General features: G+C 42.0%; 17 protein-coding genes across 29 annotated transcripts in view; 9 read left to right on the forward strand and 8 right to left on the reverse strand.

Moving 5' to 3' along the window:
- Positions 1–5087: 5087 nt before the first annotated feature.
- cabp2b (calcium binding protein 2b) lies at positions 5088–8733 on the forward strand. Its single transcript, XM_041047937.1, has 6 exons — positions 5088–5132; positions 7706–7736; positions 7827–7973; positions 8076–8185; positions 8464–8611; positions 8708–8733. Exons 1-6 carry the CDS (start codon positions 5088–5090, stop codon positions 8731–8733), a joined length of 507 nt encoding a protein of 168 aa, XP_040903871.1.
- Positions 8734–10794: 2061 nt separating this feature from the next.
- LOC121188275 (beta-crystallin B1-like) lies at positions 10795–11883 on the reverse strand. Its single transcript, XM_041047936.1, has 5 exons — positions 11791–11883; positions 11546–11664; positions 11323–11455; positions 11081–11223; positions 10795–10966 (listed from the first exon to the last, which is right to left on the reverse strand). Exons 1-5 carry the CDS (start codon positions 11881–11883, stop codon positions 10795–10797), a joined length of 660 nt encoding a protein of 219 aa, XP_040903870.1.
- A 2063-nt stretch (positions 11884–13946) lies between these two features.
- On the forward strand, positions 13947–15346 carry cryba1l1 (crystallin, beta A1, like 1). The gene is made up of 5 exons (XM_041048251.1): positions 13947–14025; positions 14243–14361; positions 14529–14670; positions 14784–14926; positions 15199–15346. The coding sequence occupies exons 1-5, from the start codon at positions 13951–13953 to the stop codon at positions 15344–15346; spliced, it is 627 nt and encodes a 208-aa protein (XP_040904185.1). The 5' UTR covers positions 13947–13950.
- A 1918-nt stretch (positions 15347–17264) lies between these two features.
- On the reverse strand, positions 17265–25936 carry LOC121188117. The gene is made up of 6 exons (XM_041047691.1): positions 25746–25936; positions 21787–21903; positions 20295–21583; positions 19105–20100; positions 18802–18936; positions 17265–18304 (listed from the first exon to the last, which is right to left on the reverse strand). Exons 2-6 carry the CDS (start codon positions 21887–21889, stop codon positions 17402–17404), a joined length of 3426 nt encoding a protein of 1141 aa, XP_040903625.1. The 5' UTR covers positions 21890–21903; positions 25746–25936; the 3' UTR covers positions 17265–17401.
- Positions 25937–28001: 2065 nt separating this feature from the next.
- LOC121188073 (catenin delta-1-like) lies at positions 28002–46373 on the reverse strand. 4 transcript variants are annotated; one of them, XM_041047623.1, is made up of 21 exons: positions 46248–46373; positions 40867–40990; positions 39102–39265; positions 36835–36903; positions 36345–36736; positions 35481–35762; positions 35147–35387; positions 34788–35010; positions 34453–34645; positions 34220–34337; positions 33963–34116; positions 33703–33720; positions 33270–33338; positions 32940–33067; positions 32567–32717; positions 32256–32448; positions 31952–32160; positions 31776–31817; positions 31608–31675; positions 31290–31394; positions 28002–29787 (listed from the first exon to the last, which is right to left on the reverse strand). In XM_041047623.1, exons 3-20 carry the CDS (start codon positions 39258–39260, stop codon positions 31335–31337), a joined length of 2769 nt encoding a protein of 922 aa, XP_040903557.1. In that variant the 5' UTR covers positions 39261–39265; positions 40867–40990; positions 46248–46373; the 3' UTR covers positions 28002–29787; positions 31290–31334. The 4 variants fall into 4 exon arrangements, with proteins under 4 accessions (XP_040903557.1, XP_040903560.1, XP_040903558.1 ...); XM_041047626.1 differs by lacking the exon at positions 39102–39265; XM_041047624.1 differs by lacking the exon at positions 33703–33720.
- A 3446-nt stretch (positions 46374–49819) lies between these two features.
- Positions 49820–52921, reverse strand: LOC121188025 (zinc finger protein 696-like). Its single transcript, XM_041047510.1, has 4 exons — positions 52550–52921; positions 51785–51885; positions 51613–51688; positions 49820–51304 (listed from the first exon to the last, which is right to left on the reverse strand). Exons 1-4 carry the CDS (start codon positions 52842–52844, stop codon positions 50487–50489), a joined length of 1290 nt encoding a protein of 429 aa, XP_040903444.1. The 5' UTR covers positions 52845–52921; the 3' UTR covers positions 49820–50486.
- A 334-nt stretch (positions 52922–53255) lies between these two features.
- On the reverse strand, positions 53256–57904 carry smtnl1 (smoothelin-like 1). The gene is made up of 5 exons (XM_041047496.1): positions 57573–57904; positions 55771–56405; positions 55550–55664; positions 55225–55376; positions 53256–54317 (listed from the first exon to the last, which is right to left on the reverse strand). Exons 1-5 carry the CDS (start codon positions 57651–57653, stop codon positions 53933–53935), a joined length of 1368 nt encoding a protein of 455 aa, XP_040903430.1. The 5' UTR covers positions 57654–57904; the 3' UTR covers positions 53256–53932.
- Positions 57905–60451: 2547 nt separating this feature from the next.
- On the reverse strand, positions 60452–62138 carry LOC121188613 (protein FREE1-like). 2 transcript variants are annotated; one of them, XM_041048433.1, is made up of 5 exons: positions 62084–62138; positions 61940–61995; positions 61543–61839; positions 60610–61250; positions 60452–60533 (listed from the first exon to the last, which is right to left on the reverse strand). In XM_041048433.1, exons 1-5 carry the CDS (start codon positions 62107–62109, stop codon positions 60522–60524), a joined length of 1032 nt encoding a protein of 343 aa, XP_040904367.1. In that variant the 5' UTR covers positions 62110–62138; the 3' UTR covers positions 60452–60521. The 2 variants fall into 2 exon arrangements, with proteins under 2 accessions (XP_040904367.1, XP_040904366.1); XM_041048432.1 differs by having other exon boundaries at positions 60452–61250.
- Positions 62139–63968: 1830 nt separating this feature from the next.
- Positions 63969–76610, forward strand: slc43a3b (solute carrier family 43 member 3b). 8 transcript variants are annotated; one of them, XM_041048608.1, is made up of 15 exons: positions 64013–64088; positions 67578–67813; positions 68246–68279; positions 68364–68561; positions 68803–68932; positions 71026–71072; positions 71225–71301; positions 71980–72072; positions 72179–72318; positions 72928–73037; positions 73187–73330; positions 73528–73635; positions 74267–74453; positions 74711–74834; positions 74963–76610. In XM_041048608.1, the coding sequence occupies exons 4-15, from the start codon at positions 68375–68377 to the stop codon at positions 75083–75085; spliced, it is 1470 nt and encodes a 489-aa protein (XP_040904542.1). In that variant the 5' UTR covers positions 64013–64088; positions 67578–67813; positions 68246–68279; positions 68364–68374; the 3' UTR covers positions 75086–76610. The 8 variants fall into 8 exon arrangements, with proteins under 8 accessions (XP_040904538.1, XP_040904541.1, XP_040904542.1 ...); XM_041048609.1 differs by lacking the exons at positions 67578–67813; positions 68246–68279 and adding an exon at positions 65078–65119 and having other exon boundaries at positions 64063–64088; XM_041048604.1 differs by lacking the exon at positions 67578–67813 and having other exon boundaries at positions 63969–64088; positions 68246–68561.
- Positions 76611–82759: 6149 nt separating this feature from the next.
- rtn4rl2b (reticulon 4 receptor-like 2b) lies at positions 82760–87233 on the forward strand. The gene is made up of 4 exons (XM_041047400.1): positions 82760–82900; positions 84302–84528; positions 84646–84879; positions 86104–87233. The coding sequence occupies exons 1-4, from the start codon at positions 82852–82854 to the stop codon at positions 86974–86976; spliced, it is 1383 nt and encodes a 460-aa protein (XP_040903334.1). The 5' UTR covers positions 82760–82851; the 3' UTR covers positions 86977–87233.
- Positions 87234–94085: 6852 nt separating this feature from the next.
- selenoh (selenoprotein H) lies at positions 94086–96961 on the forward strand. The gene is made up of 5 exons (XM_041048316.1): positions 94086–94123; positions 94510–94636; positions 95252–95394; positions 96122–96240; positions 96701–96961. The coding sequence occupies exons 1-4, from the start codon at positions 94108–94110 to the stop codon at positions 96226–96228; spliced, it is 393 nt and encodes a 130-aa protein (XP_040904250.1). The 5' UTR covers positions 94086–94107; the 3' UTR covers positions 96229–96240; positions 96701–96961.
- Positions 96962–97762: 801 nt separating this feature from the next.
- Positions 97763–102658, forward strand: clp1 (cleavage factor polyribonucleotide kinase subunit 1). The gene is made up of 6 exons (XM_041047397.1): positions 97763–97838; positions 98717–98991; positions 99179–99286; positions 99384–99503; positions 100120–100257; positions 100405–102658. The coding sequence occupies exons 2-6, from the start codon at positions 98719–98721 to the stop codon at positions 101089–101091; spliced, it is 1326 nt and encodes a 441-aa protein (XP_040903331.1). The 5' UTR covers positions 97763–97838; positions 98717–98718; the 3' UTR covers positions 101092–102658.
- Positions 102659–103203: 545 nt separating this feature from the next.
- zdhhc5b (zinc finger DHHC-type palmitoyltransferase 5b) lies at positions 103204–114158 on the forward strand. 2 transcript variants are annotated; one of them, XM_041047730.1, is made up of 12 exons: positions 103204–103228; positions 104823–106325; positions 106926–107047; positions 107194–107351; positions 107942–108114; positions 108238–108340; positions 108496–108587; positions 108882–109014; positions 109387–109495; positions 109696–109802; positions 110918–111852; positions 112378–114158. In XM_041047730.1, exons 2-12 carry the CDS (start codon positions 106177–106179, stop codon positions 112481–112483), a joined length of 2187 nt encoding a protein of 728 aa, XP_040903664.1. In that variant the 5' UTR covers positions 103204–103228; positions 104823–106176; the 3' UTR covers positions 112484–114158. The 2 variants fall into 2 exon arrangements, with proteins under 2 accessions (XP_040903664.1, XP_040903663.1); XM_041047729.1 differs by lacking the exon at positions 103204–103228 and adding an exon at positions 103235–103408.
- Positions 114159–114715: 557 nt separating this feature from the next.
- Positions 114716–118753, reverse strand: tmx2a (thioredoxin-related transmembrane protein 2a). The gene is made up of 8 exons (XM_041047731.1): positions 118511–118753; positions 118311–118371; positions 117503–117616; positions 116865–116941; positions 116344–116450; positions 115720–115785; positions 115476–115605; positions 114716–115369 (listed from the first exon to the last, which is right to left on the reverse strand). The coding sequence occupies exons 1-8, from the start codon at positions 118697–118699 to the stop codon at positions 115190–115192; spliced, it is 924 nt and encodes a 307-aa protein (XP_040903665.1). The 5' UTR covers positions 118700–118753; the 3' UTR covers positions 114716–115189.
- A 1400-nt stretch (positions 118754–120153) lies between these two features.
- si:dkey-6i22.5 (polyamine-modulated factor 1) lies at positions 120154–122873 on the forward strand. The gene is made up of 5 exons (XM_041048382.1): positions 120154–120408; positions 121106–121211; positions 121344–121444; positions 121876–122071; positions 122716–122873. The coding sequence occupies exons 1-5, from the start codon at positions 120188–120190 to the stop codon at positions 122779–122781; spliced, it is 690 nt and encodes a 229-aa protein (XP_040904316.1). The 5' UTR covers positions 120154–120187; the 3' UTR covers positions 122782–122873.
- Positions 122874–122971: 98 nt separating this feature from the next.
- med19a (mediator complex subunit 19a) lies at positions 122972–127346 on the forward strand. Its single transcript, XM_041047724.1, has 6 exons — positions 122972–123347; positions 123804–123926; positions 124388–124521; positions 124645–124741; positions 124831–124925; positions 125505–127346. Exons 1-6 carry the CDS (start codon positions 123128–123130, stop codon positions 125568–125570), a joined length of 735 nt encoding a protein of 244 aa, XP_040903658.1. The 5' UTR covers positions 122972–123127; the 3' UTR covers positions 125571–127346.
- A 139-nt stretch (positions 127347–127485) lies between these two features.
- Positions 127486–136544, reverse strand: part of slc43a1a (solute carrier family 43 member 1a) — an 18746-nt gene continuing 9687 nt past the window's right edge. Inside the window, exons 6-15 of the mRNA XM_041047723.1 lie at positions 131830–131922; positions 131097–131230; positions 130855–130982; positions 130602–130748; positions 130446–130481; positions 130198–130333; positions 129960–130089; positions 129759–129832; positions 129097–129220; positions 127486–128745 (exon numbers count right to left, since the gene is read on the reverse strand). Coding sequence (XP_040903657.1) covers positions 128545–128745; positions 129097–129220; positions 129759–129832; positions 129960–130089; positions 130198–130333; positions 130446–130481; positions 130602–130748; positions 130855–130982; positions 131097–131230; positions 131830–131922 — 1203 coding nt within the window. The 3' untranslated portion in view covers positions 127486–128544. The remainder of the gene's footprint in view (positions 128746–129096; positions 129221–129758; positions 129833–129959; positions 130090–130197; positions 130334–130445; positions 130482–130601; positions 130749–130854; positions 130983–131096; positions 131231–131829; positions 131923–136544) is intronic.

Below are 136544 nucleotides of genomic sequence, written 5' to 3' on the forward strand. Positions count from 1 at the left end.
TCCTGCCACTTCTAGTCTTTCTCTTATTGACAGCTCTTGTTACTGGACACCAGCTGATGTACATCTGACACCAGATCAGGACATGATATATCTACTGGTTTAACTGTGTTTTGAGTCCAAAACAAAGAATAGAGTCACATTACCTTACTGTTGCCCATCTCTCACACACACACACACACACAAACACAAACACACACACACACACACACACACACACACACAGTAGCACACACACAAAGCATGGTTAGTGTCCCAAATGTGTGTGTGATAAAATTAACCTACGACAGCTAATGTGTGAGTGTTATTCAAAGCTGATGCCTGGAAGTGAAAAGTAATCAAAATAGAAACCCATAAAGTGTGTGTGCGTGTGCCTGTGTGCCTGTGCGCATCTCATTTACGTGAATAATTGAAACCAGCAGTGATAGAGAATCAGCCTGGTAATTAATCAGGCTTAATGGTATTGGTTGTGTCGTGTCAGTTGCTGGTGTCAGTTTTGCTGAACACACAATCATGCAGGTGGATGACGAAGGAGCTCAAAGAAAGACGTGGATCATTTGGTGGATAAAGGTGTGTTGTGTTGTATAGAGCTGATAGCTGATGTAACTAGTTGGACGGCTGCTTTTCAATTGCAAACGACGGATGGGGGTTGTTTTAATTGGACATTGTGGGTTAGGATTTGCTGATGTGGCTGTGAGACTGTGCATAGGATTCCAGAAAATAAATTCAGTGGCCACTTTATTAGATACACCTGTACAATCGAATGCAATTCAAAGACAGCTCAGCAGTAAATTCTATTTTTATGAAGTTTATAATAATTAGTTATTGTGGACATCGTCGGAAATGTGTAAATTCAGTAGTGTTTATGAATGAGGGCATAATTAAAGTTGGCGTTGTACTGGACTACATTTGTGTTTCTCTTTTGCCCTCCTAACTTACATACATGAGTAGGCAGAATCTTAGAAAGACCTCTGAATATAATGCGATCCAGTATAACACCACCACTAACTGTGAAAGCCAAGCTAAAACATATGATGAATTTAAAACCTCTGTGTCAGAAAACATTACACTGAACATTATAGGCATATAGACTAATAGCACAACAGCTGCATTGGCTTTCATTAGACTGTACAGGTGTAATTACTAAAATGGCAACTGAGTGTATTTCGTCTTTTACATGCAGGTACATAGATCACATCTCTATACTTCACATTACATTTTAAATTCAGATGTGCAAACCTCTGTTGCATAAGAGTATTTTTGTTTCATGCATGATAAACAATTACTTGTGCACAGGCAGAGCTTTTAGGTGTTCAAAATCAGACTTTTCTGAGAGAGCTTCAAAACCAGTCACGCAAACAATCACAAAATACTCACAAAAAATGATTTCTTTGACATTAAAATAAGGCCAGGATTTGTTTGTATTAGTCCACTGTTTATTCATTCCATAATGTCAAATTTTAGTTGAGGCAAGGCTCACCTGTGGGACAGAAAACTGTCTTAATGGATGGTCAGTGTCACTAGCAGCAACACACGTAGTAGAAAGCTGAGAGCAACTGTCATTTTGATCTCTTGCTTGAGGATCGGATGATTTGAAACATACAGTAGTTTTATTATAGCCAGGGACAGCACTCAAGTCTGCAGATCGGCTGGTGAGATCCCCCACCACAATTACAGTTTTTCATTTCAAACAGTCTGTTTCTGCTTAAGAACTTTTTCCGGGTAAAGTTTCATTTACAGTGGTTGCTCTTAAGCTGCGCATCAGTCACTGAAGGCTCAATCTGTCCAGAAGTTCTGCTAAAAATAGAAGTTGTCTCATTACGGTCTGAGGTCTTTCACTGCAGCAGCTGTCAGATAAAACCCAGTTATTGGAGCTGTCCTAAAGTGGCCTCTAGTGGTGAGTGCTGCTTATTACAAGAGACAACTGACCAGGCAGAAACGGATGCCACCATTATGTTTCATCTTACAAAGGTTCTTCATTATGATCCAAAAAGGCTTACAAGCTGCTCATGTGAGGAGAATTCTGTCTATTGTCTATCACACACACACACACACACACACACAATTGATTTAAAGGCCCTGCAGACTGTTGCTCATACACCAGCACAGGTGTTTCAGCGTTTGTTTCCTGATTAGACCTGCTCTCAGGACTGTAACTGGCTGTTACTGTGCTTGACTGACAGCTCTGTCACTCTTCTTTTAGCTCTGTTGCACCTGCTAATGTGGGATTTTTACTGTTTTTGTAAGTATGCAAACTTTCCAGGATTGGTTTGTCCACAACCATTCTGCAGCTCTGATCATCCAGAAAAAGTGAAAACAGCCATGTGTGGGTTATCAGCAACAATAAGAAGATCTGAGAATTCATCAAACGGCATGAAATCAGCACAACAACGTGAAAGGAGCTGATGAACTTACAGAGAATAATCACCTGAATGTTTACACTGTTCAGCTGTAAAGCCTGCAACTTTACTGTTTTGCTTCACTATGGCGGCTCTAATGGCATCATTTTCAGCCACAGCAGGCAACAGTTTTAGAGAGAAATATCTCAAAACCCACTGCGTCTGTAGCAGTTACAAGCAAGTTATTCCCCATTGGAGTTAACAGAGACCAAACACAGAGCTAACAAAACACAGAGCTATAAAAATATAGGGAATGTGGGACTTACCTTCATCAGGTGAACACAAACACAAATCCAACTGAGTGATCATGTTGCTCCATAGCTGCTGGTCCGTATGTGAGTGCCTCTCTGCGGGTTCTGAGTGTGTGACCTCGGGTCCAAAGCCAGCTTTGCCAGACAGCCTGCACAGAAGGTTCAAACACAATCAGTCTAACATTAATACATTCATTAAGTTTCAAACAAAAAAAGGAAAATAATTAAAATGCCAGGTGACCCATGCAGTTTGAATTACAGTAATACAAAACAGTTGTTATGACAACCTTTTACACTTGTAAAAGACTTAACCTAAACGAAAACGTATCCAAGTCCCCAAAGCGCACATAGGTAGGAACAGTCACACTTAAACCTACCTGGCAAACTTTAAGCTAGCAACGGCTACAGGAAAATATTAGCCCGCTAACATCTCAACGTAAAACTCGTTTTAAAGTGAATATACTGCAATCATTTTTTCTGCAAACACTTACTGAGTTCGTATGAAATAAGGCAACATCATTACACATCGTTAATATGCCCGGAGAAAGTCAGAAAAACGATATTTCCAGAGACACACTTTACGCATCTTATGCTCCGCATAGTCAGAGAAGGTTAACAGGCACGTGAACGTGCCTACGTAGCTACGCTGACTGCAACCCACGCACGTGGTCAAAACACACAGGTGGAGGTGAAGGGAAACGGACATGACCACAAGCAAATTCAGTGATGTGTTTAATATTAACTTAAACGATAAGGATGTCAATGTGCGTGCACAACTTGTATCTGCTGCTCACGAGGGCAAGAAAATAAGCTGTTTGGTTTATGATTTATTTGTGATATTGATATTGAGACAGCTTTTCCCTTGTGCGTTTACCAAGAAGGAACATTAGAGGCTAAAATTGGACATTGGACACATGCACACACACACACACACACACACACACACACACACACACACACACACACAAGCTGTGCTCCCCATATGGATGAACTGTAGTAAGCAAACTGCCAGATCTGCTTTTGGAGAGATTTGTTGACAGATGCTTTGTATGAGCTCAGATCACCACTTAACATTGCTCTCATAATCTCAACTTGTGATTTTAATGTTGTCAGAATTTTAGACAACATGGTGAACTTAGTTTTTGAATGTGAGAGGTCGAGTTCAGCGACAGCTCAACCACCTTGAACTTTACATCCTGCTGACCGTGACCTGAGCTGACTCTGACACGCGTGACAGACATTCTGGGTCTCACAGGGTCTTACATAAGCTTCCTTTCGCTGAAGCATCACAGCTCACTGATGGGGCCTTTTCATTAGTCTGAGGGTTTAATTTAAACTGTGAAACGATTCCAATTCTTCATAAAACCCCCAAAGCTTTTAAGGAATCGTTAAACTGAGACATTTCAAAATTAATTCTTGTTTCATACAAGTTTTGTTTTTGTTTAGTTGCAGTTTGTACAAAAAGTTTTTATTTTTGTTTTGCGTGCACAAATGATGCAGTTTCATTCTATACCTATACATTTTTTGTACATGTACAATTTTATACTGTGTACAAGTCCAGTCTTGTGTTCAGAAAAGGTAGTAGCAGATAAACAGGAAATCAAGATTTTGATGATGTAGCTGCATTGGTTTTTATTCATTGTTCTTGTTCAAGCTGCTGCAAGAACTTTTATTTCAGCCATTTAAAAGATTTAGCTTCAGTTTTTATTTGCACTCAAGTATTTTAGTCTCACAGTACTTGAGCTTTCCTTTTTGTTTGTTTCTTCTTTTCCATCTGTTTACCATATCCCTTTCCATCTTTTCTTTTCATCACATCTTCCTCTTTAATCTAAAATGGTAGGGATTAATCCCTCTCTGTTTGTGTCCTTGTAATTCTCCCTCTAAAACTCTTCATACTGTAGATTAAGTCATTTGAATGTTGATGCAATGTGAATGAGAGAGAGAGAAAAGGAAAGGGAGGGAGGGAGAAGAGAGAGAGCAGCTGATAAGGAAAGAGAGAGAGAAGACGGGGGGATTAAAAGCGCTGATCAGCGTGAGCAGAAAAGAGACACTGCTGTGAAGAGACACGAGAGAACTAGCTTTTAGTGGAGTCACTTATGGTTGGTTTCATTCTGCTTTGTTTGGTGACATCGCTTGACTCTGGGTCACATATAGAGATGGGTGGAGTCATCCAGGATTTCTCTTGCATGGATTAGAGCTGGTTTCCATCTCTGTGGTATCAGATGCAACGAGCATTAACCAGCATGGGACATTCAGAAACGTTATCTCTCACTTCAGAGCTCAAACCTGAGCTGGAACTCTGACGCCCAAAGAGACAAAGCAGATGGAAAAAAAAGCGAAGAAGAGATAAAAACACACAAATAAGAAGAGAAAAAAGTGTCTGAAAGAGAGACAGGAAGGAAAAGGGTGAGACTGGTTGCTGACCAGGTGAGGGTTGGTAATGGGCAACTGCACCAAACCATCTATGAAAGACAAAACGAAGAAGGTAAGATTACTTCTTCTCATCGTTGTTAGAATTTGGCTTGGTGGAGCTTCATGTTTTTGCTTGCACTTGCTTACTGTAGATTTTCTGTACTTCTCTGCATCTGTGGGCACAGAAGTTCATTCCTGACCTGTGGAAACTGCGGATGCAGCAAAATAATCCAAGCTCAGTGCTTTTGGCACACAAAAACTTGCCTTAAATATTTAATATTTTAATGACAATTTTATTCATCTTATACTTTTGTAAATGCAGGAAACAGCAAAGGTGTGTGGTGAAATTACTGCACTGCTTATTTTAAACTATATTAGTGGTAGTTTCATGAAAGTTCACAACACTTTACTACACTGTTCAAAATTGTAATGAGGGACACAGTATGTAGCTTCTTACTGTAATAGTATTATGTAATTAAACCACACTTTAACTCAGTGAGCGTCAGCATTGTAAGACTGCAGGATACATGAGGAGCAGGCTGAGATCAAGATATTTTTTCGTAGTGAGGATAATATCTGATGTGAGCGGATCGCCTTGGAGTAATAAGCAGCTTATGTCATCCAGGCTCACAGCTACATTCTATTTAATGTAGCTATTTAATTAATTTGCCTGACTAGTAAACAGAGAGTCTTAACCTTGTTTCTTGAAATATGTGATTGTGTTTTATGAGTGCAGAGGTCAGTCATAGAGACAGTGCGTGTGAATGACAATGAGAGTGGTGGGTTAACAGAATGATCTGCCTGTAAAGGGGGTAATGGAGGGGCCCCTCCTGGGTAAGGTGAGGGCAGTGGGCCAGCAGGGTCTGCAGCCAGAGGGAGAGGAGGATCAGGAAGCAGACGATAAGCCGTCCAGGGACACTCTCGGTGCACTGGTGAAGAACTGCAACATGCTGCACAACATCGTGGGCCCGGCCTGCATCTTCCTTAAACAGGGCTTTTCTCAGACACTCGTATGTAAAAATACTCAAAGTGTTCACACTGTGTCCTCGCGCAACCCTGGTGCAACTTTTTCCACTCGCTTCGATTCATTTTCATCCTTACATCGTGGCTGACCCCTCCGTCCTGCTCCCCATCACGCCAGCTGTGTCATCCCACTGCATTACTGGTCTGGGTCAGACAATCAAATCTCTTAGCAACGCACATGCTCAAAGAGGTCGATCGTTCAGTTCCATGGAAAATTATTGACCGGCTTTGTGGAGCTATACTCTGAAATGTGTGGCACAGGGTGATGTTTCAGGACAAGGCTGAATTTCCCAGAAAGGGTCCATGAAGACTCTCGGTTCACTGCACGACAGTTAGTTTGTTGTAATTTCTTTAATTAATTGCACGTTTCCTTGGTAATGATAAGACGTTTAACAATCCAGGAAAATTTTCGCCCACTCTTGAAGCTGTGTCTTGTAGAAAGGACTTGTGTCAAAATCTCATCTTAATACCTTTATTATGTCAGTTGACATCATGCTTATGTGGTACATTTTCCTACACAAATAAAATCATGTTGAGTGGAATTAGCACAAACAAACAGATACACACTAAACTCAGACTGGGTACTTTTTCATTGCACTGGATGGGTACACAAAGGTAACAGTAAATAGACAAAAGATAAATAAAGTTGGTCTGTAGGTTTTCATCTCTCAAACAAGATAATCTCACATTAAAAGCTTTTATCCAAACTGTGTCCTGAATCACAGCTTCCATTGTGTGAGCATGCTGTTCTGTATGGGCAGGCTTGCGTGCGAGCTCAAGCGCTACGTGCATCTCACATATGGATGTGCAGTATGTGCATATTTATGTGTTTCTGTAACAGTGGACATGTGTCCAAGGGTATCTTTACCAACTAACCCCCCCCCCCCCCCCCCCCCCCCCCCGCCCAGATCTCCTAATCTTTAGATGTTTGTCGCCTGGCAACCACCCACAAATAATCTGGTCACAACTAGTGACTTACGCTGCATGAACTGTCGTAATACATAATGTGTATTATGTTGTGGTATACAATTTTAATCCACACAGATTTAGATAGTTTTTCATTTCTAAATGCACTGGTTTGTCTATTTAATGCAGATACAAACACACAAAGCACTGAATCGCGAACACTGCTCCATGTTTACAAATGATACTGACGCATAAAATCCTGACTATAACATTTGGTCATTTTTAAAACAAGGCAAATGCACAACATCTTATACATTCTCTATCTCGATTGAATCATATAAAGCCAAACTCAATCAAAACACTGGCCAGGCGTTATGACTTTGGTTACGTATAACTGAAAATATGTATTTGATAATATTTCCTAATGTTTCCCTCACATTAGTCATTTTTTCCATGTTGTTTTAATCACTTGATGTTTGTGTTTCATTTTTTTCCCTGTTCTGCGTACCCCTGTATCATGACAAATGTGTGTGTGCTGAGATGATTGTGTGAATGTAGCTGCATTGATGTTGCTTTAAATCAGACAGTGTTAACTTCTCTGTGCAATGCCAAACAATCTTTCTAAATATTTTTGGCTTGAGTGTTTGTATGTGTGTAAGAGAGGTTTTGTACAGTATGAAGTGAGAGGCTGATGTGTGACACTTTTCCCTCCAACAGGACAGAGAGCTGAGACCAGAGGAGCTTGATGGTGAGATGATTTATCTACAGCACACCACAGTGTGTTACTCCTTCATAGCATCTTAACATGGCGGCTAACTCACACGTGTGTTTTTATCAGAGCTTCGTGAGGCGTTTGTGGAGTTTGATAAGAATAAAGATGGCTACATCAGTCACAAGGACCTGGGTGAGTGTATGAGGACCATGGGATACATGCCAACAGAGATGGAGCTCATCGAGCTGAGCCAGCAGATCTGTGAGTGTAACAGCAGCCTGAAACAAACATAGAATTGTATCACTTGTATTTACTGTCAGGGACTGACATCTAGCTCCACGGCAGTTTACAGATAAGTTTGTGTGTGTCCTGTAGGTGGAGGTAAAGTGGACTTTGAAGACTTTGTGGAACTGATGGGACCCAAGATGCTGGCAGAGACAGCAGACATGATTGGAGTCAAAGAACTAAGAGATGCATTCAAAGAGGTCAGGATGTACAAGTTATTACTTAACTGGCTGTTGGGGTGTAGAGGCATTGTGATAAACTCCACCTCTGTCTTTCCTGCTATGGCAAGCCAAAACATTTGTTTCAGGTTCAGGAAGAGGTACACAAGATGGACAGATTTTTCAGAACCATGACACGATATGAAGGACTTGAACATTTCTTTATGACAGTGTTGGCAACGCAAGCATAAAAACAGATATGACTGAATTTAGATGTGATGTGATGAGATGTGATCCTCAGTGTCTCTCCCTGTGTCCAGTTTGACTCTAACGGTGACGGTCAGATCAGTTTAACGGAGCTTCGTGAGGCCATGAAGAAGCTGATGGGAGAGCAGGTGACCAACAGAGAAATCAACGAGATCCTACGAGATGTCGACCTCAACGGAGACGGCCTGGTGGACTTTGAGGGTTAGAGAAATTCTCTTTGCTTTTGTGATATCTCTCAGGCAAAGACATTTGTCCTCATCCTCCTGCCTCTCACTGCTCTTTCTCTTGTGTTTTCAGAATTTGTGAGAATGATGTCCCGCTGACTGGTTCAGTTGCCCACATGTTGGATGGACAAACAGACATTATGCAACTGTCGGATAAGAGAACACACTACACATGTAGTGGGCATTCTTCATCTGCTCTTAAGAGCATGCATCTAAAATTATATTTTTGTATTAAAAAAAGCAAAATAAAAAAAAATTGCTTTGGATAGACAAATAGCATCCAGCCTATAACTAACATGACTGTCCACGTCTGAACTCAAGGTGCAGCAGTAAGATAAAGCATTATAACAGCTGTGAAACATATCAAAGCTTCATTAGACAACATATATATAGGTTTGTGTTTTTTAGATGTATTTTTAGATATATCAGTGTTTGTCCTTTGAGTGTAAAATCTTGTAAAACTGTAAAGTTTTTTAAATTAAAGAAATATGCAAAAATTGGATGAATGGGCAAATTATTCCAACCCCAGGTTAAGCTCCATAAATACAAAGTTTATAACGTGAACATCACACGGTACACGGAGAGTCAGATGGTTTGTTAAATCACGACGGGGCAAGAGAGGAGTTGCTTAAACAAGCATTCACTGTTCACAAGTCAGAAGGCATGCATAAACATCCTATTTTTCCAATGAATAACGTCATGGCTTTGGATGCATGTAATTTAAAATATGGGAGAAATTTTCCACTCATTACTAATTTCGTCTGTGTTGTTTTTAGTCACTTGATAGCAAAGTTTATTTTGCATTTCTTATTTGTACATCAGAAACTAAAAAGAAATTTGCGGAAATAAAAATACAGTTCACATTCTTGGTAATGTTATGTAAATAAATTAAACTTTTCTCCTTCTATTTGTGCTGTAGTTCCCCCATGTTCGGGAGGGGGTAAAATTTTTTCAGTTTTCAAAGAAGGTCAAGTCAGAAAAAGTTTGGCAACTATGGCACAATCTGAGGGATTTGAAGATTTTTTGTTGTTCTTGTTGTATTCAGTTTGACAGTATAAAAACAAGATTTAACTAAATTTGGATGTGATCTGATCCACACTGTCTCTAATTCAAAATAGAAATAAGGCTGAATATCAGCCGGAATTTCAGCATGTCCTGTGGTTATCTTGCAAAGCTCGTGTAGCACAATCCAACAACTACGTCACATGATCAGCATAACAGGTCTGAAACTACCTTTCTGCCAACTTCTTCTATCATGTCCTCTAACATGTCCTTTTTTTTAAACAAAACATTGTATGACAGAGATTGCTTTTTTGTAGCTGACAGTGCAACCCCTTTTAAAACCCCATGCAGTATGAGCATAGTAGGATTGTTTATTTACCTTACAACAACCATATTTTCACAAATATAACTATGAACACGCATGTATCACAAATAACACACTGCTTCACAATATTTCCTGAAAAGTTACATTTAGCATCCAAAATACTGAGCCTCAGAAAAGCAGTGATTGATTAATGACCATTCAAAACGGATTAATCTCACATTTTTATTCATCTTATTAATTTCTTTTCTGTTTTGTTCATTAACTTGTTAACTCAGGTGATTTTTCAGTAAAAAGTAATGACGACAACATTTTTGAAATCAAAATTTTCCTTTTTATTGAAAACTTGGCCAGGATTCTGTACAGCAGAGAGGGTGTGCAATGCACAGGGGCAAGAAGACGGGGGGCAGGGGGCTCGGGGGACTCAGTTTCCCATGGTGCATCAATACCCTGAGCCGAGAATCATGTGTGTAAAACAGCAAGAGGCATTGTGATCCCTCTTTGGTGTCTCAGAGGACTGTGGAGGGGAATGAAGTGAGGGACTAAAAAAAGGGAGAAAAGGGGGGAAAGCAAAGCTCAGCCCATAGGGGAGAAAGAGAAAAGTAGAGACAGAGAGGAATGGAGGATTATCTGGTGATTTTCGTGGTCCAGCTGGTCCTTCCACTGAGGTGCTGTCTCCGACCAGGGGCAGATCTAGATCCTCAACCCTCCCCTCACTTAGATCATAGACCGTTTACGGTACTGAGGTAAAGGCCTCAGACATCTCTCCCCCTTTCCCTCTTCCTCCGCCCCTCTCCCTCACCTCCGCTCTTTCTCTTTCTCTCCTTCCCTGAGCCTCACTTGCTGGCCATGGTGTAGCAGCCCTGTTGGTGCCACTGCATGTCACGGATACGCCTCACGGACTGGAACTGAGGATGGCGGGCGCCGTACTCATTGAAGTGCCTGTAGTCGCCCTTCTCCAGCAGGTACTGGCTGCCACGGTATCCAGGGAACTGGTAGCCCACCCAGCTGGGAAAAAAAGGGAGAGTCAGTATAGCTTTGACTTTTAACTTTTGTGTCCAGTCCTTTGAGTTCTCAAGCTGATGTTTGAGCTGCAGCCACTGTGTGGCAACAGATACTCACGTTCCACAGCTGACAATGATGCTGCCCACTCTGTCGGTGAAGCCATAGGAGAACAGGCTGGGAACGTCATCGTCCATGATCTCCATCTTGCGGCCCTTGAACTCTCCCACCTCGTACAGGCAGATCTTGTGCTTCTCAGGGTCCTGGATGAGAGAAAAACATGGAGAAACATGAGATTAGAGAAGAGGCAAAACCAAAAGAGAAAGAGAAAACATGCAAGAGAAGAGAATATTTTTTTTTACCATTCTGACAGGCCTGAAGGACAGCAGGTAGTCGTTCTTCTGGCAGTTGCTCCAGGAGTCCCAGCGAGGATACTCTCCCTTCTCCAGGATGTACATCTCACCACAGAAGTTCATCTGCTCAAAGCCCACGAAGCTGCAAATGACACAAGATGTCATGAGGTATCCATGGAAAGCTATCTGTTTGAAACATGAAACTATATCTATCTTTGTTTGGGAAACTTACGGTCCACACTCAACGCGCAGGGAACGCACGCGGTCCATGCCCATCTCACACACATTCATGCACTCGTTGCTGATCTCGATCATGCGACCCTGGAAGTTCTCCTGGTCGAACACGTACATCTGGAGGAGACAGATGCACATATGTGAGTCAGGACAACAGCAAACTAAGTATATCTTCATGTGGCTTAGATGTGAGGTCCTTGTTATCTCTGTGTAAAGCAGAAGTCCCACGTGAGACCAACCCACCTTGTAGGACATCATTCCCATCTCAGACTTCTTGCTCTGGGCAGCCTTCCCGTCAGTCTGGGAAGAAGTCTTGGACTTATCTCCACTGGACATGATTACTGGGTGGAAAGAGATGAATAATGGAGGATAGATGAAGAATGTAACATTATGCCAAAGTATTCAGAGTAACCTGTATTTTCCAGTCTAACCCTCCTGCTTTGTCTCTCCACACACCTGCAGGTTTACTGTATATATGTGTGTGTGTTTGCACCTTACCTGTTTGTGTGTGCGATGCCTGCGCCGAGCCTCACTCAGAGTGTGTGCGGCTCGGAGTGCGCCCCTCCCTTTTATACGCTGGCGCCCACAGGAGAGGGATTATGGGGAGAGAAACAAACCTGCTGAGGTCAGAGACGAGAGACAAAAGAAACCCCACATCATCAGGGAGGGACGGACAGAGGGGATGGGCGGAGACAGAGGAGGACTGACAGAAACTGGAGAACGGACTGAAGTCCAGTTACTAACAGAACTAATAAAGTGCTAATTGATATTCCTGAAATTAACTTTTTAAAGTTGTCCTTGTAAACATAATAATCTATATATTTATAATTCAGATTTCTTATTCTGCTGTTATCATAATGCACATATTCCTAAAATAAACCAGTATATTTAGACAGGCTTGTGTATACAGTGACATGCATTATTTGATTGTGGGAATAGCTTGCTTCAAAGCTCTGGCTTAGCCACATAATCAGGCTCTCAGATATGGTGGCTAATGTCATTTAATAGAACTATTCCAAGCTACAGCATGTTACCAGGTAACATCAGAGACCAGCATCCATGTCTGGTACAGAAATATGAATGAAATGCTTTACTTAAGATTGGAAGTTGCCATAGTTTTCATCTGGAAGACACCCATGTAGAGACATAAGATCATAGACACATTTATTTAAGGAAACACAATCTAAGGTGATTTATTTATTTATTTTTGTTGTAATTTAAATTTGGATAACTCTTTATATGGGGATGTTGCAGCCTAATGAGTCAAAATAGAAATCGGACTGGTCCTTGGTCCCAGGACCAGATTTTTGAAAACCACTGGTCAAGCTAAATCAAAGACTACATCCAAACACCTGTCCACCTGGATCCTTGAGGGTGCGCGCGCAAAAGCTTTTGGTGACAATGAGATCTCGTTGTGTGAACAGGAGGAAAATGAAACTTTAAACGTCCCTCTAATATTTCTATACGTTCATCCCGACCCACCCAGTTATCTCCTTCTGTGTGGCCCCGCGGTGCCTCTGTGCTCCGCCGTTAATCCCCACATTCTCCACCCCGATCCCGGCCCTTTGTGCCTGGGCACGCGCTGGACTGCTGACCGGGGTCCGAACATACCGGAGCGCCATTGTTCCAGAGCACCAGCAGCACTATAGGATCTGCTGAGCTGGCCGCTGGAGCAGGACAACAGCGGACCGGCGGCCACGCAGCCGCGCCGGGAGCGCGCCTCGCTGCCTCTATGCCAAATGGGCGGGTTGCGCCTGGTCCGAGTCAGAGCCGTGGACGCGCACTTGCAGGCGCGCTCCCCAACCGTCGGTATAAAACTGAAGCGCCAGGTTCTCTCAAAGCTCTACGCGAGGCAGGCGGTAGGCGCGTACCACTCCCGAGCTCTTCCAAAAAAAGTGCCAATCTAGGTAAGGCTGCATCTCTGCTTTCAACTCAGCTCAGGCCAGACAGACAGACAGGCAGGCAGGCAGACAGAGGCAGGCAGACAGACAGGCAGGTGCGCTCCAGGTGCTTCACACAGAAACTGAAAACCAAAAGCACTTTCTGAAACACGTTAACGGCTCGATCAAACTGAAGGATGTGATTTAATAGTTTTGACATATGGATTTATTTCAGTTTTTTGTGTTAAACGTGTAAACAGTATTTTTTATTTTGCCCAAACCCCACTTAGCTGTTAAGTTTGAGTTTAAATTAATTCTTAAGTCAATATATTGAAGCTAAATAAAATCTCTTATAATTGGAAATGGCACTGTGTTGGATACCATCATGCTCAAAACTAATTTAAAACAAAGCATCAGACAGGTTGTTATGTTGTTGAATGGCTGATGCTTTAAAGGCGTCCCTGTCCTGCATCATCTCTTTACCTCCTTCTCTCTGTCCTCATGTGCCACCTCAGGAGTAAAGATGTACAGAACTACAAGGTCCCCAATGATGCAGCCGCTGGTCAACTCAGGAATGGGCATGGCTCCTTTCTTCAAGGTAAACACACACACACACACACATCAGCACACTCCCTGTGTTATCAAAGTAAGATTTAAAGCTGGCTCAAATGAAGTTTGGAGCATTTATGAATTACATAGCATTACATTGGTGTGTTCTGCTCATACCTGCTTGATGGACACAGTTAAAAGAGTTTATGTTTACAGCTCGTTCATTTCCCCTGCCTCCTCCTCCTCCCTTCGCTCTGTCTCCTCAGGTGACTGTGTTCGAGCAGGAGCATTTCCAGGGCAAGTGCCTGGAGTTCACCTCCGAGTGCTGCAACATCCAGGAGTGCGGTCTGGACAACATCCGCTCCATCAGGGTGGAGAGCGGAGCGTAAGTCTCAAAAGACTCATGTTGGAAGTTTTAAGTGCTCACCAAAAGGAGTCGAAGTTACATTACAGAAAGAAACTCCTCCAAAGTGATACACGATAAAGTCATGCCTGTGGATCATCATGTGAATAGGCTTGTGTGTGTGTGTGTGTGTCTCTCTCTGTGTGAAGCTGGGTGGGTTTCGAGCACCATGACTTCCAGGGCCAGCAGTTCATCCTGGAGAGAGGAGAGTACCCCCACTGGGACGCTTACAGCGGTTCCCTCTCCTACCACGTGGAGCGCCTCATGTCTCTGCGCCCCATCTACTGCGCCGTGAGTGCATCCTGACACTTAGCGTTCAGGTGACAATCAACAATTAGCTCAGGAATCCGAAATCCAAAATAACAATAATAATAAATGACAAAATGTTTCTCTCGCCCATTCAGTCCCACCAGAGCAGTCGCATGATCATCTTTGAGAGGGAGAACTTCATGGGCCGCAGCGTGGAGATCTGTGACGACTACCCCTCTCTGCAGGCCATGGGCTGGATGATGCCTGAAGTTGGCTCCATGCACGTGCAGTGCGGCGCGTGAGTTATTACGAATCTCTCTATATATTCATAGATTCCTTTGCTTTGATGACCAAAAATCCCCACACAGACCATTAAATATGCTCTAATTCAACCAACACATGTTTGCCTCTAATAAAGATGCCTGTATATCATCAGCTTGTATTGTATGTAACAGACACACCAGCTGAAAGCTCTAAGCACGTACTAAATCCCCACTCTGTCACACTCTGTCACTGCAGCTCCTAAAATAGTCCCTCTAACCCTTGCTGCCTTCTCCGTCCGTCCCACAGCTTTGTGTGCTACCAGTACCCTGGCTACAGGGGCCAGCAGTACATCATGGAGTGTGAGAGACACAGTGGAGACTACCAGCACTGGAGGAACTGGGGCTCCCACTGTCAGACCCCCCAGATCCAGTCCATCAGGCGCATCCAGCACTGAGAGGAGGACAGGCTGAGACTGAGGCCACGGCCCACGGACAGAACCTCCCCTTGACTCCCCCTTCCTTTACCCACAACCCTGCCCCCCACCCCCCCCCCTCCCCACCCTCCTCTCTCTTTCTTTCTCTCTCTTCGATCCTTTCCTTCCTCTTGACTTGAGCCGCAACAGCCGCCCCGAACCCGAGTCAACACCACTACTGATTTACAGCCACTGCCAGAGTGTGATAAGAGACAATATCGCACTGTTAAAGCACAGGGAAACACACGCTCCACACACACGCTGACATAACTGACACTCGCACAGTGTCTTTTTATTTGGTTTTAGAGGTCCCTACGCATTCAGACGCACAAGCACACACCTGCGCTGTACTCTCACCCCACGCTGGGCGACGAGCAGAGCGTTTTCCTCAGCGAGCTGGAACCAAACAGAGGGTAGATGAATGACCACAAAAAAAAACCTCCCCGGCTGCACTCACTCTCCCCAGTGCGGGGGACTGCGCTGTGGTGCAGCTCAGATGTGTTTTGTAGTTGTGTGTAGGAGGTTGACCCACAGGTTGATAACTAATAAACTCATTTTCCATTCATGTATTTTTGCTTAATTATTGCTAAGTTTGTGTGTGGTGCCTGAGAGTGTGTGGATCATCTAGAGGCATCTAGACTAGTGGAGAAAAACACAAACACAAACACATGAATAAAGTGGGCTGTGCACTTCAACCCCTTCCCCTCTCTTTGCAGCATGAAACACACCCCCTGCACATTTGATAGGTGATTGTAAAGTTTGTTGTTTTTCTCTTCACAGAGAACAGTGGTTGTAGTTTGCTAGAACTACAACCAGCTAAAGACAAAAAAACACACAACAAATGAAGAAAACATCGCCACCGCTCTGATACCGCTCAGGCAGCTTTTAGGAGAAATGCTGCAAATAAATAAAACACAAGCAAATTAAGAAACACATTTGCTATTTTGGCAACGTGTCGTATAACAAAAATGTGCTGCAAATACAGAAAACACAAGCAAATAAGAGAAACGCTACTAGTCCAATACAACACGGCAGGAAATTCCTGGGGAGACTGAAGCTGACACTCATGAACGACGTTCAAAAATGAGCTAAAAATGTGTATTTTAGTTGTAACTCTTTGTGCGATTCCAACATTATTGGAAATATAGATTTACACGTTGTGTTATTATTTTGATATTGTTATGGGAGGACAGTTATTAAAATATACACACTGATGAGGACCCTACAGACCTGAAACCATGCAAGGAAAAAACAGAAATCTTTATTGTATAAATCCCAGTCCTAGACTCAAAAGTGCCACGAGGAACGTTGTCAAACATAACCTGACAGTAAAACAAGGAATACATTTACAAACTGTAGCAGAACAGAGGCTGGCATTATCAGTCATATTTACAACTAATACAGTCATAGTCATATTTACAACTAATAAAACACTCTTGATTCCTTTGACAGATCAGATAAACCAGATTTTTTCTTTGAGTGAATCTCCTCAAACTGTTTGGTTAGTGTAGTTTTCAGTTAAAACAAACTTTTCTGAACACATCTATTTAACAGTAACAAATTACTGAACCTAACGGCAACGACAGTTGCAGTTTTCAAGTCTGTATACTCAACTCAAGAGTAGAAACTAAAGTGGTTTGTTGATCGGTTTAGCTTCTTTATGCACAATGATGCAAATCTGCTTCTTTTCAAGTTTTCACATTGATCTACTTTTCAGTCTGAACGAGTAGCAAACAACTTGCTCACAGCTTTTCTTTTCCTAAGTATCAGTGGAATAGGAAAACAGAAATCCCATATTTGTCTGAGGAACACAACAAACCCAGAGGACATCGCTGATGATAACAAACATTTATGATGAAACCACGTTTGTCTCCGATCTCTGTCACTACTCGTTTCTCTTCCTGCCTCTGAAACTCATCATAAATAAAGCAAATTCAGGGATATTTTCTGGGAAATGCAAAAAATAACACAAACTGAAGCAGATGAGTAGAAAACCAACTTAGATGTTTGTTTGTACTGCGTTGCTCTGCCCAGATGCTAATGTAACAGCACCTCAGTCTTAAATTTCCTGTTGTCAAGCTTACCTCTATTCATAGTAGCAAATGAAGAGTAGTCTGTCTTTTCTCCAACGACATCGACATCCTCGTCTCCATCCTCTTCCTCACCTTCTGAAGACTCTGTCCAGCTGATGATCACTGGATCAGGGACGGGGCTGGAACCTCCAATCACGTCGATGTCCTCGTCTTCCCAGCTTCCTTTCGACCCCGCACTAATGTCTTTTGCCGAAGGTGCAAGAGGTGGAACAAAACGTGACAGACTTGCCGCTGTTCCGCTCTGGCAGGGGCCGTTTTCTGACTGTTCTCTGCCCTCGTCTGTACGTTTCTCCAGGTCAGTTGTTCCATCAGTGTCTCCGTCCACGTCGATTATCTCATCACTGCTGCCCTCGCCACTTTCCTCTGTTTCTCTGAGTTTGATTTCTCTCCACGTGGTTTTTTCTTCTTGTTCTTCTTTTTGCAAACACTCTCCTGCACTGGACAAAGAAACAGTCTCCACATCGATCACGTCCTCTGCCTCTGCTGTTGCTTGTTCAGAGACGATGTCTGCAGAGTCGGAGATGGGTTTGCATGTTTCAGAGCTCGGCTGTGCCATTTGCTCAGAGCAAACCTTTTTGGCCACATCATCGATCGTCTCCTTCCCTGAGTCTGCTCTCCTCTTCCTTCCCGTCCTTCTAGGTCCCTGTGCCTCCTCTCGTGGCTGGACAGTGATTTCGTTTTTCTCTAGCTGTTCATTCTTGCCACAGGGCTCCACAGGCTGCAGCTGAATTGGTGGTACACCAATAAGTTGTCCGTTTTTCTTGGCCCTGTCTTGCCTGGAACCTGTTTGGCCTGCCGTGGGTGGTTGTTCGCTTACAAGTGGCTCCACGAGAAAAGGCAAACTCTTCTGTAAAACAAAAGAACTTTATTAAATTTCACAGACAAGCACAAAAACAACATCAAAAACGGAACTGGCTCTCAGAACCCATCTCCAATCGAGGCTGATGAGAATGTCGTTAGTCTTGCAGAAGGCCAAAATAAAGCAAAAATGATTATTATTCTTCACTCTCTGGTACAAAGGTTTGTGCCAATTCATCTTGTAGATGTTGAGATATTTCTCAGGATAAATGAACAGGAAACAGCAGGGAGGCCACGAAAGCCATTTGGAAACATAATCTTGGGAAGATGAATGTCTGTATAAAATTTCCTTATAATTAACCTAATAGTTGATGAGATATTTCAGTCTGGACGAAAGCGGTGGACGGCTGATAAACCGAGACTGCCATCCTGGCCTGCTGGACTTAAAAACAGTAGTGTTAAAACATTGAGCCTAATTCTCTAAACTTAAATAAAAGATGTTTGGAAAACCCAATTCTGAACTTGTAAAAATAGGTCAATGCTCACCATTACATGTTCTTCTCTAAACCTGCTCCTGATTGGATAGGTCTTTGTGCAGCACAGCACTTGCTGATTCTTTTCAGACAAGCTGCCACAAGGGTATTTCACTGATGATGACCTGGTCTTTCTTTTTGCAGGACTCTGAAAAATACATGAGCACAGATGTTTTCTTTCACATTCTGTGGCTGTCACCATTCATTTTCATTCTCATATTAACATCAGTTACTGAAAAAAAAAAAAAAACACTTTAACAGTGACCGCAGACATGAACGGAAGCACTAGTGGAGAATGGTTTGAAAAGTTTGTCACCTTGACTTCCACGCTTTGACAGCTGTGTTGCTGAAGTGTAACTCTGACTGGCAGCAGGCCACTCCTCTCCAGTTTCACCACAGGCATCTGCTGGAGCTGTTTGTCTCCTCGGTCGTGAAGGATTTTGGTCTTTGTGTCACTCGTTGACACTGGCTTCCTCACCCTCATCCCCTTTCTCTCTAATGAGAACTGATATTGGCTTCTTCTTCTCTTGTTCAGTCGTGTGGCGGGCACTTTGACTTTCCCTGCTGTTCCCTCAGCATGTTTGGGGGCAACGGCAGTGTGAGCAGAGGCCCTGCGTGTCTGTGAACGGCTCGGTGGCGTTTTAGTTTTATCACTCCGTTGCAGTTCAGTTGTTTGACAGCGTGTGACTGGACGGGGTATGTGCGTATTCTGCAGATGAGGCAAGTGAGGGGTTTTGGTCAGGGTGTTGGCTTTCCTGTATTTGTTCAGGACGGTGTAAGCCTCTGTGGAGCTCTCACCATCCATCTGTTGCTCTTCCCTGGCACTACAGCTGTCAACGTGTTGCTCAAACGACTGGAGGAAGTGGTCCAGTATCTTGTTCAGCTCTCCTTCTCCCTGCTGCTGCAGAATGGCAACCTCACCGTTTGCACCGCTGGCTCCTCTTGCTACAGCGACAACTTGCGTAGAACTGCTGCTACTAGCTGGAAGAGGAGGCTGAGAATGTGGAACACCACTGTTGTTGTTCTTTGGTAAAATGTCAAGTCCCATCATCACTTCCTCCAGGAGACGATCAATGTGCTCGGGCTGGTCCTCGTGGGGTGGCGGGGCCGGGGGAGGGAGGGAGGTGGTGTGGAGGAGGGACGGTGCTGGAGGCACGTAGGAGGCTGCAGAGGACTGCAGGATGGGAGACGGCGAAGGCTGGAGGGAGGGGTTGGAGGCAGGTAAGGTATGATGTATGTTGTAGATTTGCACGGGAGTGGAAGAAAAGGAAACTGATGTTGCTGATTTGTCCATGCCAACCAGGAGACTGTCCTATAACCAGGGGGGAAAAGACAACTTATTACAATACAACACAAAATGCAGAATGTTCAAGGGTTTTTAAAGTGTATTAAGTTATTATACAGTGGGATCAGACATAAGTTTTCCTGTTAAATTTTGACAAACCATGACAGATCTATGCAGCTCTAGCTCTATTTCCATCAGTGTTTTGAAGGCAGCACCCTCACCTGTTTAAACGGCTGCCTTGCGCTCCTCCTTCCATGCTGCATGTTGCCTCCTCCTCCCTCGCTATGTGACATGTGGCTGAACTCCCACGCTTTGCAGCGCCGCCGTCTCCCCTGATAGCTCTTGGCCGACATCAGAAGCTCTCTCGTCTTCACGTACAACTTCCGGCCTGCAGCTCCTCCGCCCTGACCTGTCCTGGATGTCCTTGTCCCCCACCTCTGCAGGAACAGCTTCTGCAGTTTGCTCACCCCCACCTCCTGCACATCCACCGTCTGCATTAACCCTCCTCTCCCCCTCCCTCCTGTTCTTGCTCGTGGTCTCCGGGCTCGCCTCTCACCCGTCCCAGCTCTCCTGGCACCTCCCACCCCTGCACCCCGCCTCCGCCTGGCTCGCCCCCTGCATAAGCCCTCCACCTTGTCCGGATTCAGGAAGTAGCTGATGAATCCTGGGATGTTGCCCTGGAACTGCTCGATCCAACCGTTGTCCCATTCTTCACCCTCTACGACATCTCTGGCTGCTCCTTGAAGGCCAGTCCACCAGCTCTGAGGGTCAGTGGCACATGGTGTCATTTGGGTTGAAAAAGGCAGCTGAGACGGGGGGGCGGAGGCGTACGGTGGTGCCACAACAGAGACAGATGTGTGTCCAGCTGCTGTGGTGTCTTGCACAGAGGCTCCAGGAGCAGAGGAAGGTTGGGGTGTTTGGTTTACGTCTGGTGGGTAGATGAGGGATATGGGAATATAGGGAATTTTAGGGGGAACAAGACAGGAGTCCGTCTGTTCTAAAGCCACTTCAGTGGTCTCAACGGATGCTGCTGACTGAGTATCGGGAGTTATGTTTACCTGTAGCTCCTCTGTCTGTGTCCACATGTCTTGATCAACATCTGGATGTGTCTCTTTCCACAGAAAAGTGCTCCCATCCCGCACCTCCCTCCTCCACTTGCCTCGCCTCCCCTCCATCTCCTGTGGCTCTGTCTGAACTCCCACCTCTGTGTGCTGCTGACCTCCTCCTTCCTCATTTCTGCTTTTACGGCCTTTTTTCGTGACCTCCACCAGCCCATGGATGCCCAGCTTGGCTGCAGCAGAAATAGCCTCTTGCTTCTCCTTCTCACCCTCCCCTGCCATCTCTCCGGAGTACAGCAGTCTGACCATGTGGAGCAGGGCGGAGCCGCTGAGAGGCCGAAACTGCAGGAGACGACTCTGTCCTGCAAGGGACGCCGGCGTGGAGGACAGAGTGGAGGAGACGAGTGGGCTGATAGCTGAGAGAATACAGCTGTGTGCCGGCACGGAAACACCTGGAGGAGAGGACAGATGTCACTAACAATAATGGCTTCCACAACTGTATCAAATTTGCACACGAGATGTGAAAATGTGTAGAAATTACATGTCATCAATGTGCAAACCTCCTTCACAGAGTAACACAGACAACAAAGCAACACACTCTAAAGTAAAGGATGACATTTGTGTCATTTAGTTGTTTTTGTGAGTGTATTTCTACCTTCTGCACTGAGCAGAGTGTCACAGAACTGGTTGCACTGTTGCTGTCTCTGCAGCTCAGCAAGGAGGAGGGATTCAAACCCTGGTTTTTGGTAGCACCACATTTCTCCATCCACTTCTGAGGAGGAGCAGAGAGAAGGAGAAAGAGAGAGAGAGAGAGGGTGAAATGTGACAAGACAAACCAGCTGAAATCTACTTGGACAGGAGAAGCCTGAAAATGTCATGAGGTTTTTAACTGCAGATCTTTTATTCATTGATGTTTAGCATCATCGAGTCAGTCTGAGATTACACCAGGAGATGCTTGGAACAACCTACCTGCCAAGTGTACCTGGGAGAGGTGGAGGGATTTTTCTGTTTACTGCACTTAGTATGAAGCACTGTCCCACCTTTGCTTAAAATCAGCAACGGTGGGACAAAAACCTTTAAAAACCGTGGTCCTCCTCCAAAGCTGCCCTAGCCTCCTATCAAAGCACACCTGCATGTTAGCATCCGTGCTGACAACTAGCAGCCAGCTAAGGGTGCATTAGTCCGCCAGACCGCCCAGGTTAGGCGGCTGTAACCTGGTCATGACAGACCAGGTGTTAGTTAACATGTCATGAGCATCACATTATCTTCTCTAAGTAAACTTCAGGGGACGAAGCTGTGCTGTCTGAACCGCTTTCTCCCGGTTGAGTGTAAGGAACGCGGGCAGGTGACAGACACTCACCGTCTGCGCGTCTCGAAGCTCTCTATAAATCCGCTCCCACGGTAAAGAAAATAAATTACTTTGTTTTTAAAATATGTTTTTTTTTCTAAGTAAAGTTAATAAACAGTGTGTCGTTTTTGTTTTTTTTTTTACATGTATTTTCTGGCCATTTTTGGTGAGGTCATCCACAGGTCAGCGTGCTCTCCAGCGGCAAACGTGAAACTGTAGTTTGCCGTGTGGCCACCAGGGGGCAGGCGTGTCAGCACACAGCAGGCTGACAGAGGCACAGAAACGGCAATAAAAACGAAGAAACTCACTCCTGTCACTGAGCATTTTGTCTGAACACTCCAACAAACTAGCTCTTGAAATTTATAACGTTCTTATTTATTGATCTGGATCCCCATAAGCTGTTATTATCCTCACAGCTGTTCTTCCTGAGGTCCATAGGAGGTTCATGGTATTATACAAATTACATAGATGCAAATGAAAATAAGAGTACATATGTCATATGTATTACAAATAAAACAAGGTGCACTACAAGCTTGTAATCAGCAGTCCAGCAGCATTCACAGTGCAATCTACCCAGTCTTAAAAAACAGTATAGAACAACAATTTTCATTATAGTTGGAAATCTATTTATGCCACATTTAAAACGTATTTAATTGTTCATTAAACATAAATTTTAGTCAGAGATTTTCTAATAAACAGTTGTAAATTATTCCACTGAATGCCTGCCCTGTGTAGAACTGTTATTAAAGCATTAAGTCTTTGTTGAAGAACATTTTTCTAGCTGTTTTGTGGAGACTGCTTTTAAAGAGGTGTTGGTTCAACTTTATAGTCAATATAGTTCTAGAAGTTGTGGTGCTTGTGGTGGTATTGAATTGTATTGCACTGTACCTAAAGGTGTTTCTACAAAACATTAGAAAATATGGGAAACACCTCTCACTATAACACAATACAAATGAACACCACCATAAACAACAGCCTCCGAAATGACCATAATGATAGACTGACACACCTTTAAAGAGTTAAACACTTGTCGCTTGTGGCCACATTAACTTGTGTTACAGCAAAAGTTACATTCATAAATGTTCCTCAGTCAAAGCATGGTTTGTAATAAACAAAATCCTGACATTGTTCTTTTTTTTTTATATATAGTTAAATGTCCATTTGTATCTATGGTGGAGTCAGATACTACAAATGGCACATTGCTGTGAATGAAGACACTCTTCACACTGAGTCACAATAAAACATAATCCCTGTGTTAATTGTTAACACCCAACTCTCCCACAGTCTGGCCGAGATCTTATTTGGGGTAAACCATTTTAATGACTGACCTTGAATACCCTGCCACTGCCTGTCAACCCCTGCCATCCAACTATGATGATAGTGACAGTAATGATGAGAACACGTGAGGCCTAGATATCAAAACATCTCTGTGCAAGACTGCGCAGGTGGGGAAAACCCAAGGTGAAAAGGAGCAAAAGAAACAGGATACAGCCGGTTTTACGATTTGTTTTGCTCCTATATCTGTGGGGGGCGAAGAATGGTTTCTGCACATACATCAAATGAATTGTACCTTGATAGTTTAGTCAGGTGTTTGCAGGCCAACTCTGTAGCTTTGATACATTCCAAGGTCACACGCAAAGAGAAGAAGTGGAGGCAAAGGGCGTATGTGACGATTTCATGATATACAGTCTGCACTGATCTGATACATGAATGTATGATGGTACTGACCTTATTAAATGGATTTGGTGTCAGCCGTGGTGTGAATATCCACCACATATATATAGTTTAGTCGTGTCATTATAAAATTCAGTGTTCCCGTCATCAGTTACATTCCCTCAGTCACAGCGGGCCACTGACTCAGTTTTTAGTGCCACAGCAGTCTCTGGCTTAATGTTACCTTATGTAAAAAATAATTCCAGTGATTTCTATGCAGTGATATTTACAGGTTTTTAATTTGGGAAAAGAGAGAGCAAATCAAATATCAGCAGAAACCCTGAGCTGATGCGTCTGTGTCAGGGGAGAGAAAGTTGGATCCCTCTTTTTAAACTATACTTGTGCTTAAGATTTATGGTAGTTTTATCTTATAACTGTGCTAAAACTTGTGCTGTTTCGTATGTGTTGAATGTATTTTCTTGTCGAGTTTTGTGTGTTTCAAAGGCCCATCCATAGATTATAACTGCTGAGCTATGTGTCATTGGTTCGTGCTATATATTTGTCCCTACACAAATAAACATGAAGTGCTTGACCAAGGGTTAACATCCACTGTCACAGACAGAAATACAGGCACATGTTGTCCATGTCCATGGTGCTTTACTGTGAATGTCAGACAGCCATATTTTCTGATTAAACTAGAAGCCTGATTTGTCTATGTTTTACCACTTAAGAGGTCATTTACTTCAATGTTAATGATTTACAAAAACAAACCACTTGAATAAATTCATCCCTAAAAAAAGCACTGTGGAGACAAAAACATTCAAACGTTTAGCGCCTCATGGAAAATGTTGTCAGAGAAGGTGGGCCCGTCGTACCTGTCACAGCCATAACTAGTCCTAGGACCTGATAATTCGACTGGTGAGACACAGATACACAGTCCAAATAAAAACAAAATAAAACACATTACATTTACAGTCAGTTATCAGTCTGTGCTGAGACCTGGTGTAATCCCACAGGAGTCTTTGTTGCTCATATCCACAGAGAAAAGACGAAAGTCAGTTCCTCCTCATATAGTATCATTGTCTCCGTGCAGGTCTACAAGGACTTGTTGTAAAGATGAGGATGGGACCGGACTGAAAACCTTGGTGGGTGTTGGAGAGTCCTGTTGGCCTGGAGAGGGTCGGGGCCAGCGCTCATTGAACTTGACAAAGAAGAGCGGGTCTTTGAAGGGCCCCCCGTAGATGATGGCCTGCATCAGGTAGACGAGGGCCACCACCATGAAGCTGATGAGGAAGAAGGGGATGAAGGGCCTCAGGTGGTCCCAGGCAACCCCGAGCCCGTAGCCCAGGCCACTGAGCCCACTCTGCTTCCCTGCGTGGGACGTGTGTCGGGAGGTGTCCGGGGCCGGAGTGCCATTGGTGGACTCATCATCTGAGTTTGAAGAGGACGGACTAGGGGCACTGGCTGAATCCATGAGTTATAAGGCAAAACAAAGCAGTTTCTTTGCTCTTAAAATGATCTGTTTGTATTAACTTTACTCCACAAATCAGCTACAGGGATCATATGGAAGGAAAGAGGCCACACATGATCACCCAGCGGGGTGGTTTCCCTACCTTATCATGCAAGGTAGCCCGGTGCCGTCCCTAATGTGGATTCCTAAATTCCTCACAACAGTCGTTCCTCTCAGAACCCCCCCATTAGGTAGGGAAGCTTCAACAGCTATATTCCTCTGGCCTGATCCTCCCAGCAGTTTTCCCCCAGATCTCGTGTTGCGGAGTTAAAAGTCGCTGCTTCTGTTTGAGCTTTAAAGAGAGATAGAGAGGAAATGAAGAACAGCGGGGGATCCTTAAATAGATATGACACCAAATGACAGGACACGGGGAGGGAGGGAGGGAAAATCTGCTGCGTTCGGTCGTCTCAAGTTTAAGGAGTGGCGTGTGTGTGTGTGTGAGAATACCAGCTGCACAGGTTACAAACATTGCACACACACTGTGACTAACACAGACATGCACACACACTTGTCAGTTAGATGTATGCTTGTAGCAGCTAGAGGACAAAAATATTTGTGTTTCTCTGCAGATTATTACAGCTCTAATAATACTGCTGCATGGCAAAGAGTTCCTACATTGTGGCAGGTGCAGCTATAGGATTTTTATCAATCCACATAAACTTTACACTTGTCATCTTGCCAGGGCTGTAACCAAGGTTTTAGATGTACTGAGGTCACGTGTCTAATCATTTTTGATATTTCATATTTTTAGTTTTTGTGTCAACAGATCACAATGCTGTAATTTCCACTGTTGACTGTTATTAATTCAGGCTAATTTCCTTAAAACAGTCTCTCTGAATATTGTTCTCTTACTGTCCAGATGAGAGAAGATCTGAGTTGATAGAAATGTTGATATACTCACCTGAGTCAGTAAATACAGCACGCTCAAAGCAATAAGCTCAATGAGCAGCAGTGAAGACTTTACTCCTTTACTCAAGGAGTAATACTCCTGGTGGAGAAATAATTCATCATGCTGGATGGATGTAATTGGAACTGGTAATTGGACTCAAAGATGGCGCCCAGTCACTTGAATGAAAATTGCTCGACGATGCTGTATCCAGCTCTATTAATATATTCGTGGCTGTGTATCAAAACTCTAGTACCAAATGAAATGTGTCTGTAGCACAGTGTTGAAAACTATCAAGTATATGAAAGGAAAAAAGGAAAAAAACCTGAGGTGAAAACGTCAAACTTGAACATCTGCGCCGCTGAGAATCGATCACACCTCTGTCCTAACTCGTTCATGTTAATGTCGCATGATCCAAGAAAGGGAAGTTCAGATTATTATTGTGGCCCTTCTTTTCCTCCATACAAATTTCACAATTTGGAATTAAAGGTTTTGTCAGAGTCTTAGTTTTGATTATTAACATTAACATTATCAGGTATTTTCTGATTTAAATCAGGATAGCTTGATATTTCATTCATAGAAAAGAGGCTCAAACCATAATCATATTCCCCAGAGTGATAGACACAACATCCTTAATGTTATCTCCAGACCTGAATCTCACACACTAATTTAAATAGTCCAGATTCTAGACACTGCGTATTATTCAATACTTGTCTTAATTTTTATGGACATGAACATCTATATTTAAAAATTAGATTGTGTGACTTGGGGTCACAGGCTGACACTTGCACATCATAGCCTGACTAATATCAGACTTTCACACTGACATGCACTTAAGGCCCTCGTGATCCAGCAGCTGCTTCTCAATCTGTGTGGGATGCATTTCAGATTTGTTGCATACTGGAAACGCCGAGACACTTTCACGTCCTCATTCAACCCTCGTGTGTTCCTTCCAAACGTCTGGGGCCTGACAAACATACACACACACGTACACGGCAGCTATTTCCTGTCAGCATGTGGCTCAATGTGTAACTGAAGACAGCAGCAAAGCTGAGAATGTCAACACTGAACAGTCTTTAACTGTGCACATAGTGTTTGAAAGCTAATCGGATTTATGCAGTAAAGACCTGAACACGGTTTGGGGTCTTAGGTGGGGAGATAAATGTGTCTGTCGTGTTTAAAAAGGTCTGGTGACAACCGTTGGTTCACGGATAACAAGCCTTGATAATTAGTGGATCCAAAAAAAAAAAAAAACAAGCCAAATGGAGCACACACTGATGTTGGGAGTGAATATCTGACATAGTGTCAAGTTTGTGCGCTTGCTATTTGCCTTACCAAGAGCAAGGGGATGAAATTATTCAGGTGGACAGACTGCTTCTCTTTAATTAGAGGTGTTATCTTATGTTTATCTTCATGATACAGCAGTCCATCCTCACCTCACCAGGCAGGAGAAGCCAATCACATGTTGCCAAATCTTGTCTAAGAAAAGATCTTTATTTATAAAAACAACAGTATAACCAGTTACATACTTTACTGAAAAAAAGCAACTTCTCAGAGCCAAGGCAGGTATGAATGGTACATCATAACTTTACACGGATAGGCAACAGTACAAATATACTATGAGAGTGAAGACTGAAAAAAAAAACAAAGATGATTGGTCTCTTTTGCCTTTTAAACAAGTCAGTGGTAAAACTGGGGCTAAAAAGTAGAACAAATTGCATAATTCTCTCACCCACCGTTCCCTCATTTACAAACCCCAAAATAAAATGCAAACCAGACAGAAAAAAAGTACAAAAAAAAGGATCATCGACTAAAATGTGCTTTTTGTCCAGCTCTCAAGTTAAACATCAACATTTCTCCGCAATCTGTTAAAACTCGAGTCTCCTGAGTGAAGACACCTCCCAAATCTAAGTGTTTTTATGTAAAACGTTGCAATATAAATGCAGATGTGCATGTAAGAATGGTTAAAAAAAAACAGGCTTTTCTTTAGGAGTTTGAGGAGAAATCAGACTTTAAGAGAAGAATAATAGTCCAAAGTGTTTGTTAGTGTGAAGTAAGTCATGTCTATAGTGTTTACCTTCAGTAATAGAGCAAGGAATGGTTTGTGAAGCAGGATGCTAAAATGTTTTTAGAGTTTTAGCGGAGTATGTTCAGAGCTTCACATTTCAGAAATGGGTTTAATGTGGTCAGAGTCAAAACACAGCAGCTGAAAATGCCATTGTTTTTTCCCCACAAGGGGAGCAAAAGAAAAAGTTTGAAATTAAGGTATCAAACACAAAAAGAGGCAGTTGGTACATAAAAACTAAGAAAATTTAAAAAAAAAAAAAAAAAAAAAAATTGCTTTGTCACAGGAGCACACAATTAAAAACGGACAACATGAACAGATGAAATAATCAACGTGTGGTCTTATGGGACTGGTCCATGCGCACACGCATACACAAAAACACACTCGTTCAAAAAGGTCCATATTCATTTTTTTTTTCCCATATACACACACACACGCGCAGCCACAGGTTTTACTGTATGACAAATATACACACACCTGCCTTTTCTTGTCTACACCTGTGCTCATCCCAACTGAGAGAAAATAACTCTAGACAGGAAAATAACTCCTATATAAACATTCTCAACCTACAGGGCGACCGTTGGTCTGCCGGCGCGTCCCAGTTACATACCTCCCAACAGTCCCAGTAAAGGGACGATTTAAATTAATGAGCCAAAACTAATGCAGTCATCCCATTTTCTTTTTATATACAGTATATACCCTACATAGAAGTCTACATACAAATTCATCATTAGGATATGGGTGTTGGCAGCAATATGTCCATGACCATGACAACATTTTATCAAAAATGCTGACAATAGCAAGAGAAAACAAAAACAAGCAGGATGAGAACACCAGAATTAAATGATTGTCAACAAATGTGATTGCCTTTACAGAAGAACTATAATTTAAAAAAAAAAAATCAGAACATATTTTTGTTGCTACACTTCAATGAATTTGTAAAAAGTGGGGGTTTAACTGGACGTGTGTGTTGCACGAAGCTTTTTGCCTTCAAGCACAACCACTTTCTTTGGATGCCAACCCTCATCTTCTGATCCCATTTAGGTGGTGATAGAGAGAGAGAGAGAAAGAGAGGAGGGGAGAGGAGGAGGATGGGGGGGCGGGGTGGTAGTTTGTGCATCTCAATCTTCTCTCCTCAGTAGCAGTGGTAGGGCAGGGACGGCCCCGTCTGGGTGATGCACACTATCAGTTTTTCTGGAGGGACAGAACAAGAATGCGCTGATTATAATAGAGTTAAAATAAAAGCCTGAAAAATTGAATTTGGTTCATTTACACACTAAACAAGGAGGCAACACAAAGACTCACTATGTGGTATTAGTATGGCACGCTGCACAGGAGTGCTGTCACAATATCTAGACATTTAATACCAATACTAAATTAAATTTTATATAGTTTGAATTCAGTATTGAAATTTATTTGAAATCTGAACAAATAGTTCAGAAAGCTTTACTGGCCTAAACTTTGCTGCACATGAAATTTCAACATAATTATCCTGTCAAAAAAGATCTTGTACCTTCGAGCATTAGCAAAAGTATGCACTGATAATAAACAGATACTCTTAGTAATTTTATTTTTATGCTATATCATCATAAGAGGCTGTGTTCAGGTTGGTAGCACCTGAACATGATAGCAAAAACATGTCTACATTAGAGATTCAGATGTCAAAGTGAGGTACAGCTGTAGCACAGCGACATTTTAATCCTCCTGTCAGATTATTCAAATGGTGAATAAGATCATTTAAAAGCAAAACGAAACATGACAACATCTTATTTTAGAAAAGTAACAATCAATAATGGGTTATTATTTTACAGTAACGTCTCTAACACTGTTCGCTGATCAATTAAGTATTCTTGTTTCAAGTTTATTTTCCTGTTTAATCCTCAGTCTCATCAAAATGCTATAAATGTTGTAATAAGTCGCCAGTTCAAACAGATCTAATACAATAAATCTGTACATATTCTCCCACATGATGTTGTAATACCCTGCAGAACCACAAGAGGGTGCACTGAGGCACAAATCATAAACCACTGAGAAAAGGCAACAAACGATAGAGCTGCAGCAGAGCCGGAGACAAACATTTCACGACATGGAAATGGTATCAAACGCTCCATTACATTTCTAAAGCGAGTGTAAATCCACTCTGCCAGCTGCTGCGCCAAGATACACAAAACTATTTTGAGGCGACAAAGATCGCACCAAAATGTTACGCCAAAACCCCTTTTGCAAAAGTGACAAAGCAGTTAGAGGAAAGTCTGGTAACACAAGTAAAACTTCTAAGAAACTATTTTTCTGCGAGACCGCATTATTTTTGCTCTTGATGTTGTTTTATAGTAGTTAGAATATTTTTATTTTAGAATTAGCACTGGTATGAAAGTGAAAAGTTCTGGTGTTGTGACAACACTACTGCACAAACAACACTATTATGAGGATTTAAAACTTCATTGTCGACCTGGGATTCACCTCTACACCGACAGTCTGCGTGGACCACAATGCACAAGGAGCACCTTGCAGCATACTATACCAACATGTACACACATCACATCAGGGCATCATGTAGTATCAGTATAATAGACCTCCACCAGTGTTTGAGTACACCATCATAGACAGAGACCAGGTTTCACTGATGATCTGAAGTTGTACGAGACAAAGGAAAAAAACTCGGAGTCCATGCAGGACGAGAGGTCAGTTGGACATACCATGCTGTTACATGCAGAGGGGGGTAGAGGGGAGGGGGGGGAGGGCTAACCATCGTAGGAGTCCAACAGAGGCAGGGAGCCCTTTCTGCCCCCATACACCCCACGCTGAGAGACAACCAGAGAAAGAGAGAGAGAAGAGGGAGAGGAAGTGAGTGTAAGGAAATTAAACGGTCAGTAATCGTGAGGTTTTAAAGGCTGCCAACGAAAAAGGTTAAAATCAGGAAATATTTGTATTAGTATTAGTGGAGGAGATTAGGGGTTAGTGACGTTAAATGAGCAATCCAACATGTGAATGTGTGTAAGTGGGATTTAAAGTACCGGTAAAGTGTCTGTGGTGTCATCCAGAGTGTGCCTCCTCTCCCTCTGGTCCAGTGTAGAGTAGGCCTCTAAAATGTGATGAGGAAAAATTACCACAGACGTCTTACTGAAAAATACATTTTCTATAAATTTGTCTTGATCAAAAGCAGTGATGATAAATGTACGAACCAGGGCCAAGGTCATTTAGTGGAATCATGTCTCTCTTTTCCCCTACGATGAAGAAAAACAGGGTCAGACAAAACAAACCTATCAATAAAATATACCATCTGTAACTATTTAACCTAATGTAGGTTTTAAATGCAGCTAAAATTATTTTCACCACACATTATGTCTCTCACACTGACCTCTGCCCAGCAGTGGCGTGGTGCTGTCTTCATGGGTGCCGTTAGCTCGGGTGCTCGGGCCGTTGGTGGTGCTGGTGTTGGGGTTCAGGTTGACCATGAAGTCTGTCTTCTTCCAGCCGTCTTTCTCAAGAGGCCGGCGGAGTTCCTTATGGGCCCAGACCAGCTGCAGCACCTGGCCCGCCCCCCGCACCTCACGCTCTGAACGTTTGCTGCAGGACACAGGGAGACATGTTCAGGCTCAGGCTCTTTTTAAAGGCACCATATGCTTCCCATATCTTTAGCTCAGTGTACAAAATGCACTTACCCATCCTTGTTAATAAGCACCAGCCTCTCGATGCCCTGCGAGGCTCGAAGTGTCTTTGCTGCCTCCAGACTGTTGCCTAGCACCTCAGCGAGCGTGCTGAGTACAGACACCACCGTCTCCTCCGATAAAGTTCGCCCAGACTGACCCTGGCCTCCAGGCAGGTTGGCCACAAGGTGAGGCACTGCATGCAAACCTACAGAGAGAAAACACACAATATAATTCAGCTTTCCAAAAACTTGCACACACGCATAACAACGAACGAACAACAAATGCCGCACAGAGCAAAATAAAGCACAAGCTAACGTCCTTACCGAGCAGTTCACAGTTGCGGTTGTCGATGGCGAGGTTCCTCAAGGCTCCGGACATTGCTCTGACCACACGGTCGTTGCCGTGAGCCAGTAGTTCCGCCATCATGGGAAGCCCCTTCTCCAGACGCACGATGGCCCGGATATATCGACCATACTGAAGAACAAGCAGATGGAGAGGAAGGAATGAATGTCATTGGACACTTACAGCAGCGACAGACAGAGAGTATCATGGACTTTATCACAGCTGACTGCTCAGAGATTACTTTCACAGACTCAAAATGCTCATTCAGATTAGATTAAAGACTGAGGCATCAGTAGAAATTTATGTTTACTAATAACATATATTTTTATGACTTTGTTTTGAAATGGCACTAACAGTCCATCGGCCGGCAGACAAGTTCTGGATGGCACCGGCAGCGGCCTCTAGCACCGAGGGGTTCTTGCTCTCTCTGAGCAGCGATGTGTAAACACGCACCACCTCTGGTTGGAACAACAGCTCGTAACCTGAAGTCGACAGAAGGAAAGGGAGCGTTCGTTTAGACTGGAGTTTTACAAACCTTGCAGCATTTGTGCTGGATACAGGTAAAATCTAAACCAAACGTCACATCTATCAGCTGAGCCTGGTATTGTGAAAAGTTTCAGACCCAATATGAGACATCTTAATCTACTCTACAGACCGATGAATTAAAAGAAAAGCGACACGTACCTTTGGCGGGTGTTGTCCTCTTTGGAATATCCACCTGATCTCCGCTTCCATCATCTCCATCCTTCTTTCCTGCAACGAGAAAACAAACAAAAAAAAAAAAAGACAGGACATGAGAGTCTGAGCCGAAGAAATGGTACAGGCTTCGAGAAGCTGGTTGAGATGAGCATTCAGTTATCCTCCGTCCTCTACTTTGGTACACTGTTATGTAAAACCCAGCCATGCAACCAGTGGGACAAGCACTTTGAGCATGCAGTGTTGTTTGACATCAGGTGATCAAGCCCATGTACCACATGTGAATTCAACATTCTTATCCATTCTTATTTCTCTAGTAAACTATTATTATGCGTTAGTAGAATGAGTGATGACAGAGTGGTCAACAGTTTCCAAAAAAAAAAAAAAAAGGGTCACGAGAACACCAAGAGGAGACTCTTACCTTTGGAAAACCACTCATCTAAACAAAGCAGAGAGAGGGGAGGAAGTGAAGGTGGGTGGGAAGAAAGAAGAGAGAAAGAGGAAGAAGGGAGGAGAGAGAGTGAGGAGGAAAAGGAGGGAAACAGTGGTAGAGTGTGAAAAACAGCGACAGGTGCTTCCGCCACCAACAAGCTGAAACCCACCAGCAGCTATCCATCTTTCAACAGCAAATCTCCCAGACACTGAGTAACTCGAAAGCTGTAACAGCTGTCTGACACTGACCTTTGCCCTTTCGGGAGCCAAAGCAGCCGCCTTTGTTAGCGGGGGCAGGTCCCTGGTTGAGGGGCGTGGTCTCTGCGTAACGTTCACAGCCGGGGACTTCGCGGTGGACCTGATAGGACAGATTCCTCAGGAGGCAAACACAGTTCTCCACCAACTACAGAAAGAAGGGACGAAAAGGGGACAAGATGGTCAAACATGGAGATGCACAGAAAAGGGTGCTTTTGTCATGAGTAAAACGACCAAAGATAAAATCTTACCTTATTATCCACATCTTTGCGGTTGATCTGTGATTGGACAATGTACATGAGTGAATCCACCAATCCTGTGCATTCTCTCAGCTTTCGCCTGGCCTCGCTGCGTTCTGAACTCACATTCCTGTTGGAGAGCGGAAGACGTTAAGAACATAATTACATGTTTTCTTCTCAAAATAAGTCTCTCCTTTCTCCTTCGCTGACATTCTTGTCTTTCCCCTCATTGGTCCCTTGCATACCTAAGGCAGCCAGCAGTGTTGGTCAAGGCGGTCTCCCACTCCAGATGGCGTGGTTTGCAGCTCTCCTCGCCACCATTGCTCCCTCGCTCCCAGCCCGAGTGGGGAACTATCACCTCGTCGACTAGGGCGTGCAGGGCATGGTCCACAATCTCCATCTTTACCGCGTCGTGGGATGAGAGGTTCCACAAGGTGCCTGGGACGATATAATAAACACTGTTACTGTAACACTGTTTTGAAGTAATGAGTGAGATCAAAAGGCTTCAAGGTATAGTATAAGAAGAAAGTACATATAAAAACACAAATTACCCATACAAGCATTTTATGATCAGTGATACCTGTGATAGTGTCAGTGAGGTCCTGGTCGTGGGTTTTCCTCAGTAACCTGACCAGAGCGGGCACGCCATCGCAGTTCTTGATGGCGATCTTGTTGTCTGGGTCTCGCCCGTATGAAATGTTCTTTAGTGCTCCGCAGGCTGAGTGGTGCACCTCCTTGCTGGGGTGGTCCAGCATTGACACCAATGATGGGATACCCTTCAGTCGACGGACTTCTGACTTAACCTAGACGCGCACACACACTCAAAATTAGCAAGCTCACATCAAGGATTTACTGAACAGCGACTAGAAAAAAAGATAAAGTTGTTAAAGACAACTTTCTTTCTATGAGTTCTGCATTTGAATGTGACCTTTGTTTTACCTTGTCATTTTTGAATGTGAGATGCTGGAGGAAGGCAGCAGCGTTTGTCTTGACAGGGTCCAGACGGTAGTTCAACATGGCGATGACTTCCGGCAGCTCAGGCTGTCTCCATGAGCCAGGAGGAGGCTTCCTCAGTGTGCTGTCCAGTGAAGCCAAGCTCCCCCTGTCCAACGTCATGGGAACGCCCCAGGCGTAACGGTCTACTCCTCCCATGTCACTATCCAAAGTATCCTCACAGCTCCTGCATATCGTCGAATGAGATAAACTATTATGAGCTGCGTGTTGTGAAAACAAGTGTGAGATACAATGGCAACACAATGTATTTGTGTTTTACCTAAGTCTTCGTCTGTCCATGCCCCCAGGGCTGGGCCCCAAGCGTGGCATGGTACCGTAGCCTCCGGGGTGCATGGGAGGAGGCCCCATGCCGTAGTCATCATATCCCACACTGCGTTGGTCATCCTCCATACCGTAGTGGCCGTGGCCATAGCGCACCTCGATCGATGAGCCAATGGCCCTCATTCCCCGGCTCACCTGGGGCTGTGCTGCATAGGGGTGAAGCTGCTGATGGCTCGGGCCCCGGTAGCCAGAATCCAGGGTGCTGTAACCATCAACCGGCCTGTGGAGAGAAAGAGTGAAGCAATGTAAAGAGTGAGACATTAAAGTGACATCCCCAATCTAAACATTTCAACATCTGTTATTTGGGTTCTCAGTTCTGGTAAACGGGTTAAAACATACACGGGTGTGTATGGGGAACACAAACCTCTACATGAACTTCAAGTTTTTTTGTTAAGGCATAATTGTATCTATAAATTCTACGCTCATCAATTTCAGATTGTTTCACAGTTAAACTACTTTGACCAAAATGTCAGTTGAATCTTTTGAGTAAAATTTGACCACTTTCAAAGAACTGAAAAAAAAAATTATTTGTTGTTTAGCAAATATAGGGTTTGCTAGTAACTACCGACTGAAAACCACACCTGCTTTAACAGTTAGCTGACATTCTGGTTTGAGTGGTTAAAATGTCAACAAGCATGTATAATCCTTGTCAAACACAGAGTTTGTGAGTAATGATGCAATAAACATGACGTAACATATAACTGAATTAACAGACTCACATTCCTGGATGAATAAACTAATCATCAGATAAATGTGCCGCCACAGAAGATTCTTAGCACTCCTCTAAGTGGGGGTCTTGTACCTGTAACGATCGTCCATGTGTGAGCCCCTGCCCAGACTAGTGTACGCTTCTGATGGCGGACCACTCCGGTAGTCATCGTAACCCCCGACAGGGCCATAGTGGTAGTTTCTGGGAACTGTGGCAGTGGGGTAGTCTCCCGCTCCAGCCTGCCTGTAAGGACGGTCCAGTGTGGCGCTGTAGCCGCCCATACCGGACACCACCAGGCCCCCGTCAATGGACATCGAGTCGGAGGGCATGACTGTACGTGAGATCGGTTTCTTCATCTGAGGGAGAGTCGTGTCCGGCCGTCGTGTGGTTCCCTCATCGGAAAAGACTGAATGTACTTCCTGGGAGTCGTCCTCTGGCGTGTAGCTCTCATCTAGAGCGCCGTGTGCAGGGTCCACCATCCTGTACTGTAGTAGACACACAATACACACTATTATTTTTACTGCATAAATATAAGAAAAATAATGAAATTCACATGATAACCTAGATGCACACAAACACATACCTGTGTGCCGTTTAAGTATGCGTCCGTCAGTTTCAGTCGTTCTATGTCTGCATCCCCTAAACGCCCGTTCTGGGATGAAAGAGAGACACAACTGTGAAATTCATAGAGTAAAACTAATGCGATGCCACCACCAATTCTACTCAAAGTCATTCAAGTGAGACTGAAGGCCTGATATTCCCAGTAGCCCGGCCTGTCTATTTTCTCACAACCACCCAGATGATATTACTGATGCTGAAGCACATTCAGCGCCGAACAAACCGTCCCTGCGTGGCCGTGGTCTGTGAATCACTGCCAGACTTGGAGGAGGACATTTTGGAGTGGAGCCATTAATCCTCACACCCTACTTCCTCCTGCGCTAATCTGTTACATAATCAATGACTGTCACTCTGTATAACTTGGACACTATCTACCTTACCCTGAGTAATACCTTTTATGCAATGCAACTGCCTCAGTTATGAGGAATAGCCTCGAGCTGAATCACATGTGAACGCAAGATGACTGGGCTACCAAATGGAATACTACTGACTAATACAAGACAAAACAATGTCATGAGCCTTATCAAACACTGACGCCCACCTCACTTGCAGGAGTAGGTTATACTGCACTTTATGTTATGCCCACAAGGAGGCAGGGCTGTTATTAAAAAGAAATGGGAAGTGAAGCCTGGACTTTAATAAGAATGACACACTTCCTCTACAGCTGGTCTTTCCTATAATACCGTCTCATTTACAAGCAGCTCTATGATACATTTAGAGCAGTGCTAGAAAAGAATGCATATCATCTTCTATTTTTTTTTTTAGAAATAACATGTACAGTTAGCACAAGGCCAAAAAAACTCAGAATCCTTCTCGCTTAGCCTTCATCCTCCAGCTGCTTCACGCTAATCAAAAGGAGCGTCTTCCAAGGATTCAAAGAGACAAAACATGAGATCTAATCTATGTCAGCAAGCCCTTAAAATGGAAGGAAAATATTTACTCAGTCGGTGTACAATGCCAAGCGCAGAAAAAAAAAAAGTGCCTAAATGGATACCCCTGAACACTGCACCGCCTGAGCCTTTGTGTTACCTGAGAGCATAATGATAATGGCTCTGCTTTAATTGTTCCACCAAGCCCATAGGCACCTAAGTGAAGTCTTTTAATAGGGACAACAATACGGGACAAGAAGGAAAAAGCAGGACCACATCCAACCAAAGAACTCCGCTATAAAACAGAGTCTTAGCAGAGACAGAGCATATATTATTTTCTACTGCAATATTAATACTGTGATAAAGTTAAGTTTCTTGAAAGACAGCTGGTAGATAAAATAACCATACGTGAATGTCTGTTTTTGGTGCATCAGGTAAGTTAAGTACCTTTTAGATGAAGGTACTTGATCACATTGATGTAAAAATCTCATACAAACTGTCACTGTGGTCAAATTCAACAAAAAGTTATTAAAGTGACAGCTACCATGGTATTCACAATCTCAATCAGAGCTGAAACAATTTAATTAATCAATTAGTACACTGACAAAAAAATAATCTGCAACGATTATGATAATTGATATTGTTTTTTTTTAAGAATTTGACTGCTCAAAGGTGAATATTTATTTAATAAAAACACTGCATGCAAATGAATACTTAATACTTATGATGCAAGAACAACAGAAGTAATGAATGCTGCATTTTATCAAGTGTTTGCCAAATGAAAGACAAAATCATTCACGATGATAAGAATTCAGACTGAATGCAGAACTATGCAACACATGCAGATGGTCACATACCAAAAAAAACAACATGCTGGAACAAAGAAGAAAATAAGTGAGATTCCCCAGCAGGGGCAGACGAAAGGTGTACACGCGAGTGTCAGAGTGTATCCGGTGAGTGACACTGAAGGCATGCTGACAGTGTGCGATGATGACCAACTCAGGCATGTTGAAAGCAGCAGAGGTATGTGCAGGCGCAAACTGATATGTTTGAAGATGAGGGCAAACAGGCAGATGGTCTTACAAGATACATAAACAATGAAGAACGACATTTGCTGACAACGCCCACAAACGTACAGAGACACAAACTCTCTGAGCACTGGTGGAGAGGAGGCAAGGCGGAGGAGAGAAGGGATGAACGATGAACGGGTTGATGTCAGAGGGAGAGAAATGAATGAATGAATTCACTGGAAGGACTGAACGGAGGGAATGATGATCCATGTGTTGGAGGTGACAGATGGGAGCTGTAGAAGGCTAACAGAGATTCTGGACGGGGATGTTAGAATATACTCGGGGTGTGTTACCTGTGTGTGAGGGAGGGGGCGACCCAGCGCTGAGGGGCTGGCGGCAGGGAGGCCCACTCTCCTCCTCTCCTCCTCCAGCGCCCGGGTCAGCTGTTCAAACTGCACCTCCTGCTCCCTGACTGACTCCAGCAGAGCCGCTGCGCTCTCACACTGCTCCATACACACTACACCGCCCCAAGGGGAGAGAGGGGGGGGCGTTACATACATCCATGCAACCTCAAACACGCTAAAGCACAGGGAGAGGCAGTCTGACAGAATCAGACACACCTCTCCATATCAAGTATAGCAACTTTCAGAGGATGCAGGATATCCTGACTAATGTTAGGTAGGATCTGATTTGTCTGCTGACAACATTTTGCTTGGTGACTTTGGGCTGTGGTGACATCTTGGAAACCCACTGGTACTGCAGGGATTGCGTAACAGTTTATCTCTACTTTTGACTAATGAACATGGTTGTGGCGCAATGATCCTCAAAGTTATTTACTCAAAGTTACTTTAAAAGTGGCTGATCTGCTCAAATTTTATGTTTGCCTTAACAATACTGGACCATGTCAGCACTGATGAAATCAATTTCAGAGGAAGCGCGTTAAATGCATCATTGTTAACATTAAGAGAAGCAGCGAATTCATTCCAGGATGGTGCTTGGTGAAAAAAATGCCTCAGAACAATAAACTACTCAATCAGTGCCATTGTCGAGTGACACGATGCTGTAAATTTGTCGGCATTAACAAACACTACAGAAGGAGATTAAGGCTGATGGAGGAGAGAGTCGAGCTGTTTTCTTGAACTCTGGACAATTTCTGGAGAATCAGGTCCATAGTTGCCCTTTCATACATGCAGCAAACAAGCGAACAAACTGTTCACGTGAGGCACATTCTCACCTACTGAAAATACTTAGTTTGGTTTAGACCAGTGGCGGAGCCTCGAAAACAACGTGCAGGAAGTGTGACAGAAAGTCTGTTTAATGCCGGGTTCTACTGATTCAGACATCGGCATTCTCCCATGCAGCTCTTCTGGGTAATGTCTAGATAAGTTCAGGGTTACAGTCCATGTGTGAAAGCACTTTCAGAATCCTTAAACCCCGGGTTATTGCATTGGACATTAATATTGCAACACACTGGTCATGATGATGTGGACGCAGTTATTGCAATATTAAATATTAAAATTGTCAATACGACCATCCCCCTACATACAGATCAATACACACATCAGTGCTCAGCGCATGCATGGAGGAGTGCTCTGGGCTTCGGACACATTTAGAGGCCACACCAGAGAATTCGTTCTTAAATCCAAACAGCAGATAAAGAGAGGTTTTTGAATGAGTCCTCTACAGTTTGCAGACTTTGTAAAAAAAAAAAAAAACTGATATATTACCAGAACACTATGAGCAAACTTTAAAAGGGAAACAACATTTTTGTTCTACCTTTTAGAAGAATATGGAGCGTCCTATCTGCCTGGTGTTGTCTTCAATTAAAATGAGTCTATCCTTGGTTATGTCACTATTTTTTTTTTGACTATTTTAGCCGTGCATCAGCAGGATAACTTAAGGTGATACAATATCTGCACAAAAAAAGTGTCAGACAAAGAAGACAGGGCCTGTTTCACACAAAAAGAAGCACCCCTAACACTTGTTGGAGGAAGTTTAACAGCACAACACAGAACATTCAATTTAATGAGAACTGCATAGTTCTCTTTACAGCTTAGACACAAAGCGGAACACACATCAGCAGACAACCTCATTTCAGAGAAAATCAGGAATACACACCTTGACCTGCGGGCGTGGTTTGGTAGAAGAGGTGAGAGATCACGCCAAGGTCTGAGGATGAGCTCTAGCGGCTCATGTGTAGCAGGTCACCGAACCACCAAGGCCAGAAACAAGGAGGAACAGACTGCAGAGAGAGGACGACAGAGGGGTGTAGGAAAGAGAATAATACCGGGGGGGGGGGGGGTGCTTTAGTGAAGGCTGAAGCCACCTCTGTTTGAAAAACAGCAACACAGTGAGAATACCGTACAAGTGTGTCAACAAGGTTGTGTTTGCTCTGCGATCAGAAAAACACAGCAAGAGACCGAGACATACAGTAGCTCCAGCCTTTAGACACACCCTGTATTTACCCAACATTTGGCCTGCATACGGGAGCTAGCTGCGGTAAGTAGTCCAACTTGCGGCTCTTTCTGGGCCAGAGAGCAGACTGTCAGCAGATAAGTTTTAGAGATAGTAACATCCTTCATCCTCATATGTTCTCTTATCAACTCATCTTTTCCCTCTCCAGGTTAACCTTGGCTTTTTTTTAAAAGCTTTTCGTCAAGCCTTTTCTCTCTAATCGGTTTTCATCTAACTCTGGCCCAACTCTTTCAGTTTGCTACTCTTGTTCTTTCAACTTAACAGCCTTTTATCCCTCCCCCTCGACCTCTTGGTTATCTTGGCTGAGAGCTCAGAAAAAAAAAGACATTGTTATACCAGAGCTAAACAAGTGGAGACTCAGATCCTCTTATCTGTTAATACACCCTCTGCTGCAGCAGCCTGACTCCCCACAGCCCTGGCTTGAAAGTTGAATAAACCCAGCATTGCGCCACACACACACACACACACACACACACACACACACACACACACACACACACACACACACACCTGCATGACCAGTTAGACAAGGTGGGGTGGGGGGGGCAGATTTCAGTTTCTCAATGTCTCTCTCTGTCTAGCCAACATGCACAGACACACTTCATTGGACGGCCAACGAACAGGTACCTGCATTTACACTTCACGCAGCAGGTGTTTGTGTGTACGACAGGTAGAGTGTTAACAAGTGCAAACAAAGAGACGAGCAAATGTGTAATGAGCTCAAAAGGAGAGATGGTGACGAATGACTCACAGTTTCACCTGCTTCTGATTGTGCAAAAAAAAAAAAAAGCAGAAAAAAAAGATGTGATGATATCACGGCTATTACAACACACTTTATCTGGTAAAGTGAAGCAGCGTCTGTTCCTGGATCTCTGTCAAATGAATGAGTAATAGACGCACACATACGTATATGTTCTTTGCTTATTTAAAAAAAATCCCAGCTTGGGGTGTGCCCAGTGTGGGAAAAAAGGGGAGGACAGTGAAACGGCCTGCTGAGAAGATGAGGAGTGGCTGCAGTGGATTTCACAAGACAAAGGAATGTGTAGGAACCAAAACCAGGATTTGCATGTGGGACAAGGATGACTGACAGGAAGACATGATGTCAGACACACGCTATCCTGTGTTTGGTGACTGTGGCGCCCCAGAGCCATAACCTCCCACCTGAGCAAATCACAAACTGCTGTCCTGCACCACACATGCCTATATATGGTCACGGCCAGGACAGGGTTGATATTATCCACCGCAGACAGAGAGAGACGGGCAGAGAGCTGCAAACAAATAAAACAAGCAGAAAGACTGGCAGTGAAAAAGACAGAAGGGGAGAGAGGGTGAGCAGGAGTGAAAGGGAGGGGGGGGGGGGGTTGAAGATAAGGAAAGGAGTGCTGAATAAAAGATAAAAGCTAATCTTGCATTCCTAGCATTGTCTCCTGCCAATTCAGCACAGCAGCCCACCCACTCACCCACTGTAAAACGACCTTAGAGGGCCACAGGCTAATAATCATTCAGAGGTCTGTCGCAGCACTTTAAGGCAAGTTCATTGGTCACGGGGACTCAGAGAAACACAAACTATTTGACCATAATTATACGCCACATGTAAACACTGGCTCGCTCTTCATTTTATCTCTGACGCAGCGTATAATCATTATTTTACATGCTACACACTATCTGAGTTCACTAATGAGTGCTACTGTCATTCATACAAGATTAATTATAAACTGTGAGTAATATATCTTGGCATGTTTACTTGGAAATGTGATTCTGTGTGTGTGTGTGTGTGTGTGTGTGTTTTAACCACAGCCACAGGAGGGAATTTGCAGCTGTCTGTCCAGGAGGTTGTTGGAACAATGAGAAGTTTGTGCAACTGAGAGCATAAACGCGAGTGTGAAAAGAGCTGGAGAGCAAGTAGGACATCATTGGACACAACTGAGTGGGAGTGCATCTGTGTGTGTGTGTGTGTCGAGTTCACGTCACCCCTTACACACACTCACGACTTCTGTCATCCTCCGCCTGTCTACCTCTCTCACAGCTGTTAGCTTCAGCCTTGAAAGTCTGCGGTGACTTTCAATGAACAATGAAAACAATCAGAGTCGTACCACACTCACTCCCCTCCCCTTTCCCCTCTTACCTGCTTCCTGAGAAACAGGATGTTATGGATTCAACATCAGAGATAAGTAAAGGGACACAGTGGCTACTTTGGCTCACTAAAAAACATTTTCCACAACAGAACAGCTTGTACAGAAAGCCATGTGATCCTATGGGGTGTAGACTTTAGTAACCATTCTGATGTTTGGCTTCCTCCATTAACAGAGGGTTCTTGCGGTGAAAATCTCCCCTGGTCAATATGTCGGTCACATGACCACAAACCACTTCCCACTTTGCTAATCAGCTGTTTTCTGTTCTGCTTCCATGACCTTTCAGATGCCACCTCTGTGAACCCGCATGACTGAATATCATAATTTTATCATAAGTTACTATATTTTGGTTTGTTTATTTAGGAAATAGTTCCCACAGTCTAACCACTGAATCCTCACACATTCTTATTTTTTTGAGGAGTTGAAACAGTTAGTTGACTGACAGGTCAAATCTATTGACAATTTTCACAAGTGATTAATTGCTTAGGGGATTTATAGGCAAAAAAGATTTGCTTGTTCCAGTGCTAGAAATATTTGCTTATTATTACAGCAATTTTATTGTCTTCAGGTTTGCACTGTTCACTGGACAAAGCAATCTGACAAAATCGGAGTTTAGGGAAATTTTCATGTCCAAACAGACCACTTCAAGAAAAGTAAAAGAAAAGCAGCAAAACACATTTTAGTATAAGAGCAGAAATTGCTGAGAAACTAAGTATGGACTGAACCTGAGACTTTATTCACTACACTACATGGACTTTCAATGTCCAAAAGGCCACGTATAAGTCACTATCAACAGAAAAAATCCTTAAAGGGAGGGTACACAAAGAAAAGGTCATGTTCAGCTGTCCCAAATATGACTGTAGCAAATGGTCAGAGCACCGGTGCCTTGAGGTCAACGACTGCTCAAACATCTGATCGAACCCTGACACACCACGAGTCATGTATCTGTATCGGCTTCTGGGTGCATTCAGTCAGCATGACTCACTCAGTCCTGTCAGAAGACATCTGTGATCACACACACACACATGAAACCAACAACACAGCCTTTGTCCACTTAATGAAACTCTGGCTAATGCAATAAGTGCCTACACCTGCCATAAGCAGCAAAAACTCCAACTAAAACAACATATTCACTGTCAAAACGCACATCTGTTCATGCATCTTGCGGTGACTGACACTGCAATTTGCTGATAAGTCAGTGTGATGCCACCGGCGCTGGTTTAAGCTGAGCGTGGATTGTAATGGGATTGAAGCTTTAGCCCACTAATCCACTTACCTCCTAACACATACACACATCATGTTGACATGCACGCACATACGTACACACACACACACACTCATTTGGCCCTTTGTGGATTAACTTGCACACCTAAAGAGGGCAGACACAATTGCAGTTGGTGTTGGGAGCACACATCAACAATCAAACGATGACTTGGAGACAAGTAGCCAGGAAAGGCTGATACATGGGTGTTCACACTCACATATGGTGTTATTAGTGGCGGCACCTGCAGGACCGGCCCAGTGATACCTACACACACAGCCTTATAACCATGAACCAAGACAGTACTAAAGCCCACAAGGAACACACTAACCTACACTGCAATATGCGCCTGCATGAAACCAATGTTTATGAGGAAAAAGTTAGTTTGTTTGTTCACACTCCGGCTGACAGTTATCCCCACCCAGGCATTTATTTTCCTACCAAAGCAAGTTCACACAGGACCCACCCAACAGGTTCACAGGCTGACACACTCAAAATCCCAGTCTGTGCGAAAAACTACAACTGAGGGACCACCACCCTTAAAACAGACTCAGATACACAAAACAGGCTCGACGTACAGTGCGCATACATGTCAAGTCGAACAAGTAGTGCTGTTTCCAATAACCTTAAACTACACTCTTATCTCCGGGCCTGAGGTGATGAAATTCACTGATAAAACTGTCTGCTTCCGACGGAAGGACGCTTAAAAAGACGAGACAGCACCAACAGCAACATTAACTAGGTCAAACCATAGTAAATGTATATGACCAGGGAACCAAACCCGGTCTACTTCAGCGTTGCAAACCCGCCTGACCCTCACGTTGTCATGCCCCCTGTTGATCTCCAAACCCTCTCCTCACAGGCAGACTTTTGCCGTGGACCATCTGGAGCCGGCAAAACTTACCTAGTAGCCCCCGCCCTCCCGGATCTAAGAAACAAAATCCAGCATACAGTCCTGAATTGATTTGCCAGCGTAATACATCAATCTGGGACAAGAGCAACGAGCAACGAGTTGGCAGCATTAGCTAAACATGGAGTCAGTAACAAAAACACATTGGTATAAAATGACTCTCACGAACAAAGACACGCATTTGCGCTTTGGGTAAATCTGTGGTTCTGCTAACGCTACCGACCAGATAAATGACAATGCCGGAGATCAAATCAGCCCAGTTGGACACAACGCTCGCCCAGCACCCGTGTGACCTGGTTTGGCTGTCCTGCTACGTTAGCATCACAATAACCCACATAGCCGACAAGCAGGCTAGCGTTAGCATAGCAAACAGATTAGCCGCAAGAACTGGAGTTGGCGTGCGCTCAGCTAAGAGGCCATTTAAGCTAATTTAGGCGGTATCGTCTGTCTTTAACCTTCGGTACCAAGGGCCGGTTTCAAATCAGTTATCACAGGCACGAAACGCAACCGCAGTGGCTCACGGCGTGAACTTTAACTTAGCATCGACGGCTAACGTTAGCATCGGAGAGCCGTGCTGCTGATATTTCGATGTGACCACTCCTTGCCAACGCTGCAGTGCAGCCACTATGTGTGCGGGAAAGAAAAAAAACAAAACAAAGAAATATACAACGCGAGCCCCCGTCACAAAACCCATCCGGCAATATTTATGAATTTCACTCACCTGCTCGTGGAAAGCCTGCCCCGACGCCTTCCAGACTACTACGCGTTTTGGTGTGTTTTCTCCCCTCTTTCCCCCTCCTTCTCCGGGTTCTGGGTCAAGCTCGTTAAAGACGAAGCGACATCACCGAGGTTTCTCTTAAAGGGAGGGCGGGACCAACCAGCGGCTTTACCGTAAACACTGCGCGCACACAGGTCCTCCTCTCATGCAGGTGTCGGGCCCACTCATTCATTCGTCAGAAATCTCCCATCTCCGACAAAGCCTTTATTATGATTAACCTTATTTATGACCAACTTTATACATGGAAGTTTGAATATTTCGCCGGACACCCAGAAACCAAGCAGTACCCTAAAGCAAAAATTATTTGTTGATGACTGACTTATCAACTGATTATTACTGATTAAGTGGCAACAGTTTTGAAATAAACTACCAAAATAAAAATAATAACCAGCACCAGCTTCACAAATGGAAACATCTACTAGTTTCCCAGTTCTCTATGGTGGCAAACTCAACAAGTTTGGGGTTTTGACTGTTAGGTCAGACAACAAAAGCAATTTGAATATGTTAATTTGGGTTTCATGGGATAATTTCAGGCCTTTTTCCTTACATTTACAAACTAAATAATGGAACAGATGTTGATCATGAAAATAAAATTCTAGCCGCAGCCTTACAGTAATTCTATGATGGATTAATACTAGCTCGCCCAAGGTTTTCTGTGTGTTAATAACTTGACATGGAGAAAAAAAAAGGAAGAAATTTGATAAAACACAACTTCACCACAAATATGAACTAAAACAATTAAGGTGTTCAAACTTGATTTTTACAGAGTCCCTCTACAAGAGAAGGCTTGTTGTCAGTTGATACTGTACTTCAGTGATGCAAGTTTCTAACAAATTTGTGATTCATCAAATTACGTACACCAAAATGATTAGTGGTAAACCTGGCACTGTTGGTGCCTGCATTGCTCAGTTGGTAGTCCAACCCTGTATAAAACACACAGTATCAGAAATTAGCAAGCCTATGATTGTGAAAGGGGGAGTAGGAGATTTAAATTCAGTTGCAGCAGTGGAATAAGTAGGCTACCTCCCACTGCCTCCCCTCTCCTACCGTTTTCCATCTGACACTCCCTCTCCCTCACATATACACACTCTAATGTCATTTCATTGATTGCTCAAGAACAATGGGCCAAAGAGGAAGCAGCATTTCGTGGGGAAGTACAACAGCAGCATTCCACACCAACGCGACAAAACTACTGGCACAAAACCACTACCAGCGACCATCACATCACCCGCATGTGCTTAATCAGTAACACATGTAGTAAGAGATGAATCATGTCTGACCAGAGAACTATTTTGGGATGACTGCATGACTGTAAGTCTAAAGCATCACTGAAGTATCAAACTTCACGTTTTCTCTTATCTTATTCTCTTATTTATTTATTTTTACAGCTTTTAGAGTAATTGTTATAGTTAAAGGCCTGTTCTTTAAATTTTAATGTATTTCTGACTTTATTTTGATATTGGGGTGAAATCAAAGCCAAACAAGTAGAAACTTAACAAACAATACTTTAGTGTGGGCAGGATGGAAAGAGGAACAATGGAAGGAATTTCCCCCAGTTTCCTTAAGAGTCCCACCACCCAACACCCCCCCCCCCCCCCCCCCCCCACACACACACACACATACACACACATACACACACACATACACACACACAAGCTCCACACACAACACTACAGTATGAGTAAACCTGAGTCACAATAATTACTCGGGGAAAAAAAAACAATGCTGCACTCTAGAGGTGCAAAATGAGACTTGTCAGATGTTAAACTGTTTTTTAAAAAAACACATTTATTCATGATTGCATATCCAGACTACAAATCCACAGACAGAATCCACACTAAATTGCTTATTGCCCAGTCTGAAACTATCTGGAAGTATAAAAAGAGGGAAAAGAGAGCTGAGAACAGCAGTGGAGGTAGTTTGTTTTTAAATGAAACATACACTCATACAATGGGGTCCAAAAGTCTGAGAACACTTGTCTTGATACTTTTTTTGAATGTCATTCTAATTTTTTCATTACAAATGATAATATTAGCTTGACAATTTGTGTGAAAAGTTTAATTTTTGACAGACTGCACTCTAGCTGGCGTAGACTCCACATGTCCAAATAGCTTCTTGTGGTGTTACAGTCTTGACTTTCTTAGTCTTCAAGTGCCCCCTTAAAATGTTAAGTGGAGTTGAAGTCAGGTGACTGTGGAGGAGAGTCCATTATAGTCAGGACTCCTTGGTCTTCAAATAGTTCTTGCAAAACTTTGAGGTACATTTGGGGGTCATCATCCTGCTGCAGTGTGAATCCATAGGGTACAGCATGTCTCTGAAGAATGGAGTGGTACTTCTCCTCGGTCAGGGTGTTCTCAATTCGGTGCAGGTGTCCAAATATAGAGAAGGCAAAACACCCCCAGACTTGAACCTCCTTGTTTCACTTGGTGGTTTATTCTCTCTCCTCTTCATCTACTTACACAGACCTTTCTGTTACTGCCATAAATCTCAAACTTGGATTCATCAGTAAATAGGACTTTTTTCCAGTCATCCTATTTCTTAGCCCAACCCAAGCGTTTGGCCTCCTTTCCCGTCCTAAGTAACAGCTTAGAAGCTGCTACTCGTCCTCTGAGACCACAACAAGACAGCCTTCTTTTGACTGTTCTTTTGCCGATTGGAGTCTTGCGTTCTTTATTTAGCAAATTCTGTATCTGCGATGAGGTTGTTTTTCAGTCTCTCAGGGAACTAAGCTTGATGCATTGATCTTCAGATGTTGTGGTCTATTTTGCTCTGCTGGATTGTGCTTTGGATACAACTGATCCAGATTCTGCAAAGCGACTTCCATGCACTGCCCCCTTTAGAAGCCATGATTTAACACCTAAGTGTCATCTGAATGCATGCTTCAGTGGGAGGGTGTTGGCCTAGAAATAGTGAAGAATCTTAAATATTTCTTCCTCATTTTACTTGACATAACTTCTTAGGTTTTTAAATGTTTCTGAAGACTCAAACTTTCTGATTATTTCCAGGTTTACGTGAGGTTTTATTAGAGGTTTTCATTGTGGTCTCTGACGTTTGGACCCCACGGTTTACACAAAAATGAAGGAGGGGAAACAGCCCTCTCCTTAAGTTTAATGCTAGGTATTGAGGTCACTACATAACAAGCCACATATTTTTAATTTGTAATTAGTTATAATAAATTAGGACTAAAGTCTGAAGTTTGAGAAACTAATAAACTGTTTGTAGCTGTGCAAATGTTTAAAAACACTTTCACACTTTACATTAGCACTCTTTAATATTTTCTATTGTAAATGAAGTTCAGTGATATGAATACATACCGTGATAAAATAGACAATTTTCAACCATTTCATAATTGGATTCTGCCCTACAGTACCAGCTGAACTATCCCTTTAATATCTGTTTAAGGCCAGTGAGGCCAAGCCAGTGAGCAGAACTGCTTTATGCCGCCTTAATTTGTAATTTAATAAACTGAATTAGCCCAACACTAATTCTTGTTCAGTTATTTTTTTTTTTAATAAATAAACAGTTTCTCAACCATTATACATGAACTCCCTTTCTTGAGTTTCCACAAAATTTACTGTATCACAATATATATCAATATCATGATATAAAACTACATACAGCGATAGAAAACGTTTCCATATTTCTCATCCAAAACTGTAGTTTCCTTTTTATTTCACTGTCACTGTGCATGTTTCTGTTCATTTTAACATCCTAATCTGCCATTCATGTAGCAGTCTAGTGTTGTGCTATAGATGTGTAATGTAGAGTTGGTGAAGTCATGGTTTTAAAAAAATGTAGCATTATTATATAGTTAAATTAAAGTTTATCTAATTTTCAAATAGTATAAAAACTCTGTGAAATTCAGTCTCTGTGGCCATGGAGGATAGTTTAAAAAAAAAAGGCATTTCGTTTTTGAATGTTGTTTTCCTATTGCTGGTTTTCCTAGAATTAAAAGGAATGTAAGTCTCATCTCCCTGAACAGAGATCACGCGTGTTCACTCCACTGACTTTAGTGGGAAGTTGTCAAGACGTACACTGATGTGTTTGTAGGTTATTAAGCACATTTGACCTATGACAAACATATTTTCCCAAAATATACATAGTGGCATAAGTGTCATTAAACGCAACAGACTAAAAAATGTCTCCATGTTAAAAACCTTGAACTCTTTTCATCAGTCATAGTCAGAGCGCCCCGTTGGTGTTGTGTGTGATCATGTGTCTGCGCAGGTTGCTGGGGTTGTTGAAGCTGGCAGTGCACTGATTGCAGGTGTACGGCTTCTCTCCGGAGTGAGTCCTCAGGTGGATCTTCAGGCTGCCGTTCTGCGTGAAGCGTTTCCCACACTGAGGACAGGCGTACGGCTTCTCGCCGGTGTGAATGCGCATGTGGATGCTCAGCGTGGTCTTGTTGACGAATGACTTGCCGCACAGGGAACAAGGAACAGGCGACTCTCCGGTGTGACTTGCCCGGTGAACGATCAGGTCTTCACGGCTGAGGAAGCGCTCGCCACAGAAGCTGCAGTCCAGGGATTTGTTGACAGCATGAGGGAAGACGCTCTGCTGCTGGGGGAACTGGCTTATGTGACTGGGGTGTTCCACTAGACCATCAGCTCCTACTATTGTCGTTTTTATTGGAGAATTCATTGTTGCTGGAGCCATTTGATTGGGATGATTTCTTTCCAGCTGACTGTTTCTCACCAATCCAACACTGTTATCCTGCATCACTCTCACCGGTGCTCTGTCATTGGCGCCAGTGGTGAAATTGAGGAGACCGTCGTGGGTGCCGCTGTGGTCTGGAGACAGAGAGCTAAAAGCCTGGAGTTCAGAGGCAGTGAAGAGGGCGTCGCTCTCCTCCTGCAGAGGCCCCTCTCCTCGGCCGTGAACACTCACGATTCTCAGCTCTTCGTTATCACCTGTCAAGCAGGGAGAACCAGCAGGTTCTAAATTCTGAGTCCCTGTGGTAACACCTCCCTGCGCACCGTGGCTTCCAAAGTCATCCTGACCTGAAAAGACAAAAGCATAAACTGACATTTGTGAATAAGGGCTGGCTCAAATAATCTCAAACAGTGCATGGCCTGCCACACAAACACATAAAACAGGGATACTATTCAAACTGTTGACATATTCCTTCGTTACAAAGAACAAGGCCTGCCACACCAGCCCAGATCTAGTCAAGTGAAGTCGGTAGCTTCAGATCCAGTTTTAGCAGATATGCTTGATGTGGTCCTGAGCAAATGATAGAAAACCTCTCTGTCCCTATGCCTCTCTAAACAACAACCAGGTATCACACTACTAAAAACAGCCTACTCACCTACAACTGTCCCGCATCCTCCAACATCGTCTTCATCTTTGATCAGGATGACATCTGGACTCTCCACATCTGTGCACTAACGAGTAAGAGCACATATGCGTGAGTAAATATATTTTTTTAAAAGAAAAAGAATATGTGAGTTACTGAAAGTACAAGCAGGCTCCATGTTCACCTGCACTTGAGCAGCAGAGGAGGAAGTCTTGTTTTCTGATTGTAGAGAAACAGAAACAGGCTCCCCAACAGACTTTTGAGCCACTGGTGGCTTAATGACAACTAGAGGAGGAAAGAACCAAACAGAGAAAGCCACTTCAGGATTCTGACAAGACAAAGCTGCTGTACTGACTTAAATGCAAGGCTTTGAAATAGATACTGGTCGTATTGACCCTCCAGATGTTAAAGCGCTGTTACTTTTTCCTTCATGAAGAAACAGTTAAGTAGTTTATTCGTTTGAGACTTAGTCAGCACTTAGCGACCAACACACAACCCATTTCCAAGCTGTGGTTTCTGACAAACCGAGGGTCACTAAGCACTGACTCGTGTTTTTAATGTGTGTGTGCAGCAGAGTTTGCATTCACTTTTTTTCACTTCAACAAAATGTAATTTCCCAAACCTTTGCACACGTCTGTAGATATCATCAGTTCACTGGTAAAGTGAACCACATCACGCCAACATTTGCTCACCACCAGAGCAGGAGTGGAAATGTAAGGACATGTTAGGAAGCATTGGCTATTGATTAGCAGTTTATTGACTCATCAGAAAAAAAACTTGTAGCCCGTTTAAATGAAGTTAGAAATCAATTCACTGGAATCTGAATTTGATTAAACTGGGTCTTTTATTGTAAAGTAGTCTGCAGGAGGATAGTGTGGCTTGTTACTTGAGAAAGAAGTTGGGTTTTGGTTTTTTTTTGTTGTTGTTTTTTTTTTTTTTTACTCGTTACCTTGTGATTTAGCCCGTGGTTTGGGGATATTTCCTCTGACCGGAGAGAAGCGGCTCGCCGGCCGGTTCGTCCTGGTCTGCAGCCTGAGGGAGAAGAGCTCGCTCCTCATCACCTTCATCCTCATCCTCAGGGTTTCGTTTTCCTTCAGGCTCTGGGTTAAATGCAGGCGCAGAGACGCCGAGCTCTCCGAGAACAGCTGACTGATTTCCGCCACCGCCGCTTTCACTAGCACGTCCATTATGGACAAAAGCTGGGACTCCAGGTTCAGGCTGCTCGGCGGCATGTTTGTGGACATGTTTGACTCCGCTGCCGCCGACAATTGTGTTGGAAAACAGCGCGACACAGTCAGTGGATGAGCTTACAAAAGACACAACACAATGGCCTTTCCGGGTAGCATGACGCGGATTACCGTAATTACAAGAAAACGGAGGCGTTTACGTTTTTTTTTTTCCTGATTTACAGCTGGTTCACAGCTGACTCTGCAAGGTCAGTGTTGATATTAATATACCGCACATCTTTAGCACTGAACCTTGGCTCGGATATCTAAAAACAACTATTAATAAAAACACAATCAATAAATTTTGATATCAAATTTAGAGACATAGCAGAGGAAGACGGGTGGCCAAAGAGTATTAAATGTCCTATTAATTTCTTTATTTATTTTGAGTTGTTGCTTTGTGTTAGCTTATGTGGTGGAGGAAGAATTCAGGGGCTATTCAGTGATCTAAATGTCACTCCTCCTCACAAACTGAAGAATAAACACTTATTTAACAGACTTCTTTTGACTTAAAAAAAAAAGAGAAGGCCTCTTACGTTTGTTAAGAGTGAATCCTTGATGACTGCTGTAGAGAAAACAAAGTAAAGCACACATCTGATAATGATAAAATGTCTCATAATAATACATAAATCTGGCATTGAATTATTACAGTCATTGTCTATGTATCTCCATTGCATGCGCTAAATTCTTCTTATTAAATGATTTCGGTACTGTACCTCGTCTACTTGCAGCCAAATGTCTTGTAAAAGAATTTTTATTGGTGCACAAAAACTTTAAAATTCACAATTCCACTATTTAATTTATGATTCTGTATAAACACAACAAATAGCATAATTAAAACTCCAACTTTATGTGCTCAAAAACAAACAACAGGGCAGTCAATTAAAAAAAAAACTAACAAAAAACCCTCAGCATAATACACTTTCAAACATTCAGCTAACTGTAACATCACATTGCCCGTATTTGAGCTGAGAGTCAACCTGATGTGCCTCTTTACACTGAGAGTAGTCAGTCAAACACTAAACTAAGACTTACTCATTGTAGTTCTGCAACCATCAGCAATCTTTTTGGTCTTTTCAGTCTTTCTGTGTGCTGTCAGTGTTTTTCTAGGACTCTGCCTCGACTAAAACTCCTCCACCTTCCTGCACCTCGCAGCTTTTTGATGCATCTTCCTCCTCACCGGTTCCCTCTAGCTCAACTCTTTCTCCCTCTTTCTCCTCTTGGCTATCCATAGTCCCGTTCTGAGCCGACTCTTCTTCATCCTTCTCCATCGACGCCTCACCTGCTGCATCCTCTCCTTTCTCCATCTCTTCTCCCTCATTACCAGACTTCTCTTTCTGCTCCTTTTCTTTTTCCTTCCTCTCTTTCTCTATTTTGGACAGGCTGTGGCAGAGGGACTGGACATAAGTGAATACACACATGGGGTCCGGGTTGTTACCCATCATGATCATGTCAGACACTTCCAGCAGAGGGCAGCAGTCAGCCAGGGACCTGGGAGGAAGGTCAGCCAATCAGCCACAGGAAAGGACAGAAGAGACTTAAGTGAGACAAGAAAAGCAGTGATGGAAAGTAACGAAGTACGTTTACTCAACTACTTAACTGAACATACTACTTCACTGAAATTCAGTGGCAAATATTGTACTTTTTAACCCCATTACAGTTATTTGATAACTTTGCAGATTCAGATTAAATAATACAAATTATATTACAAATAAATTATGATATATTAGTATACGATAAGATTTTATTGATCCCTGGAGGGAAATTCAGTGGCTGCCCAGAAATGTATAAAGTAAGTAAAACTGGCCCCACTTTTACCAGCTAAAATATTAAAATGATGAGCACATTCATACATTAATACTCATTTTACTCATCATGCAGTAAAAGAAGCAGAGTGAAGTTGGGACAGATTATTTCTACACTGTGGTGTTATCTCTTGTACTTAAGTAAAATATCAGAGTACTTTTTCCACCAATGCAAAGCAGTGACATAAAATCAACTTACACAGAGAGAGAATCCTGACTTCCACACTGACTTGTTGGTCATTTAAATGTGCAAACCAGAAATTAAGGGGGGATACAGTCAAGGAAATAAAATCCTTGGTGAGCAGCAGGAGTTTGGACATCTGTCCTCTGGCCAGAGACACATTTCTGAAGGTCAGAACTTTTTATTTATGCAATTATACACCTGATAAAGGTAAAACGGCCTCATGGTTCACCACATGCTTAGTACTTGATCTTATGCCTGTTCTTACTGTCACAGTCATTCTTTGCTTTTATGGAAACATTTTATTGTATTATGTGTTGTTTATGTGTTTACAACAGTTCAGATCTGAACTGATCTGAACAGAACTGAGTTGAGGGAGGAAATGAAGGAGGGATAATTAAATACTCCATACTCTGCAGTTTGGAAGGCCAGAGTGAAGTTTTTCTCCCTCTCCTTTGGACTGAGAGAGCTGTAGTCGAAAGCGTCTGGAAAGAAACGATGGATCAGAGCACAGAACGCCATCCCATCACACCAGGACGATGAGAAGTTTTCGATGTTGACGCCCTAAAAGATCAAGGAAAGGAGCTGAATAGACACAGGAAGAAAAAAAAAAACACATTTTCATCTAAGCACCAAGTTATTCTCATTTTGAACAGTCTCTGGTCTCACGCTTGAAACTGAATTCTGAAAATGAGCTGAATATGATGCATTGGATGATGATTCTGTGTTGAACCAACCTCGTAGTTTCGGGTTTTGTTGCGACACCACTGAAGCATCTTCTGTTTGATTGAAGCTCCTGTGGCCACAGCTGCAGACGACCTCTGAATTTTGAAGTTGCGGGCTATTGGTGTCCTAAAAATGTCACCATATCACATCATCTCTGATTAAACCCTCATCAGACCAATATTCAGAGCCACTTTCTAAACTACATTATTTAAAGTTCTGTATAATAACTTACTCTGGTGCACCTTGTTCAAACTTTGCAATGATGTTGTTTTTAGTGGACACTCTGACGGAGCGCGCAGAGGGTCTTGGTCGGGAGAGAGCAGAGGAAGGAGGACCACTCTTTCTTTTGGGCTTCCCTTGCTTTTCTACCTCCTTCATCTTTCCTTTGTCTTTCATTTCTACATCTGCTTCTTTGGCTTGTTTTTTCTTCTCTGCCTCCTTTGCTGCCTTTCCACACACATCTTTCTCTTCTTCCTTTGCCTTTTCCCCAGTTTTACTCGTCTCCTCGTCTTTGGTTTTGTCCTTTACCTCCTCTCCATCTTTCCCAGTCTTGACCTCTTCCACCTGCTCTCCTTTCTTGTCTTCGTCCACCTCTCCCTCCCCTTCTTTTTCTCCATTTACGGGTTCAGGATCCTTCACATCAGTAGATGCTTTGTCTTTATCTTGACAAGCCTCTTCACTGTTACCTTCAACAGGCTTTGAAACAGCCTGGGACTCATCTGTATCTCCAGCATTGGCCTCCTCTACTCCTCCCTGTTGCGGTACTGTATTCTCCTCCCCCTTCTCCCCCACCTGACCTTCTGCTGTCTCCACTTCTGAGCACTTTGCCCCTGTGTCTTTATTCTCCTCCAGCCCTGGTTCATCTGCCTGGAGGACAAGAAACATAAATTTGTCTTGTGTTAGGTGTTTTGTGTCAACAGTTATCTATCTGTAAATACACACAGATAGTAACAAAGCACGTTTGTGCATCTACACACATGTATCTAGAAATGGTACTCCATGTGAGTACTGCACATCTGGATCCGTACATATGTTGACAAACCTTAACTAACCACCTAAGTCCATGCATCTTTTTGATTTTCCTATTTATAACTGTAAATATTTATGACATTCGATTAGTGTGCTTCTGTCCTGTTCCAGTTTCAATGTGGAGGAAAATTTAAGTTTTGGTTTAATTTGTTTCAGAAACACAAAGAAGATTAAATGAATCTGTGACTTTCTTGTTTGAATAACATGGCTTCTGTTTGAACAGTAACATTATGTAAGATGCTGGTCTGCTAAAACTAGCACCTACGCTTTACTCCAGGGATGTCATGGAGCATGTAATATGAGACATGAAGCTCTGGTCTAGGATTTGTTAAGTATCTCACTTATGTAGATCCAGCAGAGAGGCTGAACTTTCAAATGTTAAATATGCTTTTTTTCAGTTTTTAAACCACATAATAACTACACATTTATTTTAAAAAGTGAAGAAACCAAAATACCTTTGGCTTTCTAAATCTGCAGATCATTTAAGTTCGTTTTTTAGATATAACCTTAGAAAAGTCATAATTTAACCTGAGGACATAAATAAATGTCATCAGTCACATACTTTTCAATGAAAGTCGCATTGATTTGTTTTAAAGTTAATGAACATTTCAGTGCTTTCACAGCTTATTGTGACACAATACATTTATTAATGACCTGCTGCAAGAACAGTCCAGGTCAGGCCTTGCAATGGTGACTCATCAGAGGGAATAGGAAACCCTACAGTGTGTGTCCGCGTGTGTGCATGTCCACTACTTTGCATAACTTGTGTGTCTGTGTGTGCGTGTCGTTTGTCAGCCAGGAGTAAGAACAGGTGTAGCACAGCAAACACAACCAAAACCACTTCTCTCGTTCTGCTGTCCTCACTCTGAACACAACACCTGCCATGGCCACAAATACTCTAACTGCCTATTCCTGGTACAGAACATATCGACAGTCACTGTGGGTGTTGTACATAGGAAAACCTTCACTCCGCACTTCAATATTAACGTGCATAAAAACACACACCTGGGTGTTGTTGTTGGTGTCAGTCTGATTAGTCGCCTCTGTGGACTCAGATGTCCCTTGGCTGGTTGATTCTCCATCCATGATGTCCAGAGGAGTTTCTTTATACAGTAGATCAAAGGTCAAATCAGATCAAATACCCAGGACTCTCTAAAGATCCTTTCCGGCTTCCCTAGAAAGTTTTCATTCAGTCAAGGGTGAATCCTCTTCGCAGAAGTCCTGCTGATTGTCTCACTCTCTGCCTCTCACTACTCCGCTTTGCTTTCCTGTCCCTGTCTCCCCCTCTCTGTCTGCACTGTCTCGTGTTTGTGATGTGTGCATTGGTTTGTGGATGTCCGCCTTTGCCTCCCTTCACCCGACACCCCCACCCTCTGCTTTGTGAGGATTCCTACGCTTCTTTATCTGACCTTTTGAACAACACAGGGTCCCGAAATAGAGTCACAGTGACATAGGTGCAGTCCGGAGGGCCGGATAGCTGCGTCTGCTGTGGAAACCATGGCTGTACACACACACATACAATACACAAACAAACACATGGGTGAATGGCAGGCAGTCCATTAAACTTGTTAATGCACAACATGGCCATTTGGTCTTAATGTAAAATGCTGGTTTGGATGCAGTTTTGTCGAACTGGGTAAAAGGCAACTCTAAAACGTAAAAATGTAAAAACACAGAAAGGTAAATTTCCCATTAGATTGTTCTCATTTTCTATGTCTCATTGGTTTTCAGTAAACCCTCTCTATCTTTTTATATCCCTCCACTTTAAAATTGTTCAGATGGCATAATGTTAGTGTGAAGTAGATACATGGTTATACAAGACTAGTCTAGCTTCTCAGTTTGCTGTCCCAGCTGAACACTGCATCTACACTGCATGTCATTCAACACAAAACAGATGGTTTTAAAAATAAATATCTATCTTTATTCTCACTCTGTCTGTCATTACCTTCCCCTACCCCCCACATCCTTTTCTCCTCCTCCTTTCTGTCTAAGTCTTGGGGGCTATAAATATGTCAGCATCTTCTTGTGTGTCTCTCCCACTCCCTCCTGCTCATGGCCCAATCACTATGGAAGAACTATGCATCTGCTGCACTTTGTATATTTGTATACAACAGGACTTCATGCCATTAAATGTCATTAAATGTAGAAAACAACATGAGATGCTGAGAGATTTAAATGTAGGCTGCTATTAAGAAAAATTGTAACAGATGACAAAACATTGTTTTGTGTTACCATGGGTGGAGTCAAATGATCACGTTAAAGCTGCTGCGTGGATTGTGCGGGGATCATCTCAAATTATTGTCTTTACATTGACTGAAGTTCCTCACGACAGTCATATTCTCCTCACTTATCTGAGTGTGTGTGTCTGTCCACAACAGAGGCTGCCTTGAATGCCTTGCTTTATGGGTTGTGGTGAACCACTCTTCCTGTTGTCTCCTACTTCTTGGGCTAGACACATTAAAGTGGCAGCACCTTGGTATGAGGTAACTGTTTTTTACTGTTTAACATAGCAGATAGAAGAAGATACAGATAAAAAGCCTCAGCTCTGTGTTCTTTATGAATCAACAATTATGAAAATGAGCTTTTATTTAACATGCAAGGTGCATGGTCAAAGGGAGAACTCAAAGAACCAGCTCAGCATTACTTTAGGGATAATTGTCAGTATATGTTAATGCTACTTTTTAATAAAGTTCTTGAATCTAGAAAACAGCTTAGCAGCGCAGATCCCACATGTGATGCCACCCCAGGCGGCTGCCCCGTTCGCCCGTGCCAAAAGTCGCCACTGTATTGAGCCACAAGGTCTGTAATCACAACCTACAATGGCACTTTAGAGTAATGCAATACAAGTGCCAAGCCCATTAACACAGAAGGATTCAACAGTGATCCAATGTGTTCTTTGCACAGAAGATATTTTTCCAATATGTTGTTTTGATGAAGTAGTGGTGGAGAGAGATCTCTAACATCACCACAAATTTCAGTGGAGATCTGGTGATCAACTGGTCCTACTGAACATTTACCCACATGGCACAGAACATAGAAAGATGCTGTCTGCATAGAATGGGAGTCACTTCAAACAGGAAAGGAGACACAAGAGTACTTGAGCATGTTGTTTTGCTGTGTTCACATACCACAAGGTCTGCATGAACAAGCAGTATTGGGACTTTGAAGTGATGCCATGTAAGTGCAAATGAGGTGACAAGACACAGCGTTCTTTGTGCAAAAGTTATTTCTTCATTTGGTGTAAGGATGACAGCAGCCATTTAACCCACTGCCGCAAGATTTATCATAGACACCCCCCCCATATAAACACTGAGCAACCTGTTATGCCTTGTGAATTTCTAGAAAAGATCATTGCCGTTAATGCAGAGATACTTCAACTATTTGACCTTGACATGATTTAAACACAAACTTCTGATTTGGAGTCAGATGCACCGCAAGGTCTCACACCATAAAGGCTCTGGTAACAAGGTGTAATGGGCCTTTAGAAAAATGCCTCAGTGCAATGTTTACCATTACAGTAGTCACCACAAAAATTGCACTACCTGTGTGTGGTTTGGTATCTTACATTCACCACACTGAAGCACAGTGGTACACACTCTGAAGCAGCCCAAAACCTGCAGAGCTTGCAGCTTGGTTTGTCTAAAACACTCAAGTTGCTTGCAGTTCATTTTTAAACTGCAGATCAAGGTCTAACAATACTGTACTGATGAATACCAACAGAAGGCAGGAAAACAAACACCCAGCTAATTTACAGTCAGTCTTCAAGTGCAGTTTCTGAAACTGATCAGCTGGAAGCATTTCACATTAACTAGTTTCAAACACCCTTGGACACTGACACTAGAGGGCACTCTTTGAATTTCAAGAATCAAACCATGAGGCCAAAGTATTTTGGAAGGTTTTATTTTTATTTTTTTTGATTCAGAAACACTTGCAAATACCGGAGTGATCCACCACTTAGTAGCCAACCTTAAAGACAAGAGAACAGTTTTAGTACAAGTTAAAAAGAACATTATACCATTTGGACCACATTATGCCAACCTACCTTGCCTGGCACAGAGACCCTTGCTCGGCTAGAAGTTGGCTGCATGAAGCGTCTGCGGGAAGAACCAGGTAGACCAGCTGCTGCACCACCTGGTCCATAACCAACTGTCACAGAAGGCTCTCGAGCCTCAAAGCTCTGAGGGACAGCAAGTTTACCAGTGAAGGCCTCAGGCTGCTGTACAGGGCCAGGACTATAGGGAGGGTAGTATCTAATGTAGTGATCATCATACCAGAAGTCACTTCCCTGCTCAAAGTTGCTTCTTAAGTCAGTGACCGTGCCTGGAGGATACTGGCCTGTCAGGAACATGTAGTCATAGTATGGATAAACATACCAGCCTCTACCAAGGCCAGGCCCTGGCCGAGGAGGGCTGGTGAAGCTTACGCTAGGAGACTCGTGCACTGGAACAGGGGACAGTGGTTGTGGCGGAGGCAGGTAACCTTGTTCCTCTGTTTCCCTTTGGTAGTCACCATCCTCATAGCTTTCCTCAAAATGAGACAACTCCCCTGCCTGGTACATGGGTCCAGGTGGTGGGCGAGGTGGACTCACATACTCAGCACTACTGAAGCCAACAGCAGGAGGGCCAGCTGGTGCTCCCTCACCTCCAGAGAAGATACCTGGAGGTGGAACAGCCCAGTCAACATCTGAGGGGGAGAGAAAAACAACCTTTCAAATTTTTTAAAGAATTTACCACTATTCTATACACATCTTTCCTGATTGGATACAACTAAACATCTGTGTGCATGGCAGGGCCTAAATCTGTATTACAATTCAAGTTAATTGCTTTTACATGTAAAGCACTAGTAACTAAAGTAGTAAGCTGCAGTGTAAAAGTACAGTGTTTCCATCTGAAATAGTATATGATAAACTACATACAAAAAAAAAAATGTATGTAAATACAGCCCTTTCTTTCCACATTATGCATTAGATTGTTACCTCGTGAAACAGGTTGCAAAGCAGCTCCTGGTTGTGTTAAGCCAACAGGGTGTGTCACTGCAATGCCACTGTGTGTAACAGGTCTAGAAGAAAAACCAGAGCTAGCAGGTGCTGCTGGCCTTCTCAGAACAGCAGAGCCAGAGGATCCAGGGCCTGGTTGTGGTGAAGGCTGATAAGATGGCACAGAGACACCTCCAGAGGCAACATTGTGGTGGCTAGAAGGTGCTCCCTCATTTGATCCAAAACTACCAGCAGCATTTGTATAATGGCCGCCATAGGAACCACTGGGATCAAAGCCTGGGCAAAAAGGTTTTTTTTTTTTTAAAAAAAAAAAAAAAAAAAATTCAGTGGTGAATTAAACTTAAAAATGCAAGATTGAAGGGGGTGACAAACTTACCTTTTTTAACAGGAAGGCAGCCTACATCCACAATCAGCAAAGCAAACAGGGGAGCCCTGAAACAATTTAAGAGAAGACAAAAAGTGTCAACACATTTCCCAACAACCAGGCAGAAACAACACTTACAGACCCACAGCTACTGACCCTAAGAAGAACAATGCAGTCTTCATTTTGAAAACCAACACTAAAGGAACAGTCAACCGTGAACGCTTATAAATGCTGCCAGCCCCATCAGTCAGAGCTTAACAAGCTAACGATGAACAGCTGCTGGTCAATGACTGATCAAACCTCAGCAGTTAGTCCAAATGAGAGTCAGGTGCAAAAGGCTGGTGGCTTCCCGTCTTTATCTCAGTTTATGCTGATGCTGAATGCAAAAATAAATCATGTTTTACCTGTGTTTGCCTTTGTTGTTTAGACAGATGGTTGTCACTTTAAACAAATCTAATGTAGTTTGATTGAGCCTTTAATCTATTCAGTCCTCCAAAAATTGGGATTTTTTTTTTTTTTTTTTGGACTTTTACCAAATGTTCTAAACTATGTGACTCCTGGGGCACAGTACTGACTTATATTATTGGCAGTAACAGTGTGAAGTTATGAAGCAATATTTAGTTCAAATCACGAACTGAGGAAAACATCCTGATGAAACTATGCTCTCTTGGGAAATCTGGATGCACATAATTGTATACTTATACACACAGCTTAAGATAGTGCCAACTTTGTGAGTTGTTATGCACCTAACAAATACCAATAGGCCACCTAAAATGATTTTTTTCCTGGTTTTTCAATTATAATACATCATTCATTCCCATATTAACATTTATAATATTCATCTGGAGGCCTGGCCGAAGCATCCACTTGTGAGTCTTTGGCACTTCCCCTGTTATGTTCAATAACCCTCAGAATTATTTTATCTGTCTTACCCACTGTTTCCCTTAACATTTTAACATGGCTATTTTTATCTGGAAACTGTTCTGAGATTACTGGAAATCATCTTTTTTTCCACCTTGTAGGCCAATTTATAACTTGGATACAGGAATGACAGTATAGAGAAAATCTGAAAAAAAGAACACAGTAAGGCAATGGTGAAAGAATTATTCACACCCTTTACTTTAGTAAAAGTAGATTAGATAACAATACAAATAACAATAAATATAAGTCCAGACCATAAGTGTTTAGACCACTACACATTTTTACTCTCAAGTTTCTGTTCAGGTTTAATTTGAGCAGGTTTATGTCACATACAAAGAACTGTGGCCCTTTTAACACAAAGTAATCAGACAGATACACATGAAGTCAAACACAATCATTACATTCAATGACTGTCTGAAGTCTTCAACTCACAGACATCAGCAGATGCTTCTGTCTTCCCTGGTGAAGAATCAGGAGCATGTTTGACGGATGAGGTGACGGCTCTGGATTGTGAGCTATTGCTGTTTTTCTCCACAGTTTCCTCTTTCCATCATTTTGACAGACATTGATTTTTGTTCTATCAGTTGTTCTGATTTTGGTCCATTATCGCCAACTGATGCATTTAATTCCATTTACAATCACAAAGCAGTGCAGTTTTATTAATCTGTCACACGGTGGCGCCAACACGCTGAAAGTGTATTCAACGTCTTTGTCTTTAGACTAACATGTTCAACTTTATGATGCTGTCATATTTATCAGTAATAGTATGTGGCTCATCAGACTTCAGGATGAGTGAGGTGGCACACCTGAAACATAATAATCAATTTGTTTTTAAGACAATACTGGGGACGATAATTTCAGAGGAAAGCAAATATCCCTCTGTGAGTCAGACTTGAATTAAATTCACTTTAAGAGCACAGACTCAGTTGTTCCGTGAGCACTTACCAACAGAGAATTTGGCAAATAAAAAATAAGGAAAAAACGGGGCATTTGGACCTGGAGGAAGCACGATGAGAGACGAGGGATGGGAGCTGCAGAGCAGCAAAGTGCGGAGACAGACTTATGTGGTTTTTTTTTTTATCTGTTGAGGGGGAAAAAAGCAGAAGTTGCTGTGCCCCACCCACCCTGTCAGCAACGGCCGCAGCATGTGGGTCCTCCCCGCCGGGCTCTCACATCTTATGGGACGAACAATATGTGGATTGTGTGACAATGGGACCTCAGTAGGAGGGCATAGCTTCACGTGAGTAAGCTATACATCCTGCCACTAAAAGACATCAGAAAGCTATTCAATGAAAATAGATCAGAGGATCTCTTCTGTGTGATCCCATGCACGATTCTTAGCTCACAGCTGTATCACACGATGGTTTTCGTGTGGCACGGTTCAGTGTGTGCAGGAGTCAGAGAACAACCCAGAGCCTGAGGGCTGTGCAGACACAGCACCATGGAGTAATGACACTATTTATTACCTGCTGAGCGAAGTCAGCAAGATCAGGAGTAATACATTCACCCAACCAGGTCCCAAACCCTTTAATCTCATCTAATCATGCCGTTTGTTTTGCTGAGTATATACAACACGCATCAGTCTTTAAATTATCTGCAGTATCTTTTCTTTCAATACACAGCAATATGTTTGTGATCAATCATCATAGTTTGCATAGGTATGGAGAGCAGCTCAGTCAAAGAGTGATTTTCCCTTCTGAGATTGTTTAATTGAAAGATTTATAGAGTCCTGAAGAGGTAAAACTGGAAAGTATCTCACAATTTTTTTTTTCAGAATTTGTCTAGGCATGATGATCCTTTTGTTGAAATTAAGAAAAAGAAACCTTTTGGATGAGAGTCCAGTCGCCTTTCCATAGCTTTTGGTATTTGTAAAACCTGCCTGCCTGGACTGCAGCTGGATTCACTTCTTGCTTGTGTTGACTTCTTCTTTTCTATCAGATTTTTAGTTGGACTGAAGCCAGGTGACCAACTTTGATTTGAATTTCATTATCCTTCTGAATTGCCTTAATATTGTGGGACTATGTATAAAATGGTTTTGTGTCCTACAGTTCATTTCAAACCCAGTGGGGTGAATACAGAACCCAAAAAAACATAAAATATGTCACTGCCCTAACTCTGCAATTCTTGGTACACACATTCTGTGTAAGTCTCATTAACAGATGTTTTATATTTTTCCTGGATAGAAAAAAACCTTCAAACATTAACCAGATGTGTGCTTAACCTTGTCAGAAGGCGGACCGTTACAGGTTTCATCATACCCTGCTGGTGGAGGTAATTCAATCACACTGAATTCAGTCTCACTGAGTGCATTTTACTTTAATCTTTATACAGATTAGTTCAAGTTTAGTTCCATTAAAAACACAATTAATTCAGCATATTATTACATGCATACCAAAACACTGAATTTTGTCATCAGATGATCTTATAAGTCATGTGACATTTTATCTTTAACTTTCTCTTTAAGCTCAACATTTTTAGAAAGAGGAAGTAGTGAATAAGATGGTGAAACAGTCCCGTGGTTCATCATTATATTGGAAAGATGATGAAAATTAGTTGTCTGAGAAGTTGCTGATATGCAGAATGTGTGTGCTGGTTATGCAAGCACAGAAACGTAAGCGCACACACACACAATTTTACTTTTATACGTCTGAGGGCTCGTAATAGCGTAATGCATTCCCTAGCCCCTAACTCTATCCGTAACCATTACAGCTGCATGGCAAACCTGTACCTGGTATCCCAATTGCAAAATAAGCCAAAGACTGGATCATTAATCAGACAAAGCGATAAACTGCCTGGATCCTCGGGGCCCCCAATAGCTCCAGCCAAACTATGTGACAACCCGTGTGTGGAAATGTGATCAACTGTATCTTGGTCTTGAGTCCCTGTTTGAAGCACATTCTTGTGTCAAACCCTACCTTTAACACCTTCATATTTCAGTCGATAATGTGTCGATAATGGCACAGAGTGATACGTTTGATCAAACTGCAGCTCCAAAGACATGCTATAAGTATAGCACAAAGATAATCTAGTGCCAGTGTTATCTTCTTTGAAGTTCATATCTCAAGGCTACACACACACACACACACACATAAACCTATGCAGGGGTTGATGTCGGTCATTTGTTTAAGGAAGTTCAAACAAGCTTGTTTGCGTGCCTCAGAGAGCTGGGTCTCATGATGGGGTGACGATAGTGGTTAACCATACATTTTTATGTCTCATGAGCGGTGTTATATTTGTATAGTCACACTTGCTGCAGTGATTTGCATCTCTGCCCTCAGCTACCAGCAACCTCTATCTGCCTGCTGGATCCCACTGACACACACGCACACACACACACACACACACACACACACACACACACACACACACACACACACACACACACACACACACACACACACACACACACAAATTAATAAACGAGCCTTAAACATTCTGCAAAGTATCTGGGCCTACTAATGAAGATTATGTAATGGCTCTGATTGCTCATCAACCATAGCAACAGCTGCATAGCAACAACCCACTAAATGCAAATTGCCACATTACTTAGTACTGAAAAATCCATCAGACTAAATCACTTGACACTGTTTTTAGTAAAGTCACTGTGGCCATTTTACATCCATCAGTTAAATCACAGCAAAGAAAATAAGATGCCTGAAACCAACCATGATTTTATCATCCAACAAAATCACAAGTTCATACAAGTTCTCTATAAATGATAAAATACAAAGTATTTAAAGGAAGTCATTACAACATCCAGAGATTACAGTAACACATGGCTGACATGTGACCTTGTGTCTTTAATGCGTTGTTCTGTTGATTCATATTTTATAGTTTATTTAAAGCGTAATACAGTATTTGGGGGTTGTACCTCGCTAAAGTTGGGAAAGACACAATCAATACATCCTGACTTTCCAGATCCTACGCTCCAGCATCTTTGGTGCAAATGTCCTTCAGCACTATCCAGTCATGTCACACAGCAGCTCACATTAGCAAATTCAAACTTTTTTCAAAATACAGATTAATCCTAACATACGTTGTTAACAGAGAAAAATGGGATAGACTCATTTTTCTTCATAAAGCTTGATGAAAACATGACTCTTCCATGAAATATGGAATAATATCTGTGTTCAAGCATTTTTTCACTGTAATATGTGATGTTTTTGTTACATGGCAGCAGTGCACCTTGAGCACACACTAAGTTGATATGTGTACAGTTTTAATAATTCCTGATTTTGCACTTCACAGTGGCAGTAAAAGCACACACTTTGGCATGTAACACGCTAATTTACACTGTGATTGTCTTATTTATTACTTATGCCATCAGAATAATGTGATAAGCACTTCACATAGTAACACTAACTAGATGACTTGAGATGACTTGAGTTATGATTCATTCGTTTTATAAAATCTGCAGTATCTACAGATTAAAATCAGTTAAAAATCCTGATCCCCTTCCCACTTCTAACGTTTATTGTGAGGAGCCATGTTTTTTTCTCTGCGGAGGCCTGTAGCATCATGGGAAGTCATGAGTTACTGCAGCATCCTTTCTTACAGCCTGTCAAGGAGTGATAAGCTCTATCAAGGATGCTTTGTTCATATGGACCAAGTTATGACACAGAGGGCCAGTTTCCGCACAGTACTCACAGAGTTGTTTCCTTGTTCGAGTCACATGACCTTTTGGGTAAACCGGACTAACCAGCATTCACATCTGGTGCATGTCTCATAGCTTCTCTGCTCTGTGGCTTGCTGGGAATGCAGGAGTGTTTATTTTCTGCAGCCACCAGCACCCAGAGTAGAGGGATTTTCTCTGCTGCATAGCGGAGAGTGATTGAGAAAGAGGAAAACATTGGGGAGGGAGGAGAGGAAAGGAGCTGATGAGGAAAAGGAAGGAAGAAGTGGACTATATAAAGACAGAAAGCAAAGAAGCGTGGTTTGCGAGAGCACATCGTTTCCCTACTCTCTGTGAGTACTAGAGAGCAGTAAGCTGGAGAATATTAACAACTGCATTTTGTTTTTTCCTCTTTGTGACTTCACAGGAAAGTTATTTTGTGTCCTTCTGTTGTTAAAATAGGACCTACCAGTGCTTCAGTAAAGATAGCGTTTGTTAACTGAATTCATGAAGTTCATCTGTTTTTTTGGAGACCTGACCTAATGGCCTGGACCCAAGTGGAACATTTTGTGCCCAGATGTTTCTAGTTTTAGCTCATGTCTCACTTGAAACTCTTTTTCCATTTACAAGCTTTTGAAATGTTATGCAAGACAGTTTTTTTTATAGGAAAATGAGTGTGACATTGATTTAAAGGTGCACAATAGGCTCATGTCAACACTTTGTCTTTCCTAAATGTGTCAGACAACCAATTACATTTTTCATTTTTATTTCTTTTTTTTGGGCAGGTGCAGTGACAGAAGCCACCTTGTGCGTGCGTCTGTAAGTGTGTGTATGTGCAGTGTATGTCCATGCAAGTGAAAATACAGTGATTCTGCATTGTCTGTCTGTCTGTGTGTTTGTGAGTGTGTGGAATCATGCCTGGTTTTGAGAACGTCTTGGCGGTGCGGCGCTGCCTCACCTTTGCCACGGGTCTGGTGGAGTGTCTGTGTTTCGCTGGAGCTGTGTTCGGATGGGCTTCGCTTGTTTTCATCCTCAAGACGGAGGGCTACTTCAGCTCTCTGTGCGTCAACACCACAGGGGTCAATTCAACGCATGTCTTAGGTCAGTTTGATTTCCTCACCTCCACAACTTTGAATCCTGAACCTCCGTAGAAATTATCCATTAATGTTATTCTGCAAAAAGTTTGACATTGTCTTTCTAAGCACCTGGAAGTCTGAAATCAATTACAACTCTTGAAAATATTGGAAGAATGAAGATGTTTTTTCAGGCTGACCCCTCTGACCTTCACTGTCACCTGTTTAACCACATATTTCTCATTGTCTAATTTTAATATGTTCTGCAGATTGCAGTGGACAGGACGAACAATTCTCCCTTGTCTTCACCATCGCCTCCTTTATGAACAATTTCCTGACACTGCCCAACGGTTTCCTCTTTGACCGGTTTGGCACAACAGTGGCTCGGCTCTTTGGAATGTGAGTCCAACACCTTAATTACTTAAGTACATGGTCAGTGGAGTTTAAAGATTTCTGATGGATTCTCTCATCAAAAAGTTACTCAGTAGAGGACAGCCGGGGTAGTTAATGAAACATTGACTAGTAAAGAACAACAAAATAAGTTGTTCATTTATATGATTATTGAGCAACAAGTGAAAGGTGCAGTGAGTTTTCTGGGTTGCATTGCATATGCAGTAATGAGAGGTCAGATGGTTTAATCCAACTGCAGTTTGATAGATTTTAGTTTAGCAAAATTTCAGTGCATCGGCAAATACCACGGGATGCCCACGACTGGAATTCATGTGATAAATTTTGAAATGTTCAAAGAGAATAGAGGCTCTGATAACATTAAAATAAAAAATAAAATGACTAAAACACATTTAGCAATAACCAAACAATGACATACTAGTTCAAAGACTGCTTGACACAATGTATTTTACATTTTAAATGATTCCAAGACGCTCTCCTCCTATTTCGATCAGCAGCAAAATGTAATTAAAGATTCAAAGATTTTACTGGACTGTGCTTTACTGTGCTCAGCTGTGCAAATTGTACTGTCTGAATTTAGTTTTTCAATGAAAAGAAGAACTTAGACACAGCATTCACTGAATCGATTTAAGACTTTTCAAATTGATGTAGATCACTTTCAGACTAAGTGACAGTGGCATGTTTTCACATACCTGCTACAGACATATGACATGAATGCATTCATAAGATTAAAAATAAATCAATAGAAAAGGTGAGAATAGAAAGCAACCTCCTTATTTCAATCATTTATATTTTACCGCCTCAGTTTCTTCACCAAAACTTCCAGATTATTGATGCTGCAGCAATAAAACTAACATCAGAGCGTCCCTGCTGTTTTTATCAAAGTAAACACATTTTGCTAAAGACAGATGGGCCTCTGACCTCTTTACCATCTCCCTGCACGGCCGCGCTCTGTCTGTCTGTGGTGGGTAAGCTAGTGCTACTGTGCAAAGAGGCAATTTGCTACAATTTCAGTCTGTCTCTGGTATTTCCCTCTGAGGGATTCCCAAATCTGTTTCCTTGTAATAACAGCTGTTTTCTCACATGGAGAAAGAAGAGCAGAGTCATGGAGAGAGGCAAGGAAATTGTTTGTGTTTGTGAGAAATGTTGGCATATGTGTGTGTGTGTGTGTGTTGATAAATATACTGCACATGCTCCTGTGAAGTAAAAAAGACTGCTAGGGCTGTTAGAAAAGTGAGAAGGGAAGAGAAATGAAGACAGAGAGGTCAGAATAGCTCTCTGGGGGATGTTTTGTGAAATAGCTGAGGTTTCCAGAGAGCAGCACACACTCAAATGTAGATGCAGCTTACATACCAAAGCCTGACACTCAGCAATGCAGCATGTAGACAAAATGTTTTACGAGAAAAGGGAGCATTAAGGAACCATTGCCAAACCATTAAAAACTGGATTTGGTAAAAGCAAAAGCCAGGGAATGATTAAGAAACAGAAGGGTCAGGACCATTAATCAGCAAAGGACAGAGGAGTGTTAGAAAGAAACATGTTTTTTTTTGTGCAGATGTTCAGACTGTGACTAACAAGTCCTCCCATTGCCTCAGAATTAATATCAGTCACGTAGCATAACACCACACACACGTACCTGACCAGTTTATTGCCCCAGATATATCTAAATCTACAATAACACACTGGTACTAAGGACATCCATATGTTTCCACTGAAAGAGGGTGGAGGGAAAATAAAAATCCATGGAATGCAAATAGTTGGACAAGAGGCGGCAAGTGGAGATGAGGAAGGATCTTGGCTTAGGACGGGGCCAAGAGAAGGAAATTAAAGTCGGTCAAAAGTTCTCCAAACAGCAGCAGAAGCACAGAAACCTGCGTGTGAACGTGTGTTTACTGTGATATTATTGCTTTGATGCTTTGAGTGTCACATTTTTCTTTTAATTGCAGACAGCGTGTTGATTTCTGCTCATTTTTAAGTTCATTTTTTTGTATCACTGTTTTATGGTTGGTGCTGTGAAGCTCCCAACATGCAAACAAAACAACACGATGTGACACTGGAAAATCTTTTTCTTTTTCCCACACCAGATTCCTTTACACCACAGGCACCTTGATGGTGGCGTTCTCGACTTCAGGTGAAAAATATGTTTGTTTGTTTTTTTGTTATGTTTGTTTCATGCTCTTTCAGGCCCCAATTGTCCAAAGTAATATTGGAATATAAAGACTGACAGGCTACAGCTAACAGGTGTGGATCCTCATTTCCCCCATGTTTATCTTTTTCCATTAGCTCTGTCCAACCTGCTCTTCCCAGCCCTCTCCCTCCTGGCAGTTGGTGGCATCTTGTTCCTAATGACCAACATGCAGGTACAAAAGCCATCATTTACACATTAAGACACACATTCACACTCACATTTATGAAGCATAATAATATAGAAAATGGAACAATCTTAAAATTAAATGATTAAATGAATTGAATGATTAAATGCTGGTCTCCAAAATGTAATTTAAATAGTTAAAATAGTTAAACATTAGACATTTTCTCCCTGTAGGCTTCAGTCACATTATTTTAAGTTTGGTGATATATGTTTTTTGAGCCATGTGCTGATGCCTCCATGTGTGCTCTGTTAGTGGAGTATCACCTAAAGGTACAGTAGAAAAGGCTCATGATCAAGAACCACCAAGTAACTCATCCCATGACCTATTTTTGAGGAAAGCTGACTGAGAAACACAGTTGTAAGAGCATTTTTCGGAAACAACAGAGGTTTGACTTCATAATGTTCGAGCTCTGAGTGTTCTAAAAAAAGGTTCATGCCTGTCCTCAGGCCATCACTGATCAGTAACACATATAAAAACAACAGACTCTGCCCTCAGTGCACTTGTTGGCTGCAGGGATTTTCTCAGACCAAGCTCATGATCTTGTGAGAAAACACAAAGCCCTCAAAAACAGACATTGTTCAGCCAGAATTTTATAGAAAACACCACACACAGACACTTAAATGCAACATTCATCTGTCTTAATTAATGTAAATTTGTCCCCTGAAGGTTGGAAACCTGTTCGGCTCACATCGCTCCACCATCATCACTCTTTATAACGGGGCCTTCGACTCTTCCTCGGCACTCTTTCTCGTCATCAAGGTGAGAAGCATTCACACATTGATCTCATTTACTAAATCTACAGGAAATATTTATACGATTTCAATCATTAATAATGGTCTCCACCCTGTCTTCTTTTCTCCTGCAGGTGTTACATGAGTCTGGTATCTCCCTCCGGGCCTCCTTCCTCTTTCTGTCCGCCTGCAGCATCATTCACCTGCTCAGGACTTTCTTCTTGCTGCCCAGAAACTTCATTCCCTACCCGCTACCTGATCGCTACACATACGGGTACGAATCCCCAACGCAGCACAGACATCACACCTGCATGTACAAGCTTCAGGGTCATGTGTAAATAGGGCTCATTATTTTCTGTATCTGCTTCAGATATTTAAAAGATAATTGACAATTGAACAATAATGCCAAAATAGAACTGAACACACTGTAGACTTAAGAGGGACTTAATTTCAGAAGATTTTCTGATCGGTGCTCTCTAGAAGACACTGTTTACTGTAAATTCTTGATCATGCTGTGCTGTTTACAGTACACATTTACACTTGCAGCAAGAAAAACTAGTTTTGGCTGTGATGAGACAAAATCTGGATGAAACACTGGCACATTTTTCAGTGAAAATCCATAAAGAATGAAAATACTGAACTTTTCTCATCCAGAAATTCTGCTCAGTGATAAATAGATTCAGTAAATGTTGCAACAACTCATTTTTTTTTATCTTAGCAGGGCAGTTTATTTTCACATCATTATCCCTCCTCTCTGTGGAAACATGCTGCATACCCTGTTATGTCATTATAGAGTTAGGTTTAAAAAAAAAGAAAAGAAAAAGAACTCCCACACTTCCCACAGTCTGTGGTTGACTTTACTGTGACCTTTGACCTCTGTCAGGATAAGCTGTGGTAAATCAAAGGCTCTGAGCGCCAAGGTGGCAGCAAATGGTATCTCACAAAGGACGACAGAGGAAACGCCACTCGACAAGGACGCCCCTGTGAAACAAGGTTTGTGTGCTCAGCTGCAGGTTTGTGCAGATCACTGTGTCACCAATCGAGAAATTAAGTAATAATTATATATCCTATATCATATATTTTTCCACCATATATATTTTTTTCCCCTTTTCATCTCTGTGATGTCCCCTTCTCTCTCTCAGAGAAGAGTTTCCGTGAGTGTTTCCTGTCCAGGTTCTTTGTGTTGCACCTGCTCTGGTTGTCAGTGATGCAGCTCAGGCATTACCTGTTTATCGGCACCCTCAACCCCATGCTGCACAGGCTGACAGACGGAGAACCCTCACTGGGTAAACACATATGAATACCCCATCCCTTTATACTATTTAATTACACCTTAAGAAAAACCGTTTTTCCCTTTCTTCTCCTTTCTTTAGTTAAACACTTCTACCTCTTATCTAGTTGACATCTACTTGTCTTTGTGATCAAACTATCATTGATACCATTTTCACCTAATCATCACATCTTTGCCTGTGTGTTCCTGCAGTGAGCCAGTACATCAATGCCTTTGCTATCACCCAGTTGTGTGGGGTCCTGTGTGCCCCCTGGAATGGCCTCATCATGGACAGACACAAGGGAAAACCCCGGGCTGCAGGTATCAATGACTAGTAATGAACCCAAACCCAATACCACACCCATGCCACAGTCTACTATATGAATATCCAAAGTAAAAAAAAAAAAAACAATTTCAGACAAATTAATTTTGGTCCACAAAAGTAAAGGCAACAATTTTCTGAGTTATAACTAACAGCTTTAGTAATAAATGTTCTTTAACACTTAATAAGCCATTTGTATGAATGGCATTTTGGTTTTGGTTTTAGTGTTTTTAAATTTATGAATAGCACTTCAGATGAACCTTTGAGCCATTCAACTAATGCAAATGGGCTGCAGCGCATCTATAACCAAAATACATTAATGAACAACCTATTAACACCAGAACAGATGGCTAATTATTGTAGAGGGGAAAAATCTTTTAATGATTTAATAACTTTTATAACTGCAGACCTGATGACTTAGCACAAGTTTCTCAGCAAGTGAGAAACTTGTGACCATTGCTCAGTGTTATGCACATAAAGATTTTAGAAGTTGTGAAAGAGAAAAAAATCTAAAGAATGTGTCAAATGTGGTGAAGAACATTTAGATAAGTTTATGCAGTACCTTGTTTGGGGCTCTCTGACCTGATCTACCCTGAGTTTAAAAGCACTTGTTTGTGTGTGTATTTATAGGAGAGAGTGAGCAGGAGGCAGACCTGCGGGCCTCTGTGCTTTCTCTCTTCCTGACGGCGCTGCAGTGTCTGTTGTTCTCAGTCTGTGCCTCCACCCCGTACCTGCCGCTTCAGTACCTCACCTTCATCCTGCAGGTGCTCAACCGCTCCTTCCTCTACGGCGGTAACGCAGCCTTCATCAGCATCGCGTGAGTACCAGTGCAGACAGTCACACGCGTGTTTGTGAACTCACTCATACAGTATGTTTCTCAGGTGTCCAATGCCCACATTATGTTAAAAAAGAAATCAAAGTCACAAGTGCATTATATAATGAAATTATTATGTGTTCATTATATGTTTAAACACTGTTTATAAGTGATAAATTAGGGGGTTACAGTAAATGATTTTAAAGGAATGTCCTGTGTTTTCTCCCTTTGCTGTGTTGTCACTTTGGTTGTGTGTGTAGTTTCCCATCATGCCACTTTGGGAAGCTGTACGGTTTGGTCATGGCTCTGTCTGCAGTGTTTTCGGTGCTGCAGTATCCCTGCTTTGCTCTGGTGAAAGGAGCTCTGGGTGGAGACCCTTTATATGTGAGTACATGACGTAGAATTAATGCAGTTGTAAATACCACCTACTTACTGTAGTCCTTCGCCTTTGTTAATCACCGTCTCTGGAACATCCCTCTCCGTGTCTCCCTCTCCTCTTCATGTGTCTGCAGGTGAACGTCGGTCTGACGCTGCTCAGCCTGCTCGCCTTCATCCATCCTGTCTCTGTCTACCTGCATTGTCGAAGCCTTGCCTCCCAGCGAGCCAGGAGCAGGGCCGTCACTGCTTCCTCTTAAAGTCTGTAAAATGAAAGCAATAACTCAAACTTAAATTTCACTCATATCACCTGTGACACTGTTACCTCTTCAGTTTGTGTTTGTGTGTGGCAGTGTTGCCACTTTACAGGTTGTAGTAAAGTGTGATTTTGTGTACAGTTGTAGCGCGTCTGCCACGCTGCAGCCAAATTGAAGGTATCCATAATAATTTCTCAAGAGTCTTTATTGTCATTATGCGAGCATAACGAAATTTTTCAGAGAATCTCGGCTTAAAGGCACACATATAAATAACACAAATACTTAAAAAAGAACACTTATGAAAATATAAACACAAAGTAAGTAAAGTAAGTAAAGTAAAGTAATAAAGTGATAAAGTGCAGGCCCCTGCTCCGGCTGACCCTTTATAACCTCTAGTTCTTGTGAGATTTACAGGATACATTATGTTTTTTTCATTGTGTGATCTGATGTACAATTCAGATCTTTTTACACGCTTCTACAATTTTGGAGTTTTAACTGAGATCTTCCCTAAAGCATCTCAGCACTTAGTCACAATCACACATGTGGTGCTATAGTGTTTTTCTTTTCTTTTTCTTTTTTTTTTTACAGTTGAAATTCCTCATGCTGGTTGCTCTGATTTTAAATTCCCAAAGTTCTGACATGTCTTATGTTTTGTCTTTTATGCAAGCTTTATCATGCATTCTTGCCATGTTTTTTTAATATTCTGTGTAATGCTAGCCTCCTGTCACACCATGGTCAGAGTGCCAAAACATAATGCACTTTACTGCAAAAAGCCAAAAATCATACAGATAATGTTTATATCACTGCAGACCTCTTCAAGTTATCTCTGTCTATATATTTTTAATTTTAAGTCAAGAACCAACAATGTTGAGAGAATAAGGGACATTTAGGAGCCAGCATCACAAATGTAAGTTGTGAAAACTCCTCTGTGAAGCCCCTCTGTCAGGACACAGGTCCTGTTTGCTCTCTGCAGTGATCGCTTTACTGTGCGAGTTCACTCTGATTCATGAGTGAAACTCAGGATCACTGCTCTGTGAGGGGAGAGGGAACACAGCTCTGCCCTCTGCTGGACTCCCAGTGGAGCTGTTAGATGATGACTAACACTGTCGTGCCAAACAGTAAGATGATGAAGTTTTGTTTGTTTCCAGCATTTGAAGTCTCAGGTGTTCATTGTGTTTGTGTAGCTCAGTAGCAGAATTTGTCATGAAGGATCATGTTTTTCAGTGAAAATGTGCCATAACTAATCTTGACATGAAAAGGATTATAAAGGGACATATGTCATATTTAGTTTTTTGGTATGCAAACTCTTCATTGTGCTGCACCAAATGAAATGTACCTTTTGATATTGACTTTAGTAGCGTAGTAAAGGGCATTATACATTTTTTCAATATTTTGCCCAAATAAATGTTTCCGTTTTCGACCATTATTAGAAAAATTGTGTATTTGCAGGTGGTGTAGACAGCTTGACACATTTCACGCCTCGGCTCACAAATACCTGTCTATGTTAAAATAAACATTAAAGTAATAATTAAACGCTGGACTCAGTATTCTTTGATTTTATTTTTCTTTTGATTGACTACTTTTAACTGACTGGTGTATTTAATTTCATTTCATAAAATGCTAAATTTATTATTAAAATTAATTTTGCATTAAAGTGGCGGTTGACTCTTTATAGAGTTTTCAAGTTATTCTGACATGCTCATATTTTTGTCTTTCAAATTTTAAATATGAAACATTTATTGTGTTTACTTGCAGTAAGATTAGAAAATCAAACTGCTTGATGCTTAATTTTTTGTTAGAAAATAACCAAGATGCTTCTCAAATATATTCTCTGTGGCTTTGAAAGGAACTTTCTGTCATCAGGATTATCTCAGATTGTGATTGGAAACTACAAGCTCATCACAGAAAGCATTCGTCAGAAACTGTGGGTGAGGAGGTGGAAAGACACGAGTATTTACTAGGCAAGGAGGATCTAATGAAAGATGCAAATGAGCTGCATTATGCGAAGTGTTGGATCTAAAAGTCAGGATGTCTGTGATTTTGACCATACTGTCCATGGGAAGTCACCCAACCTTATGGAAGTACCCCTTTGAAGAGAAACAGATGTAAGAAGTTTCAGGTCTTTATTTTACCGCTCTAAAGATTGTCCCATGTCTGTGGAGAAATTTGGCATGATGTAGTAAGAGGGAAAAAATGACAGGATAACAGTCATGAAATATTCCCTCAGGACAGAGGGGACAACAATGTATGTATGTACAAATAAAAAGCAATGCATCAGTCCAAACAGAATTCAGCTGATCAAAGGTTTTCACATGGAACTAGCCTGACTCCTTATTGAGAAAGGATCTGAGTTAATGAATGAAGTCCAAATCCTGAAGTGCATGCAGGATTCACAACAGCCCCAGAGGACAGTCTGTTGTCTCCCAGTCACACTGAGACTGTTGGCAGTCTGGGTAGGAGTTGCCATGTTGTTACTGATAGTGAAGTTTCACATGGGGCAGAATCGTCTGGGGAAAAATCTCAGGCAGTGTTAAAAACCTGAAATAACAGGGACACTCCCCCACAACAGCCTCTCTCAACTTCTCTGTACACCTCCTGTGTCACAACACTGTGAGCCCAGAAAAACTTGATTCAGCTCCACAAAGTCTGTCACATCCAGTGTGTATGTGTGTGTGTGTGTGTGCACGTGTGTGTGTGTGTGCAGTGAACATGAGCACAGTGACAGGTTCTTCCCTTGTCATCTGCGTCATCGATGATCACAACCTCAGTTTCCAGGCGATTTAAAAATACAGGCTTGCATAAACAAATGTATGACAGAAATGGGAGTGAAAGCTGGAGGAGTGGAAGATAAAAATAAGCCAGTCTGTTAACGAGGTGATTTGTTATGTGTCGTGTGTTTATATGTGTGTGTATGGTTTTTTTTTTTTTTTAATGGACTGAATCTGTCACAAAGACTGAGGATGTGAAGGTCGGCCAAAACTAACTGGTGTTCGCTCCCTTTTGATCGGAGCAACAGGAGAGAAGATGTAATGTCCTCGTACTGTCAGTTTGTAATGTGCTGTTTTCCATCTGCCGGTGGGTAAAGCAAGCATCTCTGAAACTGAATCAATGAATCAGTGGCAAAAGGCAACAAGGCAACATGTACAGCGAGCTTATTGATGCTCTGGGTTTTGGGTTATAAACTAATCACACCAGCTCGCTCAAGACTAATGAGCACAGAGACTTGTTTCTCTTATGTATAATTCTTAATGAGGAAAGAAACGCCCAAAAATAAAATGAATCACACTGTGTGGACAAAAGTATGTGGACGCCCATTTTACTTCTGTGCGCTTTCAGTTTGGGGATGTTTTTCACAGTTACTCAATTGCTTTACCATATTTGTGCTGCATTTGTACTTTACTTTTATTTCACTACATTTCACAGGGATAGATTATATTCTTAACTCCACATTTATTAGACAGCTGTAGTTAATAAAATAATAATTTTCAGATCACAATTTTACAGGCAAAGCATGAAAATCCAGAAAATATTCATCGCAAAATACCAATACACCAATTCACCACCATTATTAATAATCCAATTTTATAATGTATAACAATTAACACCCACAGGGGTGCTCTTACTTTCAGTACTTTACATACATTTTCTTTCTGCTGCTTACAAATTGATACTTGTGTATTTTTTACTTTTATGTACTTTTACTTAATGTAAATCATGACTGTGGGACTTTTACTTGTAATATGGCTATTTTTACAGTGTGGTGTAGGCTGTTTACACCACAAACTTTTTGACTTGTCAAAGTAGGGAAAGCACAGGTGTAAATAATAACAGGAACAACGGCTCTGTTGCATTTAGGTGATTCAGTGGTGGTGTATGTACTCACTCACTGTCATGATAAACTTAATGGAATGGAGCCGTTGTTAATGTTTCTGTTTCCTATGGAAAAAGTCTCATTATGTGCTTCCAACTTTGTGTCAGCACTGTCTGCTTAGCCGACAGTATGACAGTATCCCTCTGTGGAAAGGAGCCGACTATGTCGCAAGGGTGGTTTGGAGCAATGAGGACCCACATGCAGGCACACAGGCTGGTAGGCTGCAGGTAAGGAACTTTAATGAGAAAACTGCAAAAAAAGAAACAGGTTTACACACAAGTATGGACAACAAGGAACTACACACAGCAGACACAACAGAAGAGAACTGGTAGAGCTAGGCTGATTAGGTAATGAGGTGCAGGTGGGTAGGGCTCAGGTGACTGCAGGGCTGATGAGAAGTGGGAACAGGTGTGTGGAGCTGTCGGATAAAGAGAAGGAGGGAAACTCAGAGGAAATCTGGAGAAAGGCCCGTCTGGGAAAATGAAAGGGAAAAACATGGTTTGGGAGAAGAGAGCATGGTCTGGAGACAGTGGCCGAGGTGAACTGAGAAGCAGACTGTGACGCGCTTGCGGCTAAATGGCAGCCAAAGCCCTGGATTCATGGTTCCAACATCTTGTGGAAAACCTTCACAGAGAAGTGGAGGCTGTTAACACAGGATATTTACAGCAGTCTTCATTAGGTTTTTCCCTCTTTTTCCCCATTAAAAGTTTTTTCTTTCTTTTGTTTGAACTGGGACACTAAATGTAAAGGTTGTTTACAGTACACTGTTTAGACATAAGACCCTGTGAGGCAAATTTGTGATTCTTGTCCAAATAAATAAAATGAATTTGACTTTAACAAAATGTTCAACAATTGCAAATATTGGCGATATAATGTTTGGTTGTCCACATACTTTTGGCTGTGTAACATACCTCCATCTAACATCTTCTCTAACATTTACACATCTAGAGTTTAAGGTTTCTCTTATTTTACCTCTAAGTTTATAAAACTGGAGTTAACAGGATTTCATGTGCATTGTTTAAATTTTTATTTTAACCCTGGTTGGAAAAAAAAGAGAAGCTGACACCCACATCACATTTAACTATGATTTCGAGGCCTTTAAGAACCTAAACAGGCGTTTATTTAAATTGGTTGCAAATATGAACTTTAAACACTGAAGGCTCTTTTCTGACACGGCAACTAAATATCATATGATTCATTATCTTGTTAACAAAGTCTTGTCAGACCTTTGATGTCACAAATGACACCCACATTTTGTCTGATTCATGCATTTCTACACATATTAACCTCACAACGCATTTAAAAGCTTGGATTTGAAGAAGGTGGACAACCTTGGCATTTAATTTTTGGCCTACGTTCAGATCATGTTACTTTACAGCCTCAGACTGTTTTACTATGCAGTGACATCTCAACGAAAGTGTGTTTAATGTTTATATGTATAGCCCTGTGTCAAATTAAAACCTCTCAGTGGGTCAACTCTGAGCCCAAGGTCTCTGAGCACTCAAGACAAAAACAAAACTTAAACACAAGAAGTTGGAGAAGCTTTGAGAAAGATAATTGGACTAAAGCGATCAGTGTGTCAAAAAAAACACTCTCAGTTGTGACAGAGCCTTCACGGTCAGCTTCTTGGAGATTTCTCGCCTCTCGCCCCTGTTTTACCCAGTGGGCAGAAACAGACACTCTGTCCACACCAAAAGGTCTTTGGCACTGCGTTTGTGTTGATGTGTTTGTATGTGTGAGTGGGGGTTATGGGCAGAGTCAGCAACACATTTCTTTTTTTTTTTTTTTGGGATCAGGACAGATACTTTGGACATGCTGTGTTTACACCAGTTCAAATGCCAGTGTGCCCGTGATTCACTTTGACACAACAGGCTAGTGAGAGGATGGGAGGAGATCTGGGAGTGGAGATGTATGAGTATGTATGGTGTTACATACATTTATGCATCTTTTTCTCCTGCTTATGCTTATGGATGGGTCCTGATTTTAGTATCACACGCATAGGCTAGAAGGTTCACAGAGCACATGTGCAAATCTATAACCAGAAAACCAGAAACAATACGAACACGAACAGGTGTGCACAAACTGAATGTATCCACAGTGTCAATCTGGATTCTAGATAAATAGGTATTGTGAAAGAGGCACCGAGAGCCTCCCACACACACACAAACACACACACACACACTCACACACACACTCCCACGGCCTCCCTGAAGACGGAGTCTTGTTGGTGAGCTGGCTGCTGCCTCCCCCAGTTACCCTGGGGCCAAGAACAGTGTGAATACACCACGTGCGCGCGCGCACACACGCGCGACCTTATCTGACACAGCCCCCCGCGGAAGACACTAATGCCTGCTTGGTGAGCTGTCTCCATCCCCCAACGACTTCACCGCAGCCAAGAAACTGTGTGATTCCAGACGCGCAACTTATGCCTTGCGCTGCGCTCACAGCTTGGAGTTGCAGATGACCTTCCATGGAGCAGGTTTTGGTGAGTGTGTGTTCACTTGGGAACAGATGATGTGCATCATGGTGGACCTGGCCCTGACGCGTGTCATAAAGGGAGGATTCAGTAGTGAGTAAAGCCGGCCCACCCTTGCCCTGACACAGTTCACATGCACAAGACCTCCGTGTCCCGTCCCCACGTCCCGCCCTCATGCTGCACCGCACCTTCTCCACCAAACTGTTTGTGCTGGAGCCAATGGATAATTAGAGCGAAACTGTGACTTATTCGGTCTGATAGATAGGCACATAGTGTCCTCCACCATCAGTGTCAGCATTAGTGGCGCGCCAGGAGTGAGTAGGCAGCATCTCCATTTAGTCTCCGCGCAGCCTATGGTCCCCATGCAAGGAAAGGCCATGTTACTGTTAGAGCATTTACAGTAAAATAATCTGACTGCTTTAATAAATGTGAAATTTAATTTAGCGGATTTGCAGTATGACTAATGTAACTGGATGTACAGTATGTGTTGCTGAAATTTGTCAGTGATATATCATCTCTCCTCCTTTACACAAATTTAACCAGTCCATATGCTGCGTTAGATCATTTCTCTCCACCGCTGGGTTTCCCTTTCATGTTCATCTGTTGTTCTGTTCGTTGTAGGTGGCTCTCGGCTCCTTTCCAAACTGGCCTACACTAAATGAGACCGATGATTTTTTGGCTTTAGTGCCAAATGAGTTTTCCCACCTCCTGTCCTCCTCCAAACCCCCCTTGTGAGTGCATGTGCCACGCTGGAACCACACAAACACTCTTCTTAATTAGGAGTAGTCATGCGGTAAACATTCTTACTTTTTCCTAGAAGCTGTTTCTTGTCACCAAAAACGTCCATCTCCACCTCCGTCCTCCATTAGTAGTCGGCTTCCTCCCACACTGCGCTTTGTCTTAATGATCAATGGAGGAGTTACTACACACACATTTAAGATATTTAAAATAGATATGTATATCTATTTTTTAAAAAGTAGGATACTTTTCACGTGTTCAGAAACAAAATGGGAACATTTTATAAAAATGTTATAGACTAAGTTCCTTTAATTATCTCAAATAATAAATAAAAGTTAAAATAAGTGTCAAGAAACAGTCTTGCTTTTGATAGACAATGGCGCGTTACTTTTTTTGGTAACGCCACCGTGAAGAAAGTGACAAAACCTTCCCTGCCACTGCCTTTCTTGTCGCTTCCTGCGGTGACTGTCACCCCTCCTCCCAGGCTGACGTAGAGAGGATCCTCCGCTGCCCACGGCTGTGGGCGAAGACCGGCCGCGGGTATAAACAGCTTGCCCGGGACTCCAGCACGTCACTGCCTGAAGCCGCAGCAACTCGGTCACCAGAGCTGAACCTCAGCAGAGATAGCAGCAAGCAGGCATTTCCACGCCGCGCAGGCTAACTCGCTTTCGGCTTTGGTTCGAGATGGAGACTCGTTGGACCATGAGGAGCTCCAGCGCCCACAACTTTAAGAGTAAGTTTTTTTTTTCTCTGCATCTTGCACCTGCAGTCTGAATGCACAGAGCATTCTTGATTTTGCAATTGCATTTCTGTGATTTATCAGGCTTCCTGCAGACTCGTAACTCACAGGTTAGATTTTAAACAAGTGATCTGAGGAACAATCACATTTCAACTTTTAAATCGCTGTAGTATTTCCATGTTACTCTGGTTACCAGCAGCCTTGTATTTCTATGGAAAACTGCTGAATTCCTATGTTTCATTGTGCTTTTACGCACTGTCAGTTGTGCGTATATTTTAAATTGTATTTTGGGGCCAAATGTCGTCTGTCAAATACAAGCTATTTTGGAAATCATATTTAGCTCTTTTATTTGTGAATTTAAGTGATTGCATTATCTATAAGGAGATTTATTTATTTTAATTGTTTTGGCTTCCCTGTAAAGTTTACCAAAACCTCTTTATCCAATCGCTCCATGTCTCTTTTACGCATGGAAAGACCCAAGTTTGATTTGTGGTACGATACTAAACTTAGGGGTAAATAAGACTTGGGACGACTCTATAAAGGTGTCCCATTCCACCGAAAAACTCCAGCTCCAGTTCGCCCTCGGCGTCCAGCGCAACTAATAGTCCAACTTGTTAAAAGGTCAAGAGGTGAGCCGCTGGAAAATCTTGCGCACAGCAGATGAATGGGAACTTCATCATTATTTCATGCATGTACTTTTCCCGCGGTGGCCACTTTTGTGCGCCGTTATCCGAGCTGTGCCAAGAAGCTGTTGCAAAATTGAGAAGAACCGAAACTGATACGGGTCTGGTTACCGTTTTTACGCCTGCCCTCTGTACCTCTCAGCGGAAACATCCTTTTGGTGTAGATACCCTGAGAACTAGGAAACCAGGTTAATTTAATGCTGGCACGTGTAATTCACGTTTTTGTTTTTCTTTGTCTCTCAAAAGTCTGTTTTGTAGATTTTTGGGGTGATTTTTTTAGTCTAAATCCTTGAAATCCAGGGTTATGTAATCGTGCCACACCAGACATTGAGACCTATGTAAAGTGATCAGGTGGATATGAATGGATGAATGTTTTCTGTAAGGTAATCTGATGAATTATATATGAACCCACAGTTCTGGGGACCATCAACAAGTCACGGGTGAGAGCACAGCAGTGCTAAAAAGAATCTCTGACAACAGCAACAGGTTTGACAGACAGACAGCAAAAAGAAAAGACTGGTGCCAAAACCTGAAATCAACCTCTTTAACTCTTTCTTTGCCTGTCACTCTTTCACACACACAATGTGCACGTTTACCAAACCAGGACTAACCACTGCAACAATGGCCCTTTGCTGCTAAGCTGACCTTCACGTGTGTTTCTTTTATTTCTCATTAGAAATAACCACCTCTCTCCTTCCCTCCCACTTTCCAGGTGGACTGTCCCTGTGGCTGATTCTGTGGCTGGTAGTGGTGAAGCCAGGCGGGGTGGCCGCATGCCCCAGACTGTGTGTGTGTTACCCCACGCCCATGACGGTCAGCTGCCAGTCCCAGAACCTCACCATAGTGCCGGCCGGTGTGCCCTATGACTCACAACGAGTTTTCCTGCAGAACAACCGCATCACAGAGCTTCGCGCAGACTCCTTTGGCTTCGAGACACAGGTAAAAAATAGCAAATACTGAAGTCTTCCACTCCAGTATTTGGAGATACTCTGAACACTCTTCACTCTGAACACGTGTCCTCACACACCTTGATTATTTTCCCTTCGTTCTGTGCAGGTGCTTTGGCTATACGGCAACAACATCACGTGGATTGAGGCCGGGGCCTTCAGCAACCTCAGGGTGCTGGAGGAGCTGGATCTGGGCGATAACCCCTCACTGCGGCGCCTGGAAGGTGGAGCTTTCAGGGGGCTGGAGAAGCTGCAGAGCTTGCACATGCACCGCTGCAAGCTGGCCGCTCTCCCCCATGACCTCTTCCACAAGCTTTACAGCCTACAGTTTCTCTACCTGCAGGTAAAGCCAAGATCTACACATATAAAAACACACACATATACCATATAAACACAAACATGTCTGGCAGTCATGCACAGGTATGTGCGCTTGATGCTTGCAGCAACACTTAATTGTGCTGCAGTATTGCCTTATGAACACATTGATCACTGTACTGTTTGCCACAGGCAGGCTGCACACCCACTCACTCACAGACACGTTCATACTGCACATGCTGAATTGGTTCAAGTAGGTTCAGTGAGTTGTGCACAGCAACCAAACTGAGAATATTCTTAAGCAAATGTAGAAGATCTAGAACCAAAGCAACATAAGGAACCCGTTCTATTACCATCATATTATTAAACAAGCACAAGAGATTGCTTTCAGCTGACTGAGGGGAAAGAATTACACTGAATGATCAGTGTTAGCAAAGTTAGTGGCTGCCAGATCCTCCATGCACAGACTTCAGTATATAATACATAGAAAGGATCATGTGTCTATTTCCATTTCCAACAGCTAATTGTAGCTGCAAGTCAGATGAAACAAAATCAAACTAAACTCTAAAAGCAACATATGCTACAAGAGAAGGCCAAGAAGAGGTGGCATGCTCACCTTTTTAGTAGACCTACAGCCAAATGACTAAATGTATTATCAGGGGAGAAATATTTTTAGATGATTACTTCTAATTCCTTCATCTCAGTGCACTGTGAAAATTGGCTTGCAGAGATTTTTCATCATCATTCAGTGTTTTTTTTTCTGGCCAGTGCTGTTGTCAGCTTTTTGGCAGCTGGCCGGGAGATCTCAGCTGTAGGAGTGCCCTTCAATCTAATCAGACAACAAGTCCACGCCAAGATGCCTTGTCAGGGAATGAAAAAGAAAAAAACAAAACATTCAGGGTCCAGGTCACTACAGATCACTGTAAAGCTACTTTCAAATAGGATGTTGCCAAACTGTACATATATGGTAACGTCAGAGGAAGTGAGGGACTGTATCCCACCTGTTATAGCTGATAGTAATTACTGACAGAAATGTCAATGTTGGACTCCAGTGATTTCTAAAAGGAAACTTATGTATCATAAATTTGGCCAAGAGCTTCTAATCAGTAGTAGATATATGCCCCAGTAAATTTATTTATTGTTTAACTTAAAAGAACAACTAAACCTTGCCAACAACTAAACCCATCAGTTGTAGTTTTTCCACCTGCTTTTCTACAGCACTAAATCTTCTTGTATTTTGATTTTGCTTCAGGAGAATCAACTCCACTTTCTGCAGGATGACCTTTTCTCAGATCTGGTGAACCTCACTCATCTCTTCCTGCATGGAAACCGCATCCGCACCCTCACAGAGAATGTGTTCAGAGGTCTGGTCAACCTGGACCGCCTCCTTCTCCATGACAACCGCATCAGGCAAGTCAACCGCCGTGCTTTCCGTGACCTGGGCCGCTTGACCATCCTTTACCTGTTCAACAACTCCCTGGCTGAGCTGCCAGGCCAGACCATGAAAGATGTCCAGGGCATCCAGTTCCTCCGCCTGAATGGTAACCCCTGGTCCTGCGGCTGCGAGGCTCGCCCCCTCTGGGAGTGGTTCCGCAAGGCCCGCATCTCCTCCTCTGAGCTCATGTGCACCTCCCCATCCCAACGCCGTGGCCAGGACCTCAGATTCCTCCGGGAGCTGGACTTCGCCCTCTGCCCTCTCCCTGACCCTGGCTCTCTGGCTGGAACCACCACTACCACCTTCAGCACCAAGACCCGCTGGTGGTTCTCCAAGCACAAGCCTGCATCTTCGTCCAAGGCCTTGTACCAGAAGAGCACAGAGACAGCGAAGGCCTTCCCTTTCTCCGCTGTCAAGCCTCAGTACATCCCCAAAACCCCCGTCGAAACCTTCCCCTCCAAGTACGAACTGTCGGAGGATGAGGTGGCACTCCCCAAACTGGACCCAGAAGAATACTGGGCCAACTACGGCAACGAAGACTCCTCAATCCGCTGCTTCGAGTTGGAGTGCCCCACAAGCTATGACAACCCAGCCTTCCCCACATCTTCCTTCTCACCCATCACCCCATCCTTCCTACACCTCTTTTGCCTCTCCATAGTCACGTTCTCCCTTCATTTCCTTTTTGGCTGAACTCTTTGCTCCTTTTCACCCTTTGCCTCCTCTGATTTCTCCCCCTGCTCTTTCCAACTCTAACACAAAACCTGGATCTTGATTCCTTTCAGTTACCTCCTCCGGGTGCAGGGGGTGCTACACTGACACAGGAGACAGGCGAAGCAGCAGGGAGCTGTTTTAAAGAACAGAGATCAGTTGAGCTGATGTAGAGCAGGACAGGATTTCATTGTTGAAGTAGCTGCTGCTTACCAGCTCAGGCTTTTAAAAAAGCAGGGATTAAATCATGAATATGGACTCAGATAGTAACAGTACAAAGGCAGAAAACTACAACGGCAGAGACACAACACACACACAGCTGGTGGGATCTCCATCTGTTTTTTGATATCACAGCTGCAAACAACGCAGGCGTTGTAATTCGTCAACAGCTATTTTGTATAACAGCTAGCGCTCACCATCCAGTCACTGCTAACATTATCCCTTGATAATCTACTTTCATTATGAATAAAAGTAGTGATTAATAGGTTGTATGGCACCACCAGAAGGACAGGGAGGAACAGGTGGATCACAACAGAAAGTGAGAAGTTTGCGGAGGAAAGGAGGACAAACAAGGAATTGAAGGGAGAATTGAAAAGAAAATCAATACACTGTGAGAAGAGCGAGCTCGGGATATTAATCTAAAGGCAGAAAAGGATGAGAAGATCATTAGATCTGCAGCCAAGAGCGGCTCTCCTCTCCCCTTCGAATTCAGAATCTTGTGTGATCCCAGAGATGCCAATAAACCACCAGCGCGCCACCACCCACACTTGTACATACCACACATCATCACTGTACATACACCCATCGCACACTGCTCTGTATTTTAGCTGCATTTGTACTTTTCTTTTAGTACCATTTAGTAAATGACAGCTTGTGGTGATAGAAGAGATACTTAGATTGTAAGTGAAAGGCAGAGAAATGAAAAATGGAAACTCCTTTTTGTGTTTTTTAGTCTCTTCCTCTCTCAGACAATTTAAGGACTATTCCCTGATTTCACAGGCTGAATATAAAAAAAAAAATTATCACAGCTCATATTCAACGTGAGCAGAGAAATAGATTCTTACTACAAAAAAGGGAAGAGTTGTACCTCTGATTCAGACTTCAGTTCTTCAGTTTTGTGTGTGTCTCCGATTTTTGTTGTGGTTGTGTGTGAGTGAAAGTGGACTGTTGTAGACTAAGAGACCAAGTCCAGAGGAGACCAGTTTGATGAGGTTCCTCATTTAAATGAATGACTGTGTATGTGTGTGCCTCTTACACAGCTCTTTGTATTGTTTGAAGCCTCAGGTCTCTGTCCAGGTGGATCCTGTTACATTACACTTTGACCTGCTAATGGTCAGCATCAATGTGTGTGTTTGTTTGTGTCTGTGTATGACTGAATGTTGAAAAAAAATCTTTATGCACTAACCTTACACATCATTAGGACCCAATACTGTTTCACAACCAACTGTATATTTTCAAAACTGCATGGGAATGTGAATGGGTTTATCAGGTTTTTTTTTTCTGAACACAGTTCCTTTGCCAACCCCAAATATTAATTCCAAACCTGAATCATAACTGTGAGTTTCTGCATAGAACCTGAAAGATACTGTGATGTTGTTAGATTCTGTATTTTTCAATAGAGAAACTTGTTCGGAAAGTGCTTTGCTTTATTAAAAAATAAAGAAACAATCAGAAAGAAGTGAGTGGGAGTTTCTTTGCTGTTTCTCTGCTGTCTTTTTTTCGCTAAGGATGGCACAACGGAAAACAAAAAACGGGCCGTTAGTCCGCTGCCACATGAGCACAATCACAACAAATACAGAAGAGACCTTCCCTTAGTGACAAATTTGGTTTGAGCATCAAAGCTCAAAGACAACAACAGTCTAGTAGTGCAACAATTTACTCAAGTCTTAAATTGACAGTCTACAAAACATGACTTTTACACAGGTATGTTTTACAGTTTTGGAATAAAATCACAGTAAAATAAAGGTCTCCTATAAAAAAGGACTGTCAGGAAATTGTTTCTAAAGAGCATCTCGTTGCACTGCTCCAGTCAAACCCCTTAGAAAAGGAAGGTGGTATTTGTTGTGTGCCTCTGTGTGTGCGCCCAAGTCTGTGAGGTGTAAAGATATTCATGTGAAGGTGTGAGCGTGTGTGGTGAAGGTCACGGGTTTCACCATGTGCAGAAGGCAGCTATATTGGGCAGTATTATACATAAAGATGGGTGAATGAGCTGTTGAGAGGCATGTATGTGTGTGTGTTCAGTGAGTGTGTTGTGTGGGGATGGGGGGGTTGGAGGAGGGGGGATGGGGGGCGGGGGTGGGGCGGTAGTGAGGTATGAGTCAATGATTCAGGGTTGGGGCATAATGGGGAGCAGGCCAGGATGAAAATGTGACGATGTGTCCCGGAATCAGCACACCCCCTCAACAGATTAACTCTCACCATGATAATGATGATGCACACACTTATGCATGCGTTTACGGGTGCAGGGACACAGGCACATACAAGTCCGTGTACAAATACACACTAACACTAGCATGCAAATGGTAAAGTTGGGAGAAGTTTGGTGCAATGGCCTGTGTTCCCTCACATCGAATCCTTTTCGTCTTCCAGCTCACAAATTATTCATCACTTTCACACCTTACTTTGCTCTCACCTTTCCTTCTTCCTCCTTTCTCTCTTTTATTTTTCTCCTCTCTGTGACAAAACCTCCCTCACTCCTTCCAGTCATAGCTTACAGTAGATAAATCATCAAGCCCACATGCATTCTTGTCCTCAACAGCATCTTTGTTTCAGAACGTTTCATTTCCTCTGGTGTACATTTTTTTCAGTCAAACTTGGGTGTGTTGCACTGAGACAACAAACTGTATTTAGTCACAAACCAAAATATTGGAGAAACTGAAATTTTGACCTGATGGTGGTGCTAGTTGGAAAGTCAGGATATCAAAGTATTTACAATTCATCCTATGGGGACCTTGTATATGTTGTCGAGATACTTCCATATAGAACTAAAAAGTCAACCTCATGGTGGCGGCACTAGAATAAAAGTTAGTGGAAGGATACATTGTCTGGGAACATGAATATCTGTACCAAGGTTAGTGCCAATCCATGAGGTAGTTGTTGAGATATTTGACAGGATAAGTGAAAAATCCAACCTGCTGGTGATGCTAGAGGAAAAGTCATCACCTAACTCATTATTATTCCTTGAATATCTATCTAATAGTTGTCACCTCATGGGGCAGCCCCTAAAGAAAAGTCAGCAACCACTCATGTGATTAGGTTTCATCCTCTGGCGATCACGAATGTCTGTACAAAATTTAATTGTGATCTATCCAGTTGTTGATCAGATATTTCAGTCTGGACCAAAGAGGTGGAACAGCGCAACAAACTTTACTCCGTTGCCGTGAGAGCCGTACCATTACCATTATCTATGAGCAGAAACATAAAAATATCACTACTGTTATCCTATGTTTTCAAAGGACATTTACATATTACATATTATTAAAACTTTTAATGAGAAGTTAAATGCAGACAGGGACCAGGTTCAACCCAGAGAATCATAATATTTGACATTATTGCTTATGGCATGGCCAATATTCAAATAAAAAAAAAAATCTTTAGAAGCAGTGAGCTTATATTATGTAAAGGACTGTGGACATTCCCTCTTTTTTTCAGCCTGGGTTAACCACCTCGAGAAATGAACATCAAAACCTTGAATCGTGACAAATGTGATTACCCCTCCTATATTTCCAAGTTGCTTTTTCATGGCAGAACTGTAGGCGTATGCCCTCTGTGCCTGAAAGCAGCTGCCTGGGTGGTCATGGGACATGTTTACTGGTTTTTCGGTGCAGGAACACAGGCCATTAGCAGAGAGAATTTCTCTGAAGTCGTCAGACTTTGATGATATGCGCTTATCACACACTGTGCCCACTCATTCTTCCCCAACTCTCGATCCTATTTTTCTTGCCTCTCTTTTGTGTTTGCCTGCCTTTCATATGCTGTCACTCAGTCTTTGTCTAAACCCCGCTATCACTCCAGCTCTTCTCTCTTCCTGTCACACGGTCTCCCCCCACATGGTTCTGCCTGTCTCGGCCGAGCCTGCGTCTTGGCTCATACGTGTTTGTTTGTGTCACTGGCGTGTTCACTGACGTTCACCCTCACACATGTCTTATTTGCAGAGGATGAACCAAGACTCACACCCTGACGTCAGACGGCTCAGGAAGGAAACGAAGAGTCTGAGAGAGACTTTCAGAGGGATGAAATGAAGTCATGTCATCTCACTCATGCTGAGTGTTTACCCTGAGAAAGAATAGAATACAGAAGTTGTCGTTTCATGACAGGTTTAAAACCAAAGTCTAGCACTGCAGTGCTGCAGTCAACGTGACAACTGACCTATCATATCCATAATTGATGCAGCATCATTTGCAGCACTCTTTCACTGACCAGCTAACATTGTCCAGCACGTGGAAACCTGAGCCTCTGGGGCAGTGAACCTCTCCTCCTGATAGCTCACCAAACGGAAGAGGAAGGCCAAAGAGAGAGGCAAAACAGAGGGATGAGGAGATCCTCGGACTATCTGAATAAATCATTTTGAGTGGAAACACTGACTATTCTCACAGAAACAGTGAGACTTTGCGATGAGTTCATCCACTGAGCAATATTCAGCCCTTTGCTTGTATGTGTGTGTTTCACTGGATGAAGCGCTACCAAAAGAGCAAGATGGGTATCAGTGGGAAAACTCCATTTAGAAAATGTCAAAATGGAACACTTTGGTGGAAGAAAATTAGACTTTTTCTGGGTTTGTTTGTTTGTTATATGGGTTTGTTTGTTTGTTATATGGGTTTGTTTTCATGCAATTGGTTTTGAAATGATTTTAATTTGCCCAAAAACTAGAGACTCGATCCATACACAAAGAACTTCACTCATAGTGAAATGTAGAATAGAAAATTGCAACTTTCAAAGTACACTGTAAAATATTCAAAAATTAACTGGAAACTTTGGTTCATCTTTCTGTGAATACTGTTTTATTATTTTCAGAGTACACCTAAAATTTGAACTTATAACATTTCTTTCCCTTTTCAGAACCATTCAGAACTTGTGACTAGTCTTGTGACTTAAACTCATTGAATCAAAAGTTTCTGTAACAATGCATTTTTTACATTAGCAGACTTGGTTTGAGTTAAACCTCTCCAGAGATACTTGTTAGAGGAAAACAGGCATAATCGAAACCTGCTGCGTGTCCTTTAATACATACGTGAGTGGCTTCACATACTATATTGTGTATGTGAAACTCTAGTGCAAAAAAGGCTTGTCAGACATAAAGACATCATAATACACATTTATCAGCTGGAAAGTCTTAAAGAATCAGGCAATAATATGCTCCAACTGCAAATATACAGAAAAAGGCCTGAATCTATGAGTGAAAAATCCACCTTCTGTTGTTGCTCCTCTACTTACTTGTGCCTACTTACAGAAATGTTTGCATGAGAGTTTGTGAGCAATAATGTGTGCACTGACCATCAGACTACAGCCAGGAGCTTTGTGTATCCGGTCTTGAGTCAGTCAGAAGTAAAAGAGGAGAGCGGGGTGAAGACAGGGCACATCTGTCTGACAGTCTGTGCGCTCCTCTGAAGGTTTACGCACATGGCTAAAAATACACTGCAACAGGCTGCAAAGACAGAATGGGATCTAAAGAGACAGTAGATATTTGATGCGTTTGGTCTTTTTCTGAAAGAGGGACACAATGAATGAAAGATTTAATCATATGGCAACAACAACATCAGTGAAAGTGACTGCACAGCCAAGACGAAGTGTGGGTCTTGAGTTTGTTATTCACAAAAGAACAAAAGAACAGCGATTAGATGGGCGCTTGTGAGTCAGTCACACCGCCTCGCTTTGGGAGGTTGTATAGCCCATATTTGTTGGCACGGACGCAACTTGTGACGTCTTTAGGCGATTTGTTTAAGTGCCCAAAAATGTGACTGCCACATCCCTCGTGAAACACATGGGGATTTGCTATTGCTATTCCGGTAACACCATATTTGCTCTTGACTTTGGAGTACTCAAACAGATCCATCTGCTGCTCTACAGGATTTTCTCTTACTTCCTTTCTTGTTTGTCTTGGATACTGTCTTTCAGCCTCACAACTCTACATTTGGGGACTTGCATTCATCTGTTTACAGAGAACATTGTAGAGATCTTCTCTTGGAGTTGCCAGAAGAGGAAACTAATCTCAGAGTGTATCTAGTTTTTGGCTGGATGCAATGACACAAATATGAGAGCCAAAAAAAAATCTGGTTCCCATGAGTCTGTCACAGATCTAAACACATAGTCTCTGTATCAAAAGTGGTTACTCTGAAAACATATTTAACATGTGTCACATTACATGCAGCATTGAATATCCTCAAATAAATTGTGATTCCATTACTGGAGAAAAAACATACACAAGCCCGTTGATGGCCTCCATCTCATATTCCTTTGTCGCGTTCATCCCTCACATCAACCTGTGGATGTACCAGCAATTTTTTTTTTTTTTTGGGTAAAATAGGATATCAAAATAATTCTGATGCTGCATTCATTTCAAATGTACTAAATAGATTACTTGGTCGTTACTTTGGCAGACACAATAATATTTGAGTAATTTGTCGCGAACTTTGTGCAAAAATGTGGAGATCAGTGTCTAAAACCACAAGCCAATTTCAAACAGATATCTGAACAAAAACAGGAGACATCAGCTTAAAAGAAATATGGATGTACTTGTAAAACAATCACGTCTTAATCTGGAACAATCTTTCCCAAAATGACTGTGCTCTTCTAATATGTTACAATAATAGTGCCACAGACAATATCTAAATCAGTGTTTGCTAATGCTGTAAGGGGAGTGCTTACATGAAATACTTCCTGCCCTCAGTTTTCTTTTCTATTAATATTTTTTGTGATCAAAATGTCTAATTATGCCTGTCTCGAAAATGCATGTAGCTACAGGTAATGTGTCTTTTTGGAAAATGTCAGTAAGGAAAACCGATGAAAATGTCTCAGAAGAAACTTTCGTAATAATGGTTTCGTCCGTCATCCTGAAACCCCCCTAACTAAATGCACTGGTACAGTCCCCACACGCGCGAAAGTTTTGTAACAGTAATGGCGTCCAAAGCAGGTAGATATTTGTTATTTGAGAGCAAATACAACTGCGTAATTTAGCTACATCATAGCGATGTGTCTTCTCTCCAGCTGATATACGTTGTACAAGATGCTATAGCTCTTGTTTCAGCGGCTGTCATTTCATGTTTTGGTCAGACTGCGGCCAAGGAGTTAACTTTAGCTTCGTGGCTAACAGTTGAGCATCCAAATAAGCGAGATTTAATCATGAATCGTATCCATTATCCACTTCCTCGATTTAATTCACTGCAGGCCTTTGATGGCTTGAGTCGGCTGAAATGAATAGCCGCCCGTCATATTGTATAGCATTCCCTTTCAAGTTGTCATCATGGAAAATTTAACCTGTGTTATGAAAACAAACGAGCTACAACGTGTGTTGTTCAGGTCGTCGAGGGACGAAGCGCAAAGCGGAGGTTCAGGTAGAGGAGGAGAAGCCATCCGTGGAGGAGAAGAAGGAAAAAGGAGACGGGGAGGACGGCCAGGAAGGCCAGAGGGTGGTCATTGAACACTGGTGAATAACACCACATCATACCGCCTGCAGTAGCACTCAGATTATTAAACTTTAGATGAGCAAGTAAAGGTTATACATTCACAGTTTACAAATCTTTTCTAAAATGTAAAAGCATTACTTTGAATTTCCTCCTCTGCAATTACTGAATTTATTATTCACTATATAAACACTGCCTTATGACAGTCAAGTTGATATAAATTGTTTTATATATACAGCTGTGTATTTTGTTCTATCATAATGCCTCATATTTATAAGCTGATCATATAGTTTGAATGACAAATCTTGACCTAGAAAGTAATTCTTTACTATACAGTCTATTATGGTGCTTATGTGCTGAAACCTGCAGAGAGGCTTGCTTTACTACAGTTTTTTCCCAATCTTTGTAGTGTAACATGCCTCCATAGCCCTGTTAGATGGGTGCATGTGCAGCGCCACGTTGATTCACAACGTGGTGCTGTGAATCATATTCTTGAAAAGTACCCCACAATTGTACTTATACTCAGTACTTGATTAAATGGATGTAGTTACTTCATCATATGCAGCCACACACCTCGTGGATAACTTTAGTCGCTTGCGCAGATGTCCATCTGATGGTTGATCTGTTATTTCTGGCAGTAAGAGCTGACGAGTGTATGGGCGTAATGCCGAGGAGGTGAAATCTGCCCTCCTGGCTGCCCACCCTGGACTGACTGTGGTCCTCAACCCTGACAAACCCCGCAGGAACAGCTTCGAGATCACTCTGCTGAATGGAGGCAAAGGTGAGGAGGACAAAAAGGGGAACTCCAAGAATAAGACAGCCATGTGGTGTCCCAGAGGAAACGCCATCATTCTCAGCTAAGAGTCACTGTCTCCGCTTTTTTGGGGACAGTGACGCTGCCCATTTGTTGTGGCTAATAAAGTTGCAGTTCACCAAAATTAAAATGTATCTGAAACACACTTTTTTTTAAACCACTGCTTGCCATGAACCTTATTTGGTTTTATTTGCCAAGGTCATGAAATATTCACAACCTGAGATGGTGAATGCTATTTTATTTACTACCACTAATACCACTGATCAGTGTGCTTAAAAGCTTTCACACCTGCTGTACATCTGCGATGTTAACTATAGAAGCTAAAAAAGTTCAATCTTGTCAAAGCTTGTACTTGGACAGAATCTGTGTCTCTTCTGGCTCATTAGACCTCGCTCAAACAGTCAACAGGAGGCTGTGTTTACCGGGAGTGCAGAGTGCTAACAAACGATACTCCTTTGTCTAATTAGGCATAATGTGCACCCTGTGTTTCTTGTGTTAATATGCATGATAATTATTTTTGCTGTGGAGTTAAGAGGTTTGTACACCAGTTGCTCCTCACTTATTAACCACTTAGTTTTTATTTGACACATTTAACACATCTAAATCTGTCTTGAAAGCATTTGATTTTTCTGCTATTCCTTATCTTCTATATTGTTCCTACAAATGACACTTCTCTTATGTCTCATCCCTAAAGAAACATCTCTGTGGACTGGAATAAAGAAGGGTCCGCCTCGCAAGCTGAAGTTTCCTCAACCTGATGTTGTAGTTACTGCCCTAAAGGAGGCTCTGAAGGCTGAGTAGATGCCCGTGAAGGTTTGTTTTCCATTTTTCCCCCCAGACCTATGTGTCATAGCCTAAACTTGTATTTCCTTTCATATCTCAGTGGTTTATGAGTCAACAGCCTCAGTGAGAAGTTAACTGTATGTTAGTCGAGCTTAGGCCATATTTAACAGACTTCTTACTTTGGCAGGCAGGCTAATTGGTGTGGACCCCTCCTATTAGTTGAAATAAGCAGGTCTGAAAATGAAATATGGTCCATGGCTGTGTATTTGAATGCTAATTTATACATATGTGGAACTGGGTTTTGATAAACCAACTGCAGTCAATTTTATTTAATTCAGCTAAAACAGTTTTAACCCCCCCTACTTTTCAGAAGTGTTTAATCTGTGGCTGGTTGAGACTGATGGGCTCATAGGTAATATGGGTTGTTTCTAGGTGTGGTGTATTTATATTTTAGAGTTTAACCCAAAAAAAAATCTTGCCTTAAATGCAGCCAAAAGTTCTGGAGATGTGACTCGCGGAAGCAGAATGACGGGGAGTGACCAAGGAGATGTTCTCAGTCCCTCCTCTGACGACTCCAAGCTCCAGCAGCTCACGTCCTCCAGATACATGGTGACACCTAGTGGAGTCTCTCTGAGCCAACACTTTTCTCAAACTCACAGTCTTTCCGTTTGTTTTTATTGCTGTTTTCCCCCTATTGCTCCATAGTTACTGTACTTTTATGTCTGTTTTTGTTAAATAAAGTATTTCTTGTTTCTTTGTTGTTGTGTGGGTTTAGCTTTTTTTCCCTGCCCTAACGAAGTGATTACTTTTATGTGGGGACAATTTTATATTATTATATTGTAGAGGTTTGGAGAAGAGCGACAACAACATCTTGAACTGAACAGAACAGAACTAAGCAGAAACTACACTCTCGGTATTGCTGTTCAGAAAATGTCCTGGTCTAGTCTTATTAGCTAAATGATATCTAAAACAGCATCTGCTGTTAAAAGGTGTTGCTCATGTTTATCTTCAAGCACATTAAAGTGGGCTCTGCAGTGCTTAGTTCTGACGCGTCTGGACTTTTGCCCTTCAATAAAGTCCAGTTAAGGTACAAAAGATTTGCTGCAGCTACAGACAGTTCAGTCCTGAACTGTCCATTTAGACAGCAGGGTGATGAAATGTATACTGACCTGTCCTGGTTGACGGTGAAGGAAAGGCTGGTCTGTTAACTTTTTTTCAGGGAAACGTGTTCTTAAACAGCCAAACTGTCTTTTCTCAAGAATAATCTTGTCTAGGAATAAGCACTGTCACGGAGCTAGAAGCTTGACTATGAAAAAGGTGTCTTCCTCACCCATACATGTCTGTACGGGGTTACCATTCAGTGGCAGGAGTAATTTACCATGGTTTATTATAGAATCTGAAGAAGTTTTTAATGTTGCATAAATACTCAAGACTGTAGTGTGAAGTGTATTGTGTACTGTTTTTGGAGTCGGATTTTTTTTCTCAACTGAAGTAAACGTTGCTAAGGACTGTTTGCTCGTGATTGGTTGCTAAGGACGTGACGTCATCGTCACGTGGTCAGTCACAGCGGCGGTAGCCCATGAGTCGAGGTGCTACATTGATTCTACATTAAGGCTTGAAATTAGTCCGTAAGTAGTATATATTGAAAATAATCAACTCACAGACATTCACGTGAAAAATACGCGGGTAGTTTATACGCATATTTGTAGCGTTTGGAGGCTTTCAGTCCCCCTTTGCTGCTCAAATCAGCAGGGCTAAGTTAGCCACGGCCTGCTAACTGCTAGCAAGTTGGTCTGTTTGCCTATCAATGACTCATAAGCTACATATTTTTCTCAGTGTGCTCATTTATAACTTAACATAGTCTAAACTCTACTGTACATTGAAGATATTTTACTATAAGCAGTGCTCAGCATAAGGTTGTACTGCCTCCATTAGCTTTAGAGATGAGTTGCCACTTAGGATTGAAAGTACCTGATGACATTAACAAAATCGTTTCTGTTTTTTGGCTGCGTGAGGATGATTAAGTAAACATAAACAAATGTTTTAATTTATATTTAAAACGCCACATTAAAAAAGATGAGGAATCAACTTGTTTAAAAATATCAGCGATCCCTCTTCATAGCCCCAGTTGTTGATAATATGACATGAGACGAACAAACTGGGGCAACTCTCTTTCCTAACTTTAAGCTGTTCTGTTTTATGTATTTTATGTGTGAATGTTGAACTTAAACTGTGTTAACTACACCATGCGTGCTTCTTTTTTTGTAAAAGATGAAGATCAAGAGACTTCCTCATTAAATCGTTATAGGTCAAAAGGATATTAAAAAATATTGTAGAACTTTATTGCTCTGCTTTTAACAAACACTTTTAATACTCTTAACAAAGCCAGTGATTAGTCATAAGAAAATGTATTAATACACAGTGATAACAATCTTTAATTGCATCCCATAAAGTATTGTAGTATTTGACACATTGTAACAATTAGTAACATAGGCTTTCTCATCAGTCATGGCAACAGAGACTGTGGAAAAGACAAGTGAAGATGCTCCAGCACCTGGAAAGGTCAGCACCAGGTTTGACCTGGAGAAGGAGACTGAACTTCGGTTTGAGGTGGAGGCAGGAGAGGCAGCAGAGCAAGTAGAGCTGGAGCTCCTCTCAGGAATGGCTGAGGTGTTTGGCTCAGAGCTGAACCGCAACAAAAAGTACACATTTGGACCCGGCTCTAAGATTGCAGTTTTCACCTGGCAAGGCTGCAGTGTGAATCTTTATGGGAAACCAGAGGTGAGCATCTGGAGGAGGGTCTATGTCAGTTTGTGAAAAGTTTATATGTGGGTTCTGTTCTGAATACCGAAGTGTTTTAATTTGCCAGTGACAGATGGTATCACATTAAACCCTGCGTGACTTTGTGTGCTTGACATTTGATGAATGAGAGGCTCAAATAACCAGCTTTTCTCCCTCATCATGACAGGTGGCCTATGTGTCCAAGGATACCCCCATGCTGCTCTACCTGAACACACATGCTGCCCTGGAACAGATGAGAAAACAAGCAGAGCGGGACAATGAGAGGGGGCCAAGGGTAGGTTTGAATAAATAACTACTGTTTTCAGGTGCATGTATGTAAGAAACCAGTAAATGTATTTTGCTTTGACACTGAATACAAAATCATCCCTCAGGTGATGGTGGTGGGACCTACAGATGTGGGGAAGTCAACAGTGTGCCGGCTCCTATTAAGCTATGCTGTAAGGGTGGGCAGGAGGCCAACATTGGTGGAACTGGATGTCGGACAGAGCGGGGTAAGATGAATTAGAGTTATTATAATAAACATCAACCTAGGGTATTAAAATTAGTATAGTAAAAGAGCTGATATTATGACTGTTTTGCATCATAACATGGAGAATAATCGTCTTAAATTCATGCTAAGTGAATCTACAGCATGCAATAGATTTGATGTTCCACATCTAGGTCAATAAAGAGTTTGCAGACAAGCAGAAGAAGAAACTACATTTTTTTGAGTTACTTTTGTACATTAAATGGTTTGCTCAATGCACAGTTCCAATACGAGTAGTTATAGTAGTAATACATAATTAAATTAAGTAATTCAGTAAATGTTTGTGTGAATTGCAGTATGTGTATATTGTAAAATATTTTAAAAGCTGCAACCTGTAAATGTCTTTGCAAGTTACAGCCTACATCACAAACATCACAGACAGAAGATTTGTTATGCTCGACATTTAATTAAAAGTGCCAGGTGGGATGGGACACTTTCATTTTTCGTTTCCTTTGTTTATGAGAGGCAGTGATACTACCAAACTGTGTTGGTAGTGTTACTTAAGATAGCATTAATGTATCTTAGATAGTTTTTAAATTTTCAGTACAAAACAAGGTACAAGGAACATTCTGCTCCTTCAGGTGTCTGTACCCGGGACAGTGTCAGCACTGTGCATCGAGCGCCCAGCAGACGTCGAGGAGGGTTTTTCAGTTCAGGCTCCTTTGGTCTACCACTTTGGCTCTACTACCCCAGGGACCAACATCAAACTTTACAACAAGGTGAGAAGATAGATTCTAGACATTTTGTCACGTGACAGTATGAGGCCAAAAACCCACTTCTACAAAACTACAAAGTTAATCTGCATTGTCATCAGTTATTTGTTACTCTCTGTCCTCTTTAATCTTTTCTTTTCTCATGATGTGTAGCTGACATCATGCTTGGCCGAGGTGTTTTCCCAACGCTGCGAGGTGAACAGAAAGGCCAGCGTGGGGGGCTGCATCATCAACACTTGCGGCTGGGTGAAGGGCTCTGGATACCAGGCTCTGGTCCATTGTGCCTCTGCCTTTCAAGTGGATGTGGTGCTAGTGCTGGACCATGAGAGGCTCTACAATGAACTCAAACGAGACCTCCCTCACTTTGTGCGGGTTGTGCTTCTACCCAAGTCCGGGGGGGTGGTGGAGCGCTCCAAGGAGTGCCGGCGGGATACCCGGGATGAGAAGATCCGTGAATATTTCTACGGCTTCCGTGGACTGTCCTTCTACCCTTTTTCATTTGAAGTGCGTTTCTCAGACGTTCGCATCTATAAGATCGGTGCACCATCCATCCCAGACTCGTGCTTGCCACTGGGAATGTCTCAGGATGACACCCAGCTAAAGCTTGTACCTGTGACACCAGGGAGAGACCTCACATATCATGTGCTGAGCGTGAGCAGTGCTGAGGATGGAGAGGAAGGTACTAGAAAGGGTATAGTGGAGAGCCCTGTGTGTGGCTTCATTGTGGTGACTTTTGTGGACACGCAAGCACAGTTAATGAAAGTGCTGTCCCCAGCGCCCAGACCACTGCCCAGACACACTCTGCTCATAATGGACATCCGCTTTATGGACATGAAATGAAGTAACACTTCAGGGAAGACCGATTGGTCGCTAAAGAAGTGGGGCTCATATTAGAAAGGAGTTCTTCTCAGAGGAAGTTTGTACCAGGGGAGCTGGATTTTGTTTCGTATTTGTCTTGTATGCGCTTTGAATGGACTACAGAGGACAGGGATAAAGGTTTAAATACTGAAATTGGTCACTGCTGTAAATTGCACCCCATTTTATAGACTACACTGTACAGATGTTTGGGCAATTTGTGGCGAAAGAATGTTTAATCATTATTTTCTGATAATCTGTTTTATAAATGTTTTTTTTCATGAGTAATAAACGTTTTAAATGTAAAAAGGTCTATGTTTTGTATTAATTATAGTAAGTGCCATAGTCGTCATATTTTCCTATCCTACATAGGCGCTGTGTATCTGTTCACGTTTATTTGCATCTGTCCAGTCCTTAATGGTCTGGTTACGAAAAACAGAAAAACATTTGTGTGCCTGTACGTAATTGCAATTAAATTCTAACCAACATTAAATTTCCATAGCTTTTCCCAGGTTTTTTACTGCTGAAGAATTTCCACAAAGCCTCATCCAGCAGTGCAAACATCAAATTGAATGTGCCTGTAAAGAGCGAAATGTGTGCTGCCTTCACTGTTATAGACATCCTGTACTGGGACTAGTGGTGGAATGTAATTAAGTACACTTACTTGCACACTTACTGCACTTAAGTACAGTTTGTAGGTACATGAATATTTACAGCTACTTCCAGCTGTAGTTACAAGTTGTTTTACAAATTAAGATTTTACATACAAAGCACATAATCGTGTCAAATGTGAAGCATTTATATAATTGTTTAAATTTACCTCGTCCTGAAAATATTAAGATGCAGATTACATGTTAATGCATCAGTTAATAAATATTTATGATAGATGGAACACTCTTTATAGTGCCATTTTGTATAATGAGTACTTTTACTTTTGATAGTTTTGCTATTCATACAAATTGCTTACGTAAAATTTTGAATCCAGGATTTTTATTTGTAATGGAATATTTCATACTTTGGTGTTGCTGTTCTTACCTAAGCCAAAGTAAAATTATGCTTCTTAATTCTTTTTCCACCACTACAAAGGACGCTAAACAGACATACCAGTATGTCAGTGAATGTTTAGGAGAACTACAACATGAACTCATTTGTTTGTTCTGTCAACACCTGCCAACTCGTACTGGAGCTCATCAGATATATATTCTGTTTTAATGTTTCACATCATTAAAATTACATTGTTTTTCCAAACAGGAACAATGTAAATGAGACACAACCTACTGGCATACAGTAAGTTTTTTAACTCTTTGCCACAACACTGCATTTATACACCTCATATATAACATATTATTTACATAAATGCATCACATTAACCTGATACAAGCGACTTGTAGTATATTTCTTCTTTGTATTTATTTCTTTCAGCTTTATATTGCTTAGAATCCTTTGTTTTTGACATTCTTGTATTTGTCTGGAAATGCATAACTTTTTATTGAGGCCACTTTATGAGTGCATTTTATTGATTAACATGTTAAGTTTTTTATTACTATATCCTCTTTCTTGGAGTCTTATATTCCTATTTGTATTTGTACTATCCGTAAATTCTGAGTGTCTTCTTTGCTGCTGTAACAGTGCAATTTCCCCATTGTGGGACTATTAAAGGCTTATCTTATCTTATCTTATCTTAAAGCATTTCTGTGCAGGTCTACTGAATGAAAGGACATACTGGAGGAAGAATTTGATTTAATGTCAACTTTCAGGACAAGTGATTCAGTTTCATGACACTATTATACACTGTATATTCTGTGTATAGTTTATATGTAACGTTTATAGACTGTATATTATGTATACATAGAATATACATATACAGTCTATAGTCATTACGGGTCATAACAGTGATTTTTCTAACAGCCAATCACCATCCACGGTGATTGGAGCTGGTTCCTCAGACCACACCCCCTCGCTCTCTGATTGGCTTTTCATCCCACCTGAGAGACCACGGGCAAGTTCCGGGATTCCGATGTCGGCCTAGCCAGAGAGCTAACTAGTTTGCTAGCGGCTAAGTCAAGGAGGACCTAAACGACCCACACCCAGCAGGCAAGACAGTTCGCATGTTTGGCATTAGGTGCTTGTTTTACCTGCCCTTCGTGGTGACTGTTTAGCTGAAAGTAGCCACAGTTATCCTGTCTGTGAAAGCTATTCGAGTAAGCGAGTGTAAAGCTGACATGCTAGCCAGGTAACGGTAGCTAACTCTTTTAGCTGTGGTAAAGGATTGAGCGGTGTCGCCAAAAACTTTCGAAGCTAGGTAAGAGCTAACTAATTATTAAGCTTGTATCGCGTTTAAATCTCTCATTATTGCTTATTTGAAGTATAACATCACAGCCCCTGTTAAGTAGTTTTAAAGAAATGGAGTGTAATTTTAAGGAGTTCATGTTATGGTAGTGTTTTCTTGACTGAATCCTAGCACTGCCCTGGCCTGTTGTTTAACGCCTGGTTTGTTTCAGCCTATGGCTCAAAGGTGAAAGTGATAGTCAGCCAAATGTTACAGATCTAAACAAGACACCCGCTAGAAAACTGTCAGTGTGTTACTATGCCTCAGAAAATTATTACATTTGCTCGACCGGCCACTTAGCGATGTAGCTTGCGAGCTGCAGATTGACGCGGTGACATGACAGGCAGGACTCGACACGGAGATTTTGGGATTAACATCCATTATAGTCGAGGGGGATTTGTTGTGGGGCAGATGAGATGATTAACAACAGGCAAACTGACACTCTGGCTTGGCCATAGTTCAGTATCTGTTAGTATTGGTAATTGCTGAAAAGAGGGGTGTGTCCAAACTATCAGATTACACCGTTGGTCCGGGTCCGCTTTCAGTGTTTTCACACACCACACGGACTAGTTTTTCATTTCGAGATGAGGAAAATTAGCATGATGTGTGTGTCACAGATCCTTGTCTCCATGGTGTTTTGAATTTCCAGTCCTGGGAGGTGTTTCATTTGACCACCTGAGGGCATTTAGGTGACAGCTGTCGGTTTAACAACAGCAGGCTATTGAACAACTTTGTTTATGAGTAATGCTGAGAAATGCACACTCACACAGAATAACGCAAGCGTTTTAGCACAGTAAGAAGGTGGTTAGTCAGCCCGACTGTTGTGAAATCAAAGTGAAACCTCTGTTTCTCATGGATAAGTCTGCCCTGTAACCCAACCTTACAGTGCAGTCTGACGTTTAAACCTGTAAAATTAAACATGGACATGCTCATACATGGTATTATTGCTGGCAGCTGTGTTCTCCGTTCTGTTATTTTTGTAGAGCCATAAGTATTTATAGTATTGATTTAGACTTTAAAGTATTTTCAAAGTACGAATCATTGGGTCTATAAAATGTCAGAAAATAGTGAAAAATTAAATGCCTATCGCATTTTCCTAAAGCCTAAAGTGATGTTTCAAATTACCTTTATTGACCAACCAAGGTTTTTGATCTGCTATCGTGTAAGACAAGTAAAGTGTCTTACACTTTACTTGTCTTACACCCTAACAACTGAGAAGCAGGAACTGGAGAATAACAAAATAGCTAGTTAGTTTATCTAATAGCTAGTTTGTTTAATGAAACTGTATTTAGTTTCAACTGTAATTACTTGCAGCATTAATTTTTGCCTACTCCTACTGTTTTAGGCACTAACAAGTTGTGTAATTTTTCTTTCTTTTCTTTTATAGGGACATCCAACAACTTACCCACAAGACCAGTGGGTGAAAAAAGACAGGTGGACAAAGAGGGGGAAAAAAGGACTACAATGCATCAGACTATATAACATCACTGCTGCACATGGCTTTGTTTAAAAGATGCAAAATGGGAAAGGAGGTCTATCTGCAGAGAATCTGGAGGTGGGAGAGGTCTCTACAAGCAGCCCCGGCCAAGTGCGGTGACACCTCGGTGACATACACGGGGCTTCTTTTTGGAATGAGTTGATTTTGCCCCCATATTGACACAAAGACTGAAGGCAGGGGCCTCAAAAGATCCAGGGGACTCCACCTGGCTATTTGAGCTATTTTACTTGTAAAGGCAAGGCTAGACATCATTTTTAATTTTTTTTTTTTTTTTTTTTTTTTTTTTAAGCAGCTTTTTAAAAAATTAATTCCAGCTGGACTTTTGTTTGATGTTGAGCCACTTCACACAACTGGTTTAAAATTTAAATTTGTTTAGTTGTTTTCCCCTGCTGACTTAGTTTGAAACGCTGGAACTGTCCCTCCTGCCGCCATCCCCAGTTTCTTCCACCCACCCAGTGCCTAAATAAGCCCTCTTGGGACAATCACAGAAGTCATCAGCAGCTGCTACGCTCAATCCTCTGCCTGTTCTCCTTCATGTGCTTCTGCTCTCAGTCTGCAGGCTATCCACCCACTACCTCTTTTAATTTTCTTGTCTTTTCTTTTTATATTCATTTTCTCAGAGAGGCATAATCAAAACTTGAGCACAGTGACAAGCATTAATGTAAACACAGAGTTTCAGGAGTGGAAAGAAACTTAGATTTCTCTAATTTTAATCATGTATGTGAGTGTCTGAGCTTTTGGGTACTTGCACAGCGGTGTTAGGGTTGCACTGGTGCAGTTAAAGAGTAGATTTATTTATATTATTGCACCAAATACAGTTACATTAAAGCCATACAAAAATATTTATGAATTACCAACACATATTTTTGTATTACATTGCTCTTGTATAGTATTGCTTTTTTACGCTTCTATTAAGATTATGCACACAAATTAAATATTTACAACAAACTGCACACATGCAAGTAGAGCTGTCCATGGCTATATCAACATTCTTTGTTTTTGAGTGATTATATTAGTGCTGGGAGACGTTTTGTGTGTGGACTCAGAAAATCCCGCATGTTTCTAATGAGTTGCTGCTTTGCATAGTGTTGGTTTTCTTTTCCGGTCTATAGTCATGGCCCCTCCTCCCAAACAAACACCGTATTTGCCATTTTGACCTGTAAAGCACCCTTTACAGTAGATAGAAGGTAGATATCTACCTCTCTCTCTCTTTCTGTCTTCCTCCCCTCTCTCTCTGTCTCTGATGCCGGGCTTCAGTGGTGGGGGGGTTGGGGGAGGAGTAGGTGGTCCCGCTTCTGCTCCTCCCCGTCCATTTCGACCCAGCCGATATGTCCCGGTGTCTGCAGCCACCACTTTCCTTGTTGGATCCACCACCCTGTTCTTCTGCTTCACGTAAGTGTCTCTTGGCCTCATACACACAAACACACTGACATGTAATGCAAACATGGTGCCAAAGGCTCATCTGCATTTACACACATTTGTGTCATTAACTAATATTTGTACGTATTTGTTTGCTAAAGGCCTGTATGAATATCCCTTTGTTACTGTGTTTCATCTGAAGGTGTCCTGTTGTCTTTTGTTGTTTATTTAACCTTTATTTATTCAGAGAAGGTTTACTGAGCACACATACCCTCTTTTCAGCAACACTCGCACACAGTTCCTCACAATCACGCCTGTGAGCTCCACTTTTACAATAAGAGTCTTCTATTTCGGGCCACTGAACAGCTTCACTTAAGCTGTTTGGGGGGGAAATTGTCTGGCACAAAGACTTCTCAGCAGTGGCTGATTGACCATGGAGTGTTACTTGCTCATATTTACCATCTGTGTCTTGCCAGCAAGTGCAGGGATTCGAGCATGCTTCTGTATTCTCTACTTGCTACTGTTTCTGTCTTAAATAGACCAAGAAAATATGTCAGGCTTTGAGAGACCACTCGTTATGGCATTAATATGTCAACATATTATTTTGTTTCCTTCCTTTTTCCTGCTGTCCAGGTGCCCATGGTTGTCAGAATATTTCTCCTCTGTCATTCCCATCTACAATGCCGTGATCTTCCTCTTCACCCTCGCCAACTTCTGCATGGCCACGTTCATGGACCCTGGAGTCTTCCCCAGAGGTAAACACACGTGGGCAGTGTTGATGGCGTGAGCTGACCACAGTTGTCTAGAAAATGGAATAATTTACTGAGTTAACACAACAGGGAGATGATCATGTATTATGATGTGGGTACAGTCTCAGTGTGTGTGTCTCTGTTGTCTGCAGCGGAGGAGGATGAGGATAAAGAGGATGATTTCCGCGCTCCGCTCTATAAGACAGTGGAGATCAAAGGCATCCAGGTGCGCATGAAGTGGTGCTCAACCTGCCGCTTCTACCGCCCGCCACGCTGCTCGCACTGCTCAGTCTGCGACAACTGTGTGGAGGTACAAACACACACATCCATACACACCTAGTGTCATGAGTTTTCTATATAGTAATAATTCATATCACAATGTCATGCAAATATAATTGAATGTTAAACAGGGAAACTGGGTGGAACAGGGTGTCCGTGTTTTGCATTTTTTCCGCTCAGGTTGTCTTGTTGTTACTGTTCATTTATTTTTCACTTATTGATAGAATGTCAGTGGAACATTTATAATACCTGCTTGGCTTTGTAATTATTAAATTATTGATATGAAAATGAATGTATCTAAGTCTCAGAAGCCCTAAGTCTGAAAACACTGCTTACATGAGTTTGCATTACTATTACCTGTGTGCATAATGTGTCTTAGTTTTAATAAAGTAGAAAGTCCTGATTTCAGAGCGAGCTTTTGTAAACTCCTGTGTGACTTGACTGTTCAACCTAGATCTGTTCTATTCTTAGTTTTTCATGTGTGAGTGTGGGAGGTAGAAATTCTGTGCACATCTGATTATGATTTGTTGTAGCTGTTGCATATCGTCATTATTTCCCTCTCTGTCATATCCTTACTGGTGCTCTCGCACCTTCTTGTCTTCTGACCCCACTCTCTCTCAGGATTTTGACCACCACTGTCCTTGGGTGAACAACTGCATTGGACGGAGGAATTATCGCTACTTCTTCCTCTTCCTGCTATCACTTACCACCCACATCATAGATGTGTTTAGCTTTGGCTTGATTTATGTCCTGCACCACCGCCAGCAGCTGGACACGCCACATGCTGCTGTTACGTATCCTTCACTTGGCACACTGAAGTCATAAAAATGCAGAACATTTTATGGAACTTTTTTTCTCCCGTTTATTTAATGTGTTTTTCTGGATTTGTTGTAATCTCCTTAACCCTTTCCTCCCAGTATGGCTGTGATGTGCGTAGCTGGTCTGTTTTTTGTCCCAGTTGCTGGCCTGACTGGGTTCCACATAGTGCTGGTGGCCCGCGGCCGGACCACAAATGAACAGGTACATAGAAGAGCTAGTTGTGTGTATCACAGCCTGTATCATTGACTTCAGCCAGACAGTTTCGGCAGATTTTTCTTTCCTGTATTATCATCATTAATGATGTTGGTATCCATGTGAACTGGATAGTTTTTCTCTCCCTGTCCTTCTCACTGTAGGTGACAGGAAAGTTTCGGGGTGGTGTTAATCCTTTCACCAACGGCTGCTTGAGGAATATTTCACATGTGCTCTGCAGCTCCCAGGCCCCCAGGTCAGCTTTCCTCTCTCATCTGCACTCAGATATTTACTCCCCTCCTTTAATACTCTGCTCCACAATTATTCTTTTTCCACTGCCTTTTTATTTCCACTGCCCTCTCTCCTCTTCCACTTTTCCACCCTGCTCTTTTATTGTTCTCACTTGTTAATGGAATAAATGAGTACAAGCCTTCAGTGTGAGTGGCTTCTGGTGCTACATTATATTTGTCAATAGAACAACATACTGCTGATTAATGTTTGTATTCTCTTAATTAGGATTTAAATGTATGTGTATTTCGCTCTCTCACAGATACATGGGTCGGTGGCGGAGCCCTCAATCAGTGGAAGTACAGCCACCATTTCTTAGACCGCCTCTCACTGAGGCCCAGTTAGAAGCCAAGGTCCTGGACAACGGCATCCAGAATGACCGACACAGCACCAGGGTGAGTGACACTTAATCCCACATACACAAAAAAAACCAAGCAATCTACATGTGAAAGAACTTCACAGTATCTCATCTCATGTTATTTAGAAACTATTGGTAAACATGTTTGGTTATAATGAGAATGAGTTTCGCAACAACTGTGGTTAACAGATGAATCCTAAGAGTAAATCATACAGAAACTCTGCTTTATATGTAATTAAGACCTGATGTTATGATGTTAGGAGCAGCATAAGTGGGTGTTGAGACTGAAAATAGTTTGAGTAGTTCACTGAGTTCACAGCAATTGCAAGGTAAACAGTAGAATGATTATTATGGTAGATATCAGTTTTTTTGCTGATCAGGTCATGAGTTTTCTGTGTGTCTTATCCAGTCCAAGAGCAGTCTAGATCAGATGGAGAGCCAGTCAGCTGATGCAGAGCCTCCACCTCCTCCAAAGCCGGAGCTGCGTTACCCTGGCCTTCCCCGTGCTGACACAGAGGGTGAGACACTAATACAAATAAATAAGTGAACCTAGGTAGTTACATCAATATCACCTGACATGTCAACACTTGATCGTTGGCCATCAAGCGCAACCCAGGTACTTGGAAGTGTTTCACCTGTTCTGTAAACAGATGAGTCTTTGTTTTCTGATCACAGACACACCTCGTTCATATGTCACTTTTGGTTTCTTGCCACTCAGAGAGCAGTTTGCTGACTGAAGCTCCACCTACGCCATCAATGTACAAGTACAGACCAGCCTACAGCAGCCCGGGAAGGAACCACGCTGCCCTCACACATCCCAACAAGGTAAATGTCAGTTTACATTTGCACAGACCTCAAGGTATTGGGCTTAAACTATTAACATGACTAGTAACATAAACATTATCCTTCTTGCACACACACACAAGAAGTAAAGAGAACAGAACGAACAGTATCCCATAGATTACTGTAACAGATGATCTGGTGGCTGTTATGCCCTCCCCCTTCTAATTTCCTTTGTGGTTAATACCATACCCCTCTTTTTTTGTTTTTACTTTAAATTTATCATTCAGTGGCCATCGGTCGATCAGTAAGTCTCAGCTAGTGTCATCTGTGTGTGTATTCCTTTGGCTGTCTTTGTGTGTTTGAGTGAATCTATCCTTTCCCCTGAGACTGCATTGACTGGAATGTGTAGTTCACGTACTGTATGTATTTGTATTTCCATTTACGTGTTGATACACACAGTCTTTGACATGCGGTGTCAGTGCTTGTTCAAACCAGTCAATGTTTCCAATCCAGTAGTGTGATAATGAAGTAGAGCACTGGTCAAGCATCCAATTTCTCCCTACCACTGTTTCTTCTTTTGTTTCTGGTAGAATTTGTAGAAAACATGGCAACATTTCATTTTAAGCCCCCCATATAGCATTTATAAGCAGTATACAAACAATTAATAAATATAATTAATAAATGTAACACACTACTATGTAGTTGACAACAGATTCCACAGATATAAGTGTTTATTAATGTATTTGTTAACAACTTAACTTGTTAACTCCTCCTATGGGCACATCTAAGTGGAATGAGTGGAAATATAACAACATGGAAGAAATAAAATAAAATTATAAAAAAAACTGCTGACAAATAGTGAACATTAATAAACACTTATACATCTCCTTATAGCTGCTTAAAACTACACTGTAATGTGTTAAAATCCTTTTATGAAATGTTTATACTGCTTATAAAGGCTAATTGCGGAGACTAAAAGTAAAGCGTTACCACAAATGATTTGTTATTTGTGCTATGTTATCTATTCCTGAGGTAACATGGTGGTGTTCGTCTTTCTCCCCCCGCTTTCACTTTCACCTTCATCATGCTATTCTTTACCCTCTCCCCCTCTCTACCTTTGGGCTCTACCTGGTTCTCCTCCTTTCTCCTCTCCTCAGATGATTCGTGGGGAGAGTCTTGACTCTCCATCTCCCTCCATCCTCCAGTCCAGCCGTCATCCTAGCTACCGCTCGGAGCCAAGCAGCCTGGACGGGGCCACAGTGGTGGGAGGAGGTGTAGGGGCGCGCAGAGGGGGAGGGGAGAGGGGTGAGGGCCCCGGAGGCCCTGGCGGGACTGCTGGGGGGGTGTCAGGCGGCATGTCAGGTTACTCCCTGACTGGGCGCTCCTACACCTCCTACCCATCCTCTCTCGTTCTGTCCACTGGTGGCTCACGCTCCTCAAGCCTACGCTCAGCGCACACAGCACATAACCCGCTGACGACGCTCCAATCAGAAGGCACCACAGACACCAGCTACAAAAGCCTGGCCAATCAGACGCCTCGGAATGGCAGCCTGTCCTATGACAGCCTTCTGACACCATCCGAGAGCCCAGAGTTCGAGTCGGCTGCCCACGAGCTGTCGCCGCAGAAGCCTCATGCTCCGTTTCCTTCGGCGACCATAACAGGCCGGCCTGAGGTGGTGTCACCCAGTACCCCGCTGCAGGGCTACATGTCGCCCTTCCTCTCAGCTCAGATCGCCCAGCAGAGGGAGGGGCAGCTTCTCCAGGGCTCTGCCACTTTCTCCTCCCCTCACAGGGCCTACCTGCGTGCCGTCAGCCCGCCCCCTCCCTCCTCCGCTGGGCCTCCTGAGACCCAGCACCTGCTCCAGCATAACCAGGACTCCTCTTCCCGAGGCCCTCGTAGCCCTTCCTCCTCATCCTCATCCCCTGGGGCTCGCTCACTAGAGCCCCCTGTCTCCCCACCACCTCGTGGGCTCTCTCTCGGCAAGTCCCAGTCTTACACCGGGGAGGCAGGGCCTCAGCACAAGACTCGACACGCAGGAGGAGGCACTGTGCTGGGAGGGGGAGGAGCCGGAGGAGGGCAACAGGCTCCACAGTGAGTAGTGATTTGTCGCCAGCTACGCCAGCCTGCTGCTCTTCCTCCTCCTTTTCCTCCTAATCCTCCTCTTCTTCCTCCCTGGTTTGTGTCAGCCCTCCTCTTCCTCTCTGATCTGTGTGAGTCTTCCTTTTCCTCCTCCACGGTTTACAGTCAGTCTTTGCTTGTATGCGTTTTAACGGATGTGTGCATGAACGTTTTATTGATTCAGGTGTTGGTATGTGTGGATTAGTGTTAAAAGCATGCCAGTATGTGTTTATCTCTGTGAAAGCATGCCTCACCACGCTGCTATTTACTTCTGTCCTGTAACCTTTTCTGTCCTTGTCCTGTTCCTACTCACTCAGTGTAGTTACCAAATGCCTTACAAGATCATTGGTAGAGAAACATTTTTGCTTTTTGTGTTTGTTTGTTGTTATTTTTGAAGTAGAACCACTCACCTCCACATCCCTTTCTCCTCTGTCCTCATTCCTAATTTGCCCACCCCCACACTCCTCCCCTCCCCCTTCCTGATGGCTGTCCAATCAGATCCACCTCTCGCCCAGTGTTGGCCAATCACACCACATCCAAACCAGGGGGCGGGGTGAAGAAGGTGACGGGCGTCGGAGGGACCACTTACGAGATATCGGTTTGAGTGACAGACGTTCTTCAAGGTCTATCACTAGGAGCGGGGAGAAAGCCACTGGACTTCTTCCACTTGTCTCTTCCTTGAGCTGGATATTTTCCACTACTGCAGGCTCCTGAAATATGACGGTTTTTCCACTCAACAGACTAAAGGAGCACTCCTGTCTGGTACTCACTTTGTTATCTTTGTAACGCCACCGGTCATTCTTCTCTGCCAGCCTTTCAGATTTGAACAAAGAGGAACTGGGGACACTGGTTCATTTTTTTTCACAGGATCAATTCGTGTCCATTTAGCCACTTTGTGAGCCATAGATTGATGTGACTGTATCATCACGGCTGGGTACAGATTTTGTCTATAGAACACTCATAGCTACTCAATGATTTGCTGTTTTACTTTGGTACATTAGCACAGTACAGAGTACTGATAGCAGTGTCCGACACTTAAGGAAAGGATGGCCTTTATCCAGTGGACGTAAAAAAAGGAAAGTGGGAGGATTTAGGACTGTTGACCAATAGAAACGTCTTCTTTTCCACTGTCTGGATGGACCACGCAGCCTGTTTATTGATGAGCGTTGTGGAGAAAAGAGTCCAACCTACAAACACAGTATCATTTTAGTTTTATAAATCTTTTTTTAAATATTGTTTTATATAAATGTATAAAATCTTACAGATTGTTATTGGGTCAGATTGTCAGGTATTGAAGATGACTATTGATGAGGGTGGCAGATGTACTGTGTGTAATTCTTCATTGAAAGCGATTTCAAATCAGTTGCCTGTTTATATTTGATGGCTGCATCAGCCACTCTTGAGCTCTTGCTGGAATTTTCATCGTCCAAAGAGAATGATGATCCTTTGGTGGACAGCTGAAGTGGCAAATCATTGAGCTTAATTTTTGAAAGCCACAAAGAAAATCTGAGTCACGATTGCAGCACAAGCATCTTTGTGGAATGTACGCTTGTAATGTTTATGCTAGAGACATTATGCAAAATCTGTTTGTAGCTTTAAGATCATTGTATGTCTTTTTGGTGTTTTTTTTTTCTTCTTCTTTTCTGTAATGTTTTGTCTGGCAGTCAGTCGACATGCTAGCAGAACCTTATACCTTTAACGGATGGCCAGCCAAATAGGGGCAGCGAGGGAAGGGCTTATTTATTTCACCAGACGAGACAACCTTGTAGTTCTGGACACTCTTTCAAACCAGTCTCTGCCAGTTTGCTCTTTTTTTTCTTTTCTTTTTTTGAAAGAGAAGAGGATCAATAATTTTTCTGGAAAAAAAAAAGTTTATAAATGAAATTGTAAATGCAATATGCCACTGAGTAGATTTTTAAGGAGGGACTGGTTTGCAACTGGAGACTGCGTTGACTGTTTTTTTGCCTTCAGACCATTCATAGTGAAGCAAGCGTATTTTTATCTTTTTTTCTATTGGTTTTTATTTTTTACACTTTTCTGAGGAAAACATGGACTTTTTGATTGACTCACTCATTTTAAAAAAATCTGTAAAGGTACATTCATTTTATTAATTTTTTTTTTTTTACCCATGGCCATGTTGAGAAAGGAATAATTATAGGGAGGGAGATGTGTATGAGTTTATGTCTTTAAAGACTGGGCATTACAGTAAGAAGTGTATTTAATTTAATTTTATTTTTTTCTATCAAGGCCCACAGCTGTTTCTACAGCATAATGTCAAAGCTGGCTGAAAGTAACACACGTTTGGGGGGAAAAGTACATGCTAGGAGCACACAAGTACCATCGTTCAACCCAAACATCTGCATTACAAGTTTTTAACCCTCCCAGGCTGTGTCTTCAGTGTGCATGTGATTTACTTTTTTATTTTATTTTATTTTATTTTTTTGTCATGCTGAATGCTTCACTGGCGTGCATAATTGTGAGAATATTGTCAAATGCCTACCTGGTTCATGTTTGGGTGGTAAGTACAAAGGAAGCATCATTAATGGCACAAGCAGCTGTCATACAGAGATAAAGAGAACCTGTGTTACTTTTCTTCCTTCTCTGGCCGAGGATGGTGGCCATTGAACAATTTGAAACTATGTGAGTATAGTAAGTATACTTCTATGTGAGATAAAATGTTGCTATTGTGGGCTGTGATGAATGGAACAAGTTTCACAAATATCTGTAACGAGTACATTAAAGACATTTCCAAAATGGCCTTATCAAGAATTTTTAAAAAGATGTCTTCTCAGAATAAAAGGTCAAACTGATGAAAAGCAGAATGCGTCATGAATTCTAACTGTGCACGCAGTCATTTTTATTTCAGTTTCACCTCTCACCTTTTACTTTGGTTTAGAAATATGACACATCAGTAAACACACTAGTTGCAAAATACAGGCAGCAAATGTAGTGATGAGATAATGCTGAAAGTACCCAAAAAAAAAACAATCATTACAAAAAAAGTCATTTATTCTCAAATAACTTAAGGTCTGTAATAAAATGTCCCCAGATCATTGCTTGATCTTTTGCAAGGCTGCATTCAAACCACACTACGTTTATACCCAGTCAAACCAGGGAAATGTGGTCCAGGGTTTTGGGGTATTTGCCCACAGTAAAGATTTAGCGTAGAGATGACATCTAGTAGTGGTTGAACCTGTTTCCTTCTCTCCATTCCATTATATTCTGGATTTTGGCAAAAACATAAGGCATGGCAATGTTTGAAGAAAAGGACAGACTTCATGCGGCCTCTCTCCCTATCATCCTCTTCACCTCACTGGTCTTTCTTGCTCTCTGTGGGCTGCTCTGGGGTGGTGGTGTCAGCTTGCTGCCCGTTGCTGCCCTCCTCTGGCTGAGAGACATCCTGCTCCTCTCCCTTGATGCCGCGACCTTTGTTCAGCTTCTTGGATTTCTGGAAGAGCTCGTTGAGGTTAAACTCTCTGATGATGTTCTCCTAGGGATGAATAACCTTCATATTAGCATGACTGTGGCCATGCGTAAGCAAGAAACACCTACTCAGTACGAACTCCATGTGTTTGTAATAAACAGAACACACACACCTCATTGAAGGTCCAAGACACCGCTCTCCCTTTATTGTCCACCATTGGACGTCTCATAATTTCCCGCCCTCCTTGAATAAGCAACAGTGAGGGCAGCTGCTTGGCCAGAGGGGAAGTACTAACCCCGTACCTGTTCAGAACGAATTAATGGAACAGTCAATACCTGTTCTCAGACAATCTGTCAAATTAAGGAACGTATGGAAACCATAAACAATGTTGTGGGATTAAAACTACTGCTGCTCACTTCTGTGAAACCTCTCCATAGCGTCCGATGTCCACCTTCCCAAACCTGAGTCCCGCACAGTTGTACCTGCAGTACACAGGAGAGACATTTAGGCCTCAAGTCATGACTTCAGTCTCAGGAAAACATCAAACATATAGTCTACATTTGGAGAAAATTTGACTTGGTTCCTTCTACAGAACCAAAACCATAGTTTAGTCTAACAGTGTTAATGTGATTTCAGAAGGAAACGTTAAACGCAAATTGCAAAGAACTTACACCTTATTTTGATTCAAACTGGAACTGTAACATTTTTTTTCATGGCTCATGAAACTGAGTTATTAAGCCAATCTCCCACTGAAAACATGATTTCAAAACAAAACACACTATTACAGAACGTAGAAGCACAACACGAATCAGAAGTCTTCTCTGTCTCACTGACAGACACCTCTGTCTGCAGCTGGTATTATGTAAATTCATTATTTTAGAGTGTGTTCAGACCAAAATACTACACTAGAATCCAGAATGCTCAGTACATTCAATAAACACAATTATTTATTACTAATAAATAGTTATCTTCTTCTATTTATTTGAATCTGTTATATGAGTGTGAGGACCAGAGAGAGTGAAACTGAGGTGATTTCTCACTTGAGAGAAAGTTCGGCAAAGATGGGAGCGAAGGACTGGCAGTCAGAGGACCAGTTGGCGTAGAATTCAACAATCCAGGTGACACGACTGTCCCTCTGCAGCTCCTCCTGATGACTCAGTAACACAAAATTAGATTAGAACAGATTACGCAGGTGTACATCTCTGCCATTCACCCCTTCTCACCTGTTCTCACCTAGTACACAACATTTTAAGATTTCAATTTCAAATGTCGATTACGATAAAACGATAAAAACTTAGTTGGGGCCTATTGTCACAGATGTTTGGGTTCAACTAAAGTGATTTCCCAGATGGTTTCAACATCTCAGATGGTTTCATTTAAATAACTATTCAAAGAGGTCTTATAATTCATTATTTCACAACAAAATCAAAGATTGGAGAAAAGCACAGAACTGTTTTTTTTTTACTTATTTTCTACCCCATTTAACATCCAAATAATCTTCTTACATCATAAAGGATTTATAAGCATTTAAGCAACTGCAATTACTTAGTGTAACACTCACATCTATGGTCTTGTCACTGAAGTACTTGATGTACTCTGGGCCCATGTAGAGAGGCTGCTTACAGGTCATGAGGAAAGCTAGGCATAGATAAACAGGCTGATCTGAAGTTAAAGAGGCTCCCAGTGGATGAAAACAACGGGTAAGTATAAGCTTTACATTTTCTGAAGCTATGAAGATTTTAGCTTAGGTCGAAACATCTGTAATAAAACAGCGACTCCAGTTGCAGTTTGCAGGTACCACTCTGTTGTAATCACCTTAATCAATTCCCCCAAATTTAGTTTTTTGTGAATATCCACCATGGAAATTGTGGGCGAATCTACAGATCCAAGCCCATATTTGGCTTTAATAAGGTCCTGTACAGCTTCTGAAGGTTTCCCACAGTTTTTTATTGTGAAATTTGACCACCTCAACTAACATTATAAAAATGAACACATTTTTAAGAAATAAAAAACAATCCAACGATCCATCCCTGCTTACCACCTCTACTAAACAATGTCCTAAGAGATACCCTGCATCTGTAGTGGAGTCAGTGGGCTGCTTGTAGCTGTCCATACATATCCCTGCCCATGAGTCAGACTTAGTAGTGAATGGGGCAGCATTTGTATAATAAAAAAAAAAAACTTTATGAGGCCACTGACCGACACACAGTGCGAGGTAAAGGATGCCGAGCCGAATGTCGAGCCTGAAGAAGAGGATGACGTTGGCCACTTTACTGAAGAGGAACAAGTTGCCTATGTGCTGCTCCAGTGTGACTGAGAAAGGGAGAAGAGAAGAAGCAAGGAGGAACAATACATGAAGCAGATGAATAACCTTCAGTCTGTTGACACAAGGTCAGAAGAAGGACAGATTACACTGCAACTGTAATGTTTACACAACAAAGTTTTTATTAAAACTGCTTCCTGGATCTGGTTTAGTGCAGGGTTTCTCGCCTGATTTCAGGTCAAGGATTTGAAACAGTCACACATTAGGCCATAAATACCTACTTGACTAAAGTTTAACGGTTACACATTACAGGACACAAATACCCAGTGTCCTTGCAGTTGAAAATTCGGTCAAGAAAAGTGAACGGGGAGTATTTTTTTTTCTGTGAAAACCCTGTGGAATAAACCTTTTTGGAACTGGGCATCACTGGCTTGGTGCATAGGACACATGCATGTGTTGACGGTTTATAGTGTAAACAAACACTTGCCATGTTGTGGCATCAGTTGGTTTATGCATAAACAAATGTGTGTGTGTGTGTCTGTGCCCCACAAGGCCCCAGGGCAAAACTTGGTGGTTGGGCAAGTGGTGCAAATTTCTCATAAATTAGTGATTAATCAAGTTATGTACACTGCAATTTATAAGAAGTAAATCTGAGATTTCCAGGCCCCCTGAGGGTCTGGAGTGGGTGTTTGGGGGGGGGGGGCTTGGGCACCCGAACCCCTCGGGGTGAGGAGGGTTACTTACTGGCTCTCCTGTTCTTCATCATCACTATTGCGCTGAGAAACATGAGAATCTCCAGTTCTCTCTGTAAAACAAAACAAAAAAGACAAAACATGAAACAACTTTGTGATAAGTCACTAAATCGTCTTTCAGCGGCCAACTGCAGCCCACCATATTTAGCAGCAGGCAGCATTGCACCGCAACACTATCCCCAACGTGCTCACCCAGTCGAAGTCGCAGGAGTTGCCGTCCTCCCGCTGGGTCGCCAGGTGCTCGCACAGACCGGGAGCCTTTCGTACCACCAAGAAGGCGATGGTCATGAAGAACGAGGAGATATAATAAGGTTTCAGCAGCCATTTATAAATCTGGGGTAGGTGGTATAAGAAGGTGCACACTCCCGTGATTAGACCCATGTTGGCAGAGACAGCAAGTCAACACCACGGGGTTAGAGGAGAAATGACAGCTGAGGGAGCCGACTGGATTTACTGGATTGAACTGCGCCTGCGCCACATTCGTAGTTTGTGGACACAGCCTTTTGCCGTAGATTTGGCACACTTCAAAAATGCTGTAAATGTAAAATATAACAAATGTGAGGAGATTCTGCGTAGGGTTGACACACAGACACACGCACCTCTTATCAGGTGCACACATAAACTTATTGTTCCAAATGATAGTGATTCATTTAAGAATAATAAAACAAGACACTGCAGTCACATTCGTTTGGGCTCACATGGAGATTCTGGGTAATGAGAGAGTGGACAAACCAGCTATTTAAAAAAAAGGGAAACCATAAATATATGTATTAAACTTAGCTGAGGGAAAGTAAATTGTACGGAAGAAAATCAACAAAGAGAGGCAACCACACTGAAATCACGAGATTAGGTGAGATATTTACATTCAGAGGAGGGGGGAGAGGAGGGAATGATGACAAAAAATAAAAATAGGACAAAGAATCTGCACACTAAACATTATGGGGAAGCATCCAACTTCTTTGTGAACACTGTCAGATATGTAAAACATGTTTTAGTTACTTTAGTGGCAGGAAAATATATATGAGAGAGAAAGGGCATAATGTAAGAAACTGATAGACTAGCAGGAGCAGGATTAAAGAGGATACTGGACTATGGCGGTCATTAGGGTTAGGGTTATGAATTTGTCTTAGCCGAGTATGTCGGTTTGTTGCGTTTGTTTGTTTGTGTTTTGGCAATTAGTAGTGTTGATAGTGTATTTTTGGAGAATCAGTGTAGATAGAGCAATAGATATATAATATATAAAATAGATATAGATAAAGAGTTATATAGATAGGTATATAGATATATAATTCTAAAAAATATTAGATATAGATAAGACATATAGATTCATTACATATAAATACACATACAAGGAAGGCCAGAAAGGTCAGGTTTTAGTTTTAGTTTTTGTTTGTTAGTTTTTGTTAATAATGTTATAATTAGATTTCCCTTAGTGTGTTTTCATTTGTGTGATGAAGGATTTGTGCTATTCAGAATATTTATTCTATATTTTATTTGTATATTATTCTTTTATTTTCTTTATTATTCTAAAATAATAATAATAAATATATTGTTTTTATTTTATATTATTGTTATTCTCTGCTGTTGTTAGGTGTGATTGTGTATATTTTTTGCCACTTTTATGTATATAGAGTATATTTATTTAATTTCTGATAACTTTAATTTCTAAACGGTTTTGGCAATGTAGGAGCTGGAGATTGTTAAAATATAAATATTGCAAACTGGACACTATGATTTAATTAACACCAGAAGGTGGCAGTAATGACGCACTGAAACAGCTGCCATTAAACCGCAAAGAAGAAGAAGACGAAGACGAAGAAGAAGTCGATTTGGCGGGTACTGCAAAATATAAACAGAGGAAGCGAAAAAATGGAGGAGAACGAAGCAGCAACACAAAAAGAAACCGTAGATAACACGGGTGATAGAGACTCCGCTGAAAACCAGACTAATGAAGCCACAGGAGGAGTTTCCTCACAGGTCTCAAACCCAGTTTGTAAGCCGTCCGAGGAGACAGGAGCTCGGTATAACAGGCTGAAGCTGCTGGACAAAGTGATGCAGAAGAGCCTGGAAAAGTTCATCGACCATGCCAGGTACCGTGACTTCTGTGTTTATGGAGAAAAACAGCGGTGAAAGCAGCAGCAGTTCCAGTGTGTAGCCTGTAGCACTGTGATTTTTTTTTTTAGTAGTGGTGGAGAAGGTATTCAGATCCTTTACTAACAGTAAAAATTCTCCTTTACATGAGAGACACACAAGTCCTGCTCTGAAAATGTTAGTGAAATAAAAGCATCTCAGTGTATGTACTTAAAGCGCTAAGAGGAACATAATGCAAATTTACTCCTGTGACTGTCGAACTAAATTTAATAACTTACTAGATTATTAATACACAGTAATGCGTAAGCATCGTTTTACTCTTGTAGCTAGAACTAGCTACATCGAGATTGAACTCATATTTAAACTACTTAAACTACTGGACTGAAACATAACTATTTTCATTATCGGTTAACTGCCTGATTATTTTCCCCAATTGACTGATTGATTGTTTTGTTTCGTAAAAATGAAGAAAATACTGAGAAATATCCATCACAATTAACCAGAGCCCAAAGTGACACCTTCACAGTGCTTGTTTTGTCGCACCCAGTCTTCACATTTCAAACGCATGAACAATGAAATGCTTGAATTGATTAGTCAACTAAACATTTCAATACTGTAGTTAGCTATCCAAGGTCTGGTGTTTTGGGAAAAGCCACATGTTGCTTTACATCTGGTTGACACTGCTTTCACCAACAGTTTTAACAGATTCGCCAGCACTTTTCGTCCACTCTATAAGAAAAACCCTCAGAGGATGGAGAGCATTCACAAGCAGTTTATAGAGGAGATGCAGAAGACTATACAGGTGTGTAGCACAATACATTAATACAGTATACATATGGAAGATTTACTCCCTTGTTGTATGTATGTAAAGCATGAACTAGTCTTCCTGCCTTTATTTTCACCTGTTTACACAAATGCCTCTGTGCGTGTGAAGGAGGACATCAGCAGACTGATCGAAGAAGGTCGGTTAGAGCTCAAACTCAATGAGCTGGATAAACTGGAGCGTGCTGCCAAGAACAATCCAGACCCTGCATGGTTAGTAAACAGCAATAAAAACTCTTCATCTTAAAACACGCTCCCATTATTATTGATCAGTTACTTGTCAAGCTCTTGATTACACTTTATATGTGCAAACATCTGAATTCTGACATCTTTCTACCCCCAGTTACTGCCACTCATTCTAATAAAAAAAGGAATATATAAGTATTTGAAGTTTTAAAACTCACTTATCATGGAAATTTCCACAACAGTTCAAAGCAGATACATAAAGATGGATACACAGGGTGACTTTGTGGGAAGTTGTTGGGCAGTTGTTGGGTGAAATATTTTATTGTATTTTACGCTCTTAATGTAATATAGATGCTTTGATATTCTTCATTGCACTGAACATCACAACTTCAGTATTTACATTTTGCAGTGTGATTAAAATACAAAATAATCCATTACCATCTCACTTGTCCTGTTAGGCGGCCCAGTGGGGTTCCTGAGCAGGACTTCTGCAGCTTTTTGATGCCCTACTATCAAAAGCAAGAGGCTTACATGCGACTGGAGCTGAAAAAGATCCAAGCGGAGAATGCTGCACTTGCACAGAAGGTTCAGGCTGGAAGAGAGAGTATTGCTCAGACTGAAAACCGCATTTCAGTGGCTGTTGATGAGTGGAAGGTAAGAGTGGAATGATTGAAGATTGGTCAAAGAGAAATTGAAAAGAAAGCATTCACAAAAAATATATTTACTGTATTTATTATGTTTATTTTTACACTCACTAAGAAAACTGTAAGTGTAAAATAGTGTCTTTGTTATGATAAGTGTGACATTAGATGTAGCAAATAGAATATGCATCTGGAAAGAAATACACCAAAGCAATTCTGTACCAGCTGTTTAACATAGCAATATCTCTCATAATCTGCATATTACTTCTTGGGTAAATTAGTTTACCAGGGATTCGTGACTGAAAATTGGAATATTCCAGAATGATCAGCATCTAAAACAGTTAGACTGTTTTAGGCAGATAGATATGAATTTAACTTTCCAATCACACCCTTTTAGCAACATGATTACATTTTTGATGAAATCTAAAAATTGACTCCAAACTTTATAAAAATTCTTTTGGGGTTATTTCCCTGGTTTTCATATATTGTGAATCCAGCTTAATAGGCTCTAGAGACCACATTTGGTAAATCTTGAAGGACACTTGTTATGTGCCAAAAGATATCTGAGCATTATAGCATAAGCAGAAATATAAAGTAGAAGTTTGCTTTGAGTGATTTGCTTGTGTTTTTTTTTTTTTTTTCTTTTCTCACTTTTAGGCATCAGTCACAGAATTTGAGAGGCTGGCGTCTTCTCTCTGCCCTGCTGATGTCTTTGATGTGTGATCTTCATTTTTCCCTGCGAATCAACTAACTTAACTGTACATATTAGTTTTGTTTACTATATTTGTTTGTCTGAAAAATAAAATTTGAAATTTTGGAAATAATTTTTTGGTGACCTCAGTGACTATAGCCATGTGCGACAACCATATACCAATCATTGTGGTAATGCGCGTGTTTATGTTTGGTATTACGGTACGTGAGCCACGAAAATAATGCCACAAAGAAGTGACGACTCGAGTAGTTGACATTCGAATGCAATCACGGTGAACCCCAACCTTGCGAAGAACAGGCCATACGCTTGAAGAAACCGGCATTTTCGTCCCATATAAATGTATTATTCGTGATAGATATGACGGAAATGTTTTCAACTCTCTTCGGGCAAAACGAAGCTCAGGGACCGCCCGGCTCGTCGTCTCTGGGCTTCGGACCGGGGAAACCTCCTCCGCCTCTGCCGCAAAACCAAGTCTCCATGTCGGTGCAGATGCCACCGCAGCTCGGGGATGAAGGGCCTGCTCTGCGGAAGCCTGGAGCCATGAATGAACCTTTCTACTTACTGCGGGAGCTACCTGGTACTGTCGGACTCGTATAACTTCTGTATGCTTTTCGTGTTATTTGTTTGTTATCTTAAACAAAGAGGTGATCTGTTAAAGGCTGCTAAGCAGTTTGTAAACAGTGCTAGCCAGCGTTAGCCAACAAGATAAGTATCCCCGAAGCTAATTGCCGGTATTAGTTTTTCATATGTAGGTTGGTATTTTTGTTATTTCGGTGAAACAGAGATGTTTAAATATTTCCAAATGGGGTTTCCATGTTTTAACACTAGTTTGTGTTTTTAAGCTAAATGTTATGTAACCTCTCTAATCACAGGAATTAGCATCACTGAACTAACATTAGCTCCGGTTGGAAGTTATCCGGTTAGCAGTATTTTCCACCTGATTTGGCAGAAATGTATTTATTATTTACATGTGACAGTGACTCTTAGTGAGTGCATGAACTGTTTATACTGATGTGAACCTGCGTGTTTATAGTGGGCAACGAGTTGACGGGAAACACCAACCTCATCACGCACTACAATCTGGAGCACGCCTACAACAAATTCTGTGGGAAGAAGGTGAAGGAGAAGCTCAGCAACTTTCTGCCAGAGCTACCGGGTAGGTTTATGTAGGAACTAATGTGTCCTGTCAAGCCAACTTTTAATGAGCAGGGATGCACACTCTTCATTACAAAGAATCAGTGGAGCTGTGATAGTGAGTCATGTTCAGTGTAGGACACTAGTTTACTTTATCTTTGATAGCTGTTCATTCTCCTGTATTTCACCTCATTCTGAGAGCCTCCCTCTAGAAATGGAGCTGCTACCTGACAGTCAAAACTTCAGAAACACTTGAAGTATTAAGAACAGGTTAACTGTGGGACTAGTAGGTTTCAGCTTGCGCACATCATCAGGGTCATCAAAAACATGTTGCCCTCTTTTTCCACCTTTATACTAAACCTACCATTCAAATGATGACCCAGATGAAGACCTCAAACCGAAATTCAGTATTTACTGCAATTTGTTTGATTGTTTCCGCTTTCGCGCCTCATTCCCACTCACCTGTTTTCCTGTTTGCTGCAGGTATGATCGACTGTCCGGGCACTCAGGACGGCAGCTCATTGCGTTCTCTGATTGATAAGCCTCCAGTGTGTGGGAACTCCTTCAGCCCACTGACGGGTGCTCTGCTCACAGGCTTCAGACTACACACAGGACCGGTACTAACTTAAAACAATACGTAACACATTCACGCTCACAAGGTGTAAAGTTACGCACATGCTGACACTAATTGCTTGAACTGTTAGCACTAATTACTTCCATTCATATGTTTGTTTTTTCAGCTTCCAGAACAGTACAGACTGATGCATATACAGCCTCCAAAGAAGAAGAGCAAACACAAGCACAAACACCATCGACCACAGGACCCGCTACCACAAGGTATGACATAAACTATACCTGCTATACACAGACACAAAGGAATGTGACAAGTTGTCAGGCCACTGACCTCCTTCTTGTTGGCATCACAGAAACTCCATCAGACTCTGATCCCAAGAAAAAGAAGAAAAAGCGGGATGATGATCCCGACCGCAAGAAAAAGAAGAAGGACAAGAAAAAGAAGAAGGTAAGAAAATCAGTTAATCAAGATCATAGTAATTCACAAATCTGAAATACTATGGTCTTAGAGCTTAGATCTGTGTTGGTTATTGGCCTCTGTGAAGTGAAGGAACTCAAAAACTAGTCTGCAGGCAACAACCCTGACTTACTATTGCTTTTTATTCATTTGATCTTTTCAGAGAACATTTTCAGCTTCACTGTCTGTGATTCAGCCAACAGTCCTGTAACCCTGGGCATTCATTAATCAGCTTGTGGTTTATCAGAAGCAGTTGCATATCACTCACCACTTTGATTCGGAGATAGCATTTAGCCCAAATAATCTCTTGCAGGTGTTGGTTAAATATGAATATCCAGGTTTTGTATGTGTGCTGGGAGTTATAAGAGACTTGCATAATATTTATGAGACTACAGTTAGTATTACACCCCTTGGTTTGTATATATTGTCTTAAGCATCTCCAATCAACTGTTCATGTTTCTGATCCACAGATAGAATTATGAAGCCCAGCCCCATTTCTCATCATTAACTTGTGCATCAGGAATGAACAGTGTTAACTGTGTGCTTTGCTCATTCTCTGTGCTTCTCCAGAACCGCCACAGTCCCGACCACCCCGGCCTCGCTGGATCACAACCCAACAGCAACAGCCTCAGATAGACAGGAGCCCACTGTGTGCATGCATGTGTTTGAATGTGAGTATGACTGTACATTTTGTAAGCAGATGCGTGTGTGCCTTTTACAGATAATTGTATTATTGAGAGTATGGTTAATGAGAGACGGGGTGAATCAAATGATGCTAGTGGTTGTATGCGACACAGTGGATGTTGATGGCGTCAGGAAGACATGTTACAGAACAGTGTAAAAAGCAGAAAGAAGCTGATGAGTTGTGTAGGTTTTATGGATGACTGAGCAGGCACTGTATGTATGTCCCTCTGCGATTTTGTTGTGATATCTTTCGACCATAATGCCAAAATCAAATAAACTTTGGTTATTATCTGTTTTTGTCACCTTTTAAGACATTTGGAGTTTTTGGTGTTGTTTTGGATTGTTATCCACAATTGCAGCAAAAATGACAAACTGGTGTTGGGGCACCTTGTTGTTGTGAAAGAACTCTTTAAATAGATGGTAAAAAAAAAAAAATCCACTTAGGCATTACGTTTAGAGTCGTATTTATTTTTCAAATGCACAAGCTGGATATATTGATTGAAGGCAGGGAAGACAGGTGTACATGTAGCAGGACAAACCAGTTCAACAATTCCAAGGGTAAGGACAGAAGATTAGACAAGCCAGTGTAGATGATACAGAATTAAAACACAGATAAAGCAATAAATGTTTATTTTTGTTGTGGAGACTGTCAGAGGTGTTGATTCACAACTTCCTACACTTCAAGTAGCAACTACTGTAACTTCGAGTTACAAAGGCATAAGCACAAAGAAGCCTCATTAACTTGAATGCCCATTGGCAGTATTTGTCAGCTTTAATAGAGGTCTGACAACCACTTACTCAACAGGGAATTTTAAGGCAACTCGCAGAGATACAAAGAGGACTGATAGTTGTTGCTGGAATTGCTGGTGCAGTGGTTTCGAACGTTAAATACTGTCATGTGGGTAGAGGAATGTAACGACATGACAAACTGGAAAACCTTCTCAACACTGATTGAAATGCACTTGACATTTTTTTTACTAAAGAATGCAAACTACAGCCTCTAAAATGACCAAGTTCAATCAACACCTGCGACAGTCAACAAAAACCAAACATTATGACCAAACTGGTATTTACTTCAGGACTAATGCTTTGTGTTTGTAAGGTGTTTGTGTTATTTTGCCTCTGTGTGTTCTCCTGAGGAAAAGTGATGTACTATCAGCTAGCTTTACAGTCCCCCAATCATGGCTTTGGTTTACAGAGAAAGACATTTGGCAGAGGCATTAATCTCACACTGACTTCTATTGCAATGAAGCCAATGACAGCAAAGGCACAGAATTGAAACAAAACACAGAATCAAGGAAAAAAATCTACTAAAGCTGTCTTGACACTGAAATGGACTGAGTCAAAAAAAAAAATTATACATTACAAATGATTTCGTAAATCTACATGACACTCTTGTTGTGTCCAACAGTATGTTCGGTATAGAAACACTGTTCTCACTTTGTTGACACTTTGTTTTCATCTGCATATGGCTGAGACAAGGAGATCAGTGGCTACAGCTAGATCTGTCTTTTTAACGTGATTGTGAAGCAGAAAAATCATATAAAAAAAACAAGTTTAACCACAGCCACTGTCTCCGCAGCCATTGGTTAATGCACTGTTATATCCTGTACAAACCCAAAGCAAGCAGAATATGTCATAAAATAAAAGACATACCTCAGTTCTATTTACAAAATGCATATTTGCTGGAGGATTGTCTGCTCCAAAATCAACGCACCAAAAAACAAAACAAAACAAACAAACAAACAAACAAACAAAAAAAACAAACAGAAAAAGGCAAAAGCAGAATACATAGTAAATCATATTAGCTTCATTTATAATTAGCACACTACAAAATAACATTTGCTTATACAGGCGAACTCTTCCCTTTTTAATTCTACTGCAGCTAGAGTATAAAAAAAACACTTAAATACACATTTTATACACACACTAGATCATTTCTGTGCATAAAGCAGTACAAAGTGTTTAACAACACTGACACACACTGTGTGCCAGAATTTTAAAAATCAGTCATATTTTCCATGTGATGTTTCCTTAAAAAAAGGTTTTTCCTAAATATAAAAATTCCAGAAATGCAAGGGCTTAATCAGCAATGTCTAACACACATGAATACACAAGGAGAAAATTCTGAACTGATTAAAGTTGTCACTTGGGGTGTTTGACATTTAAAGGACTTATATTTCCTAATGTGAACAAAAACAAAAACAAATGATGGACAGACATAGTCATGGAGTCAGTTGCAAAGACACAGTACATAAAAAGGAAACGGAGGAGGTAGATATGTGTCTCTACAACCAGTCTATCTGTGCGTGTGTCTGTGGGAATAAGTGGGCTCTGAAAATACAAAAAAAAAAGAAAATCTTCATATGTACCAAAAGTCTGGTATTCAGCTGTTCTAAATTTTCTTTGATAGCTTGTATGCTTTTAATAGTGTACTGACAAAGCTTTATATTTAGGGGAATACAGTAGAAAAAGCACAATGTACTAAAAGTTTGTTTCATAAGCAGACTTTTGAAACAATACTGAATTAGAAACTGTAACTTTCCTAATATTTTTAAGCTGTTCTTTGGTGTTAGCTAGGATTGTGATGGTTATCAGAAGTCTGTGCGAACTATGTAAGAGTATTTCAAGTACCGTGATATCTGTGGTCTGTCACACACAGGACATACCAGGATGTGTTCGTGTGAGTGAAATCTATGGCTTCAAATTTGGCTCTTTGACCTAAAACCAAAATAAATAAACGGCAACAAATGATGACACATCTTCTCCTGAAATCACAAAGAACTTAAAAAGAAATCAAACTGAGTGGGGGGCAGGGGGCTCATTGCACCAGCTATGACCACAAAAACAACGCTGGTGCTCATTTTGAAGGCACATACAAAAATAAATCCCACATTTCCCCTAGTCCTCGGCTCAATATTGTTGTCTAAGCCTCCACAGCAGTGACGCCGTTGCTGTGGGGCTTGTAGCCGTTGGCCTCGGTGTGGTTGAGCGCCTGCATCTCCTGACTGCTGGCGGCTTGCTTCTCTCTGGCCTCTTTTTCTCTCACCAGGTGTCTGCGGTGGTAGAACAGGTAAGCCGGCAACAGGAAACCGGCCAATGAGAAGATGAGCAGGCCGAGGTTGATCTGAAGGATAGTTGGATGACAGAGATGGAAAGTTCCAGTCATACGGTCTGTGTCAGTTTATTTTGCCAATAGAAACAATGACAAGGGAAAGTAAATGAGTAAAACTGAGCAGGAGATCACTGAGCAGGCTTATGCTGAATGCTAGATTTAGATTTAATAGAACAGATATTTGTTAGTTTAAATGACTTGATTGCGTGATAGTAAATTATGTATCCGATATAATTTATGTTCTTGCGAACAATCTTTTTCTGTGCTAAAAATGAGACACTGTAAACTTGCTGCCACAAAGAACTATGCTGTGTGTTTCAGTGTGAAGTGTGCAGGCACGCAGAAATAAGAGTGGGTCCTCACCCAGTAGGGGTCTCCTTTCAGAGGTCCGACCATGGCGATGAAGAGCGGCTGCTGCAGCAGGGCCACCACAGCGCTGATCATGGACTGGAGGCCTGTCAGGGTGCCAAAGTGGTTGGATGGGTATCTGTGGGAGAGATACGGAGTGGGTCAGTATGGTCAAGATAGTCAATATTGAATCAAAACAGTTCAGGACTTTTTTTTTTTAAAGAATATGTTCAAAGTGTTGCAGTAGTGTGGTTGTTGAACACACATAAAACATCCCCTCATTCTGTCACCACATCTGGTTGCTTTTATCACACTGTAAAGTCCTGCTTCATGTTGTGTGTTTATATGGTGCTGTGGAACAACACTAAATGGGTCAGAACAGAGTCTATTGTCACATTGCCAGGTCTTAAATTCTGTGTACGTGTTAAATTGAATGTTAAACATCTTCCTAATGAACTGGAAACTAACAGCATGTTTTTTTTTTAACTCCGTATTTTTCTGCTTTGTTAAAAATACATTCACTCATGACACCACTTTAACAGTTGCTCTGTGATTTGAATGGGAATATTGTGAAGCTTTCCACACTAATGTAACATATTCAGTTTCCTCCTAGATGTGATGGTGGTGTTCAGAGGTTCAGGTTGATGTGGCTGATGAAGCAGCAGTGCAACACTCACACAGCGGCGTAAAGGCCCCCGCAGCAAGAGTGGATGAAGCCTCGGACCATAGTGTGGAGGATGAAGGTCAAAATCTAAAGGAAGAAAGTAAGAAAAGAACCAACACAATCAATGAATCTGAGTGTGGGGACTATTTGCTCTTTGCTTATTTCTTTGCTCCCTTGCTGCTACAACATGTGTGTTCGCATGTGTGTGTGTTACCTGTAGAGGCAGGCTGTCTATGAGGCAGCAGCATCCGAAAGCGAGCAGCAGCAGGTTGGTGAGGATGAAGGCCCTCATGGCGTTGGTCACTTTCTGGATCTTACGGTCTCTCTTGGGCCCACTGGTCTGTCTGATGGGGCACAGACTAGCCAAGTTAGGTCACATGCCACATAACCACGACCAGGTCTTGGGTTTGATTGTTTACGTTTCCTGTCTAAATCTGTCACACTGCATGTACCTGTGCTCTGTGATTGGGTGAGCAGTGTTCTCCTCTTCACACTCCTTCATCTTCCAGTCCATGATGTATCCAATCAGAGGACATGTGACCAGACACAGCAGCTGCAGCGTGCCGAAGATGGAAGAGTAGAAACTCACTGAAGAAGAACATATTGATTCAAAGTAAGGAGCAGAAGAAGAAAAAAAAAGATATGCCAGAAATGTTACATGAGGTATAGAAATTTAAAGCAACAATATTACACCGCTCACCTTTTTCTTTTGCCTCAATCACCAGTTGCTCAGACGCTGAAAAAGAAAGAAAGGCCCATTCTGTGAGTATTCCTCAAAGGTTTTTAATTACCTACAAAACATTTAAAAACTCAGTAACTGTTTGCTGGGATTGTGGTTGGAAGGTTGGATGCTTACGATGCTCTTCGCCGTGCGTGACCATGAACTCCAGCATCTTGTTCATCGCCCCCATGAAGAAGATGATCCTTAACTGGGACATCCCCATTGTTACCAGACTCCACAGGAAGATGGGAGAGAACACAGAGCGGCGGAAGGGAACGGTATCTAAAGAGAGGTATATATCTGTTTTATTTCATGTAAAATGTATGAGGAGGGAACCACCGGTATAAAGCAGATGGTTGAGAGCATAGTGGTATGTTCGCTGACTTACTAGGTGCAGCGTCAGGACCATTAGGAAGCTTTTCTGTAGAGTGTCGCAAGTGTCCGTTTTTCTGGCTCAGTCTCTCCCCAACGTCCTTCTGGTCCGACGAAGGCAGCTCTTTCACAGAGAGGATCTTACTGTTTTATACACACAGACACACATTAGGGTTGGAGTGAAGGTCCATAAAAGATTTGTGACATTTTTGTGCCTTTTGGTGTCAGTGAGGTGAACAGACTGGTGGCCCCACTGACCTGTAGTCCACCTCATCAGGTGTTGGGAAGCCTTCTGTTGGCCAGTTGAAGAAACAGTTTAAAAAGACAGCCGCGGCAAGACCTGCCCACACCCACATGATCACCTGGAAGGACACGCCTGCATCGTAGATCAGCTGGGGAGAAGAAAGAGGGATTTTTTTTTTTTAAAGTAAAATGCATTTGCTTTTAAAGCTGCTTTAACTGATGTCTTTAGCCTCTTGTGAGCAACAGAAGAAGCTGTAAACACAACATTGACATATTATCACCTTGTAAAGTTTTTATGGTGAATTTGTTAGCAAACAGTTGCTTATTTACGTTCCATTTCCATTTGTTTTGGTCTCCATTAAAACCTGAGGGAAATATCTGGCTGTTAAGCTGCTAAATGCTCCATTATGTTCACCAGCTAGTCACCAACTGTGTCTGTCAGGTAGCATACGGTGCAGGTAGAGCAGATACAGTGGATATCAGGGCTTGTTTACTTTTAAGACAGCTAACTCTTGCTGATTGAAACAAGCCTGATGAGTGTGGAGTTTGTGGGCCGGAAAACCAACGGCTATGACGCTCTGTTAAACTTAATAGAAGTGCAGAGTTGCACCACATTAGACTCAAAAAGCCTCATTAATAAAATGGGTTAGGGTTAAATTTCAAATCTTTTCTGTCTCTCATGTAGAAAGACATCCAGCTATGCTGTCAGTGTAAGAGTCCTTCTGTTTGTGCAACCTTTGTAGATTACCTTCACTCCAGGGAAGGTGACAGCAGACGAGGCGTAGGAGCCAATCATCAGAGACATAACTGTGGAACTCAGAGCACCAAACATGTTGGGGAGCTGCAAGGACAGAGGAATAGAAACGTAAGAAACAAATGATACTAATAGACACAACATAAGGCATTTGTCACACTAACTGAACAAGTTCACTTAGATCTCAACATTGTGAAACACACAAAGCCTGTGTGCTGACCATCCAGAGTCAAAAATGTGGTGTTGTTAAGGTGCAGTATGTTACTTCGACCAGCAGAGGGCAGAGAGCTTCTTTGTGTGAGCAGGATGAACCAGACCCGGAAAGCTGCTCTAGACTGTGAGCTGTTCTTGCCTAAGGAGACTGTACCCAGTAACACCTCTCTCTCCCTGCAGAGCAGACTCATTAAAAAAATATTAGTTTCCATGTCATGGGAAACAAGGAACAAAGTCATGACCCAGTTTGGGTCCTGACCCCATAGTTCAAACACAGACTAAGCTATACTTAGACATTCATGGTCTTTATTCTTGCAATTTCGACAAATTCTTTGAGTTAGGATTAAAAATGTAGAAGCTGATCTATAGCCAGCTCTCAATGAACTTCAACTGGTGCTTTGGACCCGGCACGGGGGCATACAAGACACACGGGAAAGGGGAGGAGGTGGTGGGCACCAGGCACTAACACATCATATATTAGGTCGACCTATTTACAGTAGTAAGTAGCTTAGCGAACATAACAATGACCTATTGTGCTGGCAGCACACTCAGTGTCTTTTGATTAGAGTTTTAAATGGGTCAATCACGATTAAAAAATCACATGTGTGGGATTTTAGGCGTGCTGCACGACAAGCTCGCTATTCTCTCTCAACACTGACCATGGCTTTCCAAACTTTCTGCTGGCGTCACCTAATCTCTCCGCTGGGTCAGAGTTCACCGAGTAGTGTCAGTGTCCCCTTTTTTTTTTTTTCCTCTGCCATAGTTACGTGCACTTTTTACACTCTTACACTGGACTAAATGACGTAAAGTCAGGGTTGGGAAATGGGGAGCACAATGAACCAAATAATAACTAGGACTGGCACTCACATACATATGTATATCATATACATTATTATATTCTATACATTTCCAATGCTTTAGGTCCTCTTAACTTGTATATGATGGAAAGGGGAATGAATAAAGGGCAGAGAGGTGGATTTTCACAAGTGTAATGATATATCATAACAAAATGCAGATTTAAAGAGCTGTAATGGACATTACAGCTCTTTAAATCTGCATTTTGTTTTTTCTATTTGGCCACTTGGTGGCAACACAACAATCTGCAAACAGAACACTGTATGTATCTCCTTGTAAAGCTGATAATGCTTGCAATGACTCGAGCAGACATGGAGCATCATCAGCATTTATTTGTAATGTGTTTGGCAAAATTCAGTTCATTTTATCAAACTTAAGTCCAATATTCACTCTTCTTACAGCCTTGTTTTGGTCTCCACCAACTCCTCACACATGGTCATTTGATTCATTGTCAGTATGATATTAAGTATAGCAGCTTTAAATTTAGCTGATATGTCATTATATACTTCTAATTCTGTCATGTTTTGCATGTTTGTCATGTTTTGCATGTTTTGAGTATACTCTATGTACACTCTGGTGGATCAAAAACTCTGAAATAACTCCCAAGAAAGGGCTTCTAAGAACTGTATTATCCCATATGGACATTTCTTTGAGCTGTTTTTGGCTCCTGAGTCCAGCAAGACACAAAGCTGGAAGGCGTAGGTAAGAATTTACGTCTGCTTTTCTGTGAAAGTAGATGTTTTGTGTGTGTGTGAGGTTGGCAGGTAAACAGGAAACAAAAAACCCTTCCTGAGAATGTTTGAAAGAGAGCCTTACAGTCTGAGCGAGATGAGAAAAACATCCTAGAGAACACCCGTCCTCATTCAGTGCTTCTGAGACTCAAAATACCTCATACCTCAGAGCTGGACTCGCTGACTGTGGCGGTTTGTGGAATGTAGGCGAGAGGGCCCTCTGAGCACACAGGGGAGTTTGCATCTCTTACTAATGTTAAAGCAAAGATATTCCAGATGTCAGATGTCAACTCACTGATGTTTGCTTTCAGAAGTGCAGGAGCAGCAACCTGAGTGTGTCTGAGAGATTTGTGTGCGAGGCAGGACGCAAGAAAAAGCCTGAAATGTGTGCCAGCATGTGTCGGTACATGTGCCAGCAGGAGGCATGGTTCCTACCACTGTGCTCTGGCAATTCTCATGAAATACATATTTCACACAGGGCCTTGCAGCACATGTCCCGCATGATAATGCTGCCAGGGGGATGTGGACAGAAACACGTGACTGTGTGGAGACACACGAGGGTCAACTGGTGTCAGAAAGTCACACACAGATGGAGCTTTGGCCGTTCGCTTGTCATGACTAATCGGTTCAGGCTCTGTTCCTGCTGTGCTCGTTCGCTTGGGTGTTTCAAGATTTTGGCACTAACTTTAATTAAGACCTTAACTGCTGAGAGAGCCGGGCCGAAGAGTAGCTTAATGAGCACTGAAGTTTTGACGCAGCTCTGAATATGTGGAAGAGAAGAAGATGCAAGGAGACGAAGTGGAATAAAAAGGGAAGGAGAGAGGTGTATGAAAAATAAGCGGGGAAAAATGATGAGTAAGAGAAGTAGTGGGAGTAGCTTTGTTGTTTTGGTTTGACTGATCTCCCCAAGCCACAGCTGCAGCTCCTCTCTCTGTGGAGCTCCCAGCAGGCAACACTAAACCACAGCTGATTAGCACCGGCTTCTTCTCTCCACCTCAGCTCTCTGCATCCCTTTCTCACTGAACCTGGACGGGTCAAACCCTTAGTCCTCACAGCGTTGGCACGGCGCTCTTGTCCAGCTGCAGTGAACTTACATAACTGAAAAAGCGGTCGAATGTAAAGGCATTGTATGACAACCTCGACGTGTGACTTTTGAGGTTTCTTGGTATTTGACCTTAAGCATCTTTCTAAGAGTCGCCCCCAGTTCCCTGTAGAGGTTTTTATTTGTTGAGCAAACTTAAAAGTAGCTCGGCCTCTCTCTGCTAGCTGACACCAAAGTCAGCACATGGAAGACTGACATCTTTCGTAACTGGAGCGAGGAACGATGCTTTTCTCACTGGCGTGTGATCAGACAGGCCCCTGCGTGCAGCCAATACTGCTGAAGGGCAATCCCACCACTGTTATGCTAATTAAAAGTGACCCATCATCATTCCTTCAATGAAAGTATGGCACAGGTGACTCACAGGGTGTGTTCACACAGGTTAATGCAGCAAGAGATCAGCCCAAACTAATTATTAGGAAAAAAATGTTTGAGGGCTGAGACTGAGACATTTCTGAAAGTCTTTTTTTGTGTGTGTGTTTCTTGGCAGATCAGCTTTAAAGATGAAACAATGAAGACGCAGCCACAATGAAATGCCAGGCAAATTTCAAATCTTCGCCAAGTTAAGTAGCAGCTTTTACAGCGCTATCCCTGTTACGTGGCACATTACTTACACTGCGTCTGCATCACAGGCCTTCATCACAGTTGTATGTGTGTGAAAATTTGCCACGATGATGAATTCATCATTTGAAAACCATGTGAATTGTAAAAATTGATACCTTTTTTTACTTAATTTCTCTATCGTCGTAAATCTTTTTTATTTTATTATCTTTTTGTTTGATTTAATTTATTCATTTTTTATTCAAACATATAACAACAGTATAATCCAATTCAGATAAACTGGTTCTGTTTGACTGATTCATTTACAATTTTCATTACTGCTCCTGAAAGTAAAACCCATAATCCTTTGGCCTCTTGCTATTTATAGGCTCCTCCTGAGGATTTTATATTACTCTGCCAGTTTTATTCTTCTGTTTCCAACATGATATATTAGCACTATAAGTGGCATTAACTATGGACTCTGTGAACTATTTATACTTCCCTTCAATTTTTTTTTAAAGACTTTACACTAAGATAGTTCTCCACCACACCAGGTAATGTTAACATGTATTTTCTTATTGTATATTATGAATGGTCCTGACCCTCATTATGGCTACATTAACTCACAATAGAAGGATACATGTTCTTTCCTTATACAATAACTCAGAAGAACATTTCTTTTTTTGTTTAATAATCTGTTCTGAGGTGTTACTCTCAAGCACATGGTTCAAATTATGATGGGATGTGTGTGTATGACTCTCAGGCTTTGTGCTCTGCTGTCATTCGCTCTTCAGAACAACAACAACAACAGTGTGGAGAACAGTCAATGCTGGTACACCCAACCCAATTAGAAATGGAGAGGGAGGGAGGGAGGGAGGGAGAGGCACAGAGGTCACACAGGGACAAAGAAAAGGGGGAGTTGGACATTTCTCAAGTGTGTGCGTGTGTGTCTGTAATATTAATCTTGGTTTTGTGTGTAATTAATGGAATAGAAAGGGCACAGTGCCTTCCTGTGTGAGGGTTATGTGAGTGTGTTAGTGGAAATAACTAAAAGTACTTTCCTTGTTGCTATGATTGTTCTTCACTGTGGAACCAAACAGGCTGGTCTTGTCGATTATTGAGCTTTAATTATTAATCATTAACACATTTAAGTGCCCAACTGATATATATTTACATGACCAGCGTGTGTGTGTGTGTGTGTGTCTGTGCATCTGTGCCAGGGGGAGAGAGAGAAACACTGACTCATGTGAAACTGAGGCTGCTTGCCTGTG

This window comes from Toxotes jaculatrix, chromosome 10 (assembly GCF_017976425.1).
Source record: "Toxotes jaculatrix isolate fToxJac2 chromosome 10, fToxJac2.pri, whole genome shotgun sequence".
NCBI classification, from domain to species: Eukaryota; Metazoa; Chordata; class Actinopteri; family Toxotidae; genus Toxotes; species Toxotes jaculatrix.

Excerpts from the sequence above, each read along its gene's own strand:
- cabp2b (XM_041047937.1), top strand. The coding sequence starts at position 5,088 with ATGGGCAACTGCACCAAACCATCTATGAAAGACAAAACGAAGAAG. Across the intron at positions 7,974-8,075 it reads GCAGATCTGTGAGTGTAACA|GTGGAGGTAAAGTGGACTTT; the intron begins GCAGCCTGAAAC and ends TGTGTCCTGTAG. Across the intron at positions 8,186-8,463 it reads TAAGAGATGCATTCAAAGAG|TTTGACTCTAACGGTGACGG; the intron begins GTCAGGATGTAC and ends CCCTGTGTCCAG.
- LOC121188275 (XM_041047936.1), bottom strand. The coding sequence starts at position 11,883 with ATGTCCAGTGGAGATAAGTCCAAGACTTCTTCCCAGACTGACGGGAAG. Across the intron at positions 11,456-11,545 it reads CTGCGCGTTGAGTGTGGACC|CTTCGTGGGCTTTGAGCAGA; the intron begins GTAAGTTTCCCA and ends TGTCATTTGCAG. Across the intron at positions 11,224-11,322 it reads CCTTCAGGCCTGTCAGAATG|GACCCTGAGAAGCACAAGAT; the intron begins GTAAAAAAAAAT and ends TCTCTCATCCAG.
- cryba1l1 (XM_041048251.1), top strand. The coding sequence starts at position 13,951 with ATGTACAGAACTACAAGGTCCCCAATGATGCAGCCGCTGGTCAACTCA. Across the intron at positions 14,362-14,528 it reads ATCAGGGTGGAGAGCGGAGC|CTGGGTGGGTTTCGAGCACC; the intron begins GTAAGTCTCAAA and ends CTCTGTGTGAAG. Across the intron at positions 14,671-14,783 it reads TGCGCCCCATCTACTGCGCC|TCCCACCAGAGCAGTCGCAT; the intron begins GTGAGTGCATCC and ends TCGCCCATTCAG.
- LOC121188117 (XM_041047691.1), bottom strand. The coding sequence starts at position 21,889 with ATGTGGTGCTACCAAAAACCAGGGTTTGAATCCCTCCTCCTTGCTGAG. Across the intron at positions 21,584-21,786 it reads CACTCTGCTCAGTGCAGAAG|GTGTTTCCGTGCCGGCACAC; the intron begins GTAGAAATACAC and ends CCTCTCCTCCAG. Across the intron at positions 18,305-18,801 it reads TTAGAGAAGAACATGTAATG|AAGAGTTTGCCTTTTCTCGT; the intron begins GTGAGCATTGAC and ends TTTGTTTTACAG.
- LOC121188073 (XM_041047623.1), bottom strand. The coding sequence starts at position 39,260 with ATGGAGCAGTGTGAGAGCGCAGCGGCTCTGCTGGAGTCAGTCAGGGAG. Across the intron at positions 36,904-39,101 it reads GCCCCCTCCCTCACACACAG|AACGGGCGTTTAGGGGATGC; the intron begins GTAACACACCCC and ends CTTTCATCCCAG. Across the intron at positions 32,449-32,566 it reads CCGCAACTGTGAACTGCTCG|GTTTGCATGCAGTGCCTCAC; the intron begins GTAAGGACGTTA and ends TTCTCTCTGTAG.
- LOC121188025 (XM_041047510.1), bottom strand. The coding sequence starts at position 52,844 with ATGTCCACAAACATGCCGCCGAGCAGCCTGAACCTGGAGTCCCAGCTT. Across the intron at positions 51,886-52,549 it reads ACCACGGGCTAAATCACAAG|TTGTCATTAAGCCACCAGTG; the intron begins GTAACGAGTAAA and ends TTCCTCCTCTAG. Across the intron at positions 51,305-51,612 it reads AGGATGCGGGACAGTTGTAG|GTCAGGATGACTTTGGAAGC; the intron begins GTGAGTAGGCTG and ends TTGTCTTTTCAG.
- smtnl1 (XM_041047496.1), bottom strand. The coding sequence starts at position 57,653 with ATGGATGGAGAATCAACCAGCCAAGGGACATCTGAGTCCACAGAGGCG. Across the intron at positions 56,406-57,572 it reads ACACCAACAACAACACCCAG|GCAGATGAACCAGGGCTGGA; the intron begins GTGTGTGTTTTT and ends CTTGTCCTCCAG. Across the intron at positions 55,377-55,549 it reads ACAAAACCCGAAACTACGAG|GGCGTCAACATCGAAAACTT; the intron begins GTTGGTTCAACA and ends TTGATCTTTTAG.
- LOC121188613 (XM_041048432.1), bottom strand. The coding sequence starts at position 62,109 with ATGAAGACTGCATTGTTCTTCTTAGG. Across the intron at positions 61,840-61,939 it reads CTGCCTTCCTGTTAAAAAAG|GCTTTGATCCCAGTGGTTCC; the intron begins GTAAGTTTGTCA and ends CTTTTTGCCCAG. Across the intron at positions 61,251-61,542 it reads TTTGCAACCTGTTTCACGAG|ATGTTGACTGGGCTGTTCCA; the intron begins GTAACAATCTAA and ends TCTCCCCCTCAG.
- slc43a3b (XM_041048604.1), top strand. The coding sequence starts at position 68,375 with ATGCCTGGTTTTGAGAACGTCTTGGCGGTGCGGCGCTGCCTCACCTTT. Across the intron at positions 68,933-71,025 it reads GTGGCTCGGCTCTTTGGAAT|ATTCCTTTACACCACAGGCA; the intron begins GTGAGTCCAACA and ends TTCCCACACCAG. Across the intron at positions 73,038-73,186 it reads GGACGCCCCTGTGAAACAAG|AGAAGAGTTTCCGTGAGTGT; the intron begins GTTTGTGTGCTC and ends TCTCTCTCTCAG.
- rtn4rl2b (XM_041047400.1), top strand. The coding sequence starts at position 82,852 with ATGGAGACTCGTTGGACCATGAGGAGCTCCAGCGCCCACAACTTTAAG. Across the intron at positions 84,529-84,645 it reads CCTTTGGCTTCGAGACACAG|GTGCTTTGGCTATACGGCAA; the intron begins GTAAAAAATAGC and ends CGTTCTGTGCAG. Across the intron at positions 84,880-86,103 it reads TACAGTTTCTCTACCTGCAG|GAGAATCAACTCCACTTTCT; the intron begins GTAAAGCCAAGA and ends ATTTTGCTTCAG.
- clp1 (XM_041047397.1), top strand. The coding sequence starts at position 98,719 with ATGGCAACAGAGACTGTGGAAAAGACAAGTGAAGATGCTCCAGCACCT. Across the intron at positions 99,287-99,383 it reads ACAATGAGAGGGGGCCAAGG|GTGATGGTGGTGGGACCTAC; the intron begins GTAGGTTTGAAT and ends ATCATCCCTCAG. Across the intron at positions 100,258-100,404 it reads ACATCAAACTTTACAACAAG|CTGACATCATGCTTGGCCGA; the intron begins GTGAGAAGATAG and ends CATGATGTGTAG.
- zdhhc5b (XM_041047730.1), top strand. The coding sequence starts at position 106,177 with ATGCCGGGCTTCAGTGGTGGGGGGGTTGGGGGAGGAGTAGGTGGTCCC. Across the intron at positions 107,352-107,941 it reads TCTGCGACAACTGTGTGGAG|GATTTTGACCACCACTGTCC; the intron begins GTACAAACACAC and ends ACTCTCTCTCAG. Across the intron at positions 108,588-108,881 it reads TGCAGCTCCCAGGCCCCCAG|ATACATGGGTCGGTGGCGGA; the intron begins GTCAGCTTTCCT and ends GCTCTCTCACAG.
- tmx2a (XM_041047731.1), bottom strand. The coding sequence starts at position 118,699 with ATGGGTCTAATCACGGGAGTGTGCACCTTCTTATACCACCTACCCCAG. Across the intron at positions 117,617-118,310 it reads GATGAAGAACAGGAGAGCCA|TCACACTGGAGCAGCACATA; the intron begins GTAAGTAACCCT and ends TCCCTTTCTCAG. Across the intron at positions 116,942-117,502 it reads TTACCTCGCACTGTGTGTCG|CTTTCCTCATGACCTGTAAG; the intron begins GTCAGTGGCCTC and ends ATCTATGCCTAG.
- si:dkey-6i22.5 (XM_041048382.1), top strand. The coding sequence starts at position 120,188 with ATGGAGGAGAACGAAGCAGCAACACAAAAAGAAACCGTAGATAACACG. Across the intron at positions 120,409-121,105 it reads AAGTTCATCGACCATGCCAG|TTTTAACAGATTCGCCAGCA; the intron begins GTACCGTGACTT and ends TTTCACCAACAG. Across the intron at positions 122,072-122,715 it reads TGGCTGTTGATGAGTGGAAG|GCATCAGTCACAGAATTTGA; the intron begins GTAAGAGTGGAA and ends TCTCACTTTTAG.
- med19a (XM_041047724.1), top strand. The coding sequence starts at position 123,128 with ATGACGGAAATGTTTTCAACTCTCTTCGGGCAAAACGAAGCTCAGGGA. Across the intron at positions 123,348-123,803 it reads CTTACTGCGGGAGCTACCTG|TGGGCAACGAGTTGACGGGA; the intron begins GTACTGTCGGAC and ends GCGTGTTTATAG. Across the intron at positions 124,742-124,830 it reads ACAGGACCCGCTACCACAAG|AAACTCCATCAGACTCTGAT; the intron begins GTATGACATAAA and ends TTGGCATCACAG.